Below are 111,639 nucleotides of genomic sequence, written 5' to 3'. Positions count from 1 at the left end.
GAAGTGATTGTGTGTGAACGCTGACTGTAGCTGAAGTGATTGTGTGTGAATGCTGACTGTAGCTGAAGTGTTTGCGTGTGAACGCTGACTGTAGCTGAAGTGATTGCGTGTGAACGCTGACTGTAGCTGAAGTGTTTGCGTGTGAACGCTGACTGTAGCTGAAGTGTTTGCGTGTGAACGCTGACTGTAGCTGAAGTGATTGTGTGTGAACGCTGACTGTAGCTGAAGTGATTGCGTGTGAACGCTGACTGTAGCTGAAGTGTTTGCGTGTGAACGCTGACTGTAGCTGAAGTGATTGTGTGTGAACGCTGACTGTAGCTGAAGTGTTTGCGTGTGAACGCTGACTGTAGCTGAAGTGATTGCGTGTGAATGCTGACTGTAGCTGAAGTGATTGTGTGTGAACGCTGACTGTAGCTGAAGTGACTGTGTGTGAACGCTGACTGTAGCTGAAGTGATTGTGTGTGAACGCTGACTGTAGCTGAAGTGTTTGTGTGTGAACGCTGACTGTAGCTGAAGTGACTGTGTGTGAACGCTGACTGTAGCTGAAGTGATTGTGTGTGAACGCTGACTGTAGCTGAAGTGACTGTGTGTGAACGCTGACTGTAGCTGAAGTGATTGTGTGTGAATGCTGACTGTAGCTGAAGTGATTGTGTGTGAACGCTGACTGTAGCTGAAGTGATTGTGTGTGAACGCTGACTGTAGCTGAAGTGATTGTGTGTGAATGCTGACTGTAGCTGAAGTGATTGTGTGTGAACGCTGACTGTAGCCGAAGTGATTGTGTGTGAATGCTGACTGTAGCTGAAGTGACTGTGTGTGAACGCTGACTGTAGCTGAAGTGACTGTGTGTGAATGCTGACTGTAGCTGAAGTGACTGTGTGTGAACGCTGACTGTAGCTGAAGTGACTGTGTGTGAACGCTGACTGTAGCTGAAGTGACTGTGTGTGAACGCTGACTGTAGCTGAAGTGATTGTGTGTGAATGCTGACTGTAGCTGAAGTGATTGTGTGTGAACGCTGACTGTAGCCGAAGTGATTGTGTGTGAATGCTGACTGTAGCTGAAGTGATTGTGTGTGAACGCTGACTGTAGCTGAAGTGACTGTGTGTGAACGCTGACTGTAGCTGAAGTGATTGTGTGTGAATGCTGACTGTAGCTGAAGTGACTGTGTGTGAACGCTGACTGTAGCTGAAGTGATTGTGTGTGAACGCTGACTGTAGCTGAAGTGATTGTGTGTGAACGCTGACTGTAGCTGAAGTGACTGTGTGTGAACGCTGACTGTAGCTGAAGTGACTGTGTGTGAACGCTGACTGTAGCTGAAGTGACTGTGTGTGAACGCTGACTGTAGCTGAAGTGTTTGTGTGTGAACGCTGACTGTAGCTGAAGTGACTGTGTGTGAACGCTGACTGTAGCTGAAGTGATTGTGTGTGAATGCTGACTGTAGCTGAAGTGTGCACAGAAGAGTCAGAGCTGAAAGCAGCTGAAGTGAGAGCGTTAGCAGATTTGAAGATCATGAGACTGATGTCAGACGATAAAACTGGACAGGGAGTGAACAGTTCGTGGACGTGAACTATTTTCCAAAGTCGTCCATCATCTTGCGGTTGCTGTCGGCCTGCTGGGCGATCTGCTCGGCTCGGGCCATCTCCAGGACCTCCCTGAGCAGGTGGAAAGTCAGATCCAGAGAGATGGGGGGCTCCTCAGACCTCTTCCCCTTCTCCCTGGCCTCCTCCTCCTCCTCCACCTCCTGCTCCCGCCGGTGCTCCGCCCGGGCCTGCAGGAGGCGCTGTGTGAGCTGCAGCACAGCCCGGTTTGCCATTGAGGAGGAGGAAGAGGAGGAGAGGAGGTCTGGAGCCGCAGCAGAAGAGAATCCTCCACCTCCACCCAGATGGAGGGAGAACTCCTCCCCCAGGTGGAGCAGCAGCGGTCGGGGGAGGAGCGGGCGGTGGCCGGTGGGGGCGTCGCCGGGTCGACAGTCAGCAGAGCGAGGGAGGAAAGCACTGAGCAGAGCCATGACCCACAACAACACATTCAGCTTCATCTCCGCTCACAGGTCCAACCTGAGGACAAACAAGAGGCTTCATAAGGCGCCTGTGAGGACGATCTGTGGGATTAGAAAACCCAGAGACACTTGAGAGACTTTGCTGTTATCTGATAACGTTGTGTTCACACAGGGCGCCAAGAAAACAATTCATACGAGTGAATTACATGTAAAGTCAAAGTAAAGATGGGAATAGACGCAAATTCCCACAATGGACATTGTGTGAATGATGCCAAGTACGTGACTTAAGTGGTGCGAATGAAGCGAGCAGTGTGATTTCCTGTCATATGCTTATTGACAAGAGTTGAAAAATCTGAACTTCAGCGACCAAATTGCACCGTAATAGCCAATCAGCGTTGAGATCCCCTGGGGATGTATGACACTGAGGAAATGCCGGCAGAAGTTCATTCATCATTTCAGCGATTTCACGTGAGTGTGACATGAGTTATTTGCACATTTGAAGCGAGTCAACACAAAATATTCTGGTGTTCAAATTCCCACAAGTAACGCAACATGAAAATCATGTTTGGTGTGAACGCAACATCACATACATAAATAGATAGTAATGATATCTTACCCAACTTATTATAGTTATATCTCTACCATAATGTTCTGGGAAAATTTTGTCACAGTGCAGCCTGTTCTCGTGCACTGTTCACATGTTTTACAACGAAAAGTAAGGCATCAAAATTTGTACATATCCCACGTAATGATGAACCAGTAGTTTGTGCAGAGCCCATGTATATTGGAAGCCTGTGATCATGTGACCAAGATTAAAGCAGGAAGCAGCCATGTTGTGTAAAACACAGGACTTTCCCTCAGGACACCGCTGTGCGAAACCGTGTGAACTTTGAGACGTTTTAAGGTGCGTCGTCACCATGTTTGTTGTCCTAAACGTAACCATGGCAACCTCACGTACCTAACCTATATTAGAGACAGACAGAGATTTGTGGAGTTTGTGTATCTCCAGGGGCCTCATTTATAAAAGAGTGCTTAGGATTCATACTAAAAGTCGACGTGCGCCAAAAAATAATCTGATTTATAAAACCGTGCGCACGCACACTTGCACGCAATGTTCTCTTTGTAAATCACAGACCTCCTGAAGTTGTGCGCACCCAGATCCGCCTCATATTCCGCCCTCTACACGCCCTAGTTCAACCATAAATGGTCATGCAAATCACCTCATGAATGCGATCTACATATAAATATGCCGACATGCGAGTGTTCTCTCGTTGTGTCACGGCGACAGGTGTGAGAAACGAACCAAAAAACGGAATTTCTCCGAGATTGAGTTAGAGACCCTTTAACGGGAGGTGGAGGACTGAAGAAAGATTTTATTTGGTGGCCACAGCAGCGGGATCACTAATAAAAGAAAGCAAGAAAAGTGGCAACACATCAATGCTGCTGATGCTGTCAGCTGTGTCTGTGGGACTGCACGGACAGTGACATCTTGCGCAATTACGCACGAGGGTCACCACAGTATCTATATGTTTATGGCAATTAGTCTGATCAGACACCCGGCCTGAATTACAGCATGAACCAGTGGTATCCCTGTCCCAAAATACAACGTGTAATTTGAAATACAATTCAAAGATGAAAGTGTAATAGGCGAACACGTTTCTTCATGCCGGTTTTGTCATGAACAGCACATGTCTAAGTAGGGCTGATGAAATGAGTGTAACAGTTGTGCTTAATGGCTGGATTTCGAGACATGATAAATGCACTGGAAATATTTAGCTAAATAAATAAATATATTCCATGCAGTTGCGCCGTCCTCTCCCCCTCCTGCGCTCACATAGTGGACAATGAGACGTTAGAGGCAGTGTGGATTAAATATGTATTTAGAAAGAATTTCAATTCAGGATTTGAGTTTGTTTTACAACGTTTTTATGAAACAATTATCCCTCACTCCAAGCGCAAAATAAAGCTGCTGGATTTAATTTTAATGATAACGTGGAAACGTGGATCTAAGGTTGATATAGCGTGACACGCTAACCTTTAATGTCACGCTATATCTACGTGGAAAAAGAGGAGGTGCTCTAGGAACTACACGGTGCCAGACACCCCTGGCCTCTTTGACGGCCACGTCTGGCCCATGTATTTGAAACACAAGAACATCTAAGGTGGATATAGCGTGACATTAAATTTGTGTGAGACATCAATAAAAATCTGACTCCACTTCTCCACCTCGCCGTCTGCGTCGCCACTTCCCAGTGTCTCCAAAATGTGCGCACGCATGACTCAGAGTTTGCTTACAGGTGCGCACATTCTCCCGCCAAGTTTATTTTTATAAATCACAACCTTTGCGTGGTAAGTGGCGTACGCCACTTTCAAGCCTCGTTTTGTGCGTAAGCAAGCTTTATAAATGAGGCCCCAGATCTGTTTCATGTTTGCAAAAATGTTTTGCTGACTTCACTAATCTTTGTTGTTGTTGTTGTTGTTTAATATTTATATATTACTCTGTTTTTAAATAGTAACTTTTTTTGACATTAATATTTTTCAGATCTGTCCGTTTGTCTTTCAGTAAAATATGATATAACAGATTTATTTTGTATTTTAAAGATTATTTTGTTTATAAGTCACATTTCCATATAAACACAGCTGGACACGCTCAGTATCTTCATCTTCCCTCATCTTCCTCTGTATAAACCATCCTGTGGTCAGTTTCTAATAAATATCCTGGAGTTATTTTATGGAATAAAAATATTCGTTTACTGGATTCTTCTTTGTGTAAAAACAGACGTAGAAAAGTTGTGCTGTGAAAATCATTTGCTTCACAGCACCGTGGTGACTCTTTAACATGTTCGGACAGTTTGTATTTTACAGCTTTAATATGAACCTATGCAGGTTTACGTCACTCTACAACTTTTATTCCCTTTTGTTTTTGATTTATGTGAAACTAAGAACCAATAACAGGTTTACACTCAGACTGTCCGTCTGTCCACACATGATGCTGAGACAAATGTGTCTCCGTATATTCTGCTGCTGTTTGTCCTCTCATGTCAGATCAATAAAGTTTCATCTCAACAGTTTTAAATCATATCAGGCTGTGTAGATAATTAATGTTTAAACTGAGATTATAAAGTATTCACTTACCTGGTCGTCCTGCAGAGCTGCTGTCCTTCTGTCCCTCTGTCTGTCCCTCCGTCTGTCTGTCTGTCTGTCTGTCTGTCTGACTGTCTGTCTGTCTGTCTGTCTGTCTGTCTGTCTGACTGTCTGTCTTCATCCACCTCAGCTCTGTTGCGTCTCTTCAGTCAAACTGAAACACTGGAACTGTTTCTACATTTTATATCAGTGAGAGCGTCGGGGGGGAGGAGTTCTGCACGCCTCCATGTGAATGGGACTGATGATGATGATGGTGATGATGATGATGATGATGATCATCATCATCATCATCGACACACGTCATTGGCGCATATTCAAACTTTCTCTGATGATGTCACACTGCGGACGGGAGCTGACTTCCTCTTTGCTGGAAGCAGGCGGGTGACTTCCATGATGATGATGATGATGATGATGATGATGATGAAGAAGATGAAGTGACCTTTCTCAGCTCGACTGCAGACGGACTCTTTGACCTTCATCTCCAGCAGAGAGAGGAAACACTGCGACACTCAGTAGGAAGTTCATAGGTCTGTGACTCTGAAGGTGTCTCCGCTGCTGTCCGTCCAACTCTGACTTGTAAAGTCCCAAAATTCACCACCACAGAAGAAGAGAGGAGCGTGACGTCACCGTCAGCTGTATCATGGTCAAAACTTCTCACCTGCTGACATCATTGTAAAAAATCACAAGAGACTCGACTCCACCCTGTTGGAACCGCCCACCTCCTGAGGTGATATAAGCCCGCCTCGAACCTCAGCCCCTCCTCCCTCTCCTTCCCTCCAAAACCACCAGACAAAGAAAGTCCCTCCTTTTCTATTACGGTAAATTGTGGATGCATAAATGTGAAGAAATCGTCCACCACCCTTTGTGTTTAAATGTGCACGCCACACTGGATGCTCCCCTGAACCACCGCCACATACAGCCTAGTTTTGTCAATTATCATCCAGCCAATGGCCTTCATCAGTGTCCTCCTACAGACATGTCTCACGGTTGTCTTCATCAGTGTCCTCCTACAGACATGTCTCACGGTTGTCTTCATCAGTGTCCTCCTACAGACATGTCTCACGGTTGTCTTCATCAGTGTCCTCCTACAGACATGTCTCACGGTTGTCTTCATCAGTGTCCTCGTACAGACATGTCTCACGGTTGTCTTTAGCAGAGTTGTCTGGTCACCAGGTTTTGTCCTGTGGTCTTTGTCCAGCTGCTGCTGCTTTCACACTGAATCAGGCAGACAGGAGACACCAGACCAGATATGACTTAAGTGGACGAGTGTAGGACATCAGGTGAGACCGTCAGTGACATCAGGTGACTCCAACATCCACTGACAAAGCAGCAGTATTTGATGAGTGTGGCTGTTGCCGGCAGCGTCAGGATAGCTGCTGCTCAGTGTGAATCATATCGGTGTGAAAGGTGCCTCTGTGTGCCAGTGTCTGACGGAGGTCACTGAGGATGTGGCGATATTTGAGAAGTTGGGAGTGAGACGGAGCTGAGTCCTCTGTTCAACACCTGATGCAGACGATCTGATCTCTGACATCATAAATCAGTCGTACAGTCTCATTTGTTTCTGAATGTTTAAACATGTTTTACGTCAGACGTCAAACTGAATCGCAGCGTTCCATAAAAACCTGATCTGTGATAGGTCAGCTTCACGACGTCCGGTGAGCCGAGGTTACTGTTGGTATGTATGTTGGACCCCTCCATCTACTTCTTGTTCATCAGCCCTTAAATCCACATTAATTAAATCAATAATCAATTAAGTGAATCAGCATCTCATTATGAGATTAAAATAGTCATGATTTAATTTATTCTGTTGTTTTGGACATGGTGAGACATGAAGACGAGCTGACTGACAGTCTGAAAATATCACAACTTTGACTCTAAACTGTCTCCGACTGAACTCTTGACTCATCGATTGATTTGAAACAGTCTCCATAAATAGATGTGAGCAAAAGAAATGAAAGGAAAGAGCAAAGTGAAAATAACGTCAGTCTGATCAAAGTGTTTTATAAACCGAAGTCGACTCGTTGACTTCCCTCGGACGCAGAAATAAACAGAATAGAATAAAAGGCTGAGGCGTGTGGACAGTTGCAGGTTTGTTTAAAGGTCGATGTGTCACCACGCTGCAGCTCTGAGGTGTGTTCTGTGTCTCTGCTGTGACCTTTGACCTCTCAGTGTTTACACATCGTCCTCCGTCTGTAACCTGACTCTTCAGCTGACTTTTAATTTGAAAAACCAAACAGCTTCATTTAGTTTGTGCTGATGAACTTCCTGTACACTCTGAATAACTAAACATGTCATTTATCTTTAATTCTCCGACAGAGACCGCGTTCGATCAGATCTGAACCTGAACCACCACATTCTGACCAGTCTGACCTGGACTGGATGAACACAGAGTCTCTTTTTCAGATCTGTGAAACTTATATTTTGCTGTTTGAACACATTTGATTTATTTCTGCAGGTCATCAGTTTATGAAACATTCAAACTCATGAAATTTTGTGTTTATTGACAAATCAAATTATTTTATTATTTTTGTGTGTGTTTAACTCACTCCCTTTTTGTGCAGCAGCCTGAGTGTGTCTTTGCCTAAAACTTCCCCAGCTTGGTAGAAAACGACCTTGTCTCTGCGTCCCTTCGTGTCAAATTGATAAAAATGGCCGTCTGAAATGGCACAGTTCATATGGACTTTTTATTAGAATTTAATAGTAAGACGAGATTTATTTTTCATAAACTTTGAAATGAGGACATTTCATCTGAAGAGAGAGAAGAATGTCAGATACGATTTATTATCCTGAGGACGGATCCAGTACGGTACATTGTTTACATATTTTAATTTGCTCTTTATGTTAAATTTGGAACTATTTAATATCGCACACCGTACGTGCAGGTTAATGAGAGCTATGGTTAAGTTTGTCAGAGTGGTGTATATAAGAGGTGCGATGCCACTGTCGTTGACGATGTTCAGTTGTCCTACGTTCTTTTTCAGACATTAAAGTGGATCATGTGACACAGAGAGAAGTTGTCCCGTGCTCTTCCTCCACCACAGACCTCTGCTGGTTCATTCAAGTTATTTCATGTTGATGCGTAAGACAGGACAGAAACCTGCCCAACAGTATTTATATCATTAAAATATCCCATAATATTACTGTTCAAAATGGCTGCTGTGGCCTTCATCTCCGTGGACAGAAGTCTTCCTCAGCACACAGTCAGTCAGTCAGTCACACCTGCAGCTGTTTCAGTTTCAGTCGTTCTTTTGATGGTGTTGAACGCTGCAGTGAGTCAGAGGCTGCAGAACACAGCTGGATGCAAAGATCTGTTTTCTCTGACTGACCGTACGAAGCCCCGGAACATTGTGACGTCACTGTGTTTTGATAAATACAGATGTTAAGATGTGACTTGTAAACTTGGCTACGTGGTGACTTGTTGGACTGGCTTTATTTAACAAACCTTCAGTCGTGCAGTCAAAAGTTATTATTCTGTGTTCTCAACATTAAGTCAGTGATTGTTGAGTTTGTCCAGGAGGTGTAGCCGTAGCTAGCTGTTCAAGATGGCGGACCTTTTCATGCATGTGTGACTCACATAAACATGACTGACACCGTGTACTGACGCGGCTGTTGAACATGGTGTGTCTTCTTATTTAATTATATTTAACTTCCTCCCTGAGTCGATGTTACTTTCTTTATTCTTGTTTTGTTTCTTCATCGAGGTGGACAGTTATTTGACTCTGTATGTTTAAGAAAGGAACGACCTCTGTGAGATGTTGTTTGTTCTTGTATGTTCTACTAATGTTTGATAAAAAAAGAATAAGAATAAAGTGTGTCACACCCCTGGAAGTGATGTCATAGCCACAGATTTATTTTTTTTTTTTTTAGATTACATATGTTCTTCTGATGGGCTCGGTGTTGATTTTTCAGAGTGGAGGTATACACGTCACATGTCAAGATATAAATGATGACGCTTAAGCAGAATTTATACGTGTGGTGGTGTGTCTGTGTCACTCTGCACTTACACCTCCTAAACACTAGGCAGCAGCAGAGGTTTCTGTGAAGTGCTGTAAAGTTTAGTTTATTCAAAACACACATTAAACACACATTAGCCTAGCAGCTAGCAGAGATTTGCTCTGCTCATATTTCAGCCAGGATAAATCACACACAGTGTGTGGAGGCTTTATTGTCTTCACAATTTATTGTTTCTTATCTGTGAAATTAAAGTAAATCAAAGCTTTGTTTCCACTGAGGGAAATGGTTTCAGCTCACAGAGACAGACAGGAGGTCTGCGTGTCCCACTTTATCAGGTTGATCCTGTTTTCAGAGAATAAGTCTGTGTGTATGATTTTTGATTAATGATGAGAATTCTGTCCTTTTAAAACCCTCATCAATATATTTATAATAAAAATCATTCATCCATTAACCACACCCTTAAAATCTAATTAAAATCCCTTAGTGACATTTTAATATGAGACACATGACTTTTATTCTGAAATGCGGAGGCGGAAGTACTGAGTCGTGTCCTGTCGTTAACTTGACGTCACAGTATTTTGATCTCGGTGAGCAGCTCGTGCGGATCTTCTCACATCGACTCTGCAGAGATGGCGGGACGGGACCGGGTTGTTCACCTGCTCAGACAGCTCGAGCGCGCGGCGTAAGTTTGACGCACACACCTGACACCTGAGATTTAAACCTGAGGTCACCTGAAAACACGTAAACAACCCGCGGTGACGTAACAGCCTGCAGAAGCTCCCATGTGTTCTTTTTCTGTGTGGAGGGGAGAAGGTGGCGCCAGACCCCGTTCAGAAATCTGCTGTTTTAAAATGTCTTCAGGTTAAAGTTCCGGTTCCGCTCGGCTCAGAGTTCAGATCAGGTCAGTTTCTACATCAGGTCCGAGTCTCTGTTGATTCGGCTCAAAGTCTGGCTCTCTGTAGAACTTCATTTCTGCTTTTAAACAGGTCTTTACAAAGTCTCCTAGTCTCCTGACCTGAACATGTGTCAGGTCTCTATAGTCTCCTAGTCTCCTGACCTGAACATGTGTCAGGTCTCTATAGTCTCTTGTTCTCCTGACCTGAACATGTGTCAGGTCTCTACAAAGTCTGCTACTCTCCTGACCTGAACATGTGTCAGGTCTCTATAGTCTCCTAGTCTCCTGACCTGAACATGTGTCAGGTCTCTATAGTCTCCTAGTCTCCTGACCTGAACATGTGTCAGGTCTCTATAGTCTCCTAGTCTCCTGACCTGAACATGTGTCAGGTCTCTATAGTCTCCTAGTCTCCTGACCTGAACATGTGTCAGGTCTCTATAGTCTCTTGTTCTCCTGACCTGAACATGTGTCAGGTCTCTACAAAGTCTGCTAGTCTCCTGACCTGAACATGTGTCAGGTCTCTATAGTCTCCTAGTCTCCTGACCTGAACATGTGTCAGGTCTCTATAGTCTCCTAGTCTCCTGACCTGAACATGTGTCAGGTCTCTACAAAGTCTGCTAGTCTCCTGACCTGAACATGTGTCAGGTCTCTATAGTCTCCTAGTCTCCTGACCTGAACATGTGTCAGGTCTCTATAGTCTCCTAGTCTCCTGACCTGAACATGTGTCAGGTCTCTATAAAGTCTCTTAGTCTCCTGACCTGAACATGTGTCAGGTCTCTATAGTCTCCTAGTCTCCTGACCTGAACATGTGTCAGGTCTCTATAAAGTCTCTTAGTCTCCTGACCTGAACATGTGTCAGGTCTCTATAGTCTCCTAATCTTCTGACCTGAACATGTGTCAGGTCTCTATAGTCTCCTAATCTTCTGACCTGAACATGTGTCAGGTCTCTATAGTCTCCTAATCTTCTGACCTGAACATGTGTCAGGTCTCTATAGTCTCCTAGTCTCCTGACCTGAACATGTGTCAGGTCTCTATAGTCTCTTGTTCTCCTGACCTGAACATGTGTCAGGTCTCTATAGTCTCCTAGTCTCCTGACCTGAACATGTGTCAGGTCTCTATAGTCTCCTAGTCTCCTGACCTGAACATGTGTCAGGTCTCTATAAAGTCTCTTAGTCTCCTGACCTGAACATGTGTCAGGTCTCTATAGTCTCCTAGTCTCCTGACCTGAACATGTGTCAGGTCTCTATAAAGTCTCTTAGTCTCCTGACATGAACATGTGTCAGGTCTCTATAGTCTCCTAGTCTCCTGACCTGAACATGTGTCAGGTCTCTATAGTCTCTTAGTCTCCTGACATGAACATGTGTCAGGTCTCTATAGTCTCTTGTTCTCCTGACCTGAACATGTGTCAGGTCTCTATAGTCTCCTAGTCTCCTGACCTGAACATGTGTCAGGTCTCTATAGTCTCCTAGTCTCCTGACCTGAACATGTGTCAGGTCTCTATAGTCTCCTAGTGTCCTGACCTGAACATGTGTCAGGTCTTTATAGTCTCCTAGTCTCCTGACCTGAACATGTGTCAGGTCTCTATAGTCTTTTAGTCTCCTGACCTGAACATGTGTCAGGTCTCTATAGTCTCCTAGTCTCCTGACCTGAACATGTGTCAGGTCTCTATAGTCTCCTAGTCTCCTGACCTGAACATGTGTCAGGTCTCTATAAAGTCTCTTAGTCTCCTGACCTGAACATGTGTCAGGTCTCTATAGTCTCTTGTTCTCCTGACCTGAACATGTGTCAGGTCTCTATAGTCTCCTAGTCTCCTGACCTGAACATGTGTCAGGTCTCTATAGTCTCTTGTTCTCCTGACCTGAACATGTGTCAGGTCTCTATAGTCTCTTAGTCTCCTGACCTGAACATGTGTCAGGTCTCTACAAAGTCTCCTAGTCTCCTGACCTGAACATGTGTCAGGTCTCTACAAAGTCTCCTAGTCTCCTGACCTGAACATGTGTCAGGTCTCTATAGTCTCCTAGTGTCCTGACCTGAACATGTGTCAGGTCTTTATAGTCTCCTAGTCTCCTGACCTGAACATGTGTCAGGTCTCTATAGTCTTTTAGTCTCCTGACCTGAACATGTGTCAGGTCTCTATAGTCTCTTGTTCTCCTGACCTGAACATGTGTCAGGTCTCTACAAAGTCTCCTAGTCTCCTGACCTGAACATGTGTCAGGTCTCTATAGTCTCCTAGTCTCCTGACCTGAACATGTGTCAGGTCTCTATAAAGTCTCCTAGTCTCCTGACCTGAACATGTGTCAGGTCTTTATAGTCTCCTAGTCTCCTGACCTGAACATGTGTCAGGTCTCTATAGTCTCTTGTTCTCCTGACCTGAACATGTGTCAGGTCTCTACAAAGTCTGCTAGTCTCCTGACCTGAACATGTGTCAGGTCTCTATAGTCTCCTAGTCTCCTGACCTGAACATGTGTCAGGTCTCTATAGTCTCCTAGTCTCCTGACCTGAACATGTGTCAGGTCTCTATAGTCTCCTAGTCTCCTGACCTGAACATGTGTCAGGTCTCTATAGTCTCTTAGTCTCCTGACCTGAACATGTGTCAGGTCTCTATAGTCTCCTAGTCTCCTGACCTGAACATGTGTCAGGTCTCTATAGTCTCTTGTTCTCCTGACCTGAACATGTGTCAGGTCTCTACAAAGTCTGCTAGTCTCCTGACCTGAACATGTGTCAGGTCTCTATAGTCTCCTAGTCTCCTGACCTGAACATGTGTCAGGTCTCTATAGTCTCCTAGTCTCCTGACCTGAACATGTGTCAGGTCTCTACAAAGTCTGCTAGTCTCCTGACCTGAACATGTGTCAGGTCTCTATAGTCTCCTAGTCTCCTGACCTGAACATGTGTCAGGTCTCTATAGTCTCCTAGTCTCCTGACCTGAACATGTGTCAGGTCTCTATAAAGTCTCTTAGTCTCCTGACCTGAACATGTGTCAGGTCTCTATAGTCTCCTAGTCTCCTGACCTGAACATGTGTCAGGTCTCTATAAAGTCTCTTAGTCTCCTGACCTGAACATGTGTCAGGTCTCTATAGTCTCCTAATCTTCTGACCTGAACATGTGTCAGGTCTCTATAGTCTCTTGTTCTCCTGACCTGAACATGTGTCAGGTCTCTATAGTCTCCTAGTCTCCTGACCTGAACATGTGTCAGGTCTCTATAGTCTCCTAGTCTCCTGACCTGAACATGTGTCAGGTCTCTATAAAGTCTCTTAGTCTCCTGACCTGAACATGTGTCAGGTCTCTATAGTCTCCTAGTCTCCTGACCTGAACATGTGTCAGGTCTCTATAAAGTCTCTTAGTCTCCTGACATGAACATGTGTCAGGTCTCTATAGTCTCCTAATCTCCTGACCTGAACATGTGTCAGGTCTCTATAGTCTCTTAGTCTCCTGACATGAACATGTGTCAGGTCTCTATAGTCTCTTGTTCTCCTGACCTGAACATGTGTCAGGTCTCTATAGTCTCCTAGTCTCCTGACCTGAACATGTGTCAGGTCTCTATAGTCTCCTAGTCTCCTGACCTGAACATGTGTCAGGTCTCTATAGTCTCCTAGTGTCCTGACCTGAACATGTGTCAGGTCTTTATAGTCTCCTAGTCTCCTGACCTGAACATGTGTCAGGTCTCTATAGTCTTTTAGTCTCCTGACCTGAACATGTGTCAGGTCTCTATAGTCTCTTGTTCTCCTGACCTGAACATGTGTCAGGTCTCTACAAAGTCTCCTAGTCTCCTGACCTGAACATGTGTCAGGTCTCTACAAAGTCTCCTAGTCTCCTGACCTGAACATGTGTCAGGTCTCTATAGTCTCCTAGTGTCCTGACCTGAACATGTGTCAGGTCTTTATAGTCTCCTAGTCTCCTGACCTGAACATGTGTCAGGTCTCTATAGTCTTTTAGTCTCCTGACCTGAACATGTGTCAGGTCTCTATAGTCTCTTGTTCTCCTGACCTGAACATGTGTCAGGTCTCTACAAAGTCTGCTAGTCTCCTGACCTGAACATGTGTCAGGTCTCTATAAAGTCTCCTAGTCTCCTGACCTGAACATGTGTCAGGTCTCTATAGTCTCCTAGTCTCCTGACCTGAACATGTGTCAGGTCTCTATAGTCTCTTGTTCTCCTGACCTGAACATGTGTCAGGTCTCTATAAAGTCTCTTAGTCTCCTGACCTGAACATGTGTCAGGTCTCTATAGTCTCCTAGTCTCCTGACCTGAACATGTGTCAGGTCTCTATAAAGTCTCTTAGTCTCCTGACCTGAACATGTGTCAGGTCTCTATAGTCTCCTAATCTTCTGACCTGAACATGTGTCAGGTCTCTATAGTCTCTTGTTCTCCTGACCTGAACATGTGTCAGGTCTCTATAGTCTCCTAGTCTCCTGACCTGAACATGTGTCAGGTCTCTATAGTCTCCTAGTCTCCTGACCTGAACATGTGTCAGGTCTCTATAAAGTCTCTTAGTCTCCTGACCTGAACATGTGTCAGGTCTCTATAGTCTCCTAGTCTCCTGACCTGAACATGTGTCAGGTCTCTATAAAGTCTCTTAGTCTCCTGACATGAACATGTGTCAGGTCTCTATAGTCTCCTAATCTCCTGACCTGAACATGTGTCAGGTCTCTATAGTCTCTTAGTCTCCTGACATGAACATGTGTCAGGTCTCTATAGTCTCTTGTTCTCCTGACCTGAACATGTGTCAGGTCTCTATAGTCTCCTAGTCTCCTGACCTGAACATGTGTCAGGTCTCTATAGTCTCCTAGTCTCCTGACCTGAACATGTGTCAGGTCTCTATAGTCTCCTAGTGTCCTGACCTGAACATGTGTCAGGTCTTTATAGTCTCCTAGTCTCCTGACCTGAACATGTGTCAGGTCTCTATAGTCTTTTAGTCTCCTGACCTGAACATGTGTCAGGTCTCTATAGTCTCTTGTTCTCCTGACCTGAACATGTGTCAGGTCTCTACAAAGTCTCCTAGTCTCCTGACCTGAACATGTGTCAGGTCTCTACAAAGTCTCCTAGTCTCCTGACCTGAACATGTGTCAGGTCTCTATAGTCTCCTAGTGTCCTGACCTGAACATGTGTCAGGTCTTTATAGTCTCCTAGTCTCCTGACCTGAACATGTGTCAGGTCTCTATAGTCTTTTAGTCTCCTGACCTGAACATGTGTCAGGTCTCTATAGTCTCTTGTTCTCCTGACCTGAACATGTGTCAGGTCTCTACAAAGTCTCCTAGTCTCCTGACCTGAACATGTGTCAGGTCTCTATAGTCTCCTAGTCTCCTGACCTGAACATGTGTCAGGTCTCTATAAAGTCTCTTGTTCTCCTGACCTGAACATGTGTCAGGTCTCTACAAAGTCTCCTAGTCTCCTGACCTGAACATGTGTCAGGTCTCTATAGTCTCCTAGTCTCCTGACCTGAACATGTGTCAGGTCTCTATAAAGTCTCCTAGTCTCCTGACCTGAACATGTGTCAGGTCTCTATAGTCTCCTAGTCTCCTGACCTGAACATGTGTCAGGTCTCTATAGTCTCTTGTTCTCCTGACCTGAACATGTGTCAGGTCTCTACAAAGTCTGCTAGTCTCCTGACCTGAACATGTGTCAGGTCTCTATAGTCTCCTAGTCTCCTGACCTGAACATGTGTCAGGTCTCTATAATATCAGTAACAGCTGACAGGACCTGATCAGTGTCGGCTGAGCTGAAACCAGGCTTTGAATTTATTTATATCAGACGTCACAGAGACTTTGATCAGAAGCTCAGTGACCTCTGTGTGACCTCTGTGTGACCTCTGTGTGACCTCTGTGTGACCTCCTTTAGTGTTGGATGGTGACTTAACAGACCTTTACATGAAAATCTGTGAGATAATTAATTTAACTTTAATTTATCACTTGATATTAAAACATTTTCTGACCGTGTCAGTGAAATTAATCCAGATCAGACTGACCCAGACAGAACCTGGTCCTGGAGCCTGACAGCTGCGGCTGCAGGGGTCATGTTTTGGGGTTGTTCGTCTGTCCGTCCCATCCTTGTGAACAAGATGTCTCAGGAACGTCTTCAGGGCATTTCAGCGATGAAGTGATTAGAATATGGTGGTCGTAGGTCAAAGGTCACCGTGACCTTGCATCTGTCTTGTTCTAATGACCACGATATATCAAAAACACCTAAAGGTAATTTCATCAAATTTGGCACAAACGTCCACCTGGACTGAAGAATAAACTGATTAGAATTTGGCAGTCAAAGGTCAAAGGTCAGTGTGACCTCACAAAACATGTTTTTGTCCATAACTGAAGAATTCATTCACTAATTCTGACCAAAGGTCAGCTTGACTGTGACATCATCATGTTTTGATGGTGATTCTACTTGCTGTTCAGTTTTGCCCATTGTAAAATTGGTTTTAAATTTCATTCTGAGTGATGTTAAGAAACTCTTAAAAAGTCTAAATCTAACTCACCTTAAAGGGATAGTGCACCCAAAAATGTAAACTCAGCCATTATCTACTCACCCATATGCCGAGGGAGGCTCAGGTGAAGTTTTAGAGTCCTCACATCACTTGCAGAGATCCAAGGGGAGAGGAGGTAGCAACACAACTCCACCTAATGGAGGCTGACGGCGCCCCAGATTCAAACGTCCAAAAACACATCATTGAAACCACAAAATATCTCCATACTGCTCGTCCGTAGTGATCCAAGTGTCCTGAAGCCCCGACATAAAAAGGAAAAATGTCATTTGAACTCTGTTTTTAGCCTCATTGTAGCCTGTAGCTCTGACTGCCTCTCTGGGCACCGCGCTCACGGACCAGTGAAAGCACGTGAACACACATGAACTCGGTGTCCATGTCTCACAGCCTCGTGCAAGCGCACACACGTGAGCGTGGTGCCCAGAGAGGCAGTCAGAGCTACAGGCTACAGTGAGGCTAAAAACAGAGTTCATATGAGGTTTTTCCAAACAACTTTTTATGTCGGGGCTTCAGGACACTTGGATCACTACGGACGAGCAGTATGGAGATATTCTGTGGTTTCAATGATGTGTTTTTGGACGTTTGAATCTGGGGCGCCGTCAGCCTCCATTAGGTGGAGTTGTGTTGCTACCTCCTCTCCCCTTGGATCTCTGCAAGTGATGTGAGGACTCTAAAACTTCACCTGAGCCTCCCTCGGCATATGGGTGAGTAGATAATGGCTGAATTTACATTTTTGGGTGCACTATCCCTTTAAGGTGAATGAGGCTGCCTCAGGTGTGTCTTTAGTTTTTCATCTTGTGTTTAACATCAAAGATTAAATTGAAACCATCTGTGCAGAACAACAACCACCAGACTCTGAGCAGAGACGATGGTTGTTAGAGTTTATTCACTGACAGAATGTCGTCAGTTTGAGGATGAAGTTTTAAAGTTCCCTTCATTCAGAGACGACGTGCTGACGGTGCGTTAGAACGATGAACTGTGTACAGGTTTGACTGGAGTTCTGCTCTGTGTGAACAGGTGCAGATGTCCTGCTCACTCCAACACCTTCCACCAAGGTAACACACACACACACACACACACACACACACATGGTGGGTTTATCAATAAGTAACTTCTGCTGATCGACCAGTGTTATTGATTGACTGACTGAAAACCTTTACTCAGGACAACACAGAGGCAGTGTTGTTTCTCTGAACTGATATTGATCACCACATGTTTCAATCATCAAAACCCAGATTCTGGTTGATCTGGATCAATAACTGATATCTTCTATCCGTCCATCAATAATCTGCTGGTTATATAATTATTGTTATTATTCTCCTGCAGGTGCCAGAGCTGCGACCTGCACCGTCCGTAAGACTGACTATGCCTTCGAGGTAACTCAACAAATGGTTCACAGAAACTCGTTGGCAGCAGTGAAGTCACAGCAGAGATTAAACATTCAGCTCATTAATATTTTATATATATTTTATTTGTCAGTGTCTCAGATGTCAGAACGATGGAGTCGTCTGGTGTCTGAAGGTTTTCTGAGAATTTAGTGAAAAATAAAAATAATGTAAACTTTAAATGGAATCAATATTTTTAACTTTATTATATTTCAAACATTCCGGCTTCATGACGGAGTTAAACAGTCGACTGTAGAACTTCTGTTAAAAGGTCCCAATTAAAGGCCTGGTCTCTGATGTGAGCCTGGTGTGACCACACACTCTGACAAATAAAGCTCCGTCTCCACCAAACCCTTTCAGTCCAGTCCCTTTGGAACCAACAGTAAGCCTTCAGACATGGTACCTAGACCCTCGGTGTGTTCAGACAGTCCTCTTAAATGTGGGCGGGGTTGTTGTCACTCACTGCTCCGTCCAGCACTCGCTGTATTTCCTCATCAGCGGTGACACAGATGGAAGTCTGCACCTGGTTTATCGTCCACAGAACGAGGCTGCACGCCCACATTTTCACAACAAAATAGAACAGGCTGCAGTGAGAGTCTCTCTCCATGGGATATTTAAAAATAGCAGCTTTGTGCATTTAGTCCTTCTCAGGCAAGCTCAGGGGTTTAGTGTTGCTGTAGCCCACAGGAAGTGAGGATTAGAATATATGACCTTGACATAATCCGCTCCAAATTCATCTATATTTTTAAAGTCATTACTAAAAGTGTGTGTCATATAAAAACTAAAGTGATGGTCAAAGTTGTCACAGTGAAATTTAAGGTGTGCTGATGGATTCACGTCATCAACTCATGCATTGAGTAACATTACAAGTTAACGTTCCACCTTAAAAGTTGCCGGCAGTCGGCCCAGTGAATGAAGTGATTTTTTTCTCTTTCATTTTATAGTTGTAGTTTACTGATGTATGAACAGAGGTTACATAAAACCAGAGTGAGCGTCCTCTACTGACCAATCAGACTGCAGGATTTCTAGCTCCACCTTTTAGTACCAGATCTGTGTGCTAGGTACCCCAACAGAGGGGGGACCAAACATGGGGACGCTAAGGAACGCTTCTGTTGGGACCATCCACAACTTTCACTGTGGAGACAAACAGCAAAGCCACCGTAATGTAAAATAAAGACATTTCCATCACAGAACATTAAAATGTCTCCTCTGAACAGATGTTTGAAATGTGACCTGACAGTTCACTGAGTCAGCGAGCGCCGCACTCAGAGAAGAAGTTTCTTTGTGTTTCACCTCATCAACATTTTTTCCTTATAAGATGAACCAGTTAGTTTCCAGTTAACAGGTGTGCTGCTATCAAAATCAAGATGAACCGACTGGTTGTGACCCAGTGATCAGTGTTACATCGTAGTTTTTAACTCGCTGAATTAAAACTCTTAAAATGTTTGTGATGTATTTACCCTGGTCCTCGGATCAGATCAGTGACGTGCTGTGTGTTTCTGTCAGATGGCGAGTTCCAACATCAGATATGGAGATGGAGTCAGCAGGGAGATCGGCATGGTAACCAAACATCATCATCATCATCATCATCATCATGTCGTACACAGTTTTGTCTCAAATCATTGAATGTGAAGTGTCACAGGTCGGTCTGTCAGAAATCAAACCTCTTAAACTGTCCTGTTGATCATGTCTTCCTCTGCAGAGCTCAGCTGACGACCATTTCTCAATCAGTACCGTCTTTCTATGATCGACCTTTTTCCATTTGTTTCTGATTTTAACATGATTGTTTCCTTCCTGTGGCGAGCAGCAGGAGCCGGTGTGTGTCAGGTAAGACAGAATTAAAGGGACAAAATCTCTGGGTTGATTCTGCACTTACACATGTTGAGCTGATCAGACATCCTGATCGCAGGGTCACCAGTTTGTGAGGTCGCTGTCACACTGTGATCTGAGTGAGCAGTTAAGTGTGTTGGAAGTGTGTGTTGATAAAATAAAGTCTGTTAAACGCACTTTGTTAAACAGATCTCCGTCTGTTCGTTAGATATGAATAAAGTTTTTCTTCGGTTCTCCTGCAGGACCTGCAGAACCTCGGAGCTCGGAACGTCTGTCTGATGACAGACAAGAACTTGTCCCGTCTCCCACCGGTGAAGGCCGTCCTGGAGTCTCTGGCCAAGAACGGAGTCAATTACAAAGTGTACGACAACGTGCGGGTGGAGCCCACCGACACCAGGTGAGACACCTGCTGCTCTCTGATTGGCTGTCAGGTGTAGAGACAGTAACAAAAAAATTGCTGATGAGGGCAGTCCATGTACTCTGTACAGCAGGGGCCAAACTTTTTTCACTGACGGCCACACACAGACAAATATCCGTAGTGCCGGGCCACTGACCCGAGCTGAGCTGTGAAGCCTGTCGTGTCTTAAAGAGCATAAAGTTCACACACACATCAACTTCACATTATTTATTCAACACAGGGTCGACAGCTCATTCTCAGAGCAGCAGCCTCAGATTAGTCCTCAGTCAGGATGGTGAAGCCGCTCACAGCGCTGCACAGAGAAGGAACAGTCAGTGGGATGGTGCATTTCAAGCTTGTTATGGAAGTTAATGGGCTTCAGAACACACCAAGTAACATCTGTTAGAAAATGTTAGCGACTCTAATGGACTGAACTGGGCTCATTAACTGGGAGCACATTATTCTTAGTCAGTTCCTCTGGTGAGTATCAGCGGCGCTGACAGTCCAGCTGCGGCGGCTGATCTGACGCCACTCGTGTCAAAAATGCAGACAAATCTGAATCTGCCTCACAGTAAGGAAAGTTTTTTTTTTGCGCAGTGTGTGTGCAGCGATGTTTAGTCCTTCGTGTGTTAAGAAGAAACACGTGTAGACAAAGAGTCAGTGTCACTGTATGCAGAAGCCACGTAGTGACAGAAGTGATGTTACGCATTATTGATACTTGTGGCACGTGTGTACCTGCACACCAGCCCTGCTGATTAACACATGAATACTGTGTAATATATTTTTAATCACCTCAAATGGAAACAGCATTCTATGGACTGAAGGGTGGCTTGCAGGTCAGGTGTAAACTTGGTGGTTGAGAAGCAAAGGACATCACGAAGATGGCTGTCGGCCATTTTGGTTCTCAGTCTGCTTTTGTTCGGCGTTAACAGAGAAAGTGTTTGCTCACGTATGTTGAGCCGAACAGACTCATTCTGTCTGCGTGGCGTCTCATCAGAGGAAACGTTTCCTTTTCCAAGCTCCCGTAGAAGTCAGAGAGAGAGGAGGACTTAGTTTTTAAAGTAAAAATCAACAGTAATGGACTCCCAGGTTTCCATGTAGAGACAACAAAGGGTTAATTTTTATCAGGACACTTTAGAGTGTATCTGACTCTTTGTTATTTAATCTGGTGATCCTACATTATGAGGACTTACACCTGTTTCCATACTGTCGTTGTGAGGACTCACTGGTCCTACAATTCTTCCCATTGATTTCAGAGTTTAGACGTGGTTTCTGAGACAAAGTTTGAATTCTGATTAGATTGATGTCGGAGTTATGGTCCCACGTGTAGTTTTGACGGTCACTAAAATGTTTGCATTAAACGTTTGAAATGACTTTTTATTTAAAGTCGTAAATGTCCTGAGCTGCAGCCGAAAGCTGCTTTTTACATGTTGTTTTTTCTTTCTGAAGTGTTTAAATGCTGCTGTGGCTTCATGCAGGTTTATGAGGATAATAAGCAGTCGTGCAGACTGGCCTCTGATAGGACAACTGTAGTTTTTTATTTAGTTAAAGAGTTTTGCTTTATGTTAAGTCACATTTATCTGCAGTTCTTTTTGGATCTGAAAAGTTTCCTAGTTATTTATCATCGTGAACGACCATTACAGAGAAGCAGTCGTTAGATTTCAGGCGTCCTCCAACAACACTCATTAATTATGTCTAAAATATGAAAACACAAATTAAGTCTAAGACATAAAATAGTGCAGAAATATAAAATATATTTGTGGATGGCAAAATAAATAAATGGTAATGTAAACAGGAATGCATGAAATGTAAATGTATGTGTGATGTAAAATAAAAATATATAACTGTACAAAGATGTAAACAGGAAGTAACACAGTGAGTAAAAGTTGATAAAAGTAAGGTGACATTATGACCGTGTTGTGTTGTTAAAATGTTTAACTGAAAACTGAGATTATTTCAGTTTGTTAAATTAGGACAGAATCAGATCCCTGACATTTAGAAAATAATATTATAACTATTATAAAATCTTATTCAAAAATATTTGTTTCACAAAAAACAGAAGTAAAAGAACATAAAAAGACTTTTTAACGACACAACAAATAAAATATATTAGAAAAAATAAAAGAACAGTGGACAGACAGGTCACAGGTGAAATTCAGTAAAAGTTTTGTTGTGATTTTGGTGTGGACATTTTTTACAGTGTAACTTTAATCAGTTAATATTTACACTGTAAAAACAACGGTGTCGCCCTCTGTCTGTCTGTCTGTCTGTCTGTCTGTGTGTTGCAGTTTTAAAGATGCCATCTCGTTTGCTAAAAACGGTTCCTTCGACGTGTTCGTGGCGGTGGGCGGTGGCTCTGTGATTGACACCTGTAAGGCAGCCAATCTGTACGCGTGTCACCCCGATGCCGACTTCCTGGACTTTGTCAACGCTCCGATCGGCAAAGGGAAGCCGATCACCGGAGCTCTGAAGCCACTCATCGCAGGTAACAGCTGATCAGATTCTGAAAATGAATTAAAAAAACATTTGATTATTGATAAGGAAACAAAAACACCAACATAACTACAACTACTTTTATCTTTATTTCAAATACAATTTATACATTTAATGTTTTAAATATTTATCAGATTTAAAACTAACCATTTATTAAAATTTAATTAAGCATTAATAAAATTATTCAGTTGTTTTATATTCTTCATTTTTCCTCAGACCTTCCTGAATAAATATTCCATCAGATTATTTTTTTAAAGCCTCTCTAACTTAAGTTATTTAATTAATATATTGATAAAACCACTTCTGTCTTTCTGGCCAAACGTTTCTGGCCGTTAATACCTTTTAATATTTATGTTTAATTTGATTACATATTATTATTATTTAGTTCATATAAGATACAACATCTGGTGTCTGCGAGATGACTAATACTGAATAATATTAACAACAATGCAGATGATTACTTTTTTTAATTAAGTAGATTTTTACATGGAAATCTGTTATTTCTCCTTCCTGTCCTCGTCATGAACATTTTGAGGGGTTTTGGGTTAATTTTTACTTTCTACCTTTGATTCTTATTTTTTGTATCAGTTAAACTAGAACCCGCTGATGTTTTCTTGTCTTATCTGGCAGCGTGAGTTCAAGGCTCCTCACACAGCGAAGATGTCAGAGGTGAAGAGTCTCCTCGTTAATGTGTTTTCTCTGATCTGTACTTTGTCCCTCAGTTCCTACGACCGCCGGCACCGGCAGTGAGACCACCGGCGTCGCCATCTTTGACTTCGAGCCTCTCAAAGCTAAAACAGGTGAAAGTGACACTTTTGTTTTCAGCGTGAAAACTTTGCTGTTTGAAGACGTTTGTGATATTTAAAGTCTCTGTGCTCCAAAAACTCCCAGTTCATTAAATGAAGTCTGAACGGTGACATCATAGCATCAGTCTGAGCTGTGATTGGTTGTTTGTGTTCAGGTATCGCCAGCAGAGCCATCAGACCCACACTGGGCATCGTGGACCCGATGCACACACTGAGCATGCCCGAGAGAGTTGCCGCCAACAGCGGCTTCGACGTGCTCTGGTCTGTCCGTCCAGCATGACGTTATTTTTATTATTTTTATTTGTTTTGATTATTTAATGTTCAGATCATTTTACTGTCGACAAGCAGAGACTGATTCTGTCGACGTTCAAAGGTTCTCAAACTATCTTAAGTTTTTATTCTCTGGTTTGAACGTGGGCTCCTGTACTCGCTGTGGAGCAGCCGTGACCTTTGACCCTGCAGAGTGTTTTCAGATCAGAGCAACATTTCACCTACAGACAGTATCAGAGCGTCTCAGTGATGTGTTCACAGTGTGTTAATGATTTCATGAGACTCATGAGACACAAGGACAGTTTAAATCTTTATTTGAACTTTTGTCTTTTTAAATTTCATCTTCAGTCAGTTAATTAGAAGATTGTTTTTATCATGTCATTTATTACTATTACTTAGTTTCTATTTGCGTAAGTTGTTGTATATGTGTTGTTTTTATTTTTTACAGTATTTTTGAGAGTATGGGGCTTGAACAAAGATGTGGGTATTTCAGGCTGGTAGTTGCTCATTATTTTCGTGGTGGTGATGTAATGAGTTGTTATCAGATAAGTCACAAAATAATCCCGATAATAATCTGTGTTTTATTCCCTCAGTCATGCTCTGGAGTCGTACACTGCGCTGCCCTACAACCAGAGGAGCCCCTGCCCCCCCAACCCCATCAACCGTCCCGCCTACCAGGGCAGCAACCCCATCAGTGATGTCTGGTCCCGCCACGCCCTCAACGTGGTCGCTAAGTACATGAAACGGTGAGTAAAGTTTAACTGGAGGTGAATGTGAATTGTGGAGAACCACAGATGACCCGAACATGATCCCTGAGGAACTCCAGCGCTGCTCCAGAGCTGCTGCTCTCCTCATGTAAACAACCATCACTCTGAGGTTTGAGGCTTTATCCTGTTTGTTTGTTTGAGTTTTAACCATCTGAGCGTGTTAGGAGGGTTCAATGTTTTTACAGACTGTAGGTTATGAAATAAATTCATACCAGCATCTTGATTAATTTAGAAAGAGTTTAAATACTCAAAAGTTACAGAGATTGATTAACTTAACTTTATTAAGGTTTGGTCTGAAATGTTGTTAAAACTAACTTAAAATGTTAGATTTAATTTAAATAAAACAAAGTCAATTAAATTAAAACACTTATGTTTAAATAAAGATTTAAGTGACACTTTAAAAAATATATAAATAAAAACAAAATGTGAAATTTAAAAAGAAAACGTACATTCAGAGTTTTTACTTTAAATAAAACTTCTTGGTCTGTAAAAACTTTGTGGTAAATATTAAAATTGTAAAGCAGAAAACCTCAGGAGCAGGATGTCTGACTGATCGATTGGTTGGTTGGTTGGTTTGATTGATTGATTGATTGGTTGGTTGGTTGTTTACAGAGCGGTGCGAGACCCTGAGGATCTGGAGGCTCGGTCCAGCATGCACCTGGCCAGCGTGTTTGCCGGCATCGGTTTCGGAAATGCCGGAGTCCATCTGTGGTGAGAAACAAAACCACGAACCACCAACTTTTTGTTATTTTGTCATTTTTAAAGGAGCAATAAGCGAAATCGTTTCACCGCTAGGTTTGCTGTTGTGCACTGCCTGTAGAGCAAAACAAAGTGTGTCATGAGCCACTCCTCCCTCTACCTCTGCTCTACACCCCCCCACCCCACTCGCCTCCTCTGTGCAGCCGAGCACCGCAGCACCTCCACGGACTATTACATCCAGACGGTCCCGGTGTTTCCTCCGCAGGCTCCACTTCACTCAGCTGCCCGATAAACCCGCTGCTTCTTCCCACTTTAACCTGAATAACAAACCAGGGCTCGGTGCTCCGGTTGGATCCAAACGGAGAGCTAGCGGAGGCTAACTGGCTGCCGGGCTACTCACCTAACACAACCATAACGCCTGACCCATTGCTGGGACCGAGCCGCTAATAACTCAAGCTCTGAACATTAACCCATGCTACGACTGTAACATTAAATTTAATTTAATCGACATAGCGACATGTGCCTAACGTTACTGTAACACTAATTAAAACAGACATTTGACTTTATGTTGTACCTGTCCAGGAGAGGAAGAGCTAGCTCCGAGTCAGATTGTAGCCCCTTTAGCTCTCGCAGTGCTCTCCACCTTGGAAATGCAAGGCCAATGTTAATCTGAGTTCTGTCCCTTTCTTTATCCGACAACTTCTTCGGCAACGACCGTTGTTTAGGTAATGTCAGATCCTGGTCGTCTTCAGGTGGACGTTCTGCTCTCTGCCATTTCATTTCGAAAATAACCGCCGCCACTGCTCACTGGCTGTAGCCTTTTATAGGGAGGGAGGGTCAAGGGCTCCGAGAGGAGGAGGAGGAGGAGGAGGAGGAGGAGGAGGAGGAGGAGGAGGGCATTCACATGAACGTACATGAACGCGCAGCCGGACCGGCTTGTAAACAGTGGGCTTCAGATCAACACAGAGAGAGGGTGTGTGAGGTCATGCTATACTCCAGATGAAATTACACCTCTAGTTCTTCACATAGCAGTTTTTTAATTCCTTCAATCTAGAAATGATGAATTTCGCTTATTGCCCCTTTAACGGTGTTTACCTTTTTAAAAAATCCTCAACTGTGGTGATAGTACATTAACAAAACCCTTAAATATAATAATCCTTTTTTTTTGTCGATTAATTGTTCCCAAATTTGGAATGAACCCATTTAATTTGCATATTATTTGGTTCATGGTTTAGGGGATTTTTAAATGGTTAAAAAAACAACAACTTAAAAGTCCCTAACCTGTGCAGATGATCTATTCAAGAATGCTTAAATAAAGTTAACTCCTAAATTACATCATTTTTAATTGGTAAATTCATTTAAAACAGTTAAGGGATACATTTTAGCACTGAAGGCTGAATAGAAATGTTTTGTTGTGTTGTTTTCACTCTGCAGTCATGGGATGTCGTATCCAATCGCTGGTAGCGTGAAGACTCATTCAGCGAAGGGTTACGATGTGGAGCACCCTCTGGTGGTGAGTGATGGAACTACACTGAGCTGCCTGAATGTTACATCATAACAGTCCCACACTTGTGGTTCTCAGATATCAGTCAAAATCTGGCTTAGGAAATCAAAAATGTTTACATTCAAGAAAATGTTTTAATGAGTCCCACAATCATATTTTCTTAAAACTCCTGTTAAGATCATTGCTCAACGTTAGTGGACAAACAGAATCAGAAATAAGAAATGAGGCTCAGGTGTAGAAAATTAATGAAAGACAAAAACAGAAAATATTCTCAGTCCATTGACTGTTTTTTTCTTTTTTTGGTTTCAAGAAAATGAGACGATACCATGAAAAGTTAAACCTGAACTGTTAAACCGGAAAACCACAGAGGACCTGAACAGGTTCCCTGAAGAACTCCACTTAGGACTTCATAAAACCAGAGCTGCTGTTCTTCCTGTTTACAAAATAAATAAATGAGTTTGACTCATTTCTGGACAAATTTAGTTTTAAGTCGGTGTGTTCATGTGACAGTTTTTATCAAACTCATGAAAAACAGAAAATATTAAAGATTTATATTATAAAACATTAAAGATGAAGAGTTTCAGAAAAAGAAAACTGCAGGTTTTATTTAATGATTATTATTAATATATTAAAATGTTTGTTTGCAGAGATTTGCTGGTATGAAGCTTTGAAACCAAACAGGTCGATAATCAACAGTGACACACTGTGTGTGTGTGTGTGTGTGTGTGTGTGTGTGTGTGTGTGTGTGTGTATGTGTGTCCACAGCCTCATGGTCTCTCAGTGGTCCTCACATCTCCGGCCGTCTTCAACTTCACAGCCCCGATGTGTCCAGAGCGCCACCTGGAGGCTGCAGAGATCCTTGGTACCTGTTCACCTGTTCACTTGTTCACCTGACAGTCCTGGATCATTCAATATAAAACAACACAGTATGATACAGTTTATAATAAATGACATGACACAAGCAGAGCTCCACCTGTAGCCATAGCAACCGGCACAGCAGCGGCGGGGCTCCAGCATGGTGGCGTCCAGCCTTATGGACGCTAACCTTCATTTAACGTCGTTTATAGGTCACATTACATCTTCCATCTTCCATGTCGTTCTCACACAGATGCTCTTAGATAGTGAAATCTAGCACAGATGGATTGAACCTGAATCAGAACTTGGTGGTTCAGATGTGATTCGGTCAGCGTGCAGAGTTCGTTACTCAGCGACCAAAAAACAAACTGATCAGAAACACTCGAATCAACAACCTGTGATAAACTGAACCGACAGAAACCATCTGAGGGAAACATTTAATTTACTTGGAACATGTTCAGAGGGTTATGACCAGCCAGCCACCAGAGGGTGCTCAGATGTTTGTGCTTCACCTTCTGGGAGCTGACACGTCGGCCATCTTTATTATTCAAATATACAGTGCATGGGGAGCATTCAGTGACATTCAGTATTCCTCACACCACCCACATGTTGACAGACCCTCTGTGTTGTGTTCAGGTGCAGTAACAGACTCTTTGTTGTGTTCAGGTGCAGTAACAGAGTCTGTGTTGTGTTCAGGTGCAGTAACAGAATCTGTGTTGTGTTCAGGTGCAGTACCAGAGTCTGTGTTGTGTTCAGGTGCAGTAACAGACTCTGTGTTGCGTTCAGGTGCAGTACCAGAGTCTGTGTTGTGTTCAGGTGCAGTAACAGACTCTGTGTTGCGTTCAGGTGCAGTACCAGAGTCTGTGTTGTGTTCAGGTGCAGTAACAGACTCTTTGTTGCGTTCAGGTGCAGACATTCGGCAGGTGAAGAGAGAGGATGCGGGTGCTGTTCTGGCCGACACGCTGCGTCAGTTCCTGTTTGACCTGCAGGTGGAGGACGGACTGGGAGCTGTGGGATACAGTAAAGACGACATCCCAGCGCTGGTGAAAGGAACCATCCCTCAGGTGTGTCACTTCACTGACCCTCAGAAGAGTGGGAAAGTTTCAATTCATGTGTAAAAGCTTCAGATGATCAAACCGGTCGTTTGTGTTAGTTCAATTTTCATCATCACACACTTCCTGTGTTCATTTAATGTTTTAGAATTTTCACATCAAAATGATGAAACAGAGAAACTGTTTGTTTATGACTCATCTGATAATGATGATTTTTGACGGCGGAGCAGTTTCCAAACATTTATTTTTTATCAGTATGTATTGGGGGGGATTTTAGACATGTCTGTGGGGGGTGTCCCCCGCAGTTAATACTTTAACTACAGCCCTGACTGTTTGTATCAACACACGTCACCATGACAGGGAATTTCTTTGCTTATTTATTTTTGTTTGCTTATTGAATTTTTACCTTAATTGAATAGTTAAGGCCACTTTAAGACATTCAAAGTAAATGATATGCACATTTTAAGGGCTTTTTAAGGAATAAGGATAAAAGAAAATCCCTGAACCTTAAAAACATTTTAAATCTTTCATGGGTTTGTAAAATATTTCACTTTCATGTAGTGTTTTTTTTTTTAAAGGGATCTTGTTGTTGTTGTGTTTCAGGAGCGAGTGACCAAACTGTCTCCCAGAGAGCACACTGAGGAGGACCTGAGCGAGCTGTTCGCAGCCTCCATGAAGCTCTACTGAACTCACACTGATAACTTAATGTCCCTGTGAGGACCGAGTGCACTGAGAGGACAATTTAACTCAACACTCTGTTCATCACTGTGTGATGCGTGAACTGATCTCAGGTCTGTTCTGTGTTGAGCTGCAGTTCATCTAACAGCCACTAGATGTAGCTGTTGCTCAGCGTGTTCACATCAGTGTCATTTTATCAATAATCAGATATTGATTTTATATTTACACACAAATCTAAAATAAAACAAACATTTACACGTCAGTCTCGACTTCTGATTATTCAGATCCAGAATCAGAACATATGAAATTAACGTCACCTGAAAACGTGTGTGTGTGTGTGTGTCCTCTTATTGTCTTAATCCAGTTTAATCTGATCCAGGAACAGTTGTTATATAAACCTGATCTGAGTGTGTTTAACTGGTTTAACCCTGAGATCAGCACTTGAGCTAAACACAGACTGACCCTAAACGCAGCACAGAGCACACAGTCTCACACACACACACACACACACACACACCTGACCTCACCTGTGACAAACTCCTTCATCATTTTATTTCAGTTTCAGTTTTTACTCATTAATAAATGTAATCACCTCCAACAGATCAATACAGAATGTTTACAGACCAAAGCTGAGACGCTTCGTATGAACGATCAATAATCATTTATATACGTGTTGATCACACTGACTGAGTTCTGTTTAATGACAGAGTTCCTCAGGACTCCTTTTATTTACTGAGACTGAATTCAGTTACTGTAACAAATCTAACACAGCCTGAGCAGGTAAAGTATAGTGTACCTGAGCAGGTAGAGTACAGAGTACCTGAGCAGGTAGAGGACAGAATACCTGAGCAGGTAGAGGACAGAGTACCTGAGCAGGTAGAGGACAGTGTACCTGAGCAGGTAGAGTACAGAGTACCTGAGCAGGTAGAGGACAGAATACCTGAGCAGGTAGAGGACAGAGTACCTGAGCAGGTAGAGGACAGTGTACCTGAGCAGGTAGAGGACAGAATACCTGAGCAGGTAGAGTACAGTGTACCTGAGCAGGTAGAGGACAGAATACCTGAGCAGGTAGAGGACAGTGTACCTGAGCAGGTAGAGGACAGAGTACCTGAGCAGGTAGAGGACAGAATACCTGAGCAGGTAGAGTACAGTGTACCTGAGCAGGTAGAGGACAGAATACCTGAGCAGGTAGAGTACAGTGTACCTGAGCAGGTAGAGGACAGAGTACCTGAGCAGGTAGAGTACAGTGTACCTGAGCAGGTAGAGGACAGAATACCTGAGCAGGTAGAGTACAGAATACCTGAGCAGGTAGAGGACAGTGTACCTGAGCAGGTAGAGGACAGAGTACCTGAGCAGGTAGAGGACAGAATACCTGAGCAGGTAGAGTACAGAATACCTGAGCAGGTAGAGGACAGAGTACCTGAGCAGGTAGAGGACAGAATACCTGAGCAGGTAGAGTACAGAGTACCTGAGCAGGTAGAGTACAGAGTACCTGAGCAGGTAGAGGACAGAATACCTGAGCAGGTAGAGTACAGAGTACCTGAGCAGGTAGAGGACAGAGTACCTGAGCAGGTAGAGGACAGAATACCTGAGCAGGTAGAGTACAGTGTACCTGAGCAGGTAGAGGACAGAATACCTGAGCAGGTAGAGGACAGAGTACCTGAGCAGGTAGAGGACAGAATACCTGAGCAGGTAGAGTACAGAGTACCTGAGCAGGTAGAGTACAGAGTACCTGAGCAGGTAGAAGACAGAGTACCTGAGCAGGTAGAGGACAGAGTACCTGAGCAGGTAGAGTACAGAATACCTGAGCAGGTAGAGGACAGAGTACCTGAGCAGGTAGAGGACAGAATACCTGAGCAGGTAGAGGACAGAGTACCTGAGCAGGTAGAGTACAGTGTACCTGAGCAGGTAGAGGACAGAGTACCTGAGCAGGTAGAGTACGATGTACCTGAGCAGGTAGAGGACAGAATACCTGAGCAGGTAGAGTACAGAGTACCTGAGCAGGTAGAGGACAGAGTACCTGAGCAGGTAGAGTACAGTGTACCTGAGCAGGTAGAGGACAGAGTACCTGAGCAGGTAGAGTACAGTGTACCTGAGCAGGTAGAGGACAGAGTACCTGAGCAGGTAGAGGACAGTGTACCTGAGCAGGTAGAGGACAGAGTACCTGAGCAGGTAGAGGACAGTGTACCTGAGCAGGTAGAGGACAGAGTACCTGAGCAGGTAGAGTACAGTGTACCTGAGCAGGTAGAGGACAGAGTACCTGAGCAGGTAGAGGACAGAGTACCTGAGCAGGTAGAGGACAGTGTACCCGAGCAGGTAGAGGACAGAGTACCTGAGCAGGTAGAGGACAGTGTACCTGAGCAGGTAGAGGACAGAGTACCTGAGCAGGTAGAGGACAGAGTACCTGAGCAGGTAGAGGACAGAATACCTGAGCAGGTAGAGGACAGAGTACCTGAGCAGGTAGAGGACAGAGTACCCGAGCAGGTAGAGGACAGAGTACCTGAGCAGGTAGAGTACAATGTACCTGAGCAGGTAGAGGACAGAATACCTGAGCAGGTAGAGGACAGAGTACCTGAGCAGGTAGAGGACAGAGTACCCGAGCAGGTAGAGTACAGTGTACCTGAGCAGGTAGAGTACAGTGTACCTGAGCAGGTAGAGGACAGAGTACCCGAGCAGGTAGAGTACAGTGTACCTGAGCAGGTAGAGGACAGAGTACCTGAGCAGGTAGAGGACAGAGTACCTGAGCAGGTAGAGTACAATATACCTGAGCAGGTAGAGGACAGAGTACCTGAGCAGGTAGAGTACAATATACCTGAGCAGGTAGAGGACAGAATACCTGAGCAGGTAGAGGACAGAGTACCTGAGCAGGTAGAGTACAATGTACCTGAGCAGGTAGAGGACTTGTGTCTCAGAGTGAAATTCAATCACTGGAAAATTCAGAATAATTCTGTTGGTTGTTGCACGAACACGAAGGTACAAGTAAATTCACTAAATCCTGTCAGCCAATAGAAGTCCTGAACCACTGATGTCCTCAGTGTGTGTGTGTGTGTGTGTGTGTGTGTTACAGAGTCACACTCATCAGGATTAGTGCAGCAAGTATTTAAGCTCAGTGTGTGTCAGTGTGTGTCACTGTGTGAGAGCAGCATGCAGCAGATCTACAGACAGAGCGACCAGCAGCTTGAAGTTTATACCACCGTCTTCTCCCCACAAGGTGAGTCCATCCTCACTCAGGTGATGACACACCTGTTAGTCCTCACTCTGTCACTGTGGACGTATTGATGAGGTGACCGGTGTCTGTCCTGTGTGTGTGTGTGTGTGTCAGTCTGCAGGTCGAGGACGAGGACGAGACATGTGGAGGCAGAGAAGGTAAAGTGAGGTCAAAGGTCACTGTTTATTTTTTATCACTAAGTGACTGAAAACAATGAAACATCCATCCCTTAAAGTTCCCTTAAATAACCCTTAGCATCTTTGTAACGTCTTCATCTGCAGCAGTGTGTTTGTGTCCAGAGATCCTTCATTAAAAAATCTAAACACCTTAAAAGTCCTTAATTTAAAAAGCCCTTAAAGAGCATATGAAGTCGATTTTAAGGGCTTCATGACTTCTCCCTTAAATTACAGATGAATGTGAAATATTTGAAAAATAAATCACTGACGAGTTCAGGTGTTTTTAAATTTTTAAAATTCTTTCTGTGGTCTTTTCATTTTGAATGTCTTAGTGCTGGTTTTGAATCTCTGTGTAATTTTATGTTTTGAGTCTCTCGGTGGTGGTTTTTGGTTCAGGTCCTCCAGGGGTCACAGCACCTGTGCCCTGTCAGTCGTCCAGTCTGACTGAAATGAGTCTGATGATTCATCACCTGTGATTGGTTAATAAATAAGGATGATGTCACTCTGAAGAATGAAGAGAAATAAAGATTCAGAAACATCTGACAACACAGCTGATGAGTGTCGGTTCACCTGAACGGACCGGCGTGTGTGTGTTCGTTCATCAGTGTTACATCACCGTGACCTCTGACCTCTGTGTATTTACAGCCTGCTGAGCTGAGCAGCAGCTATTTAAGGCAGATTAAAGGCGACACTGATGAATGGTTAACATGCACACCTACACCTAAACACACACACACACACACCTTTAATGAACCAGTCAGCAGCAGTGTCCTGTGATGCAGGTGATGCAGGTGGGCGGGGCTCAGTGTGCTGGCGGAGGTGAACAGGTGTGCACTGTGGTTGGCAGGTGGTGGTGGCGGTGACACAGCACCGCTCCTGCTGGCAGAGGGAGCTGGACCTGAACCAGGGAGACCTGATCCTGGTTCTGTTTAAGGAGGACGAGACCTGGTGGTTCGGACGGCTGACCAATGGAAGCGAGGGTTTCTTCCCTGCAGCCTGCGTGCAGCCGCTCCAGGTAACATCTGTCCACTGGTCCTGCACTGACTCAGCAGCTGATTGGCTCTGATGTAACACCGTCTTTGTGCTGCAGGGCGGAGTTTCATCCAGAGCCACGCCCACACTGCTAAGGAGGGGGTCAGTGCCAGTCGTGATGACAGCAGGCGCCCCCTGTGGCTGCACGAGGTAACTCCGCCCACCTGCATGACAACATTAAAGGGAAATTTGGGTTTATTTCAACCTGTCTCCTATCGTCCTAAATTTGTTTCAAGTGACTAGTGACATAAAAATAATAGTTAGCATGTTAGCTGTTAGCCTAGATACAGCCGGGGCGCATAGTAGCATCAGACCTGTTAAAACGTAAGTGAACGGGCAACCTTCAAGTGCAAAGTTAGTCCACTAAACAAGCTTTTTTTCCACAAAGACCGCCTCATATCGTTAGGATAAATGTCAGAGAACATATAGAAAATGACATGTAAACGTGTTGTCTTACCTTACCGGTGTGCTGCCATGTTTGTTTACCATCTAGCTCTGCTTTCCAAAGCGCGGCCGAAATATATCTGGCGAGAACAAGCAGCAACAGCTGGAAGGCAGAACCGGACAGTAGCCTGAAAAGTTCATTCATTTATTTTATGAAAGATTTATAGAATAATGGCTGACTTTTTGCCAGACTTCGACTTTGTGGAGGAGGAATTTGATTTTGCAGAGTTTGATGGCCGCCCTTATTTATTTGAGCCAGAATACACTGACGAAGAGCTTCGTGAAATTGAAGAACGGAGGAGGAGAGAGAGAGAGAGGCGCAACAGGTAGAGGACGAGAGAGGAGGAATGGCTGCTGCAAGGCTGCGTAGCTCTGGAGATTGGTGGTGTACCTGTGAATGCTGTGCCCCAGTGCCCACAGAAGAGGAATGCCTCTTTTGCAAGGAATGGGACCAGTTGCAGCCTTATTTTCAAGGTCTGGATGTGACCGAGGACGAGACACCTCCACCTGGAGTAGTATCCAGCTGGGCTTTATCTAGAGCTCGCCAGATATATTTCAGCCGCGCTTTGGAAAGCAGAGCTAAATAGTAAACAAACATGGCAGCACACCGGTAAGGTAAGACAACACGTTTACATGTCGTTTTCTATATGTTCTCTAACATTTATCCTAACGATATGAGGCGGTCTTTGTGGAGAAAAAGCTTGTTTAGTGGACTAACTTTGCACTTGAAGGTTGCCCGTTCACTTACGGTTTAACAGGTCTGACGCTACTATGCGCCCCGGCTGTATCTAGGCTAACGGCTAACATGCTAACTATTATTTCTATGTCACTAGTCACTTGAAACAAATTTAGGACGATAGGAGACAGGTTGAAATAAACCCAAATTTCCCTTTAACAGAACTGGAAGTTCTTCTTCTGCTGTTTGTGTTTGGAGTCGTTATCACTGACGGTTTTCAGTCGCTGTGTCGTTTGTCTCGTACTTCGGGCTCCTGGTGGCTTTTGACTGTTAAACTGACAAAATTAAAAAAACAAACTCATAGCTGAGTTTGAGCTGAAGTAAAATAAACAGCGGAGCAGCTCATCATCGTCACTGCTGAGAAATGTTTCATTCATAATTATACAGCGTTCTTTGATCAGTGTGACGTCACTGACCGTTCTGGAAACAGAAGCTTTAATGTTCAAGATGACAGGTTTTTTTTTTTTTGGTTCAGTTTCAGGTTGTTTTTAACAGATTTCTGCTTCTTGCAGATTTTTCTTTGTTCACTGCGTCATGTTTTAACTGTTCCAGTATTCTTCAACACATCCTGACAAATTCTGCGCTGAACTTTAAAGTTATTTATATTTTACATTATTGTAGAGGACTGCATCATGTTGGGATGTTCACACTTGTCATTCTTCAGTCGTATAATCAGCTGATTTCACTTCCTGTCTGTGGATCATGTCCGAGCTCAAATGGATTTATTCTGTTCTTCCTGCAGTGGTCGCAGCACTCCTAAGCTGCTGAGGAAAAGCAGCATCTGCCGGCCGCTGGGACCTGACGGGCCCTCAGCGGCGGGGGGGTCAGCAGCTCCTCCTCACGGCTCCCCCAGCCTCCTCCACCGCGTCCTGGCTAAGTCCAGGAGGAAGAGCTGCCCCCAACTCCCCCACCCTCCCCAGGACACCGGCTCCGTCAATGTCGCCTTCCAGCCGGACTAAACTGAACACTGACGTGAGGAGTGACAGCTCTCTGACACCCAGACACGTTCAGATCGTCATGGAAACAGCTGATAGTAACTGGCGGCTGATACGGATCAGGAAGCTGCGGACAGGATCGCTCTCATGCTCCTGCTGTTTCAGTCACTGACAGTCTCACGTAGTCGGCTCGCAGCTTCCACTCGGTCGTTTCCTTTGAAACAACAGTAATTCTAATTTTGTCAAATTCTTCTCACACATACAAAGTGCCCGCATGTATAACGAGACCTGGATACAGTGCAGGAACAACCTGCCCCCCTCTCCCTCTGATTGGCTCACACGCGTTGCCTTCGTTGGTTGGATTGGTCAGAGTAAGAATGTCAGGGTGAGCCAATCAGAAGCAGAGTAAGCCGGACCGTTCCTTCCCTATCCTGGGATCTGCAAAGTCTCATTAGCGGCGGGGCCACGTTCTTATCGTTGTCGCTCGGTGTATAAAAACACCTGGACACATGATCCAACATGGCTTCTGTTCATCCCAATGACACCGCTCGCCTGGCGCTGAAACGTTTGTAGCTTCCAGGTTTACCTCTGCGGTGTGTGGCCCACTGAACATGTGCAGTAGTGTCTCTCCTGCTGGCCCCGCCCACCAGTTCCTGCTCAGGTCAGACTTTACATCGTGATGATGTTGCAGATTTTTTTAAAAATTTCTCGGCGTGAGGAAATAAAATATAAACCTTCCCTGTATCAAAACTTCGTCCCGCCCACAGTTCAGACGTCTCTTTACGATGGAGGTTTATGAGGGAAATGATTTTTAGGCTGCAGGGATTTTTTCACCGTAACACGGCGAGTAACCGCAGTGAGGCTGAGCGGCGTTCCTGAAGGCTTGCGGCTCACCGCAACATGAAACCGAAACATCAAAAATAGGTCGACCTCCTGAGCTAAAATTTCGTGGATCTTCCACGTCATGGGGCCCACAGAGCAGCCGCACCACAGAATTCCTCCGGTCGAGTGGCTAACTTCCTGTTTAGCGCTCCGCTAAGTTGAATGATAAAATAATGTCGTGTTGCGGCGCTTCCAGACGTTCCCGGTGTTCCTGGACTGAATGGATTTTCAGTGCCATGACATCATCATGACAGCAGGAAGTTGTAACTCCACCGTTCGGCCATTTTGTCAAACTGGCTTCAAAGCGTGCAGCTGTTCCTGGGTAAACACCGCCCTCGTCAAGTGGACTGATGTCAGGTCACATCCAAGTGACTCGTGACTCGGCAGGTCGAGTCCTGTGACCTGACGATGACACGAGGAAGCTGCGGTCTGTGTTCTGTCTGATCAGAACAGGCTGAATGTTATAAACCCTGCGTGAAGACGCCGTCTCGCAGCAGTGAAACGTCTGATGAGGTCATTAATTGATTCTCAACAGGAAATGAAACGTATTGAGTTGCTGGTTTTTACTGCACAGCTGTTTTAATAAAGTGTTCAGTTTAAACCCTGAGTCGTCCTCACTGGTGTTTATTTTATTTATTTATTTATTTTCACACCTTTAAAAAAAAAAAAAAAAAAAAAGAATAAAGGAATATTTCAAACAATAAATAAATAGAAATAAAATATAATGAAAGAAATATAAAATAAATAAAGCAATAAATTAGGATCAATATTCAGAGTTCATGTGCAAACATTCAATAAATTCAGATGTTTGTTCTTGTTTAAAATCCAGTGTCTTTGTGTCAAAAAAGATTTATCGATTATTTCAAGAAATAAATACATTAATAAAATAAATGTGTAAATATAGTTTCATCAAAGTTCATTTAAAAATCTAAAATCTATAAAATAATTAATCGTCAATAAAACTACAGAAAAAAGTTAAAAAGTTTGTTTTAAAATATTTTTGTTAAAATTGAAGAAAAATATATCAAATAAAATCATTAAACATGAAACTGCTAAATAAATCAATAAAGACTGTGAGGCTGATGAAACTGCTGACTCATGATTGACATGTCGACTCAGCAGAGAGATGAGACGCTCCGAAGCTGAGAACAGTATGGATGGAGGATGAGGGTGAGGATGAGGATGAGGATGAGGATGAGGGTGAGGATGAGGATGAGGATGAGGATGAGGGTGAGGATGAGGATGAGGATGAGGATGAGGATGAGGGTGAGGATGAGGATGAGGATGATACCTGCCTAAAATAAAAAGGTGAAACTCATTAATGGATGATTCCAGTTTGTTTTTCTGTCACAGCACAAAGAGAAATGATTATTGATTATTGATCATGTGGAATGAACCAATCAGAGATCAGTCACACAGAAGAGACAACATGGCCGCCCCTCAGTCTGTAGTAACAGTTCACTTCCTGATAATGGAGTCCTCGTCCAGTGTAACGTGGTGCACACACACTGATCGGCCAGAACATCAGAACCACAGGTGACGTGAACAACACGGATCATCCTGACACAGTGCAGTGTTCTTCAGAGGAACTTTGCTTATGCTGCCTGACACGCTCCATACACACACACACACACACACCCACACACACATCATTACAGACCAGTACCCCCACTGCTGCAGTGAGGGGGGGTACTGGTCTATGACAGTGTTTAGGTGGGGGGAGTCCATAAAGAGGCATCCACAGGAATACCAGGACCAAAGGTTTCCCTGCAGAACATTGTACTATAATGAAATGATCCATGTTCACTTCACCTGTCACAGTGCTCACAATGTTACACCTGATCAGTGTGTGTGTGTGTGTGTGTGTGTGTGTGTGTACTAACAACATATTGTACCACAGTTATTATCATTATATTCTGACTAACATTAATGTCCTTGTATGTGCTGTCATCACTGTCTGTCCTGTGTCTCTGTCTCTCTTTATGTCTCATCACTGTACATTTATTATGTTCATCTGTTCTCTACCACAGCTACTGTCCCTCTGTCCCTCTGTCCATCCTGAGGACAGATCTGTCCTCCTTGTCTCTTCCTGAGGTTAAACGTTTTTTTCCTGATCAACTGTGAGGGTCCAAATGACAGAGGGACAGAGGGACAGGAGGACAGAGGGACAGGAGGACAGAGGACCGTCGTCTCAGCAGTGAAACATGTCTTTAAGGAGGTATTTCCTGTTACTGTAAAGCCGTCCTCTCCTCAGAGGGAGGAGTATGAAACCACAGGATGACTGTGACTCACCAGCTGATGGTCCTGATGGTCGAGGAGGATCAGGGCTCCACATAGAGTTGGGCCTGCTCTGTCAGACTCATCTGGTCGTCTGTTTTCCCAAACATCAGCACCTGTAAGTCCTCGCTCTGCTGTGACATGACACCAACACATGAAGGCTCAGTTTACATCATCACAGGTTTTACACCAAAGAAAGGGAACCACATCTCTTCTGCTGGCAGATGATGTGGTTCTGTTTCATCACACTGACCTCCAGCATGATCTGGGGCGAGCGTGAAGCCATCCGGATGAGAGTCAGCACCGCCCCGTCTGAGGCATAGACTGTGGCCGGCTGTGGCTCAGAGGGTAGAGCGCAAGATCAGAAAAAAGTATCCTTGGGCAAGATACTAAATCCCAAATCACTCCTGATGGCTGTTCCATCGGAGTGTGAGAGCATGTGAATGGGTACTGAGAAGCAGTCGGCACCTTGTATGGTGGCCTTGGCTACCAGTGTGTGAATGGGTGAATGTGACATGTAGTGTGAAAAGGGCTTTGAATGGTCAGAGGGCTGGAAAGGCGCTGTACACGTGCAGGTCCATTTACTGTATAGAAAATGGACGAAGCTCTTGTGACGTCACCCGTTGGTCTGTGGACTCACATTCAACATTTAGGCTGCTGCCATCTTTATCTCTCTTTTTTGGAGCCAGAAGTGACCATATTTGGGTGAGAGGGTGGAGCTGTGGAGGAGGGAGGGGTGGATCTATCTACTGTCAGCAGACAGCCTGTCACTCAAAGATGCCCCTTAATGATGTGTAACTTTAAGTCTTAATAAAGTATAAACAGGTGAGTTGTATAAAAAGGTAGAAATGATCTCCAGAGACCAGACAGGCTGTAAACATGTTGATTTCGATGCGGACGTTAGAGGAACTACAGGTTTTGGCTTCATGTTAGAGCCTCAGATGATGCTGTCTGAGGTCATGGTTCTCTGCTGGAGACCGGTGGCTTATTTGGAGAGAGTTACTGCCCCAAGAGAAGGAGGTCAGGTATCTCAGGGTCTTGTTCACAGCGAGGGTAGAATGGAGCGCGAGATGGATCGGTGGTTTGGTGCAGCTTCTGCAGTGATACAAGTGCTTCACCGACCATCATGGTTCAGAGGGAGCTGAGCCAGAAGACAAAGCTTTCCATTTCCTGGTCCATCTGCGTCCCAACCCTCACCTATGGTCATGAGCTCTGGGTAGTGACTGAAAGAATGAGGTCACAGATACAAGCGTCTGAAATGTGTTTCCTCTGTAGGGTGTCTGGGCTCAGCCTTAGAGATAGGGGGAGGAGTCAGACATCTGGAGGGAGCTCGGAGAAGAGCCGCTGCTCCTTCATGTTGAGGTGGTTCAACATCTGATCAGGATCCTCCTGGAGGAGCTGGTAGGAGGCCCCGGGGCAGACCCAGAACACACTGGAGGGATTATAGATCTCATCTGGTCTGGGAACACCTTGGGGTCCTCCAGGAGGAGCTGGAGGAAGGAGCTGAGGAGAAGGACGTCTGGAGGACTTCGATCAGCCTACTGCCCCTGAGACCTGACCCCAGATAAGAGGATGAAGATGGATGGATGGATGAAGATGGATGGATGGTATGTCCCACCCTTACCATGATCTCTTTGTCCTTACACTAACCATCTCCACCCTCAACATGTTGACGTGATGAGTACTGGCCAATCACAGCACAGGGGGGCAGGACAAGGAAAAGCAGTGGGAACCACCTCTGTCCTGTCTGACTTTCTATCTGACTTCCTGTCTGTCTCTCAGCTCTGAGCTCATTGGCTCCCTCTGAAGATCTTAAAAAACCCAGATCTATAGTTTGATGAGTGATGTCCTCTGACAGCTGCTCACAGCTGGAGTCTGTATCAAACTAACAGGAGTACACAGTGACTCTGAGGACTATTTTCAGTGGTGGATTAATCCACATGTTCTCTGGTGGGTGCTGGTGTCAGCAGGACGTGTGCGTTTGTGCTAACAATGGAGGAAGAGGACGTATCAGGCAGTACCTGTCAGCAGATACATTCACTGATGGACTGAGTCTCAACATGAAGATCAGCAGAGGAACCTGAGAACACTCTTGACAGAACATTATAAAACCTTGTTTCCACCAAACCAGCTCTGGTTCTTAAACTGGACTCTTGGAACTGTGATGCGATCCAGTGAACCAGTTTTATTGTAATTAAGAACGTGTCATCAACAGAGGGCGTGGCCAACAGAGGTAAACAGCAGTGGGAAAAATTCAGATCAAACTGATAACCTGCAAACTTTGGTCCTCTCTGTCCAACCTGTCAAATATGACACGCCCACTGATGTCATCACCATTTATACATGAGGTTAAAGAAGAACCTGTTATTGTTTGGTTCCAGCTGAGAACCCACTCTTCAGGTTCTGAACCGGTTTATTTTTACTCTTAATGCTCTGAACAGTTTAAAACCAGGAGCAGGAACCAGAACAGAACCAGCTCCATGTTGGTGGAAAAGGAGTAAGAATGTTTGTGGTCAGTCCTCACCTCAAAGGGGTTCAGTCTGTACGCGGGACATTCAGGAGAGTGCAGGTAAGTGACCGACTGTTGACACCACCACACCTCTGTCCGTCCGTCCAACGGGAAGCAGCCAAACTCCTCACAGCTGGAGACAAACCTGGACTCTCTCTGGACTTGTGGGACACAGCTGGATTGTCTCTGGACCACTGAGGTGGAGCTGGACTCTCTCTGGAACTGCAGGATGGAGCTCAGCAGACTCTCTCCCTGGACCTGAAGGACAGAAGTCCCCATAAAGGTGTCTCCTCAGAGGAGACGTCCTCAAGAGTGTGACACACTTGTTTTGAATTTAATGTTTCTGTGTGTGACAAGACGATCAGCTGTTTAGGTTCTTCGTCTTAAACAGACCAAAAATTTACGACCAGATGAAACCATCTCAGAACGTCGCAGAGAAAAGTGTCAGCGGTGTGAACTGGCTGGTCTGAGCTGGACTCAAGCCGGCTGATGGTGTCACCTGACACTCAGCTGGTCAAGTCAAAATGACCACAGACGGCGTGTTGGCTTGCTGCAGCAGGTGCTCCGTCCCCACAGAGCCCTCTGTTTCTGTCCTCACGGTGTGCCGGTGTCAGACGGTGGGTCGCTGCTGCTGCTGGCTGTATGTGCTTATGCCCCGCCCACACACACATTCTCATTGACTGATGAATTGGCGCTGGTTATTTATATTATTGTGGCGTATTGATTATGAATACAGTCCATCTGACGCTGGTTTTGTTTCATCACTGTAGCCAGTATCTCACTATCACTATCCTCATTCAGATTTACAGAGAGTACAGAGAGTCGTTGACTAGAGATGATACGCCGTCTCATGGTGGTCACTTCCTGTCGACGTTACAGATCAGAAGCACAGAGAGTCGTTGGCTAGAGATGATACGCCTTCTCATGGCGGTCACTTCCTGTCGACGTTACAGATCAGAAGCACAGAGAGTCGTTGGCTAGAGATGATACGCCTTCTCATGGCGGTCACTTCCTGTCGACGTTACAGATCAGAAGCACAGAGAGTCGTTGACTAGAGATGATACGCCGTCTCATGGCGGTCACTTCCTGTCGACGTTACAGATCAGAAGCACAGAGAGTCGTTGACTAGAGATGATACGCCTTCTCATGGTGGTCACTTCCTGTCGACGTTACAGATCAGAAGCACAGAGAGTCGTTGGCTAGAGATGATACGCCGTCTCATGGCGGTCACTTCCTGTCGACGTTACAGATCAGAAGCACAGAGAGTCGTTGGCTAGAGATGATACGCCGTCTCATGGCGGTCACTTCCTGTCGACGTTACAGATCAGAAGCACAGAGAGTCGTTGACTAGAGATGATACGCCGTCTCATGGCGGTCACTTCCTGTCGACGTTACAGATCAGAAGCACAGAGAGTCGTTGACTAGAGATGATACGCCGTCTCATGGCGGTCACTTCCTGTCGACGTTACAGATCAGAAGCACAGAGAGTCGTTGGCTAGAGATGATACGCCGTCTCATGGCGGTCACTTCCTGTCGACGTTACAGATCAGAAGCACAGAGAGTCGTCGACTAGAGATGATGCGCCGTCTCATGGTGGTCACTTCCTGTCGACGTTACAGATCAGAAGCACAGAGAGTCGTTGGCTAGAGATGATGCGCCGTCTCATGGCGGTCACTTCCTGTCGACGTTACAGATCAGAAGCACAGAGAGTCGTTGGCTAGAGATGATGCGCCGTCTCATGGTGGTCACTTCCTGTCGACGTTACAGATCAGAAGCACAGAGAGTCGTTGGCTAGAGATGATGCGCCGTCTCATGGCGGTCACTTCCTGTCGACGTTACAGATCAGAAGCACAGAGAGTCGTTGGCTAGAGATGATGCGCCGTCTCATGGTGGTCACTTCCTGTCGACGTTACAGATCAGAAGCACAGAGAGTCGTTGGCTAGAGATGATACGCCGTCTCATGGCGGTCACTTCCTGTCAACGTTACAGATCAGAAGCACAGAGAGTCGTTGGCTAGAGATGATACGCCGTCTCATGGTGGTCACAACACTCCATGAAGGCTGTCCCAATTCCCAACACAGAAATCAAATGACCTGAGCTACAGATGGACCGTATTCACAGCCACTGAAATAACCAACGCAGATTAATCAGTCAGTGTGTGACGCACACACACAGCGAGCAGAAGCGACCAACCGTCCAACACGACACATCAAGACACGTGTCCACAGCTGCGGGGACTGAAAGAAGACGGACTCTGGGTCGGTGAGGATGGAGGGCTGTTGTCAGTTACAGCAGCGAACGCGCTGTCTGCCGACAGCTCGTAACTCACCTGACCAGCTGACTTTGCTACAAGCTGATTGGCTGACGTGCCTTACATTCTAAAACCAGGTGACATCATCTGCCGGCTGAGACGGGTCAGTCTACTGAAACTTCTCTCTGCGACGCTGTGAATAGTTTCATCTTGTCATGACTTTCTGGTCTGACCTGGATTTTGTTCTGATGGACACATGAACTTCAGGTATGAGCTGCGTGCCGTTCATGTGGTCGCCTATATATAAACATTTACGGTAACTTTACGAGGTCGTGTTGAACATGTGAGACGTTGGGAGGGATCTCAGGTCGCTCTGAGTTTGTCGACGTGCTGCAGATGTGTTTGTGTGTCTGACCTCAGAGCTGCTGCTGGACTGCTGACTGTCAGGATCCACACTTGGCTCCTCCCACGTCACGTTCATCATTCTGCTTGAACAAACTGGAACCTGTACCACACACGTGCACGCACACACACACGCACGCACGCACGCACACACACACACACACACACACACCACAGAGCAGACAGCTCCAGGACTGAGGGGACAGGTGAGTGTTTACAGTGTGACAGCAGGACGTCTTCTCTCACCTCGTCTTCTCTCTTGTTGATCTTCAGTGGCGTTGGTGTTTGAGGCGCTGCCGTCCACAGCGCTCTGACCCTCTCCCTGGTCTCTGAGGGCGTCCTGAACACAGCAGTTAGAGAGAAACTGTGCTGATCTTCAACCAGCGCTGTGCAAGAAAACTGGCAGTTTCTCTTTAAAACATTTCAAACTGATCAACAATAAATTTACACTTTGACATAACAGTGTGTCTCAGACGCTGTGGAACAAGAGACAGAAGCCCCCGTTACACTTGCTGTTCAACGCGGGAATTTAATGCCGTCTTGTCGCCTCGCCATTCTGTATAAACGTTACGATCTAAGAATCAGGAGTCAGAGTTGTCTCACCATTAAAGCTTGATTTATGGTCCTGCGTTGAATCAACGACGTCGCTACGTCGTAGGGTACGGGGCTACGCAGAAGGCTCGCCGTAGCCCCCGGCATAGCCTGACGTGCACCTCCCCAAAAATGTAACTACACGTCGAGGCGACACAGACCCAGCGCAGACCGGCAGGGCTGTGATTGGTTTGCTTGGTAGCAAATTTCCGGTTCCGTATTTCCAGATTGCGCCATCCCCGCCATCTTTAAACATCTTCTGTTGCGATGTAGATGTTGCAGTATTAAGGCTCATTATATATATGCCATTATGCAACGTTCAATACAGATACGGATACGGCCGGAGCCGTCTGTCCGTGCTCCGCGTTCATTTCTCTGTGACCGGAAAAGCCGGAAGCTAAACAAAGAATCAACTAGAGATGACGACAACCACTCAGGAAAGGAACGCAGCCTCCTACCGCTCTGGCGGTGAATTGCACCGCGATGAAACGGAGTGACGGAGAAGTTCGAAGGGTTCACGACGGCGTCACGGCAACAAAGTAGCGACGTCGTTGAGTCAACGCAGGACCATAAATCAGGCTTAACTCAGCAACAGAAGTTTTAACAGCACCGAAACAATGTCTGTAAGACAGAGACAGCTGCAGGACGGATTATGCACGGGTGTGACGTTTTGATGATGTGTCATGTGTGTGACCCACCGTGGGAGATTTAAAAAGCAGCTGTTAGCAGTTAGCGGCTAACTCAAAGAAGAAGAACAGCAGCTTTTAGCAGTTAGCAGCTAACAGGAGCTCCTTACCCTCCGAGCAGAGGACAAGATCAGCCGCCATATAACAGGGACGCTAAATGATTGTTATTGACATGTGATGTCATTGTTATTGTTTATAAAGAACTGCTAACACGTATGTTATATGTCACACTAGAGGTCAACGCTGTTGTGTTACAGGTCACGCCTCTTTTGATTCTGTGATGTCATCATGCTGTCTGTAATCACACACTGGAACAACATGTAATGTCATTGTTTGGTTCTGTGTAAACATGTGAAGTTGCCGTAAAGAAGAGACTCTGTAGCGCCACCTCTGTGTGAGAATGGCTGATGTAAAACATATGAAACTACCTGTGGCTGCAGGAGTCGCCCTGGTTGGTGTTGGTGGAGTGTTTATGGGAACACACGGGGGTGGAGGTGAGAGCTGGATGCTGTAACTTCAGATCCTCGACACCGCACAGACTGAAGAGCTGAAGACAGAGAGAACAGACAGACAGAAAGACAATCAGACATCAGACGGAGAGTTAAAGACCAACAGCAGCAGCAGCAGCGTCGTGTCTTCACCTCAGAGGGGGAGAACGTCAGAGGCCCCGCCCTGCTGCCTCTGCTCCAGGAGGAGGAGGAGTCTAACAAGGAGGCTCCATCCTCACTGGTCACCAGCTGCTCCTTCAAACCTGTAACCTTCATACAACACACTGATGTCACTGTGGAGGACACGTGATTATATTACTAACCTGTGATTAGATTAATAATCCAAGGAACAAACATGATGAACATGACACATTTTCTGGAGACACTTAGCAATGACGTGATGAAGGCAGAGCGTCGCCTGATGATTGCGTCATCGTGTGAAGGGACAAAATGTTTGAAGGGTTATGATGTCACAGTGTTTGTTGTCTTACATAACTGGTGCTCAGATTGATGACTGACAGGTCAGCGTCCTGTCTGTACAGGCAGGTGGACAGCGATGATGTCACTTCCTCTGGGCCACAGCTCCAGGTCTCTGGGTTCTGTGATGAAATCAGGTCAAACGTCTCAATGTCATATTTACCCCTCACAGTTTCACTTTTCCAGGACTTTTCAAGGACCTGAAGTAAAGATTTGTTTTTCTTGTGCGGTGGTTTAAAACACACCAGACTCAAACTCTGTTTAGTCATGATGTCATGACGTCAGCTCAAGACGGACCGCAGGGAGGAAACATCAGAGCGTCGTTACATCATGTGGAAGATCATCCACCTAAGGATTAGTCTCATTACACACAACGAAAGTCCAGGACATTTCCAGGCCTGGAAAAAGTGACTGTGACATTCTCTGACTATTCCAGGTTTTCCATGACCGTGGGAAAGCTGTGATTAGATCCTCTGCAGTAGATGCGTCTGTTTGTTCGATGATGATATCATGCTATATATGATATGATAATGATATATATCCTGGTGTAAATCAGCTGCTCTGAGACAATAATTCAGCTCCTGGTAAAAACCTCCTGAGCGTCTGGATCTTAAGTTGCCAGAGAAAACAGGTGAGTGCACATTAGCAGGTGGTGTAGGAGCACACACACACACCGACACACAGCTTCAGAGAAACACTGATTTTTAACGTGACCCTGCTTTACTCAGTGTTTTGACCTGTTTGAATCACCTGCTCTGTTTGTAGAGAAATGACGGATATGTTTGTGTAGAGCCTGAGAAACGGTGCCGAGGGCTATAAAACCACACTTACAGCTACATTTCAAAATAAAAGCTTCAGCTGTGTTCCAGTGAGAGAAAAAGCTAATGTACCGTCTCCATCAGGTCCATGGGCGCCGTCAGCTCGCACATGCTCAGTGAGGAGCTGTAACCTGAGGTGGAGGGGGCGGGGACACAGATGGAGCATGGGTGGGCTTGGTTGCCATGGCACCCACACACGCTCTGACCACAGGAAATGCAGCTGGACTCGTCCTTGACAGTGGACACACCGTCAGCCTGCTGGAGGAAGGATTATTATTATCATCATCACTGCTGGTATCATGGGTGGATGATGGGATGGTGGGTGGATGCTGACCTTGGTGGAGATGTTGGCTGTGCCGGGGGGGCTGCGGGTCCTGGATGCTGGTCTGGTGGAGTAGGAGGAGTTGGAGGAGGTGTTGGAGGAGCTGATGCAGGAGTTGTGTAGGTGTAGGACCTGCAGGTATCCCTCCTTCTCCACCCTCCTCTTCAGGGTGGAGTTCCAGTGGTTTTTGATGGCGTTATCTGTCCTGAGAAGAGTCGTCCCCAAGACAAATGTTACTGTGGTGACTCAATCTGACACAGATGACCCTTTGCTAAGCCCCGCCCCTTTGCGAGGGTGAAGCCTACACTGTCACTGACTGCACCCCCTGAAGACATGTTATCACACTGATGGAAGGAGAAGCAGACAGAGGCTCTGCAGTTTGTGTTGAAGGATGAATCAGACAGCTGACGTTCGACCTCAGTGACACTGAACACATCACCGCCGTCCTGACATAAGACCAACAGATTAAAGGGAAACTGTGCTGATATTCAACCAGCTGTGTGACATCACAGTGTGTGCAGATGGACGGTGTTCGCCTGGAGCTCATCTGCACACACTGTGATGTCACACAGCTGGTTGAATATCAGCACAGTTTCCCTTCACTGGTTCCTGAGGTCGCTCTTTATTCACTCAGTCAGTCGAAGGCAAGCAGCAGGAGAATAAACTGAAGCCCCGCCTCCTCCCAGCTGTTCATAGTTTCTGTTCCCACAGTAAAAGTTGTGGATGGTACCAACAGAAGCGTTCCTTAGCGTCCCCATGTTTGGTCCCCCCTCTGTTGGGGTACCTAGCACACAGATCTGGTACTACTGCCAGCAACTTTTAAGGTGGAACATTAACTTGTAATGTTACTCAATGCATGAGTTGATGACGTGAATCCATCAGCACACCTTAAATTTCACTGTGACAACTTTGACCATCACTTTAGTTTTTATATGACACACACTTTTAGTAATGACTTTAAAAATATAGATTCATTTGGAGCGGGTCCCTACTCCGGAGATCAGTTCTACCTTTTCATACAACTCACCTGTTTATACTTTATTAAGACTTAAAAAACAAGATGGCAGCAGCCTAAATGCTGAACGTGAGTCCACAGACTGACGGGTGACGTCACAGGAGCTTCGTCTATTATTTATACAGTCTGTGACTCTAACATGGATGACATCACATCCTGTCTGACTGAAGCTGCTGAACGGTTTAATGATTTTTCTCAACTCAGAATTTAATTTGTTAAAATCATCTTAATCCAAATGTTTTTCTGAAGTTAAAAATAAAAAAGTGTGGATCTGAACCCTGTCAGTTACAGAGATAACCACAGCTCTATATACCTGCCCGGCAGCAACTTGGAGATGTCGGCCCAGCGGTTTCCCAGCAGCCTGTGGGCCTGACAGATGACGCCGTCCTCCTCCAGCGTCCAGCTGCTCTTCTTCACCGTCGGGTTCAGGTGGTTGTGCCAGCGCTCGCGGCACTGCTTCCCGTTACGACTCCGCAGGTGCTTGGCGATGAGCGACCAGCGCTTCACGCCGTACTTCTGAACCAGCTCAATGACCTTCACAGGAAGTGACATCACAACATGCTATTAGTTTATAAAGGAGATCTACTATACGTCTGCAAGTCCAGAGACACGTCCACCAAGTCCGGAGACATGTACAACAAGTCCTTGGTCACATCCAACAAGTCCAGAGTCATCTTCAGCAAATCCAGAGTCACATCCAACAAGTCCAGAGTCATCTTCAACAAGTCCAGAGACAAGTCCTACAAGTTCAGAGACAGTCATCTCCAACAAGTCCAGAGTCATCTCCAACAAGTCCAGAGTCACATCCAACAAGTCCAGAGTCACATCCAACAAGTTCAGAGTCATCTTCAACAAGTCCAGAGACAGTCATCTCCAACAAGTCCAGAGTCACATCCAACAAGTCCAGAGTCATCTCCAACAAGTCCAGAGTCACATCCAACAAGTTCAGAGTCATCTTCAACAAGTCCAGAGACAGTCATCTCCAACAAGTCCAGAGTCACATCCAGCAAGTCCAGAGTCATCTCCAATAAGTCTTTAGTCACGTCCAACAAGTCCAGAGTCATCTCCAACAAGTCCAGAGTCATCTCCAACAAGTACAGTCATCTCCAACAAGTCCAGAGTCACATCCAACAAGTACAGTCATCTCCAACAAGTCCAGAGTCACATCCAACAAGTACAGAGTCATCTCCAACAAGTCCTTAGTCACGCCCAACAAGTCCAGAGTCATCTCCAACAAGTCCAGAGACACGTCCAACAAGTCTTTAGGTACATCCAGCAAGTCCAGAGACATGTCCTGCAAGTCTAGAGACATGTCCTGCAAGTCCAGAGTGACCTCCATCGAGTCCAGAGTCACGTTCAACAAGTTTAAAGTCACATCAATCAAGAGTGAGTGTTTACCCTCTCGTCCTCCTCCTGAGTCCAGGGACCTTTGACCAGATCTGGATTCTTTATCTGCTGCCACCTCCGCTGACACTCCACATCTGACCTCTGACCCTGACACACAACACAGACAGTTAGGATGCGTCCTGCACGCTGTGGACTGACGTGTTCAAAGTCTTGAGCAACAACTGAAAGTTTAAGAACACAATCATGTCCACAAACAAACTGGGTCCAGTCGGTGTGCTTCAGATTGACAAAGACCTGGATGGGGGTCCAGTTCCTGCTGCCCCTCCTGTGTTGCAGCTGAGACGTCACATGTTGTGGTCGTAGAGTCAGACAGCAACAGTCTGCTGTTTGCTGGTCGTTTAAAACCTTAAATACTTAAACATCCTGTTTCTGTGTCTCTGCTGTCCTGTTCCTGTGGATGAAACCACTCACTTTAAAATGCAGAGAAACTGAAGACCAGCTGCTGCACCCAAACTCCTTCACCAGTCCATGCAGCTTCTCATCCTGAAGAGGAAGATCATCATCATCATCACACTGAGCTGCAGTTTCCACGCTAAAGACTGATATGGTGTAAATATCCTGACTCAGATATTATCTGTGTACATCCTGTACCTGCAGCTGCTTCACAATAAAAGCCTGCTACTCCACACGGAGGACTTTTACTGTGAAGGACCTGGACACACAGGACATACACACTGTTTGAATGCTAACACAATGAGCATTACCTCATCTTTTGTCCATCCAGGCTTCTGTAGAGTCCCTCTGCAAAATCGCCTGTTACGTCCAAAACAGGTGGAGTGACTCTTTGTGCTGAGACAGGAGACGACACACGGCTTAGAGGCCCCACGTACCATGTCACCACGACACTGACGCCAAGATACAATATTACCGCTAAACTTGCATTGATTACAATTTTTGGGGCCGATCCCGATTTCTGATTTGCAGAATGTTTGGACGGCCGATTACGATTTTGGCCACTACCAATTTCATTTTTTTCAAACCACTTTACAGCTCACAAGATATTGCAATATTTTCTATGTTTGCTTTATCAGAACATTTTAACCAGGATACAACCAGCTCTTCAATAATCACCTCAAACACAAACACAAACACAAACAACAACAGCAACACAGGTTGAGAAACATTTTCCTTTTTGCTCAAATATAACTTCAGGTACAGTATTAAAATAAATAAGTTAAAAAGGCATACATAAATAAAAACATGGATAAATAAAATAATAATTCTTGCTGTATAGCATTTGTGGGTAATTTCTTGAATAGACAAAAATTCCACACAGCCGACATGGTGTTGGTCGCCTGTATGAAAGCCTTTAGTGCTGAGGACGCGCCCGCCAGTAAGCGTGTGAACACGCGCCTCGTCAGTGTCCAGCGGCACAGTGCAGCAGTGAGAGCTCCACAGTTCAGGCTAACACGGACAATAAACAACTTCCTCCTTCTCTCTTTTGATGAGTGTGCGTGAATGATGAAGGTGAGAAGCCGCCCATGTTTCACTTCCTCACATCGCCCAAGCTGTGAGTTGCACATGTGCGTGTGTGCGCTGCTGATGTTACGCGATGTCAATCATGCGGCGCAGCGGGAATTTGACCGGCATTTTAAATCGGCATATTTTAAACTGACCAGCCGGTCACAGGTCATGGCTGATCAGCTGAAAACAGGCCCGATTCCGAGCACTGCTGATCCGCCATCTTAAATGTAGACTCACAAGTCAGTCTTTAGACGCTTTGCTTAACTAAAGACTGATGACTTTCTCCCTGATTTTGTGTTTAGATGGGCGGATACAATTTCAGAGTTTAAAAAAACTCCCTACATTGCAGAACCAATAGTAAATCTGCAGGGCGGTCCTTCGGTGGCTCGCTGAACTCTTGTGCTCGTAAACATAGTCCGACTAGAAACACGTGTAGCGGTACAAAATGGCTCAGCCGCGCTCGCAGAAAACGCCGTCAAAGTTAGTGGATGTTTGTCGCGTTTGCGGCGACACATTCTCGCCAACTAAAAGAAGCAAACATAATCTTTTACAAGGCCATGACTCATCCGTCCGGCCGGACTATAGAGGGAATCGCCTTGTTGTTTACAAATACTTCCGGGTAGAAAACCAGCAGAGCTTTTAGCTATGTATACATATACAGTACAGGCCAAAAGTTTGGACACACCTTCTCATTCAATGCGTTTTCTTTATTTTCATGACTATTTACATTGTAGATTCTCACTGAAGGCATCAAAACTATGAATGAACACATGTGGAGTTATGTACTTAACAAAAAAAGGTGAAATAACTGAAAACATGTTTTATATTCTAGTTTCTTCAAAATAGCCACCCTTTGCTCTGATTACTGCTTTGCACACTCTTGGCATTCTCTCCATGAGCTTCAAGAGGTAGTCACCTGAAATGGTTTCCACTTCACAGGTGTGCCTTATCAGGGTTAATTAGTGGAATTTCTTGCTTTATCAATGGGGTTGGGACCATCAGTTGTGTTGTGCAGAAGTCAGGTTAATACACAGCCGACAGCCCTATTGGACAACTGTTAAAATTCATATTATGGCAAGAACCAATCAGCTAACTAAAGAAAAACGAGTGGCCATCATTACTTTAAGAAATGAAGGTCAGTCAGTCCGGAAAATTGCAAAAACTTTAAATGTGTCCCCAAGTGGAGTCGCAAAAACCATCAAGCGCTACAACCAAACTGGCACACATGAGGACCGACCCAGGAAAGGAAGACCAAGAGTCACCTCTGCTTCTGAGGATAAGTTCATCCGAGTCACCAGCCTCAGAAATGGCAAGTTAACAGCAGCTCAGATCAGAGACCAGATGAATGCCACACAGAGTTCTAGCAGCAGACCCATCTCTAGAACAACTGTTAAGAGGAGACTGCGCCACTCAGGCCTTCATGGTCAAATAGCTGCTAGGAAACCACTGCTAAGGAGAGGCAACAAGCAGAAGAGATTTGTTTGGGCCAAGAAACACAAGGAATGGACATTAGACCAGTGGAAATCTGTGCTTTGGTCTGATGAGTCCAAATTTGAGATCTTTGGTTCCAACCGCCGTGTCTTTGTGAGACGCAGAAAAGGTGAACGGATGGATTCCACATGCCTGGTTCCCACTGTGAAGCATGGAGGAGGAGGTGTGATGGTGTGGGGGTGTTTTGCTGGTGACACTGTTGGGGATTTATTCAAAATTGAAGGCACACTGAACCAGCATGGCTACCACAGCATCCTGCAGCGACATGCCATCCCATCCGGTTTGCGTTTAGTTGGACGATCATTTATTTTTCAACAGGACAATGACCCCAAACACACCTCCAGGCTGTGTAAGGGCTATTTGACCAAGAAGGAGAGTGATGGAGTGCTGCGGCAGATGACCTGGCCTCCACAGTCACCGGACCTGAACCCAATCCAGATGGTTTGGGGTGAGCTGGACCGCAGAGTGAAGGCAAAGGGGCCAACAAGTGCTAAACACCTCTGGGAACTCCTTCAAGACTGTTGGAAAACCATTTCAGGTGACTACCTCTTGAAGCTCATCATGAAAAAAATATCTTTTCCAGCGGATATCTTAGTTACAACATGATTGAGCTAGCAAAGCAGTTTTGTGTTGCTATGTGTGGTATTTATTCAGTTATGGGAAATCACGATGTCTAGAAAGCATCAGTGGCTGCAGCTGACAGGGACAGCTAACACTAGCAGCAAAGCTAACATCAGGACGTCATCTGTTAAAAGCCTCCCGTTGTCGGATACGACATGAAACTACTCCAGTTAGTCAATCATGTTGTAACTAAGACATCCGCTGGAAAAAATATTTTCTTCACGGATGAGCACACGTTTGATAAAACAGAGTTAAATCTCTCGGAATCATTTTCAAGCTCTCTGTGTGTTTGTTTCCTTGCGGATGAGAAAAGGGGGAGCGCACATTTCCGAGAAGGCGTGTCCTTTTCAAAAATGAGAGGCGTTGCTTTGTTGCCGGCCGTTTTCTCCGGTGTGTTAAACACACTTTAGAAAGGAGTGTCCCCAGACTATCAGAAGGTGGAGATCTCTGATTGTCTGGTGGCGAGACTATCTTAAATGTGTCACCTGTTTGACAGGTGTGTGACAGGTAATGGTGTGTCACCTGTGTGACAGGTGTGTGACAGGTAATGGTGTGTCACCTGTTTGACAGGTGTGTGACAGGTGTGTGACAGGTAATGGTGTGTCACCTGTATGACAGATGTATGACAGGTGTGTGACAGGTAATGGTGTGTCACCTGTATGACAGGTGTATGACAGGTGTGTGACAGGTAATGGTGTGTCACCTGTTTGACAGGTGTGTGACAGGTAATGGTGTGTTACCTGTATGACAGGTGTGTGACAGGTAATGGTGTGTCACCTGTTTGACAGGTGTGTGACAGGTAATGGTGTGTCACCTGTGTGACAGGTGTGTGACAGGATATGGTGTGTACTCAGCTCTCACCAGGACCTGTGGCGGCTCATCAGTGCTGCTCATATGACCCGTGACACAGTGAAGTGCTGCTGGAGGAAACACAGCGTCGGTCAGACACACTCTAACTGTGGTAACATCATTTTATCACTTGTCACAGGAAAATCAATATCTGCATTAATCCAGAAGATAATCAGCTGTAACTAATGACTGATCATGATAAATGTGTCACTGATGTGAGGACAGCACATTAATAGCCACACACATGTTAGCCGTTAGCTCCCAGTCAGTCAGCTCCATATGAAACTGACCCTACAGCAGCAGCTGAGTCTCTGATCACGTCACTAACGAAGAAGTGAAGAACGCACCGCTTCAACTTCCAACTGACGGTTGAGCTAAGCTAGTTAGCATTAGCCGGTCAGCTAGCCGCTAAACGGAGACGATTCAAAACGTGTTAAAGTGACAAACAAAGATCGAAACGGGACTTTATCCCGGTGAAAGACTGTTCTGAGTGTCCCGTTATATCACCGGCTGCTTATCCTCCGGTTCACCGTGTAAACCGCCGGAGATCACTGAACTTACCGGTAACCGCTGAGAGGAGGAGAAACGGCTCGACACGGCTCGTGCTCTCTGACACTGTCCTCTAATGCTCTGCTCTGACTGGACAGGCCCGGTGATGACGTATGGTTTCAGAACTCACTCACTTTATTTATTTATTTATTTATTTATTTATTTATCTATCTAAATAAAAAAACAGACACCTTTTAAGGCAAAATCTGACCAATTTCACTTTATTTATTTAAATCAGAATCAGAAATACTTTGATAAAAAAAATACACCCATTTGATCATTTATTTAAATCACCAAACGTTACACCAGTTATCACAGCACGAAGCTGTAAAAACAGAAATTATTGTTGGAATTTCACATTTCTGACCGTCCGTGTACGCATCATATGAGAGGAAGACTTCTGACAGAACAAATAAATAAATCTGAGCTTAAAATGGTGAGTTTCCTCCAGTCATTCAGGGAGGCTCAAGGGGGAAAAATATACAATATATATATATGCATATATATATATATACATATGTGTGTGTGTATATGTATGTGTGTGTGTGTGTGTGTGTATGTATGTATATATGTGTGTGTGTGTGTGTATAATTATGAAAGCGTATTTCTGCCACATCAGGAAAAAATAATGTGTCAGTATTACGTTATAATGTGGAAATATATTGTTATAATGTGGAAATATATTGTTATAATGTGAAAATATATTATTATAATGTGGAAAACTTCTTGTTAGAACAATGAACTTTTCACGTTATAACATAATACTGACACATTATATTTTTCCTGGTGTGGCAGCAATACGCTTTGGTATACAGTATGAACAGTATATTGAAACAGTAAAACTCTTTTTCCCATAATCCTTTGCGTGATGACGGCGCGCGCTCTCCCGCCCGTTGTGAGAATTTCCCAGCATGCTTTTCTGAAGGCCGAGAAGAAGAAGCGTCATGATGGAGTCTGCTGGTGGCTAAAGTGACAAACCTTCTTAAAGTTCAGTTGAATAAAGTTTTAGACGTTCATGTTTCTTCAGAGGAAATCTTTACGGAGGATTCTAGCCCGTTAATGACAGCTAGATAGCTAACTCTGCAGCGGAGACTGTCGGTGAGTTTTTATTTGAGCTGCAGCGCGTTGTTGTTGTAACGTTAACCGGGCCGCCGCCATTTAACTCCGGACACTAAACACAACAGAACAGCCCTGAAAATCCAACACAGCACAACTGGTGTTTTAATGGATCTATAATAATGAATTTAAGTCATCTTACAGTCAGAATATATCGGTGAGGAGCAGCAGGGTTTTACAAAGCTGCTAACGGTTAGCCTGTTAGCAAAGTTAGCCACACAAGCTAACGGTGTTAGCAGCAGCCCGGTGTTTCAGAGCACGTTACAGTTTAGATACAAGTCTGTTCTGACAGTCAGAGGAACAGCCTCACAGACTGACTGTCACTTACACACTTAACTCTCTCATCACTCCGACTGCTGGAGCTCACAGCCTGTTAGCTCTGTGTTAGCCTGCTGTGTGGCTAACCTCAGCAGAGGCAGAGAAACCTCGTGTTACACAGTTTAGTTTCTGTTGTCTGATTCACAGAGCTCAGGACTGTTACTGAGGATTAAAGTGAGTGTGAGTGTGAGGAAGCTGATGGAGCAGTGTAGCTGCACCCCGTAACAAACAATCAGCTTTTGATTGTTTCAGTTAAAGAACCGTTTTCAGCCGTTACTTTCCAGTAAAGGTTGAATTACAGTGATGAATGTAACGAAGTACATTTACTCTACTACTGTACGTTTCTACGATATTAACATTAACCTAAGGCCCTCTTTCGTTTTACTCCACTACATCTACCTGCCAGCTCTACAGACTTTACTAATTCAGAGTTTTACACACAAAACACATGAAGAGTTTTAAACAGTGCTGCTCAGTAGGGTTGTAATCCTATGAGATTTTCATGGTGCGATCACTGCCTCAGAAAATATCACAGGTTCATGTTTTACAGAATTTAAATGAATCTCAGTCAGGATGTTTCTTAAAGAAATGAAAGCAGAAGGGTTATTGATGGTTGAACAAACACTGAAAGTTGAAACATTTTGTTATTAGAAGTTTGTTGAAAAAGTCTCCTCTTTGAAAACAAGTCAAATAAAGGAGAGACGCTCTGTCCAGTTGATTTGTAGATAAGCAAATGTGCACGTTATGATAACTGTCAACTTGTATATCACGGTATACCTTGAAACTGGTGTGTCACTGCACCCTGTGTTCAGTTACAGACAGTTTTTGCAGTCCAGCTGAAATCATTAGTGTATGAATCAAAAAGTGGAGTCATAGAAAATTAATGTGAAACTATTTATTTCCTGTAAAAACACATCAGGGTTCAGAATCAGAATCTGTTTGTCGTCATTGTGCGAGTACGACACTGAGGCAGCAGCTCTCAGATTCAGTGCATTGAAGGTTCAAAACAAGGCAACAAAACAGCAGCTACAGAAATATTATAAAAATAAACAAATAAGAAATATCACTGAACTGTTATTTACAAATGTAATACAGATCTGAAATTCAGAAAATACTGAACGCATTTAATTGATTTAAAAATACATGAAAAGCATTTCTTACATTTATAACTTTCAAACAGATATTTGTGAATCTCAGTTCTGTGATTGCACATTTGTGTATTATGCAGTGTTTTTTTTTTTTATTTGTGATATTTGTTTGTGTTTGTGCAAATCAGGTTTATATTATCAAAATAGTTTGAGTCTGAAACATCTAATGAGGAGTCACAGTTTCAATACCCTAACCACATTTTAGCGATCATACTCACAGCTCGTGCTGCAGTCAAGGTTTAATTCTGGAGTTTGAAGTTTTGAGTTCAGTCTGACAGCTCCAGCAGTCTGTGATCCTGTGTGCTGGATTTGGTGCTGATTCTGGATGATGTGTAATAAGTTGTGTCTGACACTGATCTGAGTTAATATGTGGGGGCCGGCTGTTAAAGCACACATGTCAGTCCGTGTTATGACATGTTGTCTTGTTTCGTCAGTGACGTCAGGACCGTGTTAATGAAGTGTGTGTTAGTTTGATTTGAGTCTGTCCTCTATCATGCAGGTACACAGGGTCTGTGATGTGTCGCGTCGTTCAACCCAAATAACTTGAGATAACGTCACACTGCCCCCTCTCTCCTTCTTTCGCCTGCTCTCTCCTGCTCTCCCCTTCTCTGTCCTTTCTCCTGCTCTCTCCTTCTTTCTCCTTCTCTCTCCTTTCTCCTGCTCTCTCCTTCTTTCTCCTGCTCTCACCTTCTCTCACCTGCTCTCTCCTTCTTTCTCCTTCTCTCTCCTTTCTCCTGCTCTCTCCTTCTCTCTCCTTTCTCCAGCTCTCTCCTTCTTTCTCCTTCTCTCACCTGCTCTCACCTTCTCTCTCCTGCTCTCACCTTCTCTCACCTGCTCTCACCTTCTCTCACCTTCTCTCACCTTCTCTCACCTTCTCTCTCCTGCTCTCTCCTGCTCTCACCTTCTCTCACCTTCTCTCACCTTCTCTCACCTTCTCTCACCTTCTCTCTCCTGCTCTCTCCTGCTCTCACCTTCTCTCACCTTCTCTCTCCTTCTCTCTCCTTCTCTCACCTGCTCTCTCCTTCTCTCTCCTGCTCTCTCCTTCTCTCTCCTGCTCCCTCCTTCTCTCTCCTGCTCTCACCTTCTCTCACCTGCTCTCACCTTCTCTCACCTGCTCTCACCTTCTCTCTCCTGCTCTCACCTTCTCTCTCCTGCTCTCTCCTGCTCTCACCTTCTCTCACCTTCTCTCTCCTTCTCTCTCCTGCTCTCTCCTTCTCTCTCCTGCTCTCACCTTCTCTCACCTTCTCTCTCCTTCTCTCTCCTGCTCTCTCCTTCTCTCTCCTGCTCTCTCCTGCTCTCTCCTGCTCTCACCTTCTCTCTCCTGCTCTCTCCTGCTCTCACCTTCTCTCACCTTCTCTCTCCTTCTCTCTCCTGCTCTCACCTTCTCTCACCTTCTCTCTCCTTCTCTCTCCTGCTCTCTCCTTCTCTCTCCTTCTCTCTCCTGCTCTCTCCTTCTCTCTCCTGCTCTCTCCTTCTCTCTCTCCTGCTCCCTCCTTCTCTCTCGACAATCACCGTGCACACAGATCCACAAAAATGACCAAAAACGCTGCAGTTTACATGCCAGGCCAATAGTTGGTGGTGTGACGCTTACGTTTCTTCTACATAGGCCTGTCACAATAACAAATTTTGCTGGGCGATTAATTGCATCAGAAATTATTGCGATAAGCGATAATATTGCGTAATATTGTGATTTTAAGACCATTTTTATTATTGTTGTAATTTTGCTGTTTCAGACCATTTTTTAAACTTATATAATGATAATAAAGGTATATTGATGCAGGTACACCCTTTTAAAGAGAAATAAACATTTATTTAACAAGAATATTTAGGAATGCAAAAAAGAAAATTTAAATATCCAAAATAACACATAAAAATATCTAAATAAATAAATACAAAAAAACAGTCTGTCAGTCTCTCACTCTCAGGTGTGCAGTTAAGTTGGTCGTATTCGCTCTTTGTGTTGAGATGGTTTTAGAACAAACCCGGCACACCGGCTCGTCCTAATTAATTACGGGGCTGCCCTCCAACTCACCTGGCTCCAGACGATGCACGGCAGTGAACGCTCTTGTCATCCAGTCTTTTTGGTGGAGAGAGACGAGGAAAACAAACACGCATGAATATGCCATTAATCGCGGCCGGAAAAGTTACCGTCTCCCTTTTAATTTACCGTGCAATTAACCGACTTATTCCATATCGCGAAAGGCCTACTTCTACAGAGCAGCGATGTATAAACAAACAGAATGGCAACCGCATGAATGTTTGACTGGACGGACGGGGAGGAGTTGCTACAGTAAATCTACACAATAGGCCCGTTTCCACCACAGGAACTTGGGGTTTACTTGGTGCTGATTGGATATACTCAAGGAGGGATGTGATGACAACAGAAAGCAACAAAATAGCCGGCATTTTTAAAACTCAGCAGACGAGGGTTAGCTTGTTCATATAGCTTTCGCCGCCACGTAAAAAAAACTCACTAAATGGCCCGTGAAAAAAATATCTTTTCCAGCGGATATCTTAGTTACAACATGATTGAGCTAGCAAAGCAGTTTTGTGTTGCTATGTGTGGTATTTATTCAGTTTTGGGAAATCACGATGTCTAGAAAGCATCAGCTGACAGGGACAGCTAACAGCAGCATCAAAGCTAACATCAGGACGTCATCTGTTAAAAGCCTCCCGTTGTCGGATACGACATGAAACTACTCCAGTTAGCTCAATCATGTTGTAACTAAGACATCCGCTGGAAAAAATATTTTTTTCACGGGCCATTTAGTGAGTTATTACAGACACCGCTATCAGCTAACGGCGTCCCTACGTTGCCCCGGTCATAATGGTTGCGCAACAATTACGTCACATCCAGAGGCAGCCCGTAACTTTACAGGAACCTTCCTCCTACTCCGCTCTCTCAGTGGAGACACGGCGGTTGAGAGGGCCGAATGAGAGAACGTTCCTGTAGTAGTTCCTGCCCCCCAAATAGTACCAGGAACTTCTTCAGTGGAAACGGGCCTTATGCGGACATTCCTAGCGAAGCCAGGAACCAAATCATTACAGACTGCTGAATGAATCCAACAAACACACTGCTGGCTTATACCTGACAACAGTATAGTGGTGCTTAGTGCAAATAACACATGTATTTGTACAATGCAGCAACGTTCACGGTCGCACAGTCCTCAACCGCCATTTCCAGTTTGACAAGTGGTCCCTCCCCTTCCGCTACGTAGCCAAGATGGCGACTGTTTTGAGTGCACCATTCAGGTACTCATAGTGCACTGCATTTTCCATACTTCTCAGTGTGAACGCACTTATGCACTCACAATATTCAGTGTAAGTACAGAAGTACGATTTGAGACACAACATTGCTGTTTTGACTCTTCTGTCCATCTGGGTCAAAATATTGTTGTCCTCATGCCTGTTTGTTATGACAATAAGAATTAAATAAAATAATGTAACTGAAAATGATGTAAAACATGATGGATAGTTTAGCTTCATGTTGTTCACATTGAGGGGCTACAACTAACCATCATTTCACCGTTCATGGTCTCACTAATAAACGGTGAGAAAACAGTGAAACACGTCCTGCTGTGTGACGTCTTCAGGTTGATTTATCTGACCAGCTGTCCAATAATCCACAGCTGTTCCCTGTAATATCACCTGACAAAGAAAAGCACCCAGCTCTCACATCTCAGAAGCAGAACAGCAGCAAATGTTTAATCATTAAAATGAGTGTGTGATGTTTTGATCCAGACGAACAGGAAAGTGTCTCAGAGATCCGTCAGCAGGACGGTTTCATCTGTCAGAGGCTCAGACTGAGTGTGAGGAACATGAATGACACGTAGAAACAGTGTGTGTGATGTTGAATTGAAGCGTGACGTTAACCTGAAGTCCAGGGGCCTCATTTATAAAGCTTGCTTACGCACAAAACGAGGCTTGAAAGTGGCGTACGCCACTTACCACGCAAAGGTTGTGATTTATAAAAATAAACTTGGCGGGAGAATGTGCGCACCTGTAAGCAAACTCTGAGTCATGCGTGCGCACATTTTGGAGACACTGGGAAGTGGCGACGCAGACGGCGAGGTGGAGAAGTGGAGTCAGATTTTTATTGATGTCTCACACAAATTTAATGTCACGCTATATCCACCTTAGATGTTCTTGTGTTTCAAATACATGGGCCAGACGTGGCCGTCAAAGAGGCCAGGGGTGTCTGGCACCGTGTAGTTCCTAGAGCACCTCCTCTTTTTCCACGTAGATATAGCGTGACATTAAAGGTTAGCGTGTCACGCTATATCAACCTTAGATCCACGTTTCCACGTTATCATTAAAATTAAATCCAGCAGCTTTATTTTGCGCTTGGAGTGAGGGATAATTGTTTCATAAAAACGTTGTAAAACAAACTCAAATCCTGAATTGAAATTCTTTCTAAATACATATTTAATCCACACTGCCTCTAACGTCTCATTGTCCACTATGTGAGCGCAGGAGGGGGAGAGGACGGCGCAACTGCATGGAATATATTTATTTATTTAGCTAAATATTTCCAGTGCATTTATCATGTCTCGAAATCCAGCCATTAAGCACAACTGTTACACTCATTTCATCAGCCCTACTTAGACATGTGCTGTTCATGACAAAACCGGCATGAAGAAACGTGTTCGCCTATTACACTTTCATCTTTGAATTGTATTTCAAATTACACGTTGTATTTTGGGACAGGGATACCACTGGTTCATGCTGTAATTCAGGCCGGGTGTCTGATCAGACTAATTGCCATAAACATATAGATACTGTGGTGACCCTCGTGCGTAATTGCGCAAGATGTCACTGTCCGTGCAGTCCCACAGACACAGCTGACAGCATCAGCAGCATTGATGTGTTGCCACTTTTCTTGCTTTCTTTTATTAGTGATCCCGCTGCTGTGGCCACCAAATAAAATCTTTCTTCAGTCCTCCACCTCCCGTTAAAGGGTCTCTAACTCAATCTCGGAGAAATTCCGTTTTTTGGTTCGTTTCTCACACCTGTCGCCGTGACACAACGAGAGAACACTCGCATGTCGGCATATTTATATGTAGATCGCATTCATGAGGTGATTTGCATGACCATTTATGGTTGAACTAGGGCGTGTAGAGGGCGGAATATGAGGCGGATCTGGGTGCGCACAACTTCAGGAGGTCTGTGATTTACAAAGAGAACATTGCGTGCAAGTGTGCGTGCGCACGGTTTTATAAATCAGATTATTTTTTGGCGCACGCCATTTTCAGCTTTTGGGCGCACGTCGACTTTTAGTATGAATCCTAAGCACTCTTTTATAAATGAGGCCCCAGGGCCCTATGTCAGAGATCAGGCTCAACAAACTCTGATCCTGATCTCTGGGCTGACTGATCCTGATCTCTGAGCTGACTGATCCTGATCTCTGGGCTGACTGATCCTGATCTCTGGGCTGACTGATCCTGATCTCTGAGCTGACTGATCCTGATCTCTGGGCTGACTGATCCTGATCTCTGAGCTGACTGATCCTGATCTCTGGGCTGACTGATCCTGATCTCTGAGCTGACTGATCCTGATCTCTGAGCTGACTGATCCTGATCTCTGGGCTGACTGATCCTGATCTCTGAGCTGACTGATCCTGATCTCTGGGCTGACTGATCCTGATCTCTGAGCTGACTGATCCTGATCTCTGAGCTGACTGATCCTGATCTCTGGGCTGACTGATCCTGATCTCTGGGCTGACTGATCCTGATCTCTGGGCTGACTGATCCTGATCTCTGAGCTGACTGATCCTGATCTCTGAGCTGAGAAACAGAACAGCTGATCAGAATCAGCTCAATCAGCTCTGAGTATGTTCAGCCTGAGAGAGGTGCGTTCACAGTGAGCACCAACAGACATCATCAGTAGAGTGCAGATAACATGATTCATGATTGATGTCATGTGATGAGGTCATGTGTCTAACATACAGAAACATGTTTCTATCTTAACAGTGTTCATATATTTGAATATAAGTTATTCAGCTGTCATGTGATGGAGCCCAAACACACTGGGCACAAACTCAACATCAAACACACAGATATCAAACAGACTGGTAAAAGTTTTGTTTCTACTGACTTCATTCTGTCAATATTAGGCTGAGGTTCATTTAACTGCTGTGAAATGACTTCATGTAATCTCCTTTATTCTCACATGGAGCTATTATGGGATGTTGAGTCCCATCAATGAGCCAGTTACACCGCGGAGTCTTTGAATATATGAAAAGTATTCATGAATCACTGCATCATGTGTCCACGTAGATTCATTTCTCATCAACACTGACAAACCTGCAGTTCTCTTTTTAAACGTTATTTTTGGGCTTTTGTTGCCTTTAATGTCAGGACAGCATAACGTTATGGGGAGAGAGGGAGCGACATGTAGCACAGGACAGCAGGCTGGGTTTGAACCCGCGGCTGCTGCGTCTGATCACGGGGCGTCCGCTCCATCCACTGAGCCACCGATGCTCCGTGGTAATTACTTTAATAATGGATTGTGATTTATGTCCAGGGAAAACCACAACAAGGGTCCAAAGTCTTTTCAGAGCCAGAGACACTTTTCTTACGGGCCGACAAACCGCTGTCTCTCTGATGTGTTCAGTGTCTCTGATGTTATAAAGAAAAGAATCAAAGGACAATGCATAAAATGTGCTGTGATGATAATGTAAATCCAGGATGTGTAATATGTGATATATGTGGGTGGAACAGATTGTTAGATAAATGATAGTGTGAGGTCAAACAGTATCTTTCATATAGACACTCCTCCAGGGAGACATCCAAACAGGCTCTAATCACCTTCTCCTAAAGCCTAGTTCACATTACACGACTTTCACCCTGATTTTGCATCGTGGAGACGATCGTAATCGTCTCACCAACTGCGTTACGACCTGTGTGTGCACACCACAAGATTTCGCCACTGAGCCCTCGCCGACAGAGCCCCAGATAATGTGGTGATGTAGCCAAACTACGTTTTTAACTGGGAGACGACACATCGTAAAGGCATGGATATTCTTCCCAGTGTTGAATCAGATCACCCTCCTGGGCCTGGGTCCAAACACAACACGCTCCCTGTGATCCTGTGGACGCCGCCATTGTTGTTGTTGCTTGCCGGCTGGCTTGTCAGTGTTGCCAGATCGTGGGATGGAAACAAGCCCAAAAGAAGCGACTATCATGCGTTTAAATAACTTTCTGGACGGATATATGTAGAGGAAGGTGACGTTTAGAGAGCAAACCCAAATGAGCAGCTCCACTTTAGAAACAAGCCCAAAGTCGTGGCTAATAAGTGGACCTGGCCAGGGGCAACCCTGCGGCTTGTCCTCCGCATATTTCTTCCGTCCTCCTGCGTGTTGACGTGGGACGTATCCCGCCTCTCATTGGCTGATGCTCTTTGTCAGTCGTGTCACACTTCTCCAGTTTTCTACCATTTCAGATATCCAGTCACAGACGAGGGGGCGACTTGATCGTAGGCTTGTTCACACATGAGGACTCGTCGTGGCAGACTATCTGCTGACTCACCTCCAACCCAAGGTGGCTCTCAAGATCGTCTGCGACGTCAAAATCACGGTGAAAATTGTGTAATGTGAACTAGGCTAAACAGAGATCTGTGTGGGTACATGAGACCCACAGAAACACGAGACGTGGCAATGCAAAAATCTTCATTCTTAATAACAACTAGGGGTGCAACAGTACAGGCAGTGTTTTGTGCGTAAACAGAATAATTTCCCCCCCAAAATTATCTCTTTGTTTTGCTTGACTTTGCAATTGATATGCTGCTGTGTTGTGCTACAGCCTATTCAAGTGCTGGAATTTGTTATTTAAGTGACAACCCCTGAACGCAGCACAGGCTCTGCTCCATAGACTGGCATGGTTATAATTGTCGGTCAGGAAAATGCGGCCCAGACACAGGGTGGAGTTAAAGCTGGCGCTCATCACTAACAGGATAGTCTGCAGCCCTTTGTACACAGGTGGGCGTGACATGTAACACAACAGCTCTTGTATGAGTTAGCCGCTAACTGCTAACAGCTGCTGTTCTTCTTCTTCGCGTTAGCCGCTAACTGCTAACACCTGTTGGTGTGAAATGTGTGTGTGTATCCCAAATGAGATGGACCACAAACATTCTCCCTGTACGATCTCATCTGTAGCGTTTCATTGACTCACTGTCATTTTGTGATTCCGCCATTTTCTTCTCTGATTCAGAAACTCTGAAGCCTCCACTAACGGTAGAGGAAACACTGCCTTTAATAAAACCTTCTCACATAAAAACATCTTTCAAGAGATCTGCTTCAAAAGTATTTTTATAATCTATAACAAATTAACAAGCTGCTAACGGCTAAAGTTAACTAGCTGCTAACAGCTAAAGTTAACTAGCTGCTAACGGCTAACGTTAACTAGCTGCTAACAGCTAAAGTTAACTAGCTGCTAGCAGTTAATGTTAATGAGCTCTACTGATGTCAACACAAATTTGTTGAGCATTATCAGAAAGGCTGTGTGCTCTGATGTGTCCATAGTTTACTGCGTGCTCTGGTGTGTCCATAGTTTACTGCGTGCTCTGATGTGTCCATAGTTTACTGCATGCTCTGATGTGTCCATAGTTTACTGCGTGCTCTGATGTGTCCATAGTTTACTGCGTGCTCTGATTTGTCCATAGTTTACTGCGTGCTCTGATGTGTCCATAGTTTACTGCGTGCTCTGATGTGTCCATAGTTTACTGCATGCTCTGATGTGTCCATAGTTTACTGCGTGCTCTGGTGTGTCCATAGTTTACTGCGTGCTCTGGTGTGTCCATAGTTTACTGCGTGCTCTGGTGTGTCCATAGTTTACTGCGTGCTCTGGTGTGTCCATAGTTTACTGCGTGCTCTGGTGTGTCCATAGTTTACTGCGTGCTCTGGTGTGTCCATAGTTTACTGCATGCTCTGATTTGTCCATAGTTTACTGCGTGCTCTGGTGTGTCCATAGTTTACTGCATGCTCTGATGTGTCCATAGTTTACTGCGTGCTCTGATTTGTCCATAGTTTACTGCGTGCTCTGGTGTGTCCATAGTTTACTGCGTGCTCTGATTTGTCCATAGTTTACTGCGTCCTCTGGTGTGTCCATAGTTTACTGCGTCCTGATGGTGTCCCAAACATGTGAACATGTGTTCTTATGTTGTCAGGACGACAGGATGCCGTTAGTCTGGAGCTGCTTTTTATCCTGAGACACACCAGAAAGACACTGATCACTGTCATGAGTGATGTCATCTGATTATTAATGATGGCTGATGACAGTCAACAAGGAGAAGTGTGTGTCATATCTTCACTCAGTGTCTCAAAGCACACTAATCCTCTGGTCTCCCATCCTGCAGGTATAGCGGGTCACCATGGCGACAGACATCGGCTCGCCGCAGCGGTTCTTCCACATGCCGCGTTTCCAGCACCAGGCACCGCGGCAGGTGTTCTACAAGAGGCCGGACTTCGCCCAGCAGCAGGCCATGCAGCAGCTCACCTTCGATGGGAAGCGCATGAGGAAGGCTGTGAACCGCAAAACCATTGACTACAACCCGTCTGTCATCAGATACCTGGAGGTAAACACACCTGGATGCCTCCGTTCACTCTGAGACAAAGCCTGTTAGTGTTGATGTAGTACTATGATGATTATCAATATAATGATGATAATAATAATAGATGTGTCTGAGTAGCTGCTGGATGTGGAAACAGCTTGTTGATGATGATATGTGGGTGTGTTGCGTTCACAGCCACATCAGTTAGTGTGACGTTTATAAAATGAATTAAAGTCTGCTCGTTGCAGTGAAGCTGTTTCTCCACTGAAAACACTGGGTCCAGTACCTTGAGAACCACAAACAACCTGTACGACATGGTACCTAGACCCTCGGTGTGTTCAGACAGTCCTCTTAAATGTGGGCGGGGTTGTTGTCACTCACTGCTCCGTCCAGCACTCGCTGTATTTCCTCATCAGCGGTGACACAGATGGAAGTCTGCACCTGGTTTATCGTCCACAGAACGAGGCTGCACGCCCACATTTTCACAACAAAATAGAACAGGCTGCAGTGAGAGTCTCTCTCCATGGGATATTTAAAAATAGCAGCTTTGTGCATTTAGTCCTTCTCAGGCAAGCTCAGGGGTTTAGTGTTGCTGTAGCCCACAGGAAGTGAGGATTAAAATATATGACCTTCACATAATCCGCTCCAAATTCATCTATATTTTTAAAGTCATTACTAAAAGTGTGTGTCATATAAAAACTAAAGTGATGGTCAAAGTTGTCACAGTGAAATTTAAGGTGTGCTGATGGATTCACGTCATCAACTCATGCATTGAGTAACATTACAAGTTAACGTTCCACCTTAAAAGTTGCCGGCAGTCAGCCCAGTGAAGTCTCCTGCTGCTTGCCTTCGACTGACTGAGTGAATAAAGAGCGACCTCAGGAACCAGTGAAGGGAAACTGTGCTGATATTCAACCAGCTGTGTGACATCACAGTGTGTGCAGATGGACGGTGTTCGCCTGGAGCTCATCTGCACACACTGTGATGTCACACAGCTGGTTGAATATCAGCACAGTTTCCCTTTAATCTGTTGGTCTTGTGTCAGGATGGCGGATATGTGTTCAGTGTCACTGAGGTCGAACGTCAGCTGTCTGATACTGTATACTATATAGTATAATAATGTACTAGTATTATCGATTATTTTTCGATGATTTGATTAATGAGGCAATTTAAACAACATGAAAACCAAAATATTTCTTAATAACATTTATTGAAACACTGTTTCTAAGGCTGAGTGTCAACGAGTCCTCTCTGGGACCAGTCGAGCAGGACCGAGTCAGTCTGACTGTTTCTGTGTTTGTAGAATCGTCTGTGGCAGCGAGACCATCGAGACTTCAGAGCTGTGCAGCCCGACGCAGGATGTTACAACGATGTGAGTACTGACTCCTCTCATTGGATGAAATCATGAATCAGTTATACTGAGCGGGATAACACTGACAGGAACTCATCATCTGAGTCTGTCTGTCTGTCTGTCTGTCTGTCTCTCAGCTGGTTCCTCCTGTGGGCATGTTGAACAACCCGATGAACGCCGTCACCACAAAGTTTGTCCGAACCTCTACCAACAAAGTCAAGTGTCCCGTGTTTGTGATCAGGGTAAGAAAATAAAATTTTCAATATTTTACAGTATTCCTCTCAGGATGATGTAGATGAAGATGATGATGTCAGAGGGACATTTAGAGACACTGATATGAATGTATATCTGAGAGGACGCTGTCACTGTGTTGCTCACACTTTTGTTCTCTGGACTTCCTGTTTGTCTCCAGTGGACTCCTGAAGGTCGTCGCCTGGTCACTGGAGCCTCCAGTGGAGAGTTTACTCTGTGGAACGGACTCACCTTCAACTTTGAGACCATTCTACAGGTAAACATCCACCCATACATCCACCTGTACTCCTGTGTAGTAACGTGACCAATCAGGTGCCACAGAGCTGCTGTGTGAGAGGACTCCTGTGTGTCTGAGTGTCTCTGATGCGGTCAGGTTGTAGAGACGCGTCTGTTATTTAGCTGTGTACATGAGAACAGACGCTGTGCGATGGTTCAACACAAGGATCCATCTGAGCAGCAGCTGAACAAGAAACCAGCAGTCACTGGTGAAACTAACTGGAAGCTTCATATTAAATGTGTTTAAACAGGAACAGGTTCTGATCATGTTTGTAACAAGCTGAAATCAAGTGAAGTTCACAAACAGAAGGTCAGTCCAGTGTTTGAATACCAGCAAACTAATCCCAGTTTAAACCAGTCTGACAGCTGAGTCCACTGCAGAGGACAAACTCAGTATTTGAGCCCAGCTGCTCCGCTGTGCTTCAGCAATCATAATATAATGATAATGATTTCATTGTCTGAACGAGGTTACAGTGTGCTCCACAAAGTGCATGAAAATAAAACGAAATGTAAAATCACATGACAGTATTTAAGAACAGTGTGTACAGACGCAAAAACACAACAAAAGCAAATAAAACACAAAAGTTACAAATAATGTTCAAAGGTCACTGAAAACAAATTCAGCATTCATGTTCACACAGTATTCTCCCGTCATGAGTGGGGCTGGGTGTCAGAACTCTACCTGTAAGGTATCGACAGAAGTCACTTGGTACCAAGCAGGATGAAGGAGCAATACCTACAGTCAGTCCTCCAAGCACCGGCGGTCTGATCCTGGACCATCCCGTCCCCCCGCTGATCAGCAGACTTTCTGTTACAGCTGTCTTCAGAGCCACGATCCTCCCAGCAAACAGCCAGCTCACCGTCTGCCCGCTAAACACAAGCTACACAGCTGCAGCTAACACCCAGCACCAGCCTGTCGTTATATCTGTTGAGTGTGTGATGCTAACAGTGAGCGTCTGCCACCCTGATCACAGCAGTGTGTCTCACACCGCTGATCGTTGTTCAGCTCAGCGCACGAGAAGAGAGACATCAGTGAGTTCAGCAAACAAAGAGTTAAAGTCCAGAGGAAGTGAGACCAGAATGAGCCTGAGGTCACATTATTTTCCTGTACCCACTGAGCTCTCACAGACATTTGTATCAGTTATGAAACAAAACCAGCATCAGATGGACTGTATTCATAATCAGTACTACACAATAATATAAATAACCAGCGCCAATTCATCAGTCAGTGAGAGTGTGTGTGTGGGCGGGGCATAAGCACATACAGCCAGCAGCAGCAGCGACCCACCATCTGACACCGGCACACCGTGAGGACAGAAACAGAGGGCTCTGTGGGGACGGAGCACCTGCTGCAGCAAGCCAACACGCCGTCTGTGGTCATTTTGACTTGACCAGCAGACTTCACTACAAGCTGATTGGCTGTTGAAATAGGTTACGTGCTTTAAAACCAGCCGCCGGCCATTTGACCAGCTGAGTGTCAGGTGACACCATCAGTTGGCTTGAGTCCAGCTCAGACCGGCCAGTTCACACTGCTGACACTTTTCTCTGTGACGTTCTAAAATGGTTTCATCTGGTCACCTGACTGGTGACTGAAATAATGACTGCGGTCACCTTCCACCGCGTCCAATTAACACTGTGTCCATTTGGCTGTGTCAGCGTGGGTTTCCTTCACGTGCTCCGACATGTTCTCCCTGTGTCAGTGTGGGTTTCCTTCACGTGCTCCGACATGTTCTCCCTGTGTCAGCGTGGGTTTCCTTCACGTGCTCCGACATGTTCTCCCTGTGTCAGCGTGGGTTTCCTCCAGGTGCTCCCACATGTTCTCCCTGTGTCAGCGTGGGTTTCCTCCAGGTGCTCCCACATGTTCTCCCTGTGTCAGCGTGGGTTTCCTCCAGGTGCTCCCACATGTTCTCCCTGTGTCAGTGTGGGTTTCCTCCAGGTGCTCCAACATGTTCTCCCTGTGTCAGCGTGGGTTTCCTCCAGATGCTCTGACATGTTCTCCCTGTGTCAGTGTGGGTTTCCTCCAGGTGCTCTGACATGTTCTCCCTGTGTCAGCGTGGGTTTCCTCCAGATGCTCCGACATGTTCTCCCCGTGTCAGCGTGGGTTTCCTCCAGGTGCTCTGACATGTTCTCCCCGTGTCAGCGTGGGTTTCCTCCAGGTGCTCTGACATGTTCTCCCTGTGTCAGCGTGGGTTTCCTCCAGGTGCTCTGACATGTTCTCCCCGTGTCAGCGTGGGTTTCCTCCAGGTGCTCTGACATGTTCTCCCCGTGTCAGCGTGGGTTTCCGCCAGGTGCTCTGACATGTTCTCCCCGTGTCAGCGTGGGTTTCCTCCAGGTGCTCTGACATGTTCTCCCTGTGTCAGCGTGGGTTTCCTCCAGGTGCTCTGACATGTTCTCCCTGTGTCAGCGTGGGTTTCCTCCAGGTGCTCCAGCTTCCTCCCACAGTCCAAAGACATGCAGGTTAATTGGTGACTCTAAATTGTCCGTAGGTGTGAATGTGAGTGTGAATGGTTGTCTGTCTCTATGTGTCAGTCCTGTGATAGTCTGGTGACCTGTCCAGAGGGGGGAACCGTGCCCCTCACACAGTGTCAGCTGGGATAGGCTCCACCCCCCTGTGACCTCCACAGGACAAGTGGTTACAGAAAATAAATTAAGTTTTATTTACTGTCATAACATAAACAACACTGGACAGCTGAGTGTCTCCCTGTAGGTCTCATGCGCTGTCCTCATCTCCTCTGTCCTCTGCAGGCCCACGACAGTCCCGTGCGAGCGATGACCTGGTCTCATAATGACATGTGGATGCTGACGGCGGACCACGGCGGCTACGTCAAATACTGGCAGTCCAACATGAACAACGTCAAGATGTTCCAGGCACACAAGGAGGCCATTAGAGAAGCCAGGTTTATACCCAATCTACCATTTTCTGTAGTCTTACTGTCAGCGCTGCAGTGCCACGCTGCAGCCAGGCGGGGGCGCAGCCTCGCCTCCCGCCACATGTTGTTGTTGTTGTGGTTGATTCATGACAGATGTAAGTGTGTGCTGTTGCAACACTGCAGTGATCTGTTGTTGATGTTCTTCCTGATGTGGCTGATGAGCTGTTTATCTCTGTTCTGTTGAATAAAGTCATCAATCATTGATCTCTAACTCGTTTGGGGCGGCCCGCTGGAAAATGCACCAACAATAAAGTTTTAGCAGGGATCAATAAAGTTTTAAAATAAAGCGAATAAAGAGAAGCTCACACTGCTGGTCTGAACCTCATGCAACAGGCAGCTGTAGATGTTTTAAATAAAGGTTTGAATTCAACACCTACACCTTAAACACAGCACAGCCTCGGAGGTAAATCCCCCGTCTTCTTCTGCTGTTAACTGGTAAAGACTACAGAACACAGGTCCTGACCCGTAGTCCACAAACACTGAGCCTACACCTCCCATCATGCACCTGGATAGTGTCTTTCATTAGAGCCTCCCCACCTGGTGAACAGCCACGTCTGTCAGACTCCGCACCCCCAGTTTGTAATGCAGACGGCATGTTAGACACACCTGTAGTGACATCATTAGGCTACAGATGACATCATGCGACGGTTAGTTCAGCTTACTGGTCCTGGTTGATCCAGTAAACTGGTACAAATACTGCAGTGTGATGTCATTGTGTCCAGCGCACCTATTTCTCTTTGCACTCCTGAGTTGACGACCGATCAGACTTTGATTTTTCAGACTTTCAAGACAGGACATGTAGGGATGGACACGAGACAAAGATCCAGAGCAGGAATCAGACCAGCGGACATTTTGTGTTTACAGCCATCAGAATGTGGCCTGGGACGTCTTCACACTTAGAACATCAAGCTTCACTTTGACCTCTCGATTTCTTAATATCAGAACCTGTCTACTCCCAAAATAACCTGTCTGTCTTCTTCTCTGTGAGGCCTGAGGACTGCTAGCCTAGCTTAGCACAAAGACTGGAAGCAGGGGGACTGTTAGCCTAGCTTAGCACAAAGACTGGAAGCAGGGGGACTGTTAGACTAGATTAGCGCAAAGACTGGAAGCAGGGTTTAAGTGTTAGTCTAGCTTAGCACAAAGACTGGAAGCAGGGGGACTGTTAGCCTAGCTTAGCACAAAGACTGGAAGCAGTGGGACTGTGAGTCTAGCTTAGCACAAAGACTAGAAGCAGGGTTTAAGTGTTAGCCAAGCTTAGCACAAAGACTGGAAGCAGGGGGACTGTTAGCCTAGATTAGCGCAAAGACTGGAAGCAGGGTTTAAGTGTTAGCCTAGCTTAGCACAAAGACTAGAAGCAGGGTTGAAGTGTTAGCCAAGCTTAGCACAAAGACTGGAAGCAGGGGGACTGTTAGCCTAGATTAGCGCAAAGACTGGAAGCAGGGGGACTGTTAGCCTAGCTTAGCACAAAGACTGGAAGCAGTGGGACTGTGAGTCTAGCTTAGCATAAAGACTAGAAGCAGGGTTTAAGTGTTAGCCAAGCTTAGCACAAAGACTGGAAGCAGGGGGACTGTTAGCCTAGATTAGTGCAAAGACTGGAAGCAGGGGGACTGTTAGCCTAGCTTAGCACAAAGACTGGAAGCAGGGGGACTGTTAGCCTAGATTAGCGCAAAGACTGGAAGCAGGGTTTAAGTGTTAGCCTAGCTTAGCACAAAGACTAGAAGCAGGGTTTAAGTGTTAGCCAAGCTTAGCACAAAGACTGGAAGCAGGGGGACTGTTAGCCTAGCTTAGCACAAAGACTGGAAGCAGGGGGACTGTGAGTCTAGCTTAGCACAAAGACTGGAAGCAGGGGGACTGTTAGCCTAGCTTAGTGCAAAGACTGGAAGCAGGGTTTAAGTGTTAGCCTAGCTTAGCACAAAGACTAGAAGCAGGGTTTAAGTGTTAGCCAAGCTTAGCACAAAGACTGGAAGCAGGGGGACTGTTAGCCTAGATTAGCGCAAAGACTGGAAGCAGGGTTTAAGTGTTAGCCTAGCTTAGCACAAAGACTAGAAGCAGGGTTGAAGTGTTAGCCAAGCTTAGCACAAAGACTGGAAGCAGGGGGACTGTTAGCCTAGATTAGCGCAAAGACTGGAAGCAGGGGGACTGTTAGCCTAGCTTAGCACAAAGACTGGAAGCAGTGGGACTGTGAGTCTAGCTTAGCATAAAGACTAGAAGCAGGGTTTAAGTGTTAGCCAAGCTTAGCACAAAGACTGGAAGCAGGGGGACTGTTAGCCTAGATTAGTGCAAAGACTGGAAGCAGGGGGACTGTTAGCCTAGCTTAGCACAAAGACTGGAAGCAGGGGGACTGTTAGCCTAGATTAGCGCAAAGACTGGAAGCAGGGTTTAAGTGTTAGCCTAGCTTAGCACAAAGACTAGAAGCAGGGTTTAAGTGTTAGCCAAGCTTAGCACAAAGACTGGAAGCAGGGGGACTGTTAGCCTAGCTTAGCACAAAGACTGGAAGCAGGGGGACTGTGAGTCTAGCTTAGCACAAAGACTGGAAGCAGGGGGACTGTTAGCCTAGCTTAGTGCAAAGACTGGAAGCAGGGTTTAAGTGTTAGCCTAGCTTAGCACAAAGACTAGAAGCAGGGTTTAAGTGTTAGCCAAGCTTAGCACAAAGACTGGAAGCAGGGGGACTGTTAGCCTAGCTTAGCACAAAGACTGGAAGCAGGGTTTAAGTATTAGCCTAGCTTAGCACAAAGACTGGAAGCAGGGTTTTAAGTGTTAGCCAAGCTTAGCACAAAGACTGGAAGCAGGGGGACTGTTAGACTAGCTTAGCACAAAGACTGGAAGCAGGGGGACTGTTAGCCTAGCTTAACACAAAGACTGGAAGCAGGGGGACTGTTAGACTAGCTTAGCATAAAGACTGGAAACAGGGGTAAAGTGTTAGCCTAGCTTAGCACAAAGACTGGAAGCAGGGGGACTGTTAGACTAGCTTCGCATAAAGACTGGAAGCAGGGTTTAAGTGTTAGCCTAGCTTAGCACAAAGACTGGAAGCAGGGGGACTGTGAGTCTAGCTTAGCACAAAGACTGGAAGCAGGGTTTAAGTGTTAGCCAAGCTTAGCACAAAGACTGGAAGCAGGGGGACTGTTAGACTAGCTTAGCATAAAGACTGGAAGCAGGGGTAAAGTGTTAGCCTAGCTACATTTTCAAGGTCCAGTTATTAGGATTTAGGTGCTTATTTTGGCAGAAATGGAACATGATATTTATAACCATGGTTTCATTTGTTTATAACGACCTGATGATGAATGACCTGTTTATATCTGCAGAGGGAGTGGGTTCATGTCCTCAGAGCACCGCCATGGTTCTACAGAAGCCCAGAAGGGCTGACTGAGTCTCTGTATTAGAAACATTAGGTGTAAAGTTAGATTCAGAAGTTTGTCTGTAGTTAGTATCACATGTAGTTTTTAACTGACCAGAGTCCACTGTCATGGTCGTTAAAGAGTTAATGAACAGCTGACCTGTGAACGATCAGTTGTCCTTTATCAAATATTAATCTGATGTGTTTTAAAACTGATTGTTTATAAAAGGTGAAAAAGTTTAAAATGTTTAGTTCAAACCGCCCACAGTTCAGCTTACTGATGACATCATCGACCAGTAGAGACTGGACTAACGCAGTCACAGGAATACTGTGGGGACACTGTGGGGGACACTGAGGCAACACTGTGGGGGACACTGGGGGGGACACTGAGACGACACTGTGGGGGACACTGAGGCAACACTGGGGGGACACTGAGAGAACACTGTGGGGACACTGAGGGGACACTGTGGGGGACACTGGGGGAGACACTGTGGGGGACACTGTGGGGGACACTGAGGCAACACTGAGGGGGACACTGTGGGGGACACTGTGGGGGACACTGAGGCAACACTGAGGGGGACACTGTGGGGGACACTGTGGGGGACACTGTGGGGGACACTGGGGGAGACACTGTGGGGGACACTGTGGGGGACACTGAGGCAACACTGAGGGGGACACTGGGGGGGACACTGAGACGACACTGTGGGGGACACTGAGGCAACACTGGGGGGACACTGAGAGAACACTGTGGGGACACTGAGGGGACACTGTGGGGGACACTGGGGGAGACACTGTGGGGGACACTGTGGGGGACACTGAGGCAACACTGAGGGGGACACTGTGGGGGACACTGTGGGGGACACTGAGGCAACACTGAGGGGGACACTGTGGGGGACACTGTGGGGGACACTGTGGGGGACACTGGGGGAGACACTGTGGGGGACACTGAGGCAACACTGAGGGGGACACTGAGACGACACTGTGGGGGACACTGAGGCAACACTGAGGGGGACACTGAGGCAACACTGAGGGGGACACTGAGGCAACACTGAGGGGGACACTGAGGCAACACTGGGGACACTGAGCAGTAGAAACCAGACTAACAGTCCCCCAATCCTAAATGGATCTCTTACAGACTAGTGTTTCTTGTTATATTGTGTCATGTTCAGCTCTAGTGTGTCCGGTTCTAGCATGTCCAGTTTGGTTCTAATGTGTCAGGTTCTAGTGTGTCTGGTTCAGTTCTGTTGTGTCAGGTTCTAGTGTGTCCGGTTCAGTTCTAATGTGTCAGGTTCTAGTGTGTCTGGTTCAGTTCTAATGTGTCAGGTTCTAGTGTGTCTGGTTCAGTTCTAATGTGTCAGGTTCGGTTCTAATGTGTCAGGTTCTAGTGTGCCCGCTTCAGTTCTAATGTGTGAGGTTCTAGTGTGTCCGGTTCAGTTCTAATGTGTCAGGGTCGGTTCTAATGTGTCAGGTTCTAGTGTGTCCGGTTCAGTTCTAATGTGTCAGGGTCGGTTCTAATGTGTCAGGTTCTAGTGTGTCCGGTTCAGTTCTAATGTGTCAGGGTCGGTTCTAATGTGTCAGGTTCTAGTGTGTCCAGTTCAGTTCTAATGTGTCAGGGTCGGTTCTAATGTGTTAGGTTCTAGTGTGTCCGGTTCAGTTCTAATGTGTCAGGTTCCGTTCTATTGTGTCAAAATCGGTTCTAATGGGTCAGGTTCTAGTGTGTCTGGTTATATTGTGTCCGGTTCCGTTCTAATGTGTCAGGTTCTAGTGTGTCTGGTTCAGTTCTAATGTGTCAGGTTCTAGTGTGTCCGGTTCAGTTCTAGTGTGTCAGGTTCTAGTGTGTCAGGTTTGGTTCTAATGTGTCATGTTCTAGCGTGTCCAGTTCGGTTCTAATGTGTCAGGTTCAGTTCTAGTGTGTCCGGTTTGGTTCCAGTATGTCAGGTTCAGATCTAATGTGTCAGGTTCTAGTGTTTCCAGTTATATTGTGTCCAGTTCGGTTCTAGTGTGTCCGATTCGGTTCTAATCTGTCAGGTTCTAGTGTTTCCAGTTATATTGTGTCCAGTTCGGTTCTAGTGTGTCCAATTCGGTTCTAATCTGTCAGGTTCTAGCGTGTCTGGTTTGGTTCTAATGTGTCAGGTTCTAGTGTGTCAGGTTTGGTTCTAATGTGTCAGGTTCTAGCGTGTCTGGTTAACACAGCCATGCTGCAGAGGCTAACACAGTTAGCCATGCTGCAGCTGTGTCAGACTGAGCAGTTACAGGCAGACTTCAGAGAATTTTCTCTCAGTAAATGTTGGACTGTCCTCTGTCTGTCTCTCAGCTAACAGGTCTTTAGCCTGAAGTCGTTGATGACTACGACTCGTGGTCTGTAGTTTTATCGATCGATACTGTTTGTGTGTATTTAAAGAGTTGTTCCTGCAGTGAGGATCCACCAGCTGCTCTGTCTCACTCATGATGATGGTGATGATGATGATGGTGTCTCCCACAGTCACTCTGCTGCTATCTGATACGAACCATGAAGAGAGGTCGTCTTCGTCCTGTCACATTTATCTCTCCATACAAAGGCAGATGTTCACACTCAGAGTCCATGTGTGGTGAACAGTGTCAGTATATTTATTCTCTGACCTGCAGTTCGTCATGGAAACGTTCTGAAGGAACGCTTTGCTAACCTTCCTGTAACTGAATGCAGCAGCAGGTTAACAGAGTTCCTGATGTCAGTAAACTACAGATCAGACACACTGTAGCCGTACGTCTCCTCTTCATCATGTGATGAAGCTTCACTGCTGGATCCAGAGCAGTTAAACTGAGGGTGTGTTCAGAAACACTTAGTCTGAGTGCATGAGCGCAGTCTGCCAAAACTGCACCGTTGAGTTAATCACAACACTCCACAGCAGAGCGTGCTCTGGACTCTGTGTGAGGAGGCGGAGCAGCACAGCGCCGAGCGGAGTGAATGTGTGATTTACTTAATCATTAATTCATTCATGTAGAAACAGAACGCTCCTCATTTTAGTTTGCAGTGTCAGACTGGGTTTCATTTTCAGACCAGGATAAGGAGAAAGCAATAAATACTTAAGTGAATGTTCAATGGAAACTTTAAGACTTAAGAGTGTTTTGTGCAACATTTTATTTTAAAACTCAGACTTTAAGGAAAATCATAACTTTGTGTAACTGGCTGCAGAGATTTACTGTTCTCAAATATGAAAAGTAATTTTATCATATTAAATGTAATAAAGTATTACAGTAAAAGTAAAGTAAGTGTTTTTGATAAAATTAAGTGGTCAGAATTTTGAGGATTATGAAGATTATTTCTTCTGAATGTCCATTAAATGGACCCTAAATTACACTTAGAGAAAACAGAGGTCTGCTTCATAATTTAAAGGATTTAAAGAACAAAATCCAGCTTTTCCTTCCTCCCTTCCTTCCTCCCCTCCTCCCTTCCTTCCTCCCCTCCCTCCTTCCTTCCTCCCCTCCCCCTTCCTTCCCTCCATCTTCCCCTCCTCCCTTCCTTCCTTCCTCCCCTCCCTCCTTCCTTCCTCCCCTCCTCCCTTCCTTCCTTCCTCCCTCCTTCCTTCCTTCCTTCCCTCCCTTTAAGTATTTAAGGTTTTCTCCTTTTATCATAAGGAATCCCTTAAATTTAGTTAAGCCATTGCAAATAAGACTTAAAGTACTGCAAGGTCAAGTTTAAGTAAGTGAACGATTACCATGGAAACTAAACTGTTGTAAAAATGTCTTTGAATTCTGTAAATGCCTTAAATGGGTTTTTCCTTAACTAAGGAAACCGTCTAAGAGATTTTGTGCAATAACCCTCAGTAAGTCCCTCAGCTAAGGAGAAATTAAGCCCTAAGTGTCATATTTAAGGAGAAAACTTTGTGCAACAGCTCCAGATACTCCAAAAAAATACTTAAGTACTGTAACGAAGTATCATTACTGTGTTAGAGTACTTTGAAGTATCATTACTGCGTTAGAGTACAATCAGAAGCAATCAGCTGTGTAAACAGGAAGTCAGTGTAGCATCAGGAGCTGTAGTTTTTACATTAATGTTCAGTGTACAGACAGACTAACAGTATTCATCATGTAGTCACTATTCAACTACTAGCTGCCGTGTCTCACATTGTTTTGTCATGTGATCAAATAGAGACTTTCTATTGGACAACATAAACATCACCCTGCTGTTGTCATCGTAGATGTTTATAACAAAACCAAAAGAAAAGAAGACAAAAATATTTCATTTAATAAAGTTTTTAGTGTTTATGCAGAATAAACATACTTTTGTTCGAGGTTGCCACTGTCCGTCTGTCCCGTTCTCGTGAACATAATATCTCAAGAAGGCCTTTAGGAAATTGCTTCACATCTGGCACAAACATCTGCTTCAAGTCATGGATGAAGTAATTAAAAGTTCGTAGTCAAAGGTCAAGGTTGCTGTGACCTTGAGTCTGTGGGATTCTTGTAAACGCAACATCTCTAGAAGGTCTCGAGGAAGTTTCCACAAATTTGGCATAAACCTCTAAATTGGTCTTAATGATGAACTGATTAGAATGTGGTGGTCAAAGGTCACTGTGACCTTGCATCGGTCTGATTCTCCTTAATGTATTATCTCAAAAAATCCTTGAGGGAAATTCTTAAATTTGGCACAAACGTCTGCTTTGACTTAATGATGAACGGACCTGATTTTGGTGGTCCAAAATCAGTGACCTTGCATCCCTTGTCATTTCCATCAGTGTGTATCTCAAGACAACCTTGAGGGAATTTTTTTAAAATTTTTTAAAAAATGATGGAACCAAAGATCTCAAATTTGGACTCATCAGACCAAAGCACAGATTTCCACTGGTCTAATGTCCATTCCTTGTGTTTCTTGGCCCAAACAAATCTCTTCTGCTTGTTGCCTCTCCTTAGCAGTGGTTTCCTAGCAGCTATTTGACCATGAAGGCCTGATTGGCGCAGTCTCCTCTTAACAGTTGTTCTAGAGATGGGTCTGCTGCTAGAACTCTGTGTGGCATTCATCTGGTCTCTGATCTGAGCTGCTGTTAACTTGCCATTTCTGAGGCTGGTGACTCGGATGAACTTATCCTCAGAAGCAGAGGTGACTCTTGGTCTTCCTTTCCTGGGTCGGTCCTCATGTGTGCCAGTTTCGTTGTAGCGCTTGATGGTTTTTGCGACTCCACTTGGGGACACATTTAAAGTTTTTGCAATTTTCCAGACTGACTGACCTTCATTTCTTAAAGTAATGATGGCCACTGGTTTTTCTTTAGTTAGCTGATTGGTTCTTGCCATAATATGAATTTTAACAGTTGTCCAATAGGGCTGTCGGCTGTGTATTAACCTGACTTCTGCACAACACAACTGATGGTCCCAACCCCATTGATAAAGCAAGAAATTCCACTAATTAACCCTGATAAGGCACACCTGTGAAGTGGAAACCATTTCAGGTGACTACCTCTTGAAGCTCATGGAGAGAATGCCAAGAGTGTGCAAAGCAGTAATCAGAGCAAAGGGTGGCTATTTTGAAGAAACTAGAATATAAAACATGTTTTCAGTTATTTCACCTTTTTTTGTTAAGTACATAACTCCACATGTGTTCATTCATAGTTTTGATGCCTTCAGTGAGAATCTACAATGTAAATAGTCATGAAAATAAAGAAAACGCATTGAATGAGAAGGTGTGTCCAAACTTTTGGCCTGTACTGTAGCTCAAGAACACCTTGAGGGAGTTTCCTCAAATTTGGCACAAACGTCCACTTGGACTGAAAAATAATTCAGAATAATTAATTTTTCAAAGGTCAGTGTGACCTCACAGAACATGTTTTTGTCCATAACTGAAGAATTCATTCACTAATTCTGACCAAACTTGACACAAATGTCTAACAGGATAAAATAATGAAGGTCAAAAGGTCAAAGGTCAGCTTGACTGTGACATCATCATGTTTTAACGTCATATCTCAGGAACAGAAGGGGAGACATTTGGTCAGATACTGAATTGGTGACTCTAATCTTGAAACTGTGCTGATTGTATAGATCTTCTGTGTGTGAAGCATCCATGTTTTCACTGACATGGATGGAGACTGTCAGAGACACTGGACTGGTGGGCGGAGTCATACAACCACAGGGTGGACTGGTGGGCGGAGTCATACAACCACAGGGTGGACTGGTGGGCGGAGTCATACAACCACAGAGTGGACTGGTGGGCGGAGTCATACAACCATGGGGTAGTTATTGTAGTTTTCATTTGTTTCCCAGAGAGGTGTCGTAGCTTTCAGGATCGTTGATGATTAAATAATAATAATAATAAATATAGCTGCAAGCGGCAATACCAGGGTTCAAGCCAGCATGGAAATTTAAAACAAAAAAAAAAATTTAAAGCTGAGTAGAATAAAAAACTTTGACAGTTCAGGACACCTGAATTAAAGATTAACCACAGGTTTGATGACAATCAGACAGATGCTCATGCATTTATGTCCAGTCTTTATTGGGCCACACTCTTCTTTAGAAGCACTGTCCCCTCCTGTTGGTCAACTGCAGAAACATTTTGGGGACATGGATTAACGGCTTAATTAAAAAAGTCCACCAAGTTTGGTGATGTTTGAAAAAACCCTCATTTATTTATGGCTGAATTTTGTGAAAGGCCATTGCACTTGTTTGGAACTTGTGGCACCACGTATTGACTGATTTTAAAACAGTACATGTGTTTCATAATTATTATTTAACATAGTCTGCAAGTTTTGTAATGATTGGACAATCAGTTTCTGATTTCTAGTCTGATTTGTGTTACTGCATGCCCATTTTTTGTATTTGTGGCGCCCCTAGTGGTCAGTTTGAATGAAACTTGTGCCTGGCACCTGTTAAGACATTGCTTGCAAGGTTTGTGATGATTGGTTCAAACTTTGTGGAGTCATTTGCTAAGCCACGCCCCCATAAAGTTCATTAGTCATCTTTAAAACTCAGTGAGATATCAATGAGTTCAAGTGTTGGTGATAAAATTCTGAAAATAATCGCACATCATTCTGCTGATTTCAGGTATGTTGTCAAACATTTTGGTGACATTTGGTTCAAAATGAGATGAAATAGAAAATGTTGTGCGTACAGTACAACTGACAAGATAATGAACATCACTGTGAGCTAACCGTTAAACTGATCTGAACACCATATGAAACGTGTCATCTAGTATCCGAAGAATGTTTGTGCCAATGGTGGCTGCATTTAGATGAAGACTTTTGGAGATATAGATGTTAAAAATCTTAAAAATATAGAGTGACGGACTTCTGAATTGACTGTAGGTTGCAGCGCGACAAAGTTTTGTCAGTTGATGTGCTGAAAAACTTTGAGCTGTGTCAGACACACTGGTGATTTATTATGATTTTTTGAAGTGTGGACTGTGAAATGTCTTGATATGTAGTTTTAACGCAATAGGCCACGCCCCCTTTAAGCAATCATTTTCAGATGTTCTGCATCATGTGAGACATGACCTTAGATCATGCAAACCAAGGTTCGTACAAATATCTCTGGCTGATTATGAGATAGCAACTTTTTGCATGGGTAGCGCCCCCTGTTGGTTGATTTGAATCAACTCTTACAATGTGATTTAGATACTTATGTTGACATTTTCAACAAGTTTTGTAACTATTGGCTCAACGTTAAAGGAGTAAAAGCCATTTATGTGCAGAGCCACGCCCCCTCTAAAGTTCATTGGTTAATATCATCAAAACTCAATGACATATTAACTAGTCTATGATAAGTTTTGCAAAGCTTCATCCCGTGATGACTCACTGAACGTTTGGTGCAAATTGGACGTACGCCTTTGGAGGAGATGTAAAAATGGTGTTTTTCAGAGAATACAATATGGTGGACAGTCTAGTGGGCGGACCTTTAGGGGTGTTTAGGCTTTTGCAGAAAACCTTAACCTGACGATGTGTAACAAGTTTCAGGTCAATCTGACATACAGTGCGAGGGTGGTGGCCTTTCAAATCCACATTTTCCCTGACCTAAATTATAGCGCTGCCATCTGGCCTGTTTTTGATATTTTGAGCACCATTAGCTCAGTCCATAGGGACTTGGGTTGGGAATCGGAGGGTCGCCAGTTCAAGTCCCCGTCCGGACCAAATATGGAGCGTGGACTGGTGGCTGGAGGGGTGCCAGTTCACCTCCTGGGCACTGCCGAGGTGCCCTTGAGCAAGGCTCGGGGCGCCTGACCAAGGGCAGCCCCCTCACTCTGACATCTCTCCACTTTGTGCATGTATAGGTCCTGTTTGTGCACGTGTGTGTCTTTCAGACCTGTGTGTAATTGACAAACAGAGTGAAAAACTTGAATTAAGAAAGTATATAAAATAAATTAAAAAATAAATAAAATTATTTGCACACAACTTAACAATCATTGGTGAAAATTTCATGTGGCTACGATGTACCATCTCACTGAATAATAATAATGATAATAATAATAATAAAATAGCACAAAAACAAAAGGGTCCTTGAACCCTAATAATGTCTAACAGCTGACTGTATGACGGGAGGCTGGTGACTGTCATGTGTCATGTGTGTTGTAGTGTCATTACAGTGATCGTCCAGCAGGTGGAGACAGTGAGACGTTGACTCAGTTTGAGGTTATTAAAGAAGAAGCTCTGACAATTGATCAGTCACATGACCTCTGTACCATGTGACATATTGCATTATGGGATTGTTGTTGTCTCTGTTGCGTGACTGAGGAGACGTCTGCAGCTGGAATCAATTGATTGATTAGTCAATAGAAAATTGATCAGTCACCACTTTGATGTTTGTCAGTGTGACACCATGATGTTCTGGTTCCTGTGCTGTCACACATGTTCTGTCTCTGACAGACTGACGGACAGTGACACAGTGGAGGAGTTGTTCCTGGATGTGTCTGCTGTAGAGACGATCTTTAGAAGAGCAGTAGAAGAAGAATCGGTGCCAGTGTGTTTTTGATGGCGGTCTGAACAGGAAGTGTTCAGATTGTTTCTGCATCTCGTGGCCCCTCAGATTCATGTTTGGACCCTGTCAGCATGGAAACAGAGCGTTAAGTTACACTCAGATAAAAGGCTGGACAGTGACTGTAAATCAACATGATGTAAACAGGAAGTGGTTTCAGACGCCGTCACTGAAAGGATTTGACTGTATTTGAATGTTCAGTCAGGTGGGACGAGATCTAATCCTGAATCAGGTTTACAAACATCAGATGTGAAAACTTTGATGAGACGTATTTTACTTCATCAGATGAGATGATTCTCTTCTGTTTGTGGATCCAGTCTGTTTCACCTGCAGAGAGAAACCGTCCAATCAGGAACGTCAGAGGAAACTGACCTCATTCAGCAGGAAGTTAAATCTACAGACATGACCAAGAAACAAGAGTTGTGGACTCCAGTCACATGACTTGGACTCGCGTCACAATTTTAATGACTTCAGACTCGACAAATCGAAAAGAGACTTGAAACTCGACTTAGACTTTTACACCAAAGACTTGTGACCTTTGGACTTAAAAATACTCGCTACCTCCCCTGAAGATTAAAATTTTATTTTATTATTAAAAAAAAGTTTTATTTTAAAAAGCTCACTAACAATATTCATTCAGACAATCTGACAGCAGCCAGTCAAATGACAGGAGAGAACCATGAAGAAGTTCTGTTACTGAGCGCTGGTTAGATCCACTGATCAAAGTGACATGGTGGTCAACAACAAACAAACTGCTGTTTTAAAAGGCTTTGTGTTCAGTGAAGAGCGAGTTAGGACTCCAAACTCAGAGTTTAGGACTTGGGACCTGACTTGGGACTTGTCAGTCTTGACTTGAGGCCTGAATTGGGACATGAGTGCAAAGACTTACTCCCACCTGTGCCAGAAACATCAGAAAGCTGCCAGCATCTCAACCTGCAGCCACTGGCCCAGTGTTGGTCCAACACTGGACCAACACTGGACCAACACACAGAATAATGGGAGTATTTTAAATGTTGGAACAGATCATTAATATCAGTGTTCCCACAGTAGAACCCTGAGGAACATCTCTGATTTACACCTTCACACAACAACACAGTGTTTTCATGGTCAGTCGGCTGAGCCATAGCAGTGCATGCTGGGAAACAGAGGATCATGATCCAGCAGCTCAGAACCTGTAAAGAGAGAGAACATCAAATATAAAGTCATATGATTGGACGAAGCAACACTGATTATGACAAGCTTATTGAATCAGATGATCGTAATCGTCCAGTGTGACGTGTTTGGACGAGTCTCTTCTGGAGCTTTTGATCAAATCACATGACCTTCCTCAGCGGTCCGGATGTTTCTGTCACCATGGTGACGCTCTCTCTGCTTGTGCTCTCCAGTTTTTCTCCAACAGATAATAAATTTGCCACCTGCTCAGACGACGGCACCGTTCGGATCTGGGACTTCCTGCGCTGCCACGAGGAGAGAATCCTCCGAGGTACGTTGAGCTTAACCAGACCTGAGGTCATATTGAGGTCACACTGAGGTCACACTGAGGTCATATTGAGGTCAGACTGAATTAATCAATCCTTTGTCATGTGTGATTTAATAAAGAAAACATGACGCTGTGATCACACTAAAATAAAGTTAAATATTAAAAAATAACATATAAAATACTCTGAAACAAAGTGTCAGACTTGTCTGATTAAATCCATGAAACATGTTCATTAATATCAAACTGCAGCTTCACAGAAATAATAAGCTGTTGTTTTACAGAGACTCAGAGAGGACAAATGTCAGGGCAAAGTATAATGACCTAATAATATTGAAGGCATTTAAATTAATTTCCATCCTCATCTTTAAGCAGTTAAAATAAAAAAGACTCTCCATGGTGAACAGAGAATGTGACAACAGCAAACTTCTGATTTTACCTGGAAAACTTTTCTGTTTAACAGGAAGTGAAACGTACCTCCGCTCCCCTCAGAGCCAAGCTCCACCCACTGCGTCATTTACCTTCTTCAGTCAGTGGGGCTTTGATGAGTCTGAACACAACCTTTAAAACAACACCTGCACATGAACACCTCTGACCAATCAGTGAGCTTCAACCACAGACATGCCCCCTCTTTAGCATCAGCACTTTTTACACACAGATGGCGCCCGTCTTTACGTTTACACAGAACCAAATGATGCCATCATCATGTTGTTCCTGTGTGTGATTACAGACGGCATGATGACATCACAGAATCAAAAGAGGCGTGACACAACAGCGTCGGCCTCTAGTGTGACATATAACATACGTGTCAGCAGCTCTTTATAAACAACAACAATGACATCACATATCAATAACAATCATTTAGCGTCCCTGTTATATGGCGGCTGATCTCGTCCTCTGCTCGGAGGGTAAGGAGCTCCTGGACCTCAGTGTTTGAGTTAGCTACTAACTGCTAACAGCTGCTGTTCTTCCTCTTTCAGTTAGTCGCTAACTGCTAACAGCTGCTGTTCTTCCTCTTTCAGTTAGCCGCTAACTGCTAACAGCTGCTGTTCTTCTTCTTTGAGTTAGCCTCTCACTGCTACCAGCTGCTGTTCTTCTTTGAGTTAGCCTCTAACTGCTAACATCTGCTGTTCTTCTTCTTTGAGTTAGCTGCTAACTGCTAACAGCTGCTGTTCTTCCTCTTTGAGTTAGCCGCTAACTGCTAACATCTGCTGTTCTTCTTCTTTGAGTTAGCCGCTAACTGCTAACAGCTGCTATTCTTCTTCTTTGAGTTAGCTGCTAACTGCTAACAGCTAACAGCTGCTGTTCTTCTTCTTTAAGTTAGCTGCTAACTGCTAGCAGCTGCTGTTCTTCTTCTTTGAGTTAGCCTCTCACTGCTAACAGCTGCTGTTCTTCTTCTTTAAGTTAGCTGCTAACTGCTAACAGCTGCTGTTCTTCTTCTTTAAGTTAGCCGCTAACTGCTAACAGCTGCTGTTCTTCTTCTTTGAGTTAGCCTCTCACTGCTAACAGCTGCTGTTCTTCTTCTTTAAGTTAGCCTCTAACTGCTAACAGCTGCTGTTCTTCTTTGAGTTAGCCTCTAACTGCTAACATCTGCTGTTCTTCTTCTTTGAGTTAGCTGCTAACTGCTAACAGCTGCTGTTCTTCCTCTTTGAGTTAGCCGCTAACTGCTAACATCTGCTGTTCTTCTTCTTTGAGTTAGCAGCTAACTGCTAACAGCTGCTGTTCTTCTTCTTTGAGTTAGCCGCTAACTGCTAACAGCTGCTTTTTTAATCCTCCCGCGGTGGGTGGCACACAGAGCACGTCAAAATGTAACACCCGTCTTGCAGCTGTCATACAGACATCACTTCGGAACTGTTTCCAGCTCTGCCGTCACCGTAAAGCTGAGACCACTCTGTCCCCTCATTCTCTGGTCGTACCTTTTATACAGAACAGCGGGGTGACATAATGGCGTGAGATTCCCGCCTTGAACAGGAAGTGTAGAGACCAGGAAAATAAGATTTTTACCATATGATGTAATGTGATGTGTAATATAATGTGTGTGTGTGTGTGTGTGTGTGTGTGCGCGCGCAGGTCACGGTGCTGATGTAAAGTGTGTCGACTGGCATCCCACCAAAGGTCTGGTGGTGTCCGGCAGTAAAGACAGCCAGCAGCCAATCAAATTCTGGGACCCAAAGACAGGACAGAGTCTGGCGACACTGTGAGTTCATCAGTGTGTGTGTGTGTGTGTGTGTGTGTGTGTGTGTGTGTGTGTGTGTGTGTGTGTAGCTTTAAAGGGAAAGTTCACATAGTTTTGTAAAGGCTGAAAATGGAGACGTTGATGGTCACCACTTATTCATGTCACTGAGCGTCTCTCTTTAGCCACGCCCATAAGAACACAGTGATGGAGGTGAAGTGGAACCTGAATGGTAACTGGCTGCTGACGGCGTCACGTGACCACCTGTGTAAACTGTTTGACATCAGAAACCTGAAGGAGGAGCTGCAGGTGTTCAGAGGACACAAGAAGGAGGCGACAGGTGAGTCAGAGCTCAGCTCACACCTGCACTCATCCATACACACACTGTCACACACACACACACACACACACACACACACTCTGACTCTGTCTCCTGCTGTGTGTCTCCAGCTGTGGCGTGGCATCCCGTCCACGAGGGTCTGTTTGCCAGCGGCGGCTCTGACGGCTCTCTGCTCTTCTGGCACACGGGGTAATGATGACAGTCAGTGTAACATTAAGGGGCTGAGTGGACGCCACCCGTCACCAGCCTGCAGGGGGGGCTGTTGTGTGCTGGGTGTGCTGGTTTGACTGGTGTTCTGTGTCCAGGGTGGAGAAGGAGGTTGGAGGGATGGAGATGGCTCATGAGGGGATGATCTGGAGTCTGGCGTGGCACCCACTGGGTCACATCCTGTGCTCGGGCTCCAACGACCACACCAGGTACATGTAGTGACAGGATAGAGACGCCCGCCTGCAGCTGAGCGGCTCTGTTCTTTAAACGTTCCCTCTGTGTTGTTGGAATGTTTCAGTAAGTTCTGGACAAGGAATCGACCGGGGGACAAGATGAGGGACAGATACAATCTGAACCTGCTACCGGGGATGTCAGAGGACGGCATGGAGTACGGTGAGCCGCAGGAGGACAAATGACACACTGAGCTTTGAGTTTAGGTTTCAATCAGCTGCTGATCAGTCTGTCTGTCTCTGTCTCTGTGTCTCAGATGACGTGGACTTGAACAGCGTGGCCTCCATCCCTGGTATGGGCATCCCTGAGCAGCTGAAGGCAGCCATGGAGCAGGAGCAGAACAGTAAGTGTCATCCTGGAACATCCTGGAACTCAGACAGGAACTGTCTGCGTGTTTCAAGGCTGCTGTGAACAATATAATAACTCTTGTCTCCAGGTAAGGAGGCAGCTCCTGAGGTGGAGATGTCCATCCCAGGTCTGGACTGGGGCATGGACGAGGTCATGGGGAAAGACACCAAGAAGGTCCCGCAGAAGAAAGTCCCGTACGCCAAACCGATCCCAGCGCAGTTCCAACAGGTAAACAGCTGACGCCCACAGGTAAACAGCTGACGCCCACAGGTAAACAGCTGACGCCCACAGGTAAACAGCTGACGCCCACAGGTAAACAGCTGACGCCGAGCACTCACCTGGCGTCTGTCAGGAAGCTGCAGTAAAACATCTTGCTGAAGCGATAAAGATGGCGTCGCTGTACAAACGCCATGCACCATGTTAATGTGAGACGTTGACTGTGAGCTCCGCCTCCTCTCCACAGGCCTGGGCGGAGAATAAAGTACCCATGATGCCTCCTAGTGGAGATCTGTCCAAAGACCGGAAGGTGGAGCAGAAAGTAGACGGGAAGAAGAAGACTCAGGCGGAGATCGAACAGGAAATGGCGGCGTTGCAGTACACCAACCCCCTGCTGCTGGAGGTGAGCCCTTATTACTGAAGTCTGCTTCAGGTTGGTTCAGGACCAATGACACTCATTATTATACAGGACACTGTCTGTCCCTCAGTGTCCTAATGTCCTCAGCGAGGACGTGTAGTCCTCTAACAACACCCAGTGACAGTAATGCGGACGTGTCCAGTGTGATGTCATCATAAACTTGTCTTTGGTTCTCGCTGCAGCAAATGAAGATGGACCGGATGAACATGAGCACGGACGGGAACATGGGGCCCCCACAGGGACAGGGCCCTTTGCCCCCCTTCCCTGGCCCTGGAGGTCCAGGGGCCTCAATGCCTCCTGGTCAACAGGGCTTTCCTCCAAACATGCCTCCTCAGCAGATGCCCAACAACATGGGGCCTCCCATGGGCCCCGGAGGCATGCAGCCTTCTTTCATGCCCCCTGGGCAGATGGGGCCGCCCTCTGGACCCCAGCCTCACCAGGGGCCCCCTCAGGGCATGATGGGACCACCAGACATGCAGGGACCCCAAGGTATGCAGAGACACCCCGGTCCGCCCAGAAATGTGGGCCCCCAAGGACCTCACAGTATGGGACCCAGAGGGATGCAGGGGCCCCCTGGTGGGATGATGGGGCCCCCTCCTCGAGGAATGGGTCCAAGGGACCCTCAGGGGCCTCCTCCCCAAGGTGGCATGATGCCACCTCAGGGGATGGGCCCGCAGGGTGGGATGATGGGGCCCCCACCAAGGACACACGGCAACATGCCAAACAACTATGGAATGGGCAACATGCAGGGGCCCCCGGGAGGGTTGCATGGACCTCCAGGAAATATGCAGGGGCCCCCAGGTAACATGCAAGGACCTCATGGGAATATGCAGGGGCCGCCTGGTAGCATGCAAGGACCCCATGGCAACATGCAGGGGCCCCCAGGAAACATGCAAGGACCTCATGGGAACATGCAGGGGCCACCTGGTAGCATGCAAGGACCCCATGGTAACATGCAGGGCCCCCCAGGAAACATGCAGGGGCCTTCATACATGCAGCACCAGGTGAGCTGACGTTCTGAGTGTCTGGTTCAGTTTTAACGCAGCTGTGTGAAGGAGATCTATAAACCTGATCTGGTCTTTGCAGGGTCAGAACTCGGGGCCCATGATGCATGGGATGGGGCAGCAGGGGCCCAACAACAAAGGTAAGACTTGAATCCTGAGTCCTGAGCAGAGGTTTGGATCCGTGTCTGTTGGGGTTGAGATGATGTGGTGTTCCTCAGAGTTCCACTGTGGGCCCAGTGTTTATCTGCTCTGTATGTTCCTCCTCCGTCCTCATCCCTTCATTCTCTGCTCAGAACGTCCTCTCTCCTCCTCTGTCCCTCATCCCTTCATTCTCTGCTCAGAACGTCCTCTCTCCTCCTCTGTCCCTCATCCCTTCATTCTCTGCTCAGAACGTCCTCTCTCCTCCTCTGTCCCTCATCCCTTCATTCTCTGCTCAGAACGTCCTCTCTCCTCCTCCGTCCTCTTCAGAGCGATTGTGGTTCGTTTAACATCCTACAAACCGTCTTTACAGACAATGAGTTGAAATGTTCTCTGGCTTCAGTCTGAAGTTAGAGCTGTGTCCTGGTTCACATCAAGTCCTGATAAGCACTGTTGACTCCTTTCAGACCCTCGGGGGCCGCCGCCCAACCACCACATGGGCCCTCCTGACCGACAGGGTCCTGGAGGACCGGATCAGGGCTCAGGTCCTTACTGGGGGGACAACCAGCAGGGTCGACGTGGACAGCAGGACTTTGACGGAGGCCAGGACTTCCACAGCAGAGGAGAGGAGGGCTGGAGGCCAGGACCTGGACCAGGATACCAGGGAGGAGGAGGAGGAGGAGGAGGAGGAGGAGGACACAGGGGGGGAGGACACCGAGGAGGAGGAGGGAATGGAGGGAACTGGGGCCCTGATGAGAGGTTCACCGGAGGAGAGTTCAGAGGACGGAGAGACGACAGGTGAGACACTCTCTGCTGATATACTGAAACTTGCTGACCCTCAGAGATCTGAACTGGTCTGGACTGGACTGAACTGGACTGAACTGGATTCACTTGGTGTTTCAGGTTCAGAGGAGGAGGCCCCGGCCGGCCCGGAGGTCGAGGTTACCCTGAAGAGTATGGCGGCCAGGAGGAGGGCTTCGATGGCCCGGAGGAGATGGGCCGAGGCTGGGACAACGGAGGCAGAGGGAGGCCGCCTCGAGGAGGAGGTCCACCCAGAGGAGGAGGTGAGAGCTCCTGTCCTCTGAGTGTCCTCTGACTGTCCCGAGTGCCCACTGACTGTCCCCTGAGTGTCCTCTGACTGTCCCAGTGTCCTCTGACTGTCCCCTGAGTGTCCTCTGTTTTTAATATATAATGTATAATTTTATACATAAACATATATATACATATATATGTATATACTCTGTCTCACTGTCTCACTCTGTTTCTCCGTTTCACTCTGTCTCACTCTTTCATTGTCTCACTTTCTGTCTCACTCTGTCTTACTCTATGTCACTGTCTCACTCTCTGTCTCACTCTCTCACTCTGTGTCACTGTCCCACTGTCTCACTCTTTGTTTCACTGTCTCATTCTGTCTCATTGTCTCACTCTGTTTCACTGTCTCACTCTCTGTCTCACTCTGTCTTACTCTCTGTTTCACTGTCTCACTTTCTCACTCTGTGTCACTGTCCCACTGTCTCACTCTGTCTCATTGTCTCACTCTGTTTCACTGTCTCACTTTCTCACTCTGTGTCACTGTCCCACTGTCTCACTCTGTCTCATTGTCTCACTCTGTTTCACTGTCTCACTGTCTGTCTCACTCTGTCTTACTCTCTGTCTCACTGTTTCACTGCCTCTCTGTCTCACTCTTTCACTGTCTCACTGTTTCACTGTCTCACTCAATTCAATTTTTTCAATTTCAATAAGCTTTATTGGCATGACTGTAGATTAACAATATTGCCAAAGACATTAAAAATTTACAAATGAAGTACAATAATAAAAGTAAGTCAGAAAACTATAAAAAAAAAAGATTAAATATATGATATATAATACAAAATACACCAATCTACAATACAATACACCAATATATAATATAGAAAAAAAAATGAATAAAGAAAAATGTAGGTTGTGAGTTACAAGGACTGTAAATATAGACAGGTGTGTCAGGTGTTGTGATGGTTGTCCCTCAGGCTGTGGCATAACCTGACATATTTTGCTGCTGCTAAGCTGCTGACTCTGTTCTCTCCAAGGATGTGTTGCATTTTAGTTTGATCAGGCAGAGAATCAAAGTCAGTGACTTTATGTTTTATTTTTGAGAGGAAGTCGGCTCTGATGTGTTCATACTTGCTGCAGTGCAACAGGAAGTGTGTCTCTGTCTCCGCTTGTCTGTGTGGACAGAGCTCACACAACCTGTCCTCTCTGGGCAGCCAGGTCTGCCTGTGTCTGCCCGTCTCTATGGCCAAGCTGTGGTCACTGAGTCTGTACATGGTCAAAGTCTTCCTCAGTTTCTCATCAGTCACGGTGCTCAGATATTCTGCCACCGTGTACTGTCTGTTTAGAGCCAAATAACACTGAAGTTTGCTTTGCATTTTTGTGGTCGATGTCCAATAGTTAATGTAATGTTCTTTTTGTTTCTCTATAATTTGGTGGGTCCAGATTGTGTCTCACTCTCTCACTCTGTGTCACTGTCCCACTGTCTCACTCTGTCTCATTGTCTCACTCTCTGTCTCACCGTCTCTCTGTCTCACTCTTTCACTGTCTCACTCTCTCTCTCTCTCTCACTATCCCACTGTCTCACTCTGTTTCACTGTCTCACTCTCTCTCTCACTCTCTCACTGTGTCACTGTCCCACTCTGTCTCATTGTCTCACTGTTTCACTGTCTCACTCTCTGTCTCATTGTCTCACTGTTTCTGTCTCACTCTCTCACTCTGTTTCACTCTCTCACTCTGTTTCACTGTCTCACTCTCTGTCTCACCGTCTCTCTGTCTCACTCTTTCACTGTCTCACTCTGTTTCACTGTCTCTCTGTCACTGTCCCTCTGTCTCATTGTCTCACTCTGTTTCACCGTCTATCTGTCTCACTCTTTCACTGTCTCACTCTCTGTTTCACTCTGTTTCACTGTCTCACTCTCTCTCTCTCTCTCACTATCCCACTGTCTCACTCTGTTTCACTGTCTCACTCTCTCTCTCACTCTCTCACTGTGTCACTGTCCCACTCTGTCTCATTGTCTCACTGTTTCACTGTCTCACTCTCTGTCTCATTGTCTCACTGTTTCTGTCTCACTCTCTCACTCTGTTTCACTCTCTCACTCTGTTTCACTGTCTCACTCTCTGTCTCACCGTCTCTCTGTCTCACTCTTTCACTGTCTCACTCTGTTTCACTGTCTCTCTGTCACTGTCCCTCTGTCTCATTGTCTCACTCTGTTTCACCGTCTATCTGTCTCACTCTTTCACTGTCTCACTCTCTGTTTCACTCTGTTTCACTGTCTCACTCTCTGTCTCACTCTCTCACTATCCCACTGTCTCACTCTGTTTCACTGTCTCTCTCTGTCTCACTGTGTCACTGTCTCACTCTCTCACTGTGTCACTGTCCCACTGTCTCACTCTGTCTCATTGTCTCACTCTCTGTCTCACCATCTCTCTGTCTCACTCTTTCACTGTCTTACTCACTCTCTCACTATCCCACTGTCTCACTCTGTTTCACTGTCTCACTCTCTCTCTCACTCTCTCACTGTGTCACTGTCCCACTCTGTCTCATTGTCTCACTGTTTCACTGTCTCACTCTCTGTCACGTTGTCTCACTGTTTCTGTCTCACTCTCTCACTCTGTTTCACTGTCTCTCTCTCTGTCTCACTCTGTCTCACCGTCTCTCTGTCTCACTCTTTCACTGTCTCTCTGTCTCACTCTCTCACTCTGTGTCACTGTCCCACTCTCTGTTTCACTGTCTCACTCTGTTTCACCGTCTCTCTGTCTCACTCTTTCACTGTCTCACTCTGTTTCACTGTCTCTCTGTCTCACTGTCTCACTCTGTGTCACTGTCCCACTGTCTCACTCACTGTTTCACTGTCTAACTCGGTTTCACTGTCTCACTTTCTGTTTCACTGTCTCACTGTCTCACTCTGTTTCACTCTCACTCTCTGTTTCACTGTCTCACTCTCTTTCACTGTCTCACTCTCTGTCTCACTGTTTCACTGTCTCACTCTCTGTCTCACTCTGTTTCACCGTCTCTCTGTCTCACTCTTTCACTGTCTCACTCTGTTTCACTGTCTCTCTGTCTCACTGTCTCACTCTGTGTCACTGTCCCACTGTCTCACTCACTGTTTCACTGTCTAACTCGGTTTCACTGTCTCACTTTCTGTTTCACTGTCTCACTCTGTTTCACTCTCACTCTGTTTCACTGTCTCACTCTCTTTCACTGTCTCACTCTCTGTCTCACTGTTTCACTGTCTCACTCTCTGTCTCACTCTGTTTCACCGTCTCTCTGTCTAACTCGGTTTCACTGTCTCATTCTGTTTCACTGTCTCACTCTCTGTTTCACTGTCTCACTCTGTCTCACTGTCTCACTCTCTGTTCCTCATCTTGTTGCCGCACGTCGACAGTAAAGTCTGTTCTGCTCCTATCCGTAGGTCACGATGGTTATCGGGATGGTCAGCAGATGCATGATGGGTCGTCTCCGGCGGGGCGTGAGCGCTCCTCTTCTCTGCAGGGGATGGACATGGCGTCTCTGCCCCCGCGGAAGCGTCCGTGGCAGGACGGACCGGGAGCCGGAGACCTCCGAGAGCGAGAGTCCCCCGGAGCTGACGGAGGTGAGAACACAGCGAACCAACATCAGAGGGACGTCCGTCACTACGGCGCCACCAACAGGACAAAACACAAACACTGTAATGAGTTAGAGCTATGTCTTTTTGATCTGCCTTTTAAAGCAACACAATGGGGGATTGCACTTTTCACCTCACGGGCTCCTCCTACAGACGGCAAACGGTATTGTCTGTTACAACTGTCGCAAAAATCTTTCTGCGTGTGCATTTGTTGACAAGCCAACGATGCCGGTGAACTTCCTGAAGCTGGCCGTGTAGTGCGCCATCATCATGTCTTCAGCACAGGTAAAGCAGCCTCATAGTATTCTGTACATACATGATGAGGCCAACACACAAATGAGTTGCTCTCTGCATGTCAGGGCTGACCTCCTCCTCACAGCACACACATACACAAACTGAGAGAGTGAAGTCAGACAACAGCAGAGAGGCCGCGGTGCAGATGAAGGGAATATAACTTCAAGATTACTCTAGTTAACTACAGCTACGCTTGTTACTGTGAATAAGTGCGATAAAACCTCTGCCAGCCAAGCCAATACTTTATCAATACATGTGATCAGCATGTAGAAAGCCATATTTCAGTCTGCTCTGTCCACAGTCTCTCATTCACCGCGATTATGATTTACAATCACGGTCGACACAAGCACATGGCGCTCGCGATGCTAACAGCAAAGTGTTAAAGACAAACTAAAATGAAAGCTGTCTGTATGTAGGCTACGCTACTCTAAAGAGAGGAGGGGGACATAACGGGGGGGGGGGACATAACGTATGCCATAAAGCAGCCAAATTTTGTAGTCCTTTTTGTGTCTGGGTTCGTACCTGAACCCTGACGCTGCATCGAGCCAGTACAAGTGAAACAGACTCTCCAGCAGTGACGGTGGAATCATCCAACCTACTGAGTTGAACCATCACAAGGATCTTGGATATATATTTTATATTTTGAGGGCTCAAAAACTCCATTGTGTTGCTTTAATTTGGAGTGATGTCACAGTGTGGGGGCTTTACCCAGTCACTTTATTGTTTTGTTGTTGTTGTTTTGTTGTTGTTGTTTGATGTGGAGCTGTGAGCTGTGTCTGTATGAAGAGTTTTAACGATCAGATCAAAGTCCATCTGAAGAGTGAACTGACTTTGTTCCCCTCACATCACCTCCTTGCAGGTCGCCCCCCCCAGAGGGATGACGGGGGTTACGGTCCTTCTGGTCGAGGGGGACGAGGCGGCTGGGGTCCTGGAGGAGGACCTGGACCAGGACCTGGACCTGGACCGGGTCCGAGGAGAGGAGGACCAGCGCCCAGAGGACCACCGAGGGGGGGCGTCCGGGGCCGGTAGTCCCTTCCTCCAGCCGTCTGGTCCCTGCTGGTCCCCCCACAGACCTGAGACCAAGTCCCGATCCTGAGACCCCCCCAGACGAACTTTTGGTCATGTGACACATTGAGATCTGTGGCGCTGCGAGGACGGACAGGAAGTGAACGTCTCACCGTGGCTCAGATCATTTTAATGTAAAATACTGTAGAGAATCATCAGCCGTCTCTTTTATTTCAGAGTCACTTCGTCTTGTTGCTTTTTGTAAAAGATTTCTATGTTTTTGTGTTTTCACTGAGGTGGACAATAAAGATTCACACTTCAACTCCCTTGCTGCCACACGTGGACGCTTCTTTAGTCAGGTGACCTGCGGTCATCACCGCGGGTCACCTGACCAAACGTTAGCATCACTGAACATCCTGGAATCATGTGCAGATGTTTCTGTGCTGGAGTGGAAACATCGTCACCAACAGCCTGAAGTCAGTTTGTTTTATTACGTCTGGCAGTTCTGACACTTTAACACCAACGGTCAGAGTAGAAACGTGTTTCACATTTTCACAGTTTGATTGTCTCAGGAAATATCAGTGTCAAAAAAATAATAAATCAATGTCGCAGTGTCGGCGCTGGTGACAGCCGAGACCAGAGGCATTATGTTCGCAGGTCGTCCGTCTGTCTGTCTCATCACCACCAGACAATCAGAGATCTCCGCCTTCTGATAGTCTGGGGACACTCCTTTCTAAAGTGTGTTTAACACACCGGCGAAAACGGCCGGCAACAAAGCAACGCCTCTTGCATTTTTGAAAAGGACACGCCTTCTCGGAAATGTGCGCTCCCCCTTTTCTCGTCTGCAAGGAAACAAACACACAGAGAGCTTGAAAATGGATGCCGAGAGATTTAACTCTGTTTTATCAAACGTGTGCTCATCCGTGAAGAAAATATTTTTTCCAGCAGATGTCTTAGTTACAACATGATTGAGCTAACTGGAGTAGTTTCATGTCGTATCCGACAACGGGAGGCTTTTAACAGATGACGTCCTGATGTTAGCTTTGCTGCTGCTGTTAGCTGTCCCTGTCAGCTGCAGCCACTGATGCTTTCTAGACATCGTGATTTCCCAAAACTGAATAAATACCACACATAGCAACACAAAACTGCTTTGCTAGCTCAATCATGTTGTAACTAAGATATCCGCTGGAAAAGACATTTTTTTCACGGACCGTTTAATGAGTTATTACCTATTACAGACACTGCTAACGGCTAACAGGGCTAACAGCTAACGGTTAGCCCAGCTAAACGTGCACACAGAAATAGTAATGTTTGTTCAATCATTGTGTTTATAGACTTTACAAACATCGGATTAGTCCAAACGGTGATACAGTGATGTGAAAAATGTGATATATAGGCTATATATATATATATATATATATATAGCTAAAAGCTCTGCTGGTTTTCTATCCGGAAGTATTTGTAAACAACAAGGCGATTCCCTCTAACGTTATAGTCCGGCTGGACGGATGAGTCATGGCCTTGTAAAAGATTATGTTTGTTTCTTTTAGTTGGCGAGAATGTGTCGCCGCAAACGCGACAAACATCCACTAACTTTGACGGCGTTTTCTGCGAGCGCGGCTGAGCCATTTTGTACCGCTACACGTGTTTCTAGTGGGACTATGTTTACAAGCACAAGAGTTCAGCGAGCCACCGAAGGACCGCCCTGCAGATTTACTACTGGTTCTGCAACGTAGGGAGTTTTTTAAACTCTGAAATTGTATCCGCCCATCTAAACACAAAATCAGGGAGAAAGTCATCAGTCTTTAGTTAAGCAAAGCGTCTAAAGACTGACTTGTGAGTCTAGGCGGAGTCATACAACCACAGGGTGGACTGGTGAGGGAGCCAGTGGCCCCTCAGCAGCACAGGGGGCCTGATGCAGCAACACTCTCTGAAGATCCACCAAACGTTCCTAAACGTTCAGATCCAGCTCACCTGTCAGCACAGGTAACGCCCCCTGAACACTGTAAAAGGACAGGTGTGGTGCCGTGTGCAAAGACTGAACCAGAGTGATGTCACCATTAAGGCTGTAACTCCAAAGACGAGTTCCTGCAGTCATGAAAACGTGACTGATGAGCTTCAGCACTGCTGGAAATTTAAAGAACTTAATATTTGTGTCTCAGCCGCAGTGATGAAGTGTTCACATTTTTACTGCAGTAGAAGTACTCATATATACAAATACTCTATTACTAATTAAAGTCCTGCAGTAAGAATGTTGCTCACACAGGAAGTTTAAACAAATTTAATCAGTAAAAATAATGAAATTATTTCAAAGGAAAAAAAGTAAGTCGTCATATTTGAGAAGCTTTGAAATGAGTTTGTATTAAAATGAAACAGATCAAACCAGTCATCAATTAATGTTCTGATCGATCAACTGATGGTTTCAGCTGCACTTTTATATTTACATTTGGTTTGTGTGCAAAGATCTTCATTTTAAATCACAGGAGTCAAACGCAGTGTTCCCTCTGAGGTGTGGACAAGTCATTAAAATACTCCAGTACTTATTTACTCAGTTACACTGCAGCAGAGCGACGCTCAGGAGCTCAGTAACTGGGTTAGACAGTAAAGTTTTATTTTATAACCTTCAGATTTAATAATATAATCACCTGAATTACTTTAAATGATAATTAAATTAGATTATTTGAAATTCATGTATTTTTTAAATGTTCAAATATAAAACTTGTGTTTCCTGCTGACGGACGAACAGATGTTTCGTCTCATCTGGAGCTCCAGTAAAATGTTCTCTGACCTCAGAGGAGCAGGAATAAGAAACACTGGTGAATCCCAGAATTCAGTGGGGACAAACAAACAAACAAACAAAGAGAGAATGTTTCCTGCAGGCAGTGTCTGCAGTGAGCTCAGAGGTCAGAGGTCACACACGGTGGTCTGTTTCCTGCAGCACAGAAACATGAGAGAAAATAAAGTTTGACAGTTTGAACATGTTAAACTTTATTTGGTCCTGTGAGCAGCAGCACGTGTCAATAATCAATAATCAGTCAGTGAGCCTCAGCCTGCAGGGAATGTACCGACAGTCACTTCCTGACGGGGACCCCTCTGCGGCTCCTGGGGGCCCCCGGACCCTGTCTGTGAGATGTGCCCGGCCTCTGACGCTCGGTCCCCGGTCAGATCGGCATGCTTTTCCCGGTGACGGTCCTTTTGATGGCAGAAGCCGCCATCCCTCCCATGAAGCGGATCCCGGCGCTGCCCCCGGGCAGCAGCGACACCACGTACCCGACGATGGCGGTGACCTGCAGGGCGGCACCCAGCGCGGTCAGCACGGTGCTGTGGAGGCTCAGCGCCGCGTACAGAGTCCCTCCGAGGGCGCACAGGTACACGGCGGCTCCGGGAGAGGTGGGCAGGCCGGCGATGAGTCTGCTGGGGCCGCGCAGCACCGCCGCGGCCGCGATGGCGAACAGCGAGCCGAGCGACCAGAGCAGCGCGAACTTGCGGGCGTAGAGCAGCAGCAGCGGGGCGTACAGGGCCGACAGTCCGAAACACAGCGCCGAGAAACACACGCACACCCCGAAGGCCACCAGCCGCTGCCGGCGGCTCATGCCCGGCAGGCACGGGTCCGGCTCGGCCGACCACGGCCAAGAAAAGCCGCTGTTTCCGCCGGAGCTCTGGCCGGACGGACTGCCGCCGCGGCTCCCGGACCACGGGCTCGACCACCGCCCGAACCAGCTCCCTGGTACCGGCTCCGGGTCATCCAGGTCCACCGTACAGCTGGAGCTGGACTGGGAGATGGTCCTAGCGCCGCCGCCTTTGGACTGAGCCAAATACTCCTGAAGCTGTCGGTTCAGTTCCGCCATGACGGAGGAAGCTAACAGGCTAACAGTTAGCTAGCTGCTCTTCTTCTGCTGCTGCAGCTTCCTCTCAACTTCCGGCAGCCACACACACACACACACACACACACACACACACACACACACACACACACACACACACACACACTGCCCCCAACAGGACGACATCATCATTATTATCTTACTATATAAACTCTGTGTGTGTGTGTTCCACGTTTTTCTCCTCACTGACTTGGTCAATCCATGTGAAATTTGGCACAGTGGTAGAGGGTCATGGGAGGATGCCAATGAAGCAATATTACATCAATTGGCCAAAGGGGGGCGCTATAGCAACCGACTGAAATGTCAAACTTTGAATGGGCATATCTCATGCCCCGTATGTGGTAGAGACATGAAACTTTGCACAGAGATGCCTCTCCTCATGAGGAACACATTTGCCTCAAGAACCCATAACTTTCGCTTATATAGATTTTCCACCATTTTGAATTTTTTGAAAAACACTTCAAATGGATCTCTTCCTAGGAAGTTTGAGCGATCTGCATGAAACTGGGTGAACATAATCTAGGGACCAATATCTAAAGTTCCCTCTTGGCAAAAGTTGGAAAACTTACTAAAACTGAGCTTCTATAAGGCAATGAATATTGCGGAGGGCGTGGCTCATCACATAAAGGTGTATAACATCTCAAGGGTTTCACCCATCACCACGCAACTTTGTAGGCATATGACCACACATAATCTGAGGGGACCCCTCCATTATTGACCCCATCAAACAAAATGGGGGCGCTAGAGAGCTCATTTCTTATCTAGGCCTAACCGCCATATGGATTTTTACTAAACTTGGTAGATATGTAGAACAGGACGCCTCAAGGTGACTGGAGAAATTTAACTCTAATTGGCAACTGGGTGGCGCTATAACAACAGAAAAATGCTTCAAAATGGCTAAAATGTGACCGATCGCTGTGGCTCCCCCTGTGGACCAATGTTGGTGTTGTTTCTAATGTTTGGTATGACTAAGTCATGGTATGGTATGCTGTACTCAATGGACTAGTTATTATATTTTAATGAAATGTACTGAACATCATGATCATCATCATCATCATCATCACCATCATCAGTGTCTCTCTTTATTTTATATTATATCTGTACACATTAAATATATTTAATTACACTTCATGTCGTATTGTAACCGTTCAACAGAGACTTTAAAGGTACAAAGTCTCTTTAACACAATAATCGGTGCAAATATTCAACTCTGCAAAATTCGTCCCTCTTGAGTGTAAATTTAACACACACACACTGTATTTATTACTGTATATATTGTGTCTTACAGTGTCATGCTACACATGTATTTATATTTCTAAAAATAAAATGAATATTTGTGCCCAACTATGAAATAAAACTCCTTATATTGACAATTGATAAATACTGAGCACTGTAATAGGAACAAAACATAATTTCACGTGTTTAATCATCATCATCATCATAATCATCATCATCATCGTCTGACAGCCCATCTCCATTTATCTCATACTCTATCACATATAATACATTTGACGTATTTTAAAACAATTTAATAATTTTCTGTGTTCAATGATAAATTGATTCTAATCAATAAAACATGAAGAGTTCACAGTAAAGAGGAGTGTGTGTGATGAAAGTCACGTGACTTCAGGAGCAGTTTTCAGCTGTCAGACTAAAATTAACCCTTCAGTTCATTGGCTGGCTGACTGACACACACAACCTTCTATGGTATCTTCAATGTGTGTGTGTGTGTGTGTGTGTGTGTGTTCATTCAGAGCAGTCATCAGAGGAGGAAACAACAGAAACCAAAGAGAAGGATCTGACCAGCAGCAGGTAACACACTCACATTAACTCATTAACCAAACATGATGATGTGTCAGCCTGCTGGTGTGTTTCTGCCAAACATCTGAGGTGTGCAGCAGGGTGTGGTTAGCCTAGCTTAGCACAGAGACTGGAAACAAGGAGAAACTGTTAGCCTAGCTTAGCACAGAGACTGGGAACAAGGAGAAACTGTTAGCTTAGCTTAGCTTAGCACAAAGACTGGAAACAAGGGGAAATTGTTAGCCTAGCTTAGCACAGAGACTGGAAACAAGGGGAAACTGTTAGCCTAGCTTAGCACAGAGACTGGGAACAAGGAGAAACTGTTAGCTTAGCACAGAGACTGGAAACAAGGAGAAACTGTTAGCTTAGCACAGAGACTGGGAACAAGGAGAAACTGTTAGCTTAGCTTAGCTTAGCACAAAGACTGGAAACAAGGGGAGGGGAAACTGTTAGCCTAGCTTAGCACAGAGACTGGGAACAAGGAGAAACTGTTAGCTTAGCACAGAGACTGGAAACAAGGAGAAACTGTTAGCTTAGCACAGAGACTGGGAACAAGGAGAAACTGTTAGCTTAGCTTAGCACAGAGACTGGGAACAAGGAGAAACTGTTAGCTTAGCACAGAGACTGGAAACAAGGAGAAACTGTTAGCTTAGCACAGAGACTGGGAACAAGGAGAAACTGTTAGCTTAGCTAGGCACAAAGACTGGAAACAAGGGGAGGGGAAACTGTTAGCCTAGCTTAGCACATAGACTGGAAACAAGGGGAAACTGTTAGCTTGGACTGGAAACAAGGAGAAACTGTTAGCTTAGCACAGAGACTGGAAACAAGGAGAAACTGTTAGCTTAGCACAGAGACTGGGAACAAGGAGAAACTGTTAGCTTAGCTTAGCACAGAGACTGGGAACAAGGAGAAACTGTTAGCCTAGCTTAGCACAGAGACTGGAAACAAGGAGAAACTGTTAGCCTAGCTTAGCACAGAGACTGGGAACAAGGAGAAACTGTTAGCTTAGCTTAGCTTAGCACAAAGACTGGAAACAAGGGGAAATTGTTAGCCTAGCTTAGCACAGAGACTGGAAACAAGGGGAAACTGTTAGCCTAGCTTAGCACAGAGACTGGGAACAAGGAGAAACTGTTAGCTTAGCACAGAGACTGGAAACAAGGAGAAACTGTTAGCTTAGCACAGAGACTGGGAACAAGGAGAAACTGTTAGCTTAGCTTAGCTTAGCACAAAGACTGGAAACAAGGGGAGGGGAAACTGTTAGCCTAGCTTAGCACAGAGACTGGGAACAAGGAGAAACTGTTAGCTTAGCACAGAGACTGGAAACAAGGAGAAACTGTTAGCTTAGCACAGAGACTGGGAACAAGGGGAAACTGTTAGCTTAGCTTAGCACAGAGACTGGGAACAAGGAGAAACTGTTAGCTTAGCACAGAGACTGGAAACAAGGAGAAACTGTTAGCTTAGCACAGAGACTGGGAACAAGGAGAAACTGTTAGCTTAGCTTAGCACAAAGACTGGAAACAAGGGGAGGGGAAACTGTTAGCCTAGCTTAGCACAGAGACTGGAAACAAGGGGAAACTGTTAGCTTGGACTGGAAACAAGGAGAAACTGTTAGCTTAGCACAGAGACTGGAAACAAGGAGAAACTGTTAGCTTAGCACAGAGACTGGGAACAAGGAGAAACTGTTAGCTTAGCTTAGCACAAAGACTGGAAACAAGGGGAGGGGAAACTGTTAGCCTAGCTTAGCACAGAGACTGGGAACAAGGAGAAACTGTTAGCTTAGCACAGAGACTGGAAACAAGGAGAAACTGTTAGCTTAGCACAGAGACTGGGAACAAGGAGAAACTGTTAGCTTAGCTTAGCACAGAGACTGGGAACAAGGAGAAACTGTTAGCTTAGCACAGAGACTGGAAACAAGGAGAAACTGTTAGCTTAGCACAGAGACTGGGAACAAGGAGAAACTGTTAGCTTAGCTTAGCACAAAGACTGGAAACAAGGGGAGGGGAAACTGTTAGCCTAGCTTAGCACAGAGACTGGAAACAAGGGGAAACTGTTAGCTTGGACTGGAAACAAGGAGAAACTGTTAGCTTAGCACAGAGACTGGAAACAAGGAGAAACTGTTAGCTTAGCACAGAGACTGGGAACAAGGAGAAACTGTTAGCTTAGCACAGAGACTGGGAACAAGGAGAAACTGTTAGCTTAGCTTAGCACAAAGACTGGAAACAAGGAGAAACTGTTAGCTTAGCACAGAGACTGGAAACAAGGAGAAACTGTTAGCTTAGCACAGAGACTGGGAACAAGGAGAAACTGTTAGCTTAGCTTAGCACAAAGACTGGAAACAAGGGGAAACTGTTAGCCTAGCTTAGCACAAAGACTGGAAACAAGGAGAAACTGTTAGCTTAGCACAGAGACTGGAAACAAGGAGAAACTGTTAGCTTAGCTTAGCACAAAGACTGGAAACAAGGGGAAACTTTTAGCATAGTTTAGCACAGAGACTGGAAGCAGGGGAAAACTGGGACTGTTAATTTTTGGGGCATGTCAAAATCATTTTTTAACCACTGGGGGACTGGTTTAGGAGAGGGATATACAGATTTACATTTTTGTATTTCTTACTACCAATTTTTAAAGAAGACGTGCCTCCCAGCGTGTTTTCTTTCCCTCCAGATTTTGGCGATTTTTAATGATACCTTGCAGTGACACCATTTATCAACGACAGAAACTGTTAAAACAGAAATTTTCATTTGATTTTTACATTTCTGCCGGTCCTTGAACACATCACGTGTGAATCGATTTTTTAAAAAATAAATAAATCTAAGCTTAAAATAGTAAAACTTCATCAAAATCACTTTATTCTATTCTATTCTAAATTCTGTTTTCAGTTCTTGTGCTACGCTAGGCTAACAGCTTCCCCTTGTTTCTAGTCTTTGAGCTAAGCTAGGCTAACAGTTTCCCCTATTCTACCGCTCTTTTATTGAATCCATCCTTTAGCCTAGTGTCTTGGCTCAGCAACCTATCCCTAAAAAATAAGAACTCCCTGAACCAAATTGTGAGGTGGGCTAGTAGGCTGATAGGAGAGCCACAGCTGATCCCTGAATCCTTATACACCAAGCAGTTACAGAGGCTAGCTGGGTGCATTCTAGAAGATGGCTCCCACCCACTATATGGCGAATTTCAGCCCCTTCCATCAGGTCGCAGATACAAAGTGCCTGTCTGCAAAACTAAACGATATAGGGACAACTTTGTGCCCGCGTCCATTAGAATGTTAAATAAGACATAGTAATCTTTTATTGACTAAACTTAAATTTATTGACTCTACGGCCTTTTTATTCTATTTATTGTTTTTGTATCTGCCATGATGGTTTTTTACTCTGTTTTTTGTATATTTGTACCTGTCTCTTAGTCTGAAGCACTGTTGTCACTGTGTTGTCACTGTCTTATATCTTTGTCCTAATTGTTGTCTGTGTGAAAGCAGCTGACTCACCTAACCTAACTGCAAACCAAATCTACCCTCGGGTACTAATAAAGTTACCTCACCTTACCTGTTTTTCAGTCTTTATGCTAAGCTAAGCTAACAGTTTTCCCTTGTTTCCAGTCTTTATGCTAAGCTAGGCTAACAGCTTCCCCTTGTTTCCAGTCTTTATGCTAAGCTAGGCTGACAGCTGTTGGTCCTCATGTTAACGCTGACGTGTTTCCTGACAGGTCATGTCGGTGTCTCAGATCACTCCCACCCTGTTCCTCAGTGGGGCCGACGCCCCCCTCAACGCTGCACTGATGTCACAGAAGGGCATCACACTGATCGTCAACGCCACACTCAGCCACACCTGTCCCGCCTACCCAGGGGTGGAGTGTGTGCGTGTTCCTGTCTCTGACCTGCCCAGCGCTCGCCTCGGAGACCACTTTGACCGTGTGGCCGAGCGTATCCATGGTAACCGTGCAGGGGGCACTCTGGTGCACTGTGTTGTTGGTATGAGTCGCTCGCCGGCGTTGGTGATGGCGTACCTGATGCGGTACCGAGGGGTGACCCTCTGCCAGGCCCACCGCTGGGTCCAGGACAGCCGGCCCTTCGTCAGGCTGAACGCTGGCTTCTGGGAGCAGCTGCTGCAGTACGAGAGGAGGCTGTATGGGAAGAACAGCGTCAGGGTGGCCGCAGTCCAAGAGACGCCACCACCACCACTGACGCCGAGGACGCAGAGGACGGTGCCGCCGCAGCAGACGAACTGGCTGTCACTGGTCCCCAGGTCACCTCAGATGACCCAGATGGCAATGACGCCAGCAAACAAGAGAAGAAGAGGAACGAAAAGCAGCAGCATCAAAGTCTGAGCGCCGAGTGACCGCCAACACGTCTGAACGCCAAACACACACATTACCTACAATGCAACTGACCCCCAGACAGGTTGTGGAGGTCAGGGCGGTGACCACCTGCGACCAAACTCACTTTACACCTCAGCTCTCTGAAGGTCACGCCATCATGAGGCGTGTAACCGACCGACAGCTTTAAGATGGCGATCACACCGAGATGAAACGCTTGAAACACGACGCCAGTAAAACCATTGTTTTCTTATGATACGGCGCGTCTGACCGGCGTTCAAGCGTCTTTTTAGACGGCGTTTTTGTAGACGCTTCTTTTTAGACGCGCGTAGACGCTGAAAAGTTGAAATACTTTCAACTTTTTGAGCGTCAGACGCCAGTAGCGAGCGCGCATTGAATAAGCGCTTCCAGTGTTTCAAACGTCTTTGAAGCGTCCGCGTTTCTATCGTCTCATTTCTGTGTGATCGCCCCCTAACTGATGTCATGCTAATGACATCACTTATCCTGTCACAGGGGGGTGGAGCCTATCCCAGCTGACACTGGGCGAGAGGTGGGGTTCACCCTGGACAGGTCACCAGACTATCACAGGACTGACACATAGAGACAGACAACCATTCACACTCACATTCACACCTACGGACAATTTAGAGTCACCAATTAACCTGCATGTCTTTGGACAGTGGGAGGAAGCTGGAGCACCTGGAGGAAACCCACGCTGACACAGGGAGAACATGTCAGAGCACCTGGAGGAAACCCACACTGACACAGGGAGAACATGTCAGAGCACCTGGAGGAAACCCACGCTGACACAGGGAGAACATGTCAGAGCACCTGGAGGAAACCCAAGCTGACACGGGGAGAACATGTCAGAGCACCTGGAGGAAACTCACGCTGACACAGGGAGAACATGTCAGAGCACCTGGAGGAAACCCAAGCTGACACGGGGAGAACATGTCAGAGCACCTGGAGGAAACTCACGCTGACACAGGGAGAACATGTCGGAGCACCTGGAGGAAACCCAAGCTGACACGGGGAGAACATGTTGGAGCACCTGGAGGAAACCCACGCTGACACAGGGAGAACATGTCAGAGCACCTGGAGGAAACCCAAGCTGACACGGGGAGAACATGTTGGAGCACCTGGAGGAAACCCACGCTGACACAGGGAGAACATGTCAGAGCACCTGGAGGAAACCCACGCTGACACAGGGAGAACATGTGGGAGCACCTGGAGGAAACCCACACTGACACAGGGAGAACATGTCAGAGCACCTGGAGGAAACCCAAGCTGACACGGGGAGAACATGTCGGAGCACCTGGAGGAAACCCACGCTGACACAGGGAGAACATGTGGGAGCACCTGGAGGAAACCCACGCTGACACAGGGAGAACATGTCGGAGCACCTGGAGGAAACCCATGCTGACACAGGGAGAACATGTGGGAGCACCTGGAGGAAACCCACGCTGACACAGGGAGAACATGTGGGAGCACCTGGAGGAAACCCACGCTGACACAGGGAGAACATGTCAGAGCACCTGGAGGAAACCCACGCTGACACAGGGAGAACATGTCGGAGCACCTGGAGGAAACCCACGCTGACACAGGGAGAACATGTGGGAGCACCTGGAGGAAACCCACACTGACACAGGGAGAACATGTCAGAGCACCTGGAGGAAACCCACACTGACACAGGGAGAACATGTCAGAGCACCTGGAGGAAACCCACGCTGACACAGGGAGAACATGTCAGAGCACCTGGAGGAAACCCACACTGACACAGGGAGAACATGTCAGAGCACCTGGAGGAAACCCACGCTGACACAGGGAGAACATGTCAGAGCACCTGGAGGAAACCCACACTGACACAGGGAGAACATGTCAGAGCACCTGGAGGAAACCCACGCTGACACAGGGAGAACATGTCGGAGCACCTGGAGGAAACCCACGCTGACACGGGGAGAACATGTCAGAGCACCTGGAGGAAACCCACGCTGACACAGGGAGAACATGTCGGAGCACCTGGAGGAAACCCACGCTGACACAGGGAGAACATGTCGGAGCACCTGGAGGAAACCCACGCTGACACAGGGAGAACATGTGGGAGGCGGCTCCGGCTCTGTATGTAGAGAGCTTCAGTGTTCTTGGACCAGTCCAGTTTATTGTCTGTGAACACTGTACACCTCCTGGATTCAATCAGGAACCACCAGCTCCTTTGTCTTTGTCACATTACGCTGTAGATGGTTCTGTTCATCTTCATCACCCCTCTACAGCTCTGTACTCATCTTCATCTTCATTCATAAATGTCCTCAGAGTTTGTCATTTGTAATTTGTTTTAACGTGTATTTGCAGATCTGTTTCATATTTGGAAACCAGTTCTTTAAAGTCCAGTTCAGACCAAAGATCAGTGACGAGATGAAACAGAGTCAGAGCGTTGCAGAGAAAAGTGTCAGCAGTGTGAACTGGCCGGTCTGAGCTCAACTCAAGCCAGCTGATGTTTGTTTTTCACCGTTTCATCACTGTAGCCAGTATCTCACTATCACTATCCTCATTCAGATTTTAAGAAGCTACAAATTATATTCAGCCACAAAATAAGTCTGAAAAGCTGCAAATCAGAACGAAGTACAGAGAGTTGTTGACTAGAGATGATACGCCGTCTCATGGTGGTCACTTCCTGTCAACGTTACAGATCAGAAGCGCAGAGAGTTGTTGACTAGAGATGATGCGCCGTCTCATGGCGGTCACTTCCTGTCGACGTTACAGATCAGAAGCGCAGAGAGTTGTTGGCTAGAGATGATGCGCCGTCTCATGGCGGTCACTTCCTGTCGACGTTACAGATCAGAAGCGCAGAGAGTTGTTGGCTAGAGATGATACGCCGTCTCATGGCGGTCACTTCCTGTCGACGTTACAGATCAGAAGCACAGAGAGTCGTTGACTGGAGATGATACGCCGTCTCATGGCGGTCACTTCCTGTCGACGTTACAGATCAGAAGCACAGAGAGTCGTTGACTGGAGACGATACGCCGTCTCATGGCGGTCACTTCCTGTCGACGTTACAGATCAGAAGCACAGAGAGTCGTTGACTGGAGACGATACGCCGTCTCATGGCGGTCACTTCCTGTCGACGTTACAGATCAGAAGCACAGAGAGTCGTTGACTGGAGACGATACGCCGTCTCATGGCGGTCACTTCCTGTCGACGTTACAGATCAGAAGCACAGAGAGTCGTTGACTGGAGACGATACGCCGTCTCATGGCGGTCACTTCCTGTCGACGTTACAGATCAGAAGCACAGAGAGTCGTTGACTGGAGACGATACGCCGTCTCATGGCGGTCACTTCCTGTCGACGTTACAGATCAGAAGCACAGAGAGTCGTTGACTGGAGACGATACGCCGTCTCATGGCGGTCACTTCCTGTCAACGTTACAGATCAGAAGCACAGAGAGTCGTTGACTGGAGACGATACGCCGTCTCATGGCGGTCACTTCCTGTCAACGTTACAGATCAGAAGCACAGAGAGTCGTTGACTGGAGACGATACGCCGTCTCATGGTGGTCACTTCCTGTCACTAGAGATGATACGCCGTCTCATGGTGGTCACTTCCTGTCACTAGAGATGATACGCCGTCTCATGGTGGTCACTTCCTGTCACACACGCAGGTGTGACAGTATCTTCCTGTTTCAACTCGTCTGATGGTGAATCTTTGGTCTGAAGTAGACTTTAGTTTATAAATCTATTTTTGTCAAAGTTGTTTTAACACAGATTGTCGATCTGTTCACACAAATGATATTGACATTAATCTGCCTCGATACACAAACACTACTGTGACTGACTGACACCAAGGGTGCGTTCGTTAATCCAACCTGATGCTCTACACTAATATGAGAGCGCTGTTGTTTGTCGTAACAGAGCGTTTGGTGTCTAATGACACGTACACTCGGTTCGGCGCTCTGCTGCTCTCAGAGTTTGGTGCTCTGGATAACTGAATCGTACATTCCAGCAGCGCTCGGTCCAGTTTGAGGTTGACTGAGCTCCAGCACTTGGAGTGAGAATTTTCAAATGCACCCTATGTTCCCAGCTGGTTAGCATGTTAGCCGTTAGCTCACCACCTACAGTAGTTAACAGCTCGTCGGGCATGAGGTCACTGCATCACTGAGGCTGCTTGAGAGGACGTTCACATAAAGTTTACTGAGACACTTCCTGAACACTGAAGAAGTTTTAATTCATCAACAGATGTTTGTTTTTGTTTTGTCAGAATTCAGTTTCTGGGTCCAAAACTTGTCGATCATCTCCTGAAGAACAGCTCATGTTCAGGATACTGAACATTCGGGACCTTTTTGATTCTACGAAACATCAGGAACTCCTCCAGTTTACCATGACTCGTCTGATCATCACACAGACTGACATAAAGAAGTGGAGGGAGCCTCTGAAAAATTAAACCTTAAACAGGCTAACCACTGTCATGGAAAACCTGGAACAGTCCTGGAATTTTGTTGTGTGTAATGAGACTGTGACAGTAACCCTCTGGTGGATAATCTTCAACGTGATCTAACACAGCTGCTAATTAATGCTCTGTAGTTGACGATGTTATGTTGCTCTGATAAACCTCGATGCATGACAGCATTTTGTTCACCGTTATGTACACTTCATGATTTCCTCCCTGTGGTCCATCTCTGATTCAGTCTCTGATTCAGACTCTGATTCAGACTCTGATTCAGACTCTGATTTGGTCTGTCTGGTTCTTCTTCAGGACTCATTAGCTCTAAATTCTGTGCTGGTTGCGTCTGCATAGCAGGTTTCTTTTGACTGAGACCAACATGGCGGGTCACATGCAGCGCTTTCAAAATGTTACCTCATCACATATATAGTTCTAAACCATAAATTTGGACATATTAACATATGAACGTGATATCGGCGTCACATCAAAAGATAGAGCAGTGGTTCCCAACTGGTGGGTTGTAGTCCAAAGGTGGGTTGGGGGCCCATTCTGAATGGACCACAAGTGACTCTGAAACGTGTCAAGTTTGTGAAACACACTTTATTTTGAAGTACAGTGAATTTCCGCCACAGAGCTTTTATTTTAAAGTGCTGTTTCCTGCTGTAAAGTCAGTGAATAACAGCCAGCCAGCTGGACAACATGTCCC

General features: G+C 45.7%; 6 protein-coding genes and 1 pseudogene across 6 annotated transcripts; 4 read left to right on the top strand and 3 right to left on the bottom strand.

Moving 5' to 3' along the window:
- Positions 1–1,427: 1,427 nt before the first annotated feature.
- LOC117272496 (corticoliberin-1 pseudogene) lies at positions 1,428–2,424 on the bottom strand (annotated as a pseudogene).
- Positions 2,425–9,637: 7,213 nt separating this feature from the next.
- Positions 9,638–29,457, top strand: adhfe1 (alcohol dehydrogenase iron containing 1). Its single transcript, XM_033651140.2, has 14 exons — positions 9,638–9,773; positions 17,477–17,514; positions 17,786–17,835; positions 19,351–19,404; positions 19,917–20,071; positions 22,360–22,556; positions 23,287–23,364; positions 23,526–23,631; positions 24,234–24,386; positions 25,020–25,118; positions 26,541–26,619; positions 27,376–27,472; positions 28,372–28,529; positions 29,121–29,457. Exons 1-14 carry the CDS (start codon positions 9,721–9,723, stop codon positions 29,202–29,204), a joined length of 1,401 nt encoding a protein of 466 aa, XP_033507031.2. The 5' UTR covers positions 9,638–9,720; the 3' UTR covers positions 29,205–29,457.
- A 2,518-nt stretch (positions 29,458–31,975) lies between these two features.
- LOC117271583 (uncharacterized) lies at positions 31,976–37,215 on the top strand. Its single transcript, XM_033649862.2, has 5 exons — positions 31,976–32,406; positions 32,518–32,561; positions 33,427–33,594; positions 33,670–33,761; positions 35,534–37,215. The coding sequence occupies exons 1-5, from the start codon at positions 32,340–32,342 to the stop codon at positions 35,748–35,750; spliced, it is 588 nt and encodes a 195-aa protein (XP_033505753.1). The 5' UTR covers positions 31,976–32,339; the 3' UTR covers positions 35,751–37,215.
- Positions 37,216–37,321: 106 nt separating this feature from the next.
- LOC117271582 (uncharacterized) lies at positions 37,322–54,908 on the bottom strand. The gene is made up of 15 exons (XM_078173465.1): positions 54,838–54,908; positions 54,289–54,347; positions 50,556–50,640; positions 50,263–50,334; positions 49,843–49,938; positions 48,758–48,978; positions 47,442–47,634; positions 47,180–47,362; positions 45,966–46,082; positions 45,753–45,871; positions 44,294–44,387; positions 44,061–44,150; positions 41,410–41,652; positions 38,901–39,019; positions 37,322–37,903 (listed from the first exon to the last, which is right to left on the bottom strand). The coding sequence occupies exons 2-14, from the start codon at positions 54,306–54,308 to the stop codon at positions 38,930–38,932; spliced, it is 1,623 nt and encodes a 540-aa protein (XP_078029591.1). The 5' UTR covers positions 54,309–54,347; positions 54,838–54,908; the 3' UTR covers positions 37,322–37,903; positions 38,901–38,929.
- An 830-nt stretch (positions 54,909–55,738) lies between these two features.
- On the top strand, positions 55,739–96,831 carry wdr33 (WD repeat domain 33). Its single transcript, XM_033650092.2, has 21 exons — positions 55,739–55,923; positions 66,759–66,977; positions 68,257–68,325; positions 68,442–68,546; positions 68,717–68,812; positions 71,578–71,729; positions 85,410–85,507; positions 87,572–87,698; positions 87,860–88,014; positions 88,125–88,203; positions 88,320–88,430; positions 88,520–88,614; positions 88,709–88,795; positions 88,889–89,028; positions 89,264–89,419; positions 89,617–90,438; positions 90,521–90,578; positions 91,044–91,374; positions 91,480–91,640; positions 95,019–95,198; positions 96,364–96,831. Exons 2-21 carry the CDS (start codon positions 66,774–66,776, stop codon positions 96,531–96,533), a joined length of 3,396 nt encoding a protein of 1,131 aa, XP_033505983.1. The 5' UTR covers positions 55,739–55,923; positions 66,759–66,773; the 3' UTR covers positions 96,534–96,831.
- A 2,641-nt stretch (positions 96,832–99,472) lies between these two features.
- sft2d3 (SFT2 domain containing 3) lies at positions 99,473–100,397 on the bottom strand. The gene has a single exon (XM_033650032.2). It carries the CDS (start codon positions 100,355–100,357, stop codon positions 99,671–99,673), a length of 687 nt encoding a protein of 228 aa, XP_033505923.1. The 5' UTR covers positions 100,358–100,397; the 3' UTR covers positions 99,473–99,670.
- Positions 100,398–102,133: 1,736 nt separating this feature from the next.
- On the top strand, positions 102,134–107,846 carry LOC117271828 (dual specificity protein phosphatase 18). The gene is made up of 2 exons (XM_033650278.2): positions 102,134–102,205; positions 105,890–107,846. Exon 2 carries the CDS (start codon positions 105,893–105,895, stop codon positions 106,508–106,510), a length of 618 nt encoding a protein of 205 aa, XP_033506169.1. The 5' UTR covers positions 102,134–102,205; positions 105,890–105,892; the 3' UTR covers positions 106,511–107,846.
- Positions 107,847–111,639: the final 3,793 nt, after the last annotated feature.

Source organism: Epinephelus lanceolatus, chromosome 12, assembly GCF_041903045.1.
Source record: "Epinephelus lanceolatus isolate andai-2023 chromosome 12, ASM4190304v1, whole genome shotgun sequence".
NCBI lineage: Eukaryota > Metazoa > Chordata > Actinopteri > Perciformes > Serranidae > Epinephelus > Epinephelus lanceolatus.
This window is presented reverse-complemented; position numbering and strand designations above follow the sequence as displayed.

What these genes read in the sequence shown, in the direction of transcription:
- sft2d3 (XM_033650032.2), bottom strand. Translation starts at nt 100,357, where the DNA reads ATGGCGGAACTGAACCGACAGCTTCAGGAGTATTTGGCTCAGTCCAAA.
- wdr33 (XM_033650092.2), top strand. Translation starts at nt 66,774, where the DNA reads ATGGCGACAGACATCGGCTCGCCGCAGCGGTTCTTCCACATGCCGCGT. An exon ending in GGCTCCAACGACCACACCAG is followed by an intron (nt 88,431 to 88,519) that starts GTACATGTAGTG and finishes GGAATGTTTCAG; the next exon opens with TAAGTTCTGGACAAGGAATC. An exon ending in GTCCCCCGGAGCTGACGGAG is followed by an intron (nt 95,199 to 96,363) that starts GTGAGAACACAG and finishes ACCTCCTTGCAG; the next exon opens with GTCGCCCCCCCCAGAGGGAT.
- LOC117271583 (XM_033649862.2), top strand. Translation starts at nt 32,340, where the DNA reads ATGCAGCAGATCTACAGACAGAGCGACCAGCAGCTTGAAGTTTATACC. An exon ending in CACCGTCTTCTCCCCACAAG is followed by an intron (nt 32,407 to 32,517) that starts GTGAGTCCATCC and finishes TGTGTGTGTCAG; the next exon opens with TCTGCAGGTCGAGGACGAGG. An exon ending in CCTGCGTGCAGCCGCTCCAG is followed by an intron (nt 33,595 to 33,669) that starts GTAACATCTGTC and finishes TTTGTGCTGCAG; the next exon opens with GGCGGAGTTTCATCCAGAGC.
- LOC117271828 (XM_033650278.2), top strand. Translation starts at nt 105,893, where the DNA reads ATGTCGGTGTCTCAGATCACTCCCACCCTGTTCCTCAGTGGGGCCGAC.
- LOC117271582 (XM_078173465.1), bottom strand. Translation starts at nt 54,308, where the DNA reads ATGAGCCGCCACAGGTCCTG. An exon ending in CTGGATGGACAAAAGATGAG is followed by an intron (nt 50,335 to 50,555) that starts GTAATGCTCATT and finishes CTTCCTCTTCAG; the next exon opens with GATGAGAAGCTGCATGGACT. An exon ending in GGCGACTCCTGCAGCCACAG is followed by an intron (nt 44,388 to 45,752) that starts GTAGTTTCATAT and finishes TGCTGTGTTCAG; the next exon opens with GACGCCCTCAGAGACCAGGG.
- adhfe1 (XM_033651140.2), top strand. Translation starts at nt 9,721, where the DNA reads ATGGCGGGACGGGACCGGGTTGTTCACCTGCTCAGACAGCTCGAGCGC. An exon ending in GTGGAGCCCACCGACACCAG is followed by an intron (nt 20,072 to 22,359) that starts GTGAGACACCTG and finishes TGTGTGTTGCAG; the next exon opens with TTTTAAAGATGCCATCTCGT. An exon ending in AGCGGCTTCGACGTGCTCTG is followed by an intron (nt 23,632 to 24,233) that starts GTCTGTCCGTCC and finishes TTATTCCCTCAG; the next exon opens with TCATGCTCTGGAGTCGTACA.